The 123,488-nt window shown below is 52.6% G+C and overlaps 3 protein-coding genes across 19 annotated transcripts in view; 2 read left to right on the top strand and 1 right to left on the bottom strand.

The window, feature by feature from the left end:
* Positions 1 to 2,284: 2,284 nt before the first annotated feature.
* Positions 2,285 to 27,167, top strand: Kpna7 (karyopherin subunit alpha 7). 2 transcript variants are annotated; one of them, XM_074075549.1, is made up of 12 exons: positions 2,285 to 4,388; positions 8,719 to 8,910; positions 9,843 to 9,931; positions 11,411 to 11,539; positions 14,496 to 14,578; positions 15,306 to 15,574; positions 17,620 to 17,702; positions 18,619 to 18,882; positions 20,550 to 20,783; positions 22,604 to 22,786; positions 25,528 to 25,674; positions 26,992 to 27,167. In XM_074075549.1, exons 2-12 carry the CDS (start codon positions 8,865 to 8,867, stop codon positions 27,100 to 27,102), a joined length of 1,638 nt encoding a protein of 545 aa, XP_073931650.1. In that variant the 5' UTR covers positions 2,285 to 4,388; positions 8,719 to 8,864; the 3' UTR covers positions 27,103 to 27,167. The 2 variants fall into 2 exon arrangements, with proteins under 2 accessions (XP_073931650.1, XP_073931649.1); XM_074075548.1 differs by lacking the exon at positions 8,719 to 8,910.
* Positions 27,168 to 38,028: 10,861 nt separating this feature from the next.
* Smurf1 (SMAD specific E3 ubiquitin protein ligase 1) lies at positions 38,029 to 105,946 on the top strand. 6 transcript variants are annotated; one of them, XM_020160827.2, is made up of 18 exons: positions 38,029 to 38,452; positions 88,144 to 88,182; positions 88,845 to 88,953; positions 89,827 to 89,960; positions 90,068 to 90,133; positions 91,114 to 91,189; positions 93,034 to 93,275; positions 93,849 to 93,933; positions 94,860 to 95,006; positions 96,060 to 96,258; positions 97,512 to 97,615; positions 98,448 to 98,562; positions 99,901 to 100,079; positions 100,712 to 100,849; positions 101,402 to 101,522; positions 102,242 to 102,443; positions 103,629 to 103,713; positions 103,886 to 105,946. In XM_020160827.2, the coding sequence occupies exons 1-18, from the start codon at positions 38,398 to 38,400 to the stop codon at positions 103,983 to 103,985; spliced, it is 2,196 nt and encodes a 731-aa protein (XP_020016416.1). In that variant the 5' UTR covers positions 38,029 to 38,397; the 3' UTR covers positions 103,986 to 105,946. The 6 variants fall into 6 exon arrangements, with proteins under 6 accessions (XP_020016416.1, XP_073931647.1, XP_073931646.1 ...); XM_074075546.1 differs by lacking the exon at positions 38,029 to 38,452 and adding an exon at positions 60,479 to 60,584; XM_074075545.1 differs by lacking the exon at positions 38,029 to 38,452 and adding an exon at positions 68,035 to 69,998 and having other exon boundaries at positions 100,712 to 100,840.
* A 7,184-nt stretch (positions 105,947 to 113,130) lies between these two features.
* Positions 113,131 to 123,488, bottom strand: part of Trrap (transformation/transcription domain associated protein) — a 101,654-nt gene continuing 91,296 nt past the window's right edge. For all 11 annotated transcript variants that reach the window (XM_074075532.1, XM_074075538.1, XM_074075537.1 and 8 more), the window contains 6 exons: positions 121,848 to 122,073; positions 121,292 to 121,509; positions 119,540 to 119,724; positions 116,124 to 116,327; positions 115,842 to 116,036; positions 113,131 to 113,699 (listed from right to left, as the gene is read on the bottom strand). In XM_074075532.1, the coding sequence (XP_073931633.1) occupies positions 113,415 to 113,699; positions 115,842 to 116,036; positions 116,124 to 116,327; positions 119,540 to 119,724; positions 121,292 to 121,509; positions 121,848 to 122,073 (1,313 nt within the window). In that variant the 3' untranslated portion in view covers positions 113,131 to 113,414. The remainder of the gene's footprint in view (positions 113,700 to 115,841; positions 116,037 to 116,123; positions 116,328 to 119,539; positions 119,725 to 121,291; positions 121,510 to 121,847; positions 122,074 to 123,488) is intronic.

Raw genomic sequence — 123,488 nt, 5'->3', positions numbered from 1 at the left:
TGGTGGAGTGGCTCAAGTGGTAAGCGCCTGCCTAGCAAGCTTGAGGCCCTGAGTTCAAACCCCACTACTGCCCAAACAAAAACAAAAAACAAGCAAAAAGATTCCCAGTCTTCTTGAAGGCAAAAAAGTCTCAGGAGAACAGCAGGTCTGTAAATAAGCTGTCTTTCTATTACGATGCTCTGGGAAGTCAGTTTAGGCAAGTGAACCAGCTCTACCTCATGCACCTTCTTGGTGTCACTCTTTTCTCCCCAGATGACAAGACTCAGGGGGTGGCCTCCGGCGATGGGAGCTCCTGCCTCAGCTTCCCAGGAGCCTGGATTACAGACATGCACCACCATGCTCTGCGAAAATGTTTTTTGAGACAGGGTTTCACTATGCTGCCCAGGCTGGTCTTGAATTCGTTGGCTGAAGTGATCTTCCCACCTCAGCCCCCCGAGGGCTGGGATTACAGGTACGCACCACTGCATCCAGCCTTAAAAACTGTAGTGAATTCTTGGATAGAGATCCCATGAATACGGCTGGCTGGCTGTCATACCAGTCTTGTGAAGGTGTTTTATGAATGTGGTGAGAATCGTGAACAAGTAGACCTTTTACTTTTTTTTTTTTTGGTGTGACCAGGATTTGAACTCAGGGCTTCCCACTTGCAAAGCAGGTGCTCTACCACACGAGCCACACCTCTAGTCCATTTTGCTCTGGTTATTTTGGAGAAGGGGGTCTCAAACTAGTTGCCCAGGCTGGCCTCCAACCTTGATCCTCCTAGTCTCAACCTCCCAAGTAGCTGGGATTACGGGCGTGAGCGCCACGCCCGGCTGACAAGTACACCCTCATTCAACTTTCAGCAGAGACTGGGACCGTAGCGTGGACAGCTGTGAGTTCTCGGCTCTTTAGCAGTAGGACTGTATCTGGGTCGGTCCCACACCTCACAGAGGCCACCAAGAGAGGTGCCCAGCACCTGCCATCCAGTGCAGCCTTGTCTACGGCCAGCTTCTGAGGCCAGAGGGCACCAGGCGAAGACCACACGGCCCCGACCCTGGGCGTAATTTGCGCTTCTGCTCCGCGAAGGCGTCAATGAGCGATAGATTCAACACAATGCTCACAGCCCGAAAAGTAAATGCCCCGCACAGTCTGGGGGGTGACTGCTCTGGGAAGTGGAGGTGTAGACTGACTCATAGTTGAAAACACAGTCTTAAGAAATAACTACCAGTGTGGTGGTGCCCGTCTATAATCCCAGCCACATAGGAGGTGGAAGTGGAAGGATTACGGTTTGAAGGCAGCCTGGGCAAAAAGTTCTTGAGACCCCATCTCAAGAAAAGAGCTGAGTGTGGTGGCACATGCCTGTCATCCCTGCTATATGGGAGACACAGGTAGGAGGACCGGGGTCTGAGGCCAGCCAGGACAAGAGTGTGAAACCCTACCGAAAAATAACTAAAGCAAAAAGGGCCGGTGGAGTGGCTCAAGTGGTAGAGCGCCTGCCTGGCAAGTGCGAGGCCCTGAGTTCAAACCCCAGGACTGCCAGAAAGAAAGAGCGACTGTGTTGGGAGGCTTGGGTTTGGCTCTGCCGGGGAGCCCAGACCTGGGCCTTTGCTCTCCATCCTCTGCCTTCCCTGACATTCCTTCTTCTTCTTCTTCTTTAATAACCTTTGTATCTCCTTTACGCCCCTTCTCCTGGTTCTGAGCCAGTGCGTTTACCAAGAACCTAAAATTACCGTCCTCAGACGTCAAATTTCCCCTCGCCCTGTGCCACACACCCACGGAAACCCGGGCTGCTGACCACTGCGGTCGTCAGCAGCCCGTGGGCTCCCCGAGGCTGACCTCAAGCCCAGGGCCTTCCTGAGTTCCCCAGTGAGAAAAAGCCCTTTTTATATTAATGATAAAATAAAGAAGCATTTGTACGTTAGTTACTTGTGCCGTGCCCGGTATGGGGTGGTGATGAGTGGAGGGGATGTGGGTTGTAAGGACTGAGAGTCAATCATAAAACAGGAGTCACCAGTCTTTTTACTATTGCGTTAATGCTGTGTGACATTTGCAGAAGTTCTTACACTGTATCTTGTTACCGTCACCCCTCCGTCACTGTCCTTTACCCCTCCTTCGTCATTCAGTCTTTTCAGTGGCCTGCAGTGACAAGCTGTGAGCAATGCCAACAATAAATATCCGTCCCCGCTGGGGCGGGCCGCCCTCCCCACCCCCCCGTTGAGGTGCCACTGTAAATAAAATGTACTATTTCTATATTATATAGTATTATAATATATAATATTATTAGCATGTAGCCCAAGCTGACCTTGAACTCATGACCCTCCTGCCCCCACCTCCCAAGTGCTGGGATTACAGACGGGAACCACCGCACCTGGCCAGAAGCCTGGAAATTCCAACAGGTCACCGCATGGGTGAATCACGAAGACACCACCCTGGGTGAAATACGCCTGACACAAAGGACAGCTCTCCTAAGATACCACTTCCCTGAGGTCCCGAGAGCAGTCGGGTTCCTAGAGACAGAAAGTACAGGGGTGGGGACTGGGATGGGGGTGGGGAGGTGGTGTTTAATGGGGACAGAGTTTCAGTCTGGGAAAGTTATGCAAATGGATGTGGTGGTGGTTGGTTAAGATGGGAAACTTTTTTTGCAGCACTGGGGTTTGAACTCAGGGCCTCACGCTTGCTAGGCAGGCGCTCTACCACTTGAGCCGCTCCTCCAGCCCTTTTTTGTGATGGGTGTTTTTGAGATAGGGTCCCACGAACTATTTGCCCGGGCTGGCTTCAACCTGGGATCCTCCTGAGTAGCTGAGATTACAGGCGTGAGCCCCCAGGCACCGGGCAACATGGCAAACTTAACGTGCGTTTTCCCACAAGAGGGAGGAAAGGAGGGAGGGAGGGAAAAATGAAAAAAGTAAGAAAGGCAACACCTCTGCTAGCTTCCTGTCTAGCTTGGAACGTACAGCAAATAAGCGAGTAAATGTATCCGATTTCAAATGCTGCTAAGAGCTGCCAGGAAGAAAAACGAAGTGCGGTCCATCAGATGAGGAGGCAGGTTGGGAAGAAACTTGATTTTAGACAGGCGGAAGCTAACACTGAGCCCTGAGGGGAGCGGGGAAGCCCGCGCCTGGCACAGGGTCCGGCGGGTGCAAAGGCCCGGGGGCAGGCGTGGGTCTCATGTTCATGACGGACAGTGAGGAAACGGTGGTGAGAGCCAGGGCATGGTGGGAGGTGGGGTTAGAAAGAATGGGAGGGGGACGGGCAGAGCATCAAAGTCCTCATGGGGGGTTCTTGGGACGCTGGGAGGGGTGTAATCTGATTTAAATGTGTGCAGGGGTTGGGGAGTCACCTACAGCAGCACCAGCCAAAGCAGGAATGGCTGTTCGTGGGGAGGGGATGTCTTGGGGCCTGGGTCACTAGGCAAGTGGGAAGAGGGGGCTGTGTCACAACAGAGCCTCTCTGAGGCTCTAGCAGGGTTAATTCTGGGGAGCTCGGGCCTTACTCACTTCCTCCTGACTCTGCCATTCCCTTGCCACCCCCGCCCGAAACCATGACAGCCATCAGCTTAGCAGCTGTCACTCCAGTGGGTACCCAAGTCCTGCCCCCGCTCTGAGCAGTACCTGTTCCTGGTAGCTCAGGCCTCTCCTGAGGACTTGCCTCAGGCATCACCTCCTCCTGGAAGCCTTACCTGATTTCTCCTGTTCCCGGCAGTCCCAATTGCTGTTTTGCACCCACTTGGCTGGAAGGGTCCATCTCTACTGTCATCTAGGGACCTGGTCATTCATCTGCTGTCACATTGCCAGAGCGTGGTCTACAGAAGGGCCTCTTACTTGTTGAATATATACCTGATATTTTGTTACTATTTCCATTTCAATTTCAAGCAGACTTGTTCTCACTACCACCTAATTCTTCTTGCCTTCAGCAGGTGCAAAGGCCCTGGGGCAGGCTTGGGCCGGATGTGAGTGACAGACAGTGAGGAAGCCAGGCTTCTTGATCCAGACTGTGGAGGGAGGTGAGGTATGGGGGAGTCAGTGTTTATTTACTGCTCCAGGTCAGCTCGAAGTCTAACATGTAATTTTAGGAAGAGGGTCACTAAGCCTAACCAGACCTCAGGACCCTTAAACATTAAGGGGGCAAATCTAGTGAAGAGCAGAGGGAGATGGCTCCCGAGCTTTGAGAGTTTATCTGATGGCCTCCAACAAGAGGCAGCTGCAGAGGCTGAAATCCCATGATGCACCCAAGGCCACAAGAATCACCTGGGCCCCCACCCTCATTACCCCAAGCTCTCCACGTGACTCTGATAAGTATTCAGGCAACCGACCATTGACTTGGGATGGAAACCAGGCTCGTGGGAACACCTGCTGGCTGTGGACAGCATTTAAGGCTGAGACCGGAGGCTGGAGGCAGCGGCTTTCTGCCAGGTGAGTGAGGATGGGTGCTGGATGGTTCCTGCGTGTGGGTGCTGGGGCTGTGGCCCCTTGATCTTGTTTGCATAGTCAGACAACTGTTGAATAGTGGAGACAGCTTTCCGGACCTTCCCCAGTGTGGGGAGGGAGGGCTGAACCAAGGAGGCCTAGGCTGCTGTCTTCTACTGAAATTAGCTTTGGGGTTTAGGGTGTAGCTGAAGTGGTAAACTGCTTGCCTCTCCTGTGCTTCAATACCCAGTGGTGAAAAAAAAATTATGGCTGGGCACAGTGGCTCACGCTTGTAATCCCAGCTGCTCAGGTGGTGGCGATCAGGAGGATCTTAGTCCAAGGCTGGCACCAGGCAAAAGTGAAACAGTGCCAGAAAAAAAAAAAAAAAAAAAGGGCAGGCGGAGTGGCTCAAGTGGTAGAGCAACTGCCCACCAAGCGTGAGGCCCCGAGTTCAAACCTCACCGCCGCCACAAAAAAACGGAAAAAGCAGCCCTGCGGCCCTTGGCTTGTTTTCAGGCTGGACAGGAGGACGTGACAGTCGTTGGGGCACACAGCCCTGGCCTTGGCTCTTCCCCCTGGACACACTCCCCTGTGGGAAGTGGCCTCTCTCAAAGACCCCATAACCCTGAGGTCCCCAGGGGGAGGGGACGACTTCCTGCCGGAATTCACCTGGTCCCGTCCATGCTGGCAAAGTCGCAGAATGGCTACACAGAGCCTGCCCCATGTCCCCAGCCCCAGCGAGCTCCAGCTGGTGGACCCCCGCTCTTCTTCCTGGTAAATAGCCTGTGCGGGTTTTGGCGTTGAGGAAGTGGCTTTTGCGGTCCAGCGGGTCACGGCGACACCTGACGCTGCGCAGCGCCGCAAGGTGGCCGCCGGCCAGAGCCCCGCGGGCGGAGCGCACGGCGCATGCGCGGCGGGGGCGGGGCGGCCTGGAGGGCGAGCTCGGAGTGAGGGCGTCGGGAGTTCAAGTTCAAGGTCTTTCTGAACTACCGGCGCTCCCTGAGGACGGACAATTGGACTTACGAATTTCTCAGTTTTGTGGGTTTTGTTTCTTTTTATGTTACTTTAAGAGTTAAAATTAAATTTCACCCATTTTATTTCCTTTTTACTTTTTTATTTTGGCAATCCTGTGGGTTGAACTCAGATGCTTGCACCTGCTGGCAAGTGCTCTCCCACCGAGCCACACCCCAGCCCAGCCCTGCATTTGCTCGTTCCCGGGCCGGGTTGTGCAGATGGTAACTTTGCAGCACGGGGTAATCAACCGACTGCATGAGACCCCGTGAAACACCCTCTGTTAGATGGTTCCCCCATGGGCCTTCAGAGCATGTCAAGTGTTCAAAGTCGGCCCCAGGAAAATAGTTCAAGAGGCCCTATCTTGAAAAAACCACCATTTAAAAAAAAAAAAAGGGGCCAGGGGTCTGGCTCAAGTGGTAGAGCGTCTGCCTGGAAAATGTGAGGCCCTGAGTTCAAACCTCAGTGTTGCCAAAAGGAAAAAAAAGAAAGAAAGTGGGTGTGGTGGCACACGCCTGTCCCTGTCATCCCAGCTATGCAGGAAGTGTTAATAGGATTGTAGTCCAGGCTGGCCTGGGCGTAAATGGGAGATTCTATCTCAAAAATAAAAAGTGCTGGTGGAGTAGCTCAAGTTAGAGCCCTGCCTAGCAAGCATGAGGCCCTGAATTCAAACCTCATCACCACCAAAAACAGGGCAGCCAGCTGTCTTGGATGCTACAAGAAGTCACGTTTGTGAGCTGTGCCTGGAGGAGCTTGTGGGAGCGGGAAGACTGGCTCTGCAGTTTGTCTAATGTCTCTCTAGGAAGTGACCTTGTCAAATCTGAGACTTTAGCTGGGCGCCAGTAGCTCACGCCTGTGATCCCAGTTACTCAGGAGGCAGAGATCAGGAGGATCGTAGTCAAACTCTATCTTGAAAAAACCCAAGGCTGGTGGAGTGGCTCAAGAGATAGAGTGCCTGCCTAGGAAGTATGAGGCTCTGAGTTCAAACCCCAGTGTCACACAAAAAAAAAAATCTGAAATTTTAAATGAATCCCCAGAGACCCTCTAGGTGAGGGGGACCCCTCTCTGATCTGAAGGTGAGCCGGCTCATCTGGTATTTGGTTTGAAGGAAAGGGGCAGACGTAGGAACTCCTGGGCCACTGGGAGGTTGCTGTGGCCGTGACTTCTTTATGTGGCAGTAGGATTGGGGGCGGGGGAGAGATGGTCCTAGAGCGAGGTGCTGCCCTGGGGCTCTGCAGCAACTGGCCCCTCGCTCACGGGTCACATTCTCATTAAGACACCAAGCCACAGAACTAGGTAAGATGCAGCTCAGAAGTGGCCTTCATTGTCCCTGAGGGTGGATACATCTGCATTTTTCAGTGTCACACTCCAGGTGTCAAGTGCCAGCTGCAGTGATGGCTCCCACCTTCCTATCAGACCCGCTTTAGTGGCCAACAGCTGGAAGTGGGTGTCAGATTTAGGCTGAAGTCCTAGCTCTGACACTTAGCAGTGGTGGGGACTTCTGGGGCATCTTCTGGAATGGTTCCTCCGCCTTTGTGCTAGATGTAGCTTTGGTGAATTCTAAGTCTTGACGTTCCTGGCACAGAATAAATAGGTTTTGGCCATACCTCCCTGGAACAGGCTCCTGAGTGGAGCCTGCTGCAGATTCGTGAAATGCCGTGGTTTAATTTTGGTGGTGTCACTGAAACTCGGATCTCTTCACCCTGGTTATTACAGCAAGTAGAAAAATAGGGGTTTTTTTTTGGGGGGGGGGAGTGGGAGGCAGGTGTGGTGCCAAACACCTGTAATCCCAGCTACTCGGAAGGCAAAGATCATGGTCCAAGGCAAACATGGGCAAAAGTGCAAAACCCTATCTGAAAAGCAAACTAAAAGCAAAGGAATGGGGGAGTGACTCAAGTGGTAGAGCACTTGCCTGGCAAGTGAGACCCTGAGTTCAAGTTTCCAGTATCTACAAAAATAAAAATAAAATGCACTAAAATGCTGGTTTTTAGAATGTTGCTTTAAAGAACGCCATAATCAATAACAGTGGTTTAGTCATAGAAAAACAACTCTTAGCTGGATGTGGGGGCTGAGGAAGGAAGATTACAAATTCCAGGCTAGTCTGGGCTACACAGGGAGATCCCGCCTCAAAAGGTAGATGAAAGTTTTGGACCTCATTACTTTATGGTCTGAACTCTCAGCGCTGAGACTTCTTTTTTTCTTTTGCCTTTTTTCTGGGGGCACTAGGGTTTAAACTCAGGGTTTTGTGCTCACAAGGCAGGTGCTCTATCTCTTGGGCCACACTGCCAGCCCTCCAGTTTTGACTTTTTTTGACTTAATTAAAAGTCTGAGATTATCTTAAGCCACCCCTTTGAAAGCACCCCGGGAAACAGCAGCACAGGGAGGGCTCTGCTTGTCCCTGGGCTCCCTTGGCCAGAGCTGGCCCGTGAGCTTGTTTGAACCACGCCTCAGTGTCCACCTTTGGCGAGAGGGAGGAGGAGAGATGGGTCAACTCCAGGCAGTGATTGGTCAATTCCAGGGAGCGATCGTTCAATTCCAGGCAGTGATTGGCTGATGCCAGGCAGTAATTTGCATTTCTCTGGCTCAGCGTTGCCTATGTGGTGTAGGCCAGTGTTGCCCAAGCTGCTAAAGAGAGGAAAGCTTTGAAGGGGTGGAGTTAAGCGTTCCCGAGAGGACGGGAGGCGTGGCTCAAGTGGTAGAGCACCTGATTTGTAAGCGTAAAGTCCTGAGTTCAAACCCCAATTTCACCAAGACAATAAAGAAGCCCAGAGAGTCAAAGTAAGTCATCTGTGCCCAAGAGATGCTTCTGCAGCTCCCGTTGTACAGTGGCTGGCTGGTGGCACTTTGTTGTAGGGACCTGACCTTGTCATGGTTGCTGTTACCCATGTGGACTCTGACCTTCATTTGGTTGTCACCTCAAATCTCCTTTGCTGATTCTTTGTTCTCTTGGGCCCAAACAGTGGCGTGAGCATCACCAAGACACAATCCTTTTTTGGCAGTACTGGGGTTTTGAACTCGGGACCTCTAGCTTGCTAGGCAGGTGCTCTACCACTTGAGCCACTGTGCCAGCCCTTTTTTTGCCTTAGTTATTTTTCAGATAAGGTCTTCTGTTTTTGTCAGGGACTGGACTGGCCTTGGACCATGATCTTACCTATGCCTGCCACATAGCTGGGATTACAGAATTGTACTACATGCCTGGCTTGCTGGTTGACATAGGGGTCTCACTAACTTTTTTCCCAGGCTGGCCTCAAACTATGAACCTCCCAAGGAGCTGGGATTACAGGGCATGAGTCACTGGCCCCTGACTCAGTGTTTCCTTTTCTAGCATGAAGTCTGGATACTTTGACACAGACTCACTGCACCTGTGTAGAAAGACTCCCTGCTGCTTTGCATAACCTCCTGAAATTGAGAGTCTGCCCCTTATCACTGGTCTTCCTCCTCCAACAAGCCTTTGAGGACCTGTCACGGGCTATGCACTGGGGAGGAACTGAGGAATCGCGTCAAGATTCAAGTTCGTGTGAGTTTGTGCCTCAGGTTCCTGTGTTCAGAGCTCGGTCCTCAGTGTCACTTTTGAGGAGCTATGGCTTTAAGAGGTGGGACCTAGTGGAAGCTGGTTAGGACATTGGGGTGTCACCTTTGGAAGGGATTAATGTAATTTTTTTTCAGTACTGGGGTTTTGAACTCAAGGCTTCCCACTTGCAAAGCAGGTGCTCTACCCCTTGACCCACACCTCCAGTCCATTTTGCTGTGGTTATTTTGGAGATAGGGTCTGGTGAACTATTTCCCCAGGCTGGCTTTGAACCATGATCCTCCTGATCTCTGCCTCCTGAGTAGCTGGGATTACAGGCGCGAGGCACCAGTGCCCTGCTTTTTAGAACTTTCTCACAAGAATTTTTGCTGGCTTTCATTACACCCTTTTTACAAATGCACATATGTATGTCATTCTTTACCCACTTCCCCTCTCTTCCCACCTCCCACTCGTGTCCCCTAAATTGTCATTTTATATTCATTTTTTTTTACATCTAGATTTTGCATGTGAGGGAAAACATGGCATTTGTCTTTCTGAGTCTGGTTTATTTTGCTCAGTGTGATCTCCAGTTCCATCCGGTTTCTTCATTCTTCTTCTGGGAGGGGCAGCACTGGGGTTTGAACTCAGAGCCCTGAGCTTGCTAGGCAGGTGCTCTACTGCTTCAGTCACTCCCCAGGCCTTTCTGCTTCAGTTATTTTCTGAACAAGTTCTCTTGTTTGCGTCTGGGCCAGTCTGGGCCTCGACCTCATATTTATGCCTCCCATGTAGCTGGGACAGCAGATATGTGTCACTATGCCTGGGTTTTTCATTGAGATGGGGTCTTACAAACTTTTTGCCCTAACTGGCCTCAACTGGATGGCTTTAACATGGAATCCATGCCGTGAACACTGAAAATCCCTTTGTAACTGTCCTACCTACAGGTGATTTTCTTCCTGGAGTCAATATGCCTGCCTTAGACGCTCCCGAAGAGAGGCTGAGAAAATTTAAGTACTGGGGCAAAGATGCATCTGTGAGTATGAGGTGCTGTTTATCAAAGACCAGTGTAGGGAAAAAAAGCAGATGGTTGAAACACATCAAAAACCAGGACTGGTGGAGTGGCTCAAGTGGTAAAGAGCCCGCCTAGCAAGCATGAGTCCAAGTTCAAACCCCAGTAGCACCAAACAAAAACAAAACAAACAAAAAAAAAAACAGGCATAAACTGGGCATGGTGCCACACGGCTGTAATCCCAGCTACTCAGGAAGTGAAGGTTGGAGGATCCTGGTCCAAGGCCAACCTGGGCAAAAGCATGAGAGTCTATCTGAACTACAACCCTGTCTGAAAAATAACTAAAGCAAAGAGGGCCGGCCTTGCCCTGTGTGAACCCCAGTATCACCCCCTCCCCACAGTGTTCTTTTTAAGTCTTCCTCAGTTGTCAAAGTAAAACTCCCGGGACTGTCACAGACAGTTCCCAGAAGTCCCCAGTCCCACCTCTTGGCTGCTGTCGGGAGCCCAAGAAGTGGCTGTGCCATACAGGGCTGGTGGAGTGGCTCAAGTGAGGGAGCGCCTGCCTAGCAAGCCAGAGGCCCTGAGTTCAAACCCCAGTGCCGTCAAAAAAAAAAAAAATAGACCGGCGCCAATGGCTCACATCTGTAATTCCAGCTACTTGGGAGGCAGAGATCAGGAGGATCATGGTTCAAAGCCAGCCCAGGCAAATAGTTCCTGAAACCCTGTTTCAGAAAAATATCCATCACAAAGAAGGGCTGGTGGAGTAGCTCAAGTTGTAGGCCCCAAGTTCAAAACCCAGTACCACCAAAAAAAAAAAAAAAAAGCTGTGTGCCAGCGGCTCACGCCTGTAATCCCAGCTATTTGTGAGTCTGAGATCAGGAGGATTGAGGTTTGGGGCAAGCCTGGGCAAATAGTTCTCAAGACCCCATCTCCAAAATAACCACAGCAAAATGAACTGGGGTGAGTGACTCAAGTGGTGGAGCGCCTGCCTAGTGGTGGGCCCTGAGTTCAAATCCCAGTACTGTAAAAAACAAAAAAATACAAATCTCAACAAGCACCTGAACCTTTCCTTTGTGGTTTTTTTTTTTTGGTGGCATTGGGGTTTGAACTCAGGGCCTCACACTTGCTAGGCAGGAGCTATACCACTTGAGCCACTCTGCCGGCCCTCTTTTGTGATGGGTTTTTTTCTAGATAGGGTCCCAAGAACTATTTGCCAGGGCCCGCCCTGAACCTCGATCCTCCTGATCTGCTTCCTGAGTAGCTGGGATTACAGGCGTGAGCCACCAGTGCCCTTTTCGAGCCTTTCCTTTGGAGGGAAGTTTGGACCATTTCTTAGAGGTGACACGGCGGGAGGAAGCAGAGAGGGAAGCAGAGCTGCAGGATCCCCTTTTTCCTGCCTGTTGCCTATGTAAACACGGAATCGGACGCTTTGAAATCCGGGGTGACCTGTGGGCTCCCGGTCACCTGGCTCTAAACGCCCCCTGGTTTCCTTTCCTCTCTCAGGTGAGGCGGCAGCAGAGGGTGGCGGCCAGCCTGGAGCTCCGGAAGGCCAAGAAGGACGAGCAGAGTTTAAAGAGAAGGAACATCGGTCCCCTGTCCTCCGATGTGGCTTCAGAGGTCCCTGCCACCAGGGTGCGTGGGGTGCGGGATGCACCCTCTGAAGTGGGATCGCTCAGACTCTGACGGGCTGTGTTGAAAGGAAGAGGGAAGAGGTCAAGGTCACCGCCCCAGTGACCTTGTGAGAGAGCCAGCCCTTCTGACACTTGGATGTTGGCCCAGGGTGACAGGTCGTGAACTGCTGAGCGGAATGGGAGACCGTGTCACCACAACTACACTTTGGTGACTTTGACAGCACCATAGGGAGCTCAGACGCTAAGTTGCTCCCCAAGTGGCTGGAAAGCTGTGCATTTGGGGTCTCACTGGCCGTTTTCAGCCCTCTAAGTGGCGGGAGGTGGGCACTTGGCTGGGTTTCCGTGTGGTTTTGTTTTCTGTCCTCGTCGGCTGTGTGTAGATCTTTGGAGAAATGTCTCTTTAATTCCTACACCCATTTTTTTTGGGTCAAATAATCTTTGTTTTTAAAATCGTGTTGTGGGACTGCTTCCTACATACTGAGCAGCAGATCTCCTGTGTAATCTCGGGTCACAAAAATTGATGCTTGTGTGTCTAAGAATTTTACAGTTTTAGTTGTTATGTGTGGACCTTTGATCCATTTGGAGCTCTGACCTCACTTTGGTAAATGTGAGGACAGTGTTCGGCTGAGCTGGCACATGATATGAGGCTATCTTGCACCGTTTTTTTTTTTAAAGTAATAGCAAAATTTATTGAGAAGTCAGGCCAGGCACCAGTAGCTCACGCCTGTAATCCCAGCTACTCGGGAGGATAAGATCAGGAGGATTGTGGTTCAAGGCCAGCTAGGCAAATAGTTCTCGAGACCCCGTCTCCAAAACAGCCAGAGCAAAATGGCCTGGAGGGGTGGCTCAAGTGGTAGAGCGCCTGCTTTGTGAGTGTGAAGCCCTGAGTTCAAACCCCAGTCCCTCCAAGAAAAAGAAGTCAAGATATATCCTCAGAGGACAGCAGGTTGTCTCAGAGGAAGTCAGTGTGCTACTTTTTGTGTCCCAGGGACCCCGGATGAGATGGGCTCTTGCCTCAGATTCTCAGTTTCCACTCAAAATCCAGGAATGTGAAATGCGCTGGTGCCCCGCCTCAGCTTCCCAAGTGCTGGGACTATAGGTGACCACTGCTGGGCCAGGTTTCAGGTTTTTGTTCTTGCGGGTGTTTTCTACGGTACAAGGGGTTGAACTCCACCACGTGACCCACATCCTCAGCCCATCTCTTCCTTTTGCTCCCTGAATAACACCGTGTTGAACGGAAGTGGCAAGAGCAGACCTGCCTCCTTCTCGGTTTTTCTGGGGATGGCTTTCGGTTTTGCACTCTTTGGTGAAAGGCAAGTTGTGGGACTTTTGTAAATGCCTTTCGGATTGACGAGGCTGAAGTTCATCTAGTTTGTTGGATGTTTTTCTCATGGAACAGAGTTGCGTTTTGTCAAATTCTTCTCTTTCGTTTATCGAGGTGAACTGTGGGCTCCCCTCTTCATCCCGACACAGGGGTCATGTGGCTTTTCACGTGTCGAGCCATCCTTGCATTCCTGGGTTACCTGGCAACGGTGGCCAAGATACTGTCCCACCCTTCTTTTCTCCCCCCCCCCCGCTTCCTCTCTCTCTCCCTCCCTCCCCTCCCCCCTTCTCTCTCTCTCCCCCTGCCTCCCTCTTCCTTCCAGATGCTGGGATTTGAACTCGGGGCCTTACACTCTACCACCAGAGCCAGGCGTCCAGCCCTTTGGGTTTTTTTACTTTTTCTGCAGTATCGGGGAGTAGCTAGGATTACAGGCGTGCGCCACCTGCCTGGCACCAACGTGCTCTTGACAGAAGTAAGCAGGAGCCTGCAAGAGCTGCATTAATCCCTTCCAAGGGCAGTCCCTCATGTTCTGATGACCTGCCACCAGGTCTCTCGTCTCGGAGGTTCTCCCACACCGCTGCCACACTGGAGACCACCATTTCCAAACCAGGAATGCCAAACCAGCCAAAGGCACTCGGAGATAAAAATCACACGCCAGTGCTCCTTAACACTACAGACTGAAAATTTCACAACAAAATCCTGGAAAACCAAATATATCAGCAGATGAAACATACAGACAAATCAGGAGTGGTGGCTCACGCCTGTAATCCCAGCTACTAGGAGGCAGAGATCAGGAGGATCATGGTTCAAAGCCAGCCCGGGGAAACAGTTCAAGAAACCCTATCTCGAAAAAACACAACATAAAAAAAGGGCTGGTGGAGTGGCTCAAGGGGCAGCATGCCACAGGCGTCTGACACCATGCTTGGGTGTTTTGTTGAGATGGGGTCTTGCTAACTTTTTCCCTGGACTAGCCTTGAACTTGATCTTACTGATCTCCCCAGTAGGTGGGATTGTAGGTGTGAGCCACTGGCACCTAGATGTATATTTTGTTTTTGACACAGGGTCTTCCTAACTTTGCCTGGGCTGGCTTCAAACTGGGCATCTTCCTACCTCTGCATCCTGAGTAGCTGGGATTATAGGCATGAGCCACCACACCTTCTAGTCTTTATTATTTCCTTTCTTGTGCTTGCTTTGGGAGCATTTGTTCATTTTCCTCACTGTTTACAGGAGGGAAATTCTGGGGGTCCTCACTTGGCATTGTTTTATCTGATATAAACTGTAGCACGTGCACCATGGGGTGTCTAGTTACTGCCATTCGTTTTAATCAGATCACACATAGACTAGTGGATATTCCTGCTTGCTTAAAATTTTTTTTTGGCAGTACTAGAGTTTGAGCTCAGGGCCTCACACTTGCCAGGCAGGAGCTCTATCACTTGAGCCACGTCTCCAGCCCTTTTTGGTGATGAGTATTTGAGATAGGGTCTTGAGAACTATTTGCCTGAGCCGGCCTCTCAAACTTTGATCCTCCTGATCTCTGCCTTCTGAGTAGCTGGGATTATAGGCGTGAGCTACTGGGCCAGGCTCCTGCTTCCTTTCGGCTGAGACTCTGACCTGACCCTGTGTCGTCTTGCAGGTCAGCCTCACTCTGGATGAAATAATCAAAGGCGTGAACAGCTTGGATCCAACTCTCTGTTTCCTGGCCACGCAGGCAGCCAGGTATCACCACCCCAATTCCTATCTGAGGTTTATAACCAGAGCTCCGGTTGTCTGTTTGGCACCTTGCCATTGGCATAATGCCCATAAAAAAGCTGGTGAATCCCAAAGCCAGACGAGTTTGCTGTGCTACGTTGTCCTTGAAGGCAATCCGGGAAAGATGCAGTTGCTTGTCAGAGATAAATGGCTTAATTTGCATTGACCTCTACAGGGCTCGTAGCTCATAGATACCTGAAGGACACAATATGACTGGGCTTTATCTGCAAAGTGGTGCAGGCTGAACAGCCGGGTATGAAGCAGCCCTGCCCAGCTGTTTGTCTCCTGAGAGGTGTAGGGGGTGTAGCTCAGTGGTAGAGCACTTGCCTGGCACCAGGCCCTGGGTTCCATACCCAGCCCTGCAAAATAAAAAAAATCTGATAGTTACTTATGCCAAGAACAGGTGGGCATGGTGGCTCACACCTATAATCCCGGCTCCTCAGGGGGCAGAGCTCAGGAGGATCTCAATTTGAGGCCAGCCCAGGCAAATAGGTCATGAGACCCTATCTCAAAAAGACCCATCCCTAAAAAGGACTGGTGGAGTGGCTCAAATGGTAGAGTGTCTGCCTAGCAAGCGCGAGGCCCTGAGTTCAAATCCCAGTTCTGCCAAAAAGCCAACAACCTCCTTAAAGGAGGTTCTGAACACCTGTCTCGTGTAACTTTTTCCTTCTTTCCTCTGTGTTTCGCTACCTAGGAAAATGCTGTCGCAGGAAAGGAACCCCCCCCTAAAAGTGATGGTGGAAGCGGGGCTCATCCCGAGGCTGGTGGAATTGCTGAAGCCCCCCGTCCCCCCCCACCTGCAGTTCGAGGCGGCCTGGGCTTTGACCAACATCGCCTCCGGGACGTCAGAGCAGACTCGGGCTGTGGTGGAAGGAGGCGCCATCCCACCCTTGACCGAGTTGCTGTCCTCCCCCCATGCCACCGTGTGCGAGCAGGCCGTGTGGGCGCTGGGCAACATAGCCGGTGAGCCTGTCCCCTTGCCGGCTGAGGCCACAGTGGGCGGGCGTGTGCCGAGCACCGGGCTCTTTGGTTAGGATGACACTCGCCATGGCCTGCCATCCATCCCGGTTTAAAACCCAGAAACGCTGGGAAAGGTACGACCAGCTATCTTGAAAGTCACAGCCAAGTTCAGAGCGCAAAACTGGAAGCTGAAACTAGATGACACGGGGTATCATCGAGTGACAGCTGTCTAGGGACACCTGTCAATGCCAGGCCCTCACAGCCTCAGGTCTTATGGCTGCAGGAACAAAAGACCAAGTGTTTTTGACTAATCTTTGTACACCAGGACCCCAAGAGGACTCTGCCTCCAGTGAAAGTTACTGAGGGACCATTCAAGAAATGTCTCCTTAGCTTCGGGTAAAAAGTCTTCCCTCAAGTTGCCATCCTGGGCTGGGAGTGTGGCTGAAGTGGCAGAGGGCTTGGCTAGCAAGCGTATGGCTCTGGCTTCAATTCCAAAGGCTGCAAAAAAACTAAGTAAAAACTTAAAAATTGGCCAGGCATGGTGGGTGGCACCTGTAATCCCTGCTACTTGGGAGGTGGTGATAGGATTGGGACCACATGGGGCAAAAATAGAGACTGTAGCTTAGAAAATAAGCAGGAGGCATGGCTCAAGTGGTAGAGCACCTGCCTAGCAAGCATGAAGGCCTAGGTTCAAACCCCAGTTCTGAAAAAAAAAATTAAACCAAATTTGTGGTGGTGGTGCACGCCTGTAATCCCAGCTTCTCAGGAGGCAGAGGTAGGAGGATCTCCCTCTAAAGCTGGCCCTAGGAAAAAGATAAGAGATATCAAGCAAAATAAACTAAAGCCAAAAGGGCTGGAGGAGTGGCTCAAGTGGTAGAGCTTCTGCCCAGCAAGTGCAAGGTCCTGAGTTCAAACCCCAGTACCACACCAAAAAAAAAAAAACAAAAAAAAACCCCAGCACAAATAACACGTAATTTTAAACTCCCTGTGTGGATTTGGGGCTTGATGCTGTTCTCCTGTGTGGCCGCGGAATTTAACCTTGCAGGATTGGAAGTCCCTGGATTCCTGGCTGAGATAAACTCGGATGCTCTCTGGGAAGCCACCCCCCCCCCACTGCCTGGAGCAATTAGGTCCCTCAGGATTTTGACAAATTAAGATTGGTCAAATTTTTGCAATTTCAAGTGCCGAGGGGCAGCAGCCCACCATAACTGGGTCAGTACAAACACGAGTGATCAGCTGTCCAAGGACTTTAGATAAGGAATTAGCAAACAGAATATAAAATAACCACTTGAAAAATGGTTCAGTAAGAAACAGGCAAGACCTTACGCCTTGCCTCCATGACTGAAGATACAAATAGAGATGTCCAGGACCAAAAGTAGAGAGGCCAGGCGTGGTGTCTCATGCCTGTAATCCCACCCCAGCTACACAGGAGGCAGAGATAGGAGGATTGTGGTCCAAGGCCAGCCTGTGCGAAAAAGTTAGGAAGACTCCATCTCAACCAGTAAGCTGGGCATGGTGGCACAGCCTGTGATCCCACCCCCCAAAAGTCAGGGTGACAGATGGCTATTGGATAGCCTCAATGGAACCCAGACTTGCTTCTGAATTTCATTTAGCTTTTTAAATTTTTTTCTGGTGGTACTGGGATTTGAACCCAGGGCCTCACACTTGCTAGGCAGAAGCTCTACCACTGGATCCACTCCACCAGTCCTTGAATAGCTTTTAGAAGTTACTGCTTGGTGGCAAAGACGGCTCGGTCTGCACCAGCCTCCGTCTTCCCGAGACCCATGCTGTGACCACCCAAGCTGGCCTTCTCTGTTCTGTGTGCAAAGCCTCAGCGTTCAGCGTGGCTGCACTGGCACCTGCCTGGCACATCAGGAATGTCCACCCAACAGACACCTGGGACACCAAGGCTCTAGCACACGGCCGGCCTATTTGCCAACCCCCCCCCCCAAAATGAGTTTTCAGTCGCTCATCCTTTGTATAAACTTTGAAGTCGGTCACCATGGCGAAATTCTTGTCACTTTGGTCATGTTTTGATCTCTTTGTAGGTGATGGCCCAGAATTCAGAGACCTTGTTATCTCAGGAGGTGCTATTCCGCATCTGCTCGCTCTTCTGTCATCAGCCATCCCAGTGAGTGACTTTAGAAGACTGACTTAGGTGACAAATTCGCAGGGGGAGTTACTCCTCATGGGGCCCCTGCCTCACGTTATCATAGATCGCTCCAGGACCGTATTCTGTGGAATGATGAACTCGGTGTATCTCTTAGCAGTTTTCTTTGTTTTGTGTTCTTTTGGTGGCACTGGGGTTTGAACTCAGGGCCTCACACTTGCCAGGCAGGCGCTCTACCACCTGAGCCACTCCCCCAGGCCTTATTTTGTGATGGCTTTTTCAAGATAGGGTCTCGCATATTATTTGCTCACGGCCATCTTCAAACGTTGACCCTCCTGGTCTCTGCCTCCTGAGTAGCTAGGATTATAGGCGTGAGCCACCAGCGCCTGGCCAGAGGTGACTATGATGCCCACTCAAGGGGCACAGGTAGACATGACGGCTCTGCAGCTCTGCTCATGGTAACGGGACTAGGTTTGATGTTTAAGGTCAAAGTCGATTGGTGTGGTAACAAGACGGTTTAGAAACGGGGTTCTGTGCCCACCCATAATCCCAGCTTCCATGGAAGTGGGGGCAGGAGGATGTCAAGCATGAGGCCAGCCTGGGCAAAGTTTGGGAGACCTTGTCTCAAAAACAAAATACAAGCTGAGCACCAGTGACTCACACCTGTAATCCCAGCTACTCAGGGGGCAGAGACCAGGAGGATCTTGGTTCGAAGCCAGCCCTGGGCAAATCATTCACGAGACCCCCCATCTTGAAAAATCATCACAAAAAAGGGCTGGCGGAGTGGCTCAAGTGGTAGAGCGCCTGCCTAGCAAATGTGAGGCCCTGAGTTCAAACCCCAGCGCCACAAAAAAAAATTAAGAGACAGGAAGGGCACAGTGCCCTCTGCGTTTTCCCTCCTTTGCACGTGGCCCTGACCCTGGTCTCCTCGTCACAGATCACATTTCTACGAAACGTCACGTGGACCCTGTCCAACCTGTGCCGGAACAAGAACCCGTACCCCAGCCAGGCAGCCGTGAGGCAGGTGCTGCCGGCGCTCACCCACCTCCTGTGCCACCACGACAGCGAGGTCCTGTCGGACACCTGCTGGGCCCTGTCCTACCTCACCGACGGCCACAATGAGCGCATCGGCCAGGTGGTGGACACGGGGGTCCTGCCCAGGCTGGTGGAGCTCATGGCCGGCTCAGAACTCAGTGTCCTGGTGAGTGTCACCGAGGCCCCGTCTGTGTCTGCGAGGGACTTCAGACTCCACACCCCGGGCTGGGTTTCTCCCACCGCCCTAGGTCTGTCACCTCTAAGCCTTTCCCTGCAGCACAGTTTGTCACCTGCGTTCCTCTGCTCTGTGTCCCCCAAAGACTTGATCCGTTTCCAGCGAGTCCTAGTGGGTCTCCGTGAACTTGGTTTGTCTTAATCTGATGACTGGAAGGAAAGTCACCAAGGGAAATCGCTGTAATTCTGCCACCCGGGGAACTGTCCTCACCTGCATTCCCCTGTGGTCTGTGCACGTGAACTTCTGTTGGCTCGTCCGATGTCTGTGTGTCTGTGTGTGTTCAAAGTCCGTGGTAGCATTTGAACTGTGTTTTGGTGGGACTGGGGTTTGAACTCGGGGCTTTCCACTTGCAAAGCAGCAGCTCTACCGCTTGAGCCACTGCCCCAGTTCTTTTGCTGTTAGTTTGTTTTTCAGATAAGGTCTCAAATTTTTACCCGGGGCTGGCCTCAGTCTCAATTCTTCTGTCTCTGCCTCCTGAGAAGCTGAGATTACAGCGCCATGCCACCACACCCAGCTTGTTTTTCAGATAGGGTCTCACTAATATCTGCCTAGGCCGACTTCAAACTGTAGTCGTCTTATTGCTGCCTCCCAAGTAGCTGGGATTATAGGCGTGAACCACCATGCCCAGCTTTTAGAAGCAACCTCCTGTAGAAGTTCCGGGTCCAGTTGGGGGTGTCCCGACAAGGCTGTGACTGGCGAATAGCTGTTTCCACCTGTCACTTGGGTGGCAGACATGGAGCCTGATAGGCTAGGAACACTCTGGAACTGTGGCTGGATTCAGATCACCCCACAGCCCGTGCTCCTGCGTTGTTCTTTGCCTTCATTCAGAGCTGTTGTGAGGTGGCTCGTGAATATGCAGACAAATTCCACCGGGTTCTCGTTCCCAATAAATATGCAGCAGACACCACTGCCCGCGCAGACACTGATGGACACTGTATTTGGTTCCGCACTTGCCCAGTTGAAAGCGTGAGGACAGAGGCTTTTTTCCTTTTTGCAGCACTGGGGTTTGAACTCAGCACCTCATGGTTGCTAGGCAGGTGTTCTACCCCTTCAGCCACTCCACCAGCACTTCTTGATTTAGTTTATTTTTCAGACAGGGGCTCCTGCTTTTGCCCTGGCTATCCTGGACCACGATCCTCCTATTTATGGCTCCTGTGTAGCTGGGATTACAGGCGTGTGCTATCATGCCTGGCATGCATCTCTTGCTAGAGATGTCCCTAACCCTCCATCCACTGCAGTCAGAACTTTTGCAAAGCTAGCGAGTGCCTGAAACTGTATAAAAACAGCTACAGACGCCTCAGGAGGCAGAGATCAGAGGATCGCAGTTCAAGGCCAGCCTGGGTAAATAGTTCCCGAGACCCTATCTCGAAAAAAAGCCATCACAAAAAAAGGCTGGTGGAGTGGCTCAAGGTGCAGGCCCTGAGTTCAAACCCTAGCACCACAAAACAAAAAAAGATCGTGACTGTAACTGTGGGTTGTGAGTGTCCAGAGGCCGTTCCCACTGGAAGGAGCGCTGTGTGGGAGGTTGCAGAAGTTGACGTGGCGGTCACCTTTTGTGACAGCCCTGCGGGACTAAGACTTCTGGCCTCGTTCTCCAGAGCCCTGCTCTGCGCACCGTGGGGAACATCGTCACGGGAACAGACCAGCAGACCCAGAAGGCCCTTGACGCCGGGATGCTGCAGGCCCTGCCCCAGCTCCTGAGGCACCCCAAGTCCTCCGTCCAGAAGGAGGCCACATGGGCCCTGAGTAACGTGGCAGCTGGGCCCCCTCACCACATCCAGCAGCTGATCGCGAGTGACATACTGCCCGCTCTGGTGGCCCTGCTGAAAAGCGTAAGTGTCCGCCCGGCGTGCGCGGCCCTGGGTTGCTGCGGGACTTCAGATACAGGTGACAAACAGAACCTTCCGAAAGAGGTAGAGGACCCGAGGACACTGGAAAGACAGTGACAGGGTGACCTCCCCGCAGCTCCAACCCCAGGGACATGTAGACGTTGTCTGCGGGGTGAGCGCTCCTCCATCCGCCTCGGGGACGAACTTATTTCACTTGAGGAGGAGGAACTCACGCTGCGGTGACGAGAATAGGGCACGAGCCACACTGATTAAAGCAGTAATGTGTAAATGGAAGATTCAAGGCTGGGCAGGGAGGCTCACGCCTGTAATCCCAGCTACTCGGGAGGCAGAAATTGGGAGGACCATGGCTCAAGGCCAGCCTGGGCACATAGTTTGAGAGAACTTATCTCAAAAATACCCACCACAAAAAAGGGCTGGTGGAGTGACCTGAGTGGTAGCGTTACCTGCCCAGCAAGTGTGAGGTCCTGAGTTCAAATCCCAGTACCACCACCCCCAAAAAAGGAAAATTCAGATGAAAAAAGTAGAACTACAGTAAAGCTGCCTTCTTCCTCTCGCTTCCAGTCCCAACTCGGGAGCAATGACCGCCATGTGCTTTCTCTTGTCACCTTTTAGACTGCAGTCAGGACTGGTTACCTCCGGTGGGGGTGGGGAGGCCAGCATGAGGAGGGGGCGCTGTGAGGTGGATGTGGGGTCCCCAGGTGTGTGTCCAGTGGGAAAGGCTAGGCAGGCGTGCAGCCCGTCACGCATCTTCTAGCCTCCTGCCGCCTCCAGAGTCATCCATGCTCTTTTGATTTAATTTTCTGTCCTGAGATGGGGTCTCACTCTGCAGCCCAGGCTGGCCTGGAACTCACGATCCTCCTGCCTCAGCCTCCAGTGTGCTGGGATTACAGGCGTGCACCACCACGCCCGGCTTTAGTATTTGTAGATTCTTTTCTGCTTTACACCAAGGGCAATTTTCTCCAGCCATAAAATGAGAGCACGTCCTCTGGCCAGGAATGGAAGGACCAGGTGAAACGACGCCAAAGCCCTGGACCAAGTGCTCTTTGTACTCGGTTGAGCAATATTTCTGCCTGGTTTCCTCTGGCCTGGCCCAGTCTCCTGGATTCAGTCTTTGGCCCGCTGTAGGACATGAGAAATGTGCACACACAGCTGTCTAAGAGTCCAAGTGTGACTCCCAGTCTGTACGGATTACCTGGACTGGTTTACCAGGGCTCTGTGTTCCCATAGCCCAATACAGGGAAACAAGGCCACTTGACCTTGGATCTTCCCTCTCAGACCCCCTTGGAGTTACCTGCTGACCCTCTTTGTGGTTTCTCACAGGTACTGTCTCCCAAGGTCATGACCTAGAGTCAGGTAGCCAGGACATTTTACACCAATTGCATGTAGCCAGGCATGGTGAATCATACCTGTAATCCCAGCTGCTCAGGAAGTAGAGATGGGAGGATCAGTTTCAGGCCAGTCCCCAGCCAAAAACAAATGGTTAGTGAGACCCTATCTCAAAAAAAAGGGCCAGGTGTGGTGGTGCGTTCATGTAATCCCAGCTACTTGAAGGCAGAGGTGGGAAGATCAACATCTGAGACCCTATCTGACACAAACAAGCACAAAGGGCTGGGGGCGTGCTCAGTTGGTGGAGCGCCTGTCTAGCAAGTACAAAGCCCTGAGTTCAAATCCCAGTGCCACCAAAAGCAAAGAAATCGACAGTTGTGGCTGTCACCAGCCTGCCTGGAAGGCGAGGGACATCGGCGTCACTTTACTTAGGATTTTTGGGACCTGTGGAGAAAGTTGGCGCTCTGTCTCTGCAGGCGGAATTCAAAGTCCAGAAGGAGGCTGTGTGGACGGTGGCGAACTTCACCACGGGGGCCTCAGTGGAGCAGTTGTTCCAGCTTGTCCACGCTGGGGTCTTGGGGCCCCTGATGGACCTGCTCACTGTCCCCGATGTGAGAATTGTCGTCATCATCCTCGACGTGGTGGCCTGTGTCCTCCAGGTGAGACGCCCTGGACGGGGCAGCTGTGTAGACGGCAGTCTCCAATGGAAGACGCTGGGCTCGGTCCTGAAATCCCAAATAGGGTTCTCCTTCTGTCCCCCTGCCACCTTCTTACCCTGGGGACAACACACTCGGGCATCTCCGAAGGACACCTGCCTTCACTTTCTTAAATGACTTCCCTGCTATGTGGGAGGCTGAGAGCGGGAGGATTGTGGTTTGAGGCCAGCCTGGGCAAATAGTTCACAAGACCCCACCTTAACCAACAGCTAGGGGCATGCCTGTCATCCCAGCTACATGGGAGGTTGAAATTGGGAGGACTGCAGTTCCCGGTCAGCCCAGGCAAAACAAAAAGATGGGCTTGCAGGAACCCATCTTGACAGAAAGAAGCTGGGCATGGTGGTGCATACCTGTAGTGCAGCATTGGTGGGAAGCCTAAAACAGAACTGCAGCCCAGACTGGCCTAGGCAAAAAGCAAGAGTCTAAGTCAAAAATGACCAAAAATGAAAAGGGACTGGCGGAGTGGCTCAAGTGGTAGGGCGCCTGCCTAGCAAGTTTGAGGCCCTGAGTTCAAACTCCAGTACCACCAAAAAAGAGAAAAATAGTTCACTTTTTCTTTTTGAGCAGGGTCTTGCCGTGTAGCCCAGATTGGTCTTAAACTATCAATCCTCCCGCCTCAGCCTCCGAGTGCCAGGATTACAGGCGTGCACCACCACACCCGGCTGCAGTCCTTGTTCTAATGGAGTTTGTGTGTGAGTGAGGCCATGTCACGTCGAGGAGGGAGTTCTGAAGCAAATCAGATCGGGGCGGTCACCGGGGCTGGGTTGTGCAGAGTTTGTGCGGTCAGCAGCTATTCTGAGTGAGGAGGAGAAACCAACAGAGGCTTTGAAGCAGGAGGAGAGTCAGTGATAAAAAACTGAAACACGCCTGTAATCTCAGCTGCAGAGGGCAGACGGGAGGGCTGGGTTCAAGGCCGGCATCCTCCCATCATGGCTTCCTATGGAGGGAGCCAGCTGAAGAAATGAAGGTGAGCTGGGTGTGGAGCGCACACCTGCCATCCCAGCACTGGGGAGGCTGAGGCAGGAGGACCGTGAGTTCGAGGCCAGCCTGGGCTACAGAGTGAGACCCTGTCTCAAAAGGAAGCAAGGTGAAAGCCACAGTGTCTTTTGTGACATTGGGGGTCACTTCAAGTGTCCTGTTGGCTACACAGCTCAGCTGGTCCCACAAGAGGACACGGGTGCCCTGAGTTGGGGACACTCTGGGATCTTTCTGGAGGCTGGCGACATTTGTTTGGTTAAGATCCTTTTATAAGGGGCTGGCCATCTGAACTGCTTCAAAGTCACGCCAGGCTGGCTTCGAACTCGTGATTCTCCTGCCTCAGCCTCCCCAGTGCTGGGATTACAGGTGTGCACTGCCACGCCTGACCCCAAAGTACTTTATCTTTCTCCACGTTCCCCCAATCTGTGGGTTGGCTGTCCTTACTCATAAGATGCGTCACTTATTCCTTCAAACCTTTGTCCCACTGTCCCTTCTTTCGGAAATGCTGTCCTCCTGCTCTGACAAAGCACCGTTGCTTAAGGGCTCGTGACGCCCCCCACACCTCCCTGCGTCCTGTACAGCTCCCCGCTGTTCTGGGTTTGTTCTGGCAGTGCTGGGATGGAGCCTGGGGCCTTGCTCGTACTGGGCCGCAGCTCCTCCACCTTGGAAACCTTTGTCCCAAATAGTCACGACTGTGCCCCTTGCCGCGCACGGATGTTTGAGTCTTTGAGCACTGAGCGGAGCGGTCTAATCGCTCATGGCACTCGTCCCCACGGACTGCGTTCTCTGTCACACCGTGGCTCTGGGACTCGGGGTCTGCAGACGGCTCGTAAGACTCCTCCTGGGCCTCAGGAGTAGCACCTCACTTACAAAGCATTGCTCGGACACCCTTCGAAACTGTATTTAAAACTGCTAATCAGAAAAACCTGTCTACTGCTAGTGATTGAGATTTATTTATGGATATTAATTTTTTTTTAAAAAGACACCATCCTGGGGCTGGAGGTGGCAGTTTACACCTGTAATCCCAGCTAAATGGGAGGCAGAGATGAGAGGATCGCCATTTAAGTCCAGCCTGGGCAAAAGTGTGAGACCCGATCTGAAAAACAAACTGGAGGGCTGTGTGTGCGGCTTGAGTGTTAGAGCCAGCGCAAGGCGTGAGTTCAAAACCCAGCACCGCCAACAGAAAATGCCTTACAAAGTGCATTTTGTACAATGAAAATAAACACTAAAATAAACACGTGCTGATATACTTCACATATAAATGTTTGTTTATATAAACATATATTTATAGAATTTATACAGGAATTTTTGGGATACTGGGTCTTGAACTCAGGGCTTTCACCTCAAGCCACTCCACCAGCCCCTTTTTGTGATGGTTTTTATTTTGAGATAGGGTCTCACGAGCTATTTCCCCAGGCTGGCTTTGAACTGTGACCCTCCTGATCTCTTGCCCCCTGAGTAGCTGGGATTACAGGCGTGAGCCCCTGGCCCCTGGCTGATTATCCACTGTGTGGATGTCTCATAAATATCCAGGATGGGAGGAAGCTTGTGCCATTTCCTCTCTCTGGGGAGAAGGCGACGCTGAGTGCTCGGCCAGAACAGGAGCCTTTGGTGTGACTGCTCCAAAGAAGCGTCCCTGGGACCGGCAGGGCCACCTCCCCGTCCCCAGGGCACGCCCAGGGCCTCACGATGGCCTGTCCCCGCAGGCTGCAGAGAAGGTTCGAGAGAAGGCCAGCCTGTGCCTCCTGTTGGAGGAGCTGGGCGGCGTGGACAGGATCGAGGCGTTGCAGCTCCACGAGAACCGTCAGATCAGCCGGTCCGCCCTGAGCATCATCGAGAAGCACTTCAGTGAGGTGCGTGACCGTGACCGTCACGTGGAGACAGGTGCAGGGGACCGCCCTGCGTGGGCTGCAGGCCACCATCATGGGGCGGATGACCAGGCAGGCGGCCTTCTGTCCTGCCCTGTGGGTAGCCTTTGGTGCTGGCAAACGGGTCTTATCACCTGGGAGCTTGTTCCTGTCTCTGGCTTAAACTGTTCTTTCTTTTCTTGGTGGGACTGGGGTTTGAACTCAGGGCTTTGCACTTGCTAAGCAGGGGCTCTACCACTCGAGCCTCACCGCCAGTCCGTTGTGCTCTGGTGATCTTGGAGATGGGGTCTCAGGAACTATTTACCTGGATTGGCCTCTAACCTCAATCCTCCCAATCTCAGCCTTCCAGGTAGCTGGATTAAAGCTGTTCTTTACTCACCTCCTTTTGGGGGGGACGAGGGAGGTGTGACTGCGACTTTCTATCCAAGAATGCAACAGCGAAGGCAGGTCCAGCTCGAGAAAACCAATTTTGGCCGTGAACCGGTGGCTCACGCCTGTAATCCCAGCCACTCAGGAGGTAGCGATCAGGAGGATCGAGGTTCGAAGCCAGCCCAGGCAAAGTGTTCAAGAGACCCTATCTCAAAAAAACCCATGACAGACAAGGGCTGGTGCAGTGTCTCAAGGTGAAAGCCCTAAGTTCAAACCCCAGCACCACAAAAAAAAAAAAAAAAAAAAAATTTTGCATTGTCTCCTTCTAGAGCTCAGTGTCTGTGGGTGAATTGGACAAAAGACTTCTCCATTTTGTGCAGAGTGGAGAACAACGATGAGATAGCGCGAGATGTTTCTAAAGAGTTTTTTGTGTGGTGAAATATATGCAAAGTGTACATTATCACTTTAGCCTTTTTGTATGTGTGCAGCACTGGGGTTTGAACTCGGGGTCTACACCTTGAGTCACTTCACCAGCCCTTTTTTTTTTTTTTTTGTGATGGTTTAATTTCAAGATAGGGGATAGGGTCTCACAAACTATTTGCCCAGGCTGGCTTCGAACCGTGATCCTCCTGATCTCTGCCTCCTGAGTAGCTGGGATTACAGGCGTGAGCCACTGCACCTGGCTCATGAATGATCTTAACACCACTCAACTCTGCTGAAAAGCATTTCAGACGGTAGATTTTTGTCATGTTCGTTTTCCCGCCTACACGACTGGAATCGGGGTCACCGTGCAGTGTTCCCACGCCCTCTTCTCCAAGGGCTCAAGGGCACTTAGAACCAATTGCGGTGCCCCGGGGATTTGGAGGAGCCCGATGTGCGTGCGTGAGGAGGTGTGAGGAGCCCGGCGCTGTCACTGTGTCTCCTTCCCTGAAGGAAGAAGAGGAGGCCATCAGTTTCTCGCTCTGGTCCCCGGAGTGCAGCTGCGTCAGGATCTTCGAGAACCCGCCGAGGTGCGAGGCTCCCCGGCCGGGAAGGCGGCTGTGACGCCACGCGCCTGGGGCTCCATGTCACCCGGGCAGACTTTTAATTAACGTTTAATAAAATGCTCAGTGTTCGCAGCTTATGGCTTGGATCTTCTGTTTGGTGGCACTGGGGTTTGAACTCGGGGCCTGCCGCATGCGAGGCGGGTGCTTTTCCGCTTGAGCCACGCGGCCAGCTCTTTTTCCTCAGGTTATTTTTGAGGTAGAGTCTCGGGTTACGACTGTGGACTGGGATTCTTCTCCCCACACGGCTGGGATGGCAGGTGTGCAGCGCTGTGCCCGGCTGTGGGGTGAGATGGGGGGTCTGTGAATGTTTTGCCCAGGCTGTCCTGAGCCTCAGTCCTCCTGACCAGCCTCCCGAGTAGCTGGGACTTCAGGTGTCACCCACTGCACCTGTCCTATGCTTTGGACGCTCAATGCTCCCCAGAGGCACAGGCGCTAAGGACGGTCGGCCATGCTGCTGTGGAGGGGTGCAGGCGAGCTCTAGTGGAAGGAAGTTAGGCCGGTGGGCACGGGCCCTTGAAGGGGTTAGCGGGACCCCAGCCCCTTTTGCTGTTTGTTCCTGGCTGCCCCAAGACGAGCAGGTCCCCTCTGCCGGGTGCTCCCACAGCCATGTGCTGCCTCACCACAGGCCCAAAGGCAACAGGGCAAGTGACCATGGACGGAAACCTGAGACCACGAGGCAAAACGCACCTTTCCTTTCAAGGTGAGTGCCTCAGGTATTGGTCTCAGTGCCAGAAAGGTGATCACCAGTGTGGAATTTGTCTCAGTGTTTGCAGGCCGGGTGCCAGTGCTCATGCCTGTAATCCCGGCTACTCAGGAGACAGAGACGGACAGGGCCATGGTTTGAGGCCACCTCTAGGTGAAAAAGTTGTCGAGACCCCATCTCAGCCAATGGCACTCGCTGCCATTCCAACCGCAAAGGGAAGCGTAAATAGGATAGCAGTCCAAGCCATTCTGAGCAAAACCAGGAGACCCCATCTCCAAAATAGAGCAAAAGGGCGTGGCTCAAGTGGTAGAGCACCTGCCTAGCATGCGTGAGGACCTGAGTTCAAATCCTAGTACCGCCACCATCCCCTCCCCCCCACAAAAAAAATCTGTAGCTCTATGAAAGCTGGAGGGCAGCACCTGCCTTTTCCAAGTTCTCTCCATGTTGCCTGTGCTGAGACCAGCACCTTTCTACTCTTAGTACTTGCTCTCTTTTATTTTATTTATCTTTTTATGTGGCACTGGGGTTTGAACTCAGGGCCTACACCTTGAGCCACTCCACCAGCCCTTTTTAGTGTTTTTTTTTTTTTTTTCAAGATAGGGTCTTGTGAACTATTTACCCAGGCTGACTTCGAACCTCGATCCTCCTGATCTCTGCCTCCTGAGTAGCTGGGATTACAGGTGTGAGCTACCATGCCTGGCCATGAGTCAAATTTTTTAAGTTAAAAATAAGTTGGAAACCGTGTTAAGCTGAGTCCCTCTGTCCATGTGCTCTAACCTTGGCTCAACTTAAGGTCAGCCTCTCCCTCTCTCTCCATCTCTGTGTCCCTCCCTCCCTCCTCCTCTCTCTCCTGTTTCTTCCTTCGTGTCTCTCCTTCCCCCCCTCCCTCTCTCTCTGAACCCTGCTTTACTGAAGCTGCAGCACAGAGCACTTGTGGTTGGAGTTTGTGACACCATCTCGTCTGACAAGGTTGCACGGGGCGCACAGAGGGCGCGGTCACTTTCTGGCAGGCGCCCTGTGCTCGGCTCGGCCTGTGAGTGAGCTTGTCCTGGCTCCACACACAACGTTAATGCTCTCTGTCCTTCCTTGTCCTTGAGGTGCCCGGTTCAAGCTGCTAAGAGTGAAGGTGGCAGGGAGACGTGGAACAGGGTCCGTCTGAGCGAGGAGCACAGTGACACATTGACAGAAGAGGAGCCGTGCTTCCGGCAAGGCTTCGAAGCTCAAATACAGGAGCCAAACCTAAGGTCCAGAAGGAGGCGGAGAGGAGCGTCACTGATCCCACAGAGACATCTCAAATGGGCGAACCAAGAAACAGCAGTGTGCATCCTGGCACCAGTGGCTCACCCCTATAATCCAAGCTACCTGGGAGGCGAAGATTGGGAGGATTGCAGTTTGAGACCAACCCAGGCAAATAGTTTGAGACCCCATCTCCAAAATAACCACAGCAAAATGGACTGGAGGCGTGGCCCAAGTGTGCAAAGTGAAGCCCTGAGTTCAAACCCCAGTACCGCCAAAAAAAAAAAAAGAGAGAAGGGAGGGAGGGAGGGACACTGAAAGCCAGGCTTGGTGGCACTCGCCTGTAATCCTGGCACTGGGGAGATTGAGGCTGGAGGATTGTAAATTCCAGGCCGGCTTGGGCTACACAGGGAGAACCTGTCTCCCCACCACCACTAAAACAAGGAATTATATGGGGGGGTGTAACTAGTTATAACAGTCATATGTGTGACAAAGAACATAGAAGATTCTAGAGTAGTCTTCACACACTGACTTCTGGCTAGGAATTCTGATAGAAGTGAGGTGTGTCTTAATTTTATCATTGGTCTTTTTTTTTTTTTGGTAATGGGAAAAATTTAAAACCTCAAATTCACTAGATAGGATGGGGGCTGTGACGCAAGTGGTGGAGAGCCTGCCAGGCAAGCATGAGGCCCTGAGTTCGAACCCCAGTCCCTGAAAAACAGAGACTTACGTGATGTCCTGCTGTGCATACACACGGACTCTCAACCCGCACTCCAAACCCAGCCATGCACAGAGACGGTTTTTTCTTTTTGGTGGCACTGGGATTCGAACTCAGGACCTTGTGCTTGCTTGGCAGGTGCCCTACCATGTGAGTCATGCCCCCCAGCCCTTTCTTGCTTGTTTTTTGTCAGATAGGGTCTTGGGTTTGTGACTGGGGCTGGCCTCAGAGTCTAGTCCTCCTACCAACGGCCTCCCCCGTAGCTGGGATCGCAGGTGTGGCCACCACGCTGGGACTCAAACAATGAAAGTCTGATAAATGACTTGGGAGTTCCCCGGATTGCAAAGGCGGGTCCTTATCCAAGCTGCTTAGTCATAACTGGGAAAATATTCCACACCCCTGATTTACGGGTCATTGAGGAATGGGATTGCTTACAAAACCTTCAAAGTGCTTTTCATTTTTTTTTTAATTTTTATTTTATTCCTATGTGCATAAATTTTTTTTTTCTTTTTAGCGGCACCGGGATTTGAACTCAGGGCCTGGCGCTTGCTAGGCAGGTGCTCTACCACTTGAGCCACACCACCTGCCCTTTTTTGTGAAGGGTATTTTTGAGATAGGGTCTCACAAACTATTTTCCTGTGCTGGCCTTCAACCTTGATCCTCCTGATCTCTGCCTCTTGAGTAGCTGGGATTACAGGCATAAGTCACGGTGCCTGGCTAAGTTATTGACATTTTTGTCCACGAGTTGATGAGCTGAGACTCCAACTGGTGTCCATAACCAGTTCCATCCTTCCTCTTGCATCTCTAGCTGCCTTCATGAAAACAAAACTCTTTCCTTTCTCCTCCTGGGAACTGTCCCTTACTGAAGACAGTCATGGCGCGCTGGTCCGGTGCGGAATGAAGCTGTCCTTAGACACTGTGCTCTGAGCAGATTGTGACGTCTAAAATGATTAGTGACAACTAAGGGTGAAAACTCACGGCAGGAGCGAGCATGGCTTCTAGATAGAGTGGCTCCAGCCTTTGAAGAAGCAGGGTTTGGCTGGCGGAGTGGCTCAAGGGGTAGAGCATCTGCCTAGCAAGCACAAGGCCCTGAGTTCAAATCCCAGTGCCACCAAAAAAAAAAAAAGGATTGAAAGAAGCAGTTTGGGGTTCCATTTTGAGAAATAAGGTTACAGAAGCCACAGCCCAGGTGCATGGCATTGAACCTGGTGGTGTTCCTGAGTTAATCAGTGCTACTGGGTTGGAGGTGAGGCTCTAGAGGCCCTGAGCTCAAACCCCAGTCCCACCCAAAAAAAAATCACAGCTACTTCCTGAATCTTTTAAGAAGCCATCCGTGATATGTGACAGAAATAAAGCACACTGGAGTTCACAAAGAAGGGGAACACTTTCGTTTGGCCTTCCTGTCACACACACATGCACACACACACAGCTTTTAAATTGTTTCTCAGAGGGGGCTTTATTTTTGCCCAGGGCTGGCCTTCACCTGAGATCCTCCTATGTCTGCCTCCTGGGTAGCTGGGATCACAGGTGGGAGCCACAATGCCCAGTTTGATAGTCGGGATGGGGGTCTCACTAATTTTTGCATGGGCTGACCTTGAACTAAGATCCTCCTGATCTCTGCCTCCCTAGTAGCTGGGATTATAGGCATGTACCACCTGACTACACATTGTTTTAATAATTAAGGTGCTGGTCTTCACTAGTAGATGTAAGCCAAAAATATAGAGACCATATATTGTGGACCTTTTAGAATTTCTTGCACGGTAGCACAGTACTGAGTGCCTAAGAAATTCTTTTTTTTTTTTGTGCCATTTATAAAGCAGGCACTCTGTTTCTTGAGCCACACCTCCAGTCCATATTTTGCTCTGTTTATTTTGGAGATGGGGGCGGGTCTCAAGAACTTTTTGTCTGGGCTGGCCTCGAACTGCGATCCTCCCAATCTCAGCCTCCCCAATAGCTAGGATGACAGGTATGTGCCGGCGAGAAGTTGTTAGTAGCCATTTGTTTCGTAGTCCACAGAACCACAGAGAGAGAGGAGGCGGTGTTTCTGACGGCTGCGTGTAAAGGGTAACACTGAATTTCTAAGACCTGCTCCTGGGAAGAAAAACACTGACGTCCTGAAGCCAGTTCGCAGACGAAGTCCCAGCCACTCCGTCCCCGCGCGGGGACGAGTCGGATCTTGACTCCGCACGCCGCGCGCCCAGCAGCAGTGACCCCATCTCCAGACGCAGTGTGGACTACAACTCACCACGCCCGCTTTTAATCAGTGACTTTTGGTGGGACTGGGATTTGAACTCAGGGCTTCGCACTTGCTAGGCAGGTGCAAACCAGTCCTCTTTGCCTTAGTTATTTTGGAGAGGGGGTCTTGCTTTTTGCCCAGGTCACCTTGGATCACGGTTGTCCTATTTTATGTTTCCTGTAGTGGCTGGGATGACAGATACCCTATACCATACCCAGCTATTGTTTTGGGATGGGCGGGGGGGGGGGTCTCATGAACTTTTTGCCCAGGCTGGCTTTGAACCTCGACCCTCCTGATCTCAGCCTCCCAAGTAGCCGGGATTACAGGCGTGACCCACTACACCTGGCCATGCATCTTTCAATCAATAACAACAGTTTTAATTTTCTCATCTTCACTCATGACCTTAGCTATTTCTGGACATAGAGTGTCAGGTTCAGCTAGGGGTTTAAAGAAAGACTTCATGCTTTGTTTTTAAAGGATTGTTCCTAATTACCTGGCTGCGTAGACTTGAAGGGGTGATCTAGAGCTGCATGTAGTGATTCATACCTGTAATCCCTGCACTCGGCGGGCTGATGCAGAATTGTGAGTTCAAGGCCAGCCTGGGCTACAGTGAGAGCCTGTGTAGAGAGAAAGAAAAAGAGGTAGAGATGCATGGATGGATGGATGGACGAATGGACGAATGGATAGATAGATTGATGGATGGATAGATAAAGAAAAGAATTGACATTTCGGATAATCCAAAAGTCTAAAACACAACAATGTCACACCTTTTTGGATGACTAAAATAAAAAATAGCGATAACACCAAATGCTGGCAAGGATGCTAAGAAATATCCGTGTTGGAAGTAAAATGCTGCAGCCAGTCTGTGAGCGTCTGGAAGCTTCTTGCAAAGCCAAGCACACAGTTTCCCTGTGACTCAGCAGTTGCACTGTCTGGCACGTATCCCAGAGAAACAGAAACCTATATTCCCATAAAAACTAGCATGCCTGCGTTCCCAGCGCTTGGGAGGCAGGGGCAGGACGGTCGAGAGTTCGAGGCCAGCCTGGGGTACATAGCAAGACCTTGTCTCGAAAAACAAAAAAAGAAAAAACCCCAGCCATACAAAAACAACAAAGAATGCTTTGTGAATGCTTCTAGAAGTTCACTTGAGCTCACTCAGCATTGGGATGTCAGCCTAGACATCCTTCAAAGGGCAGATGGTTAAACAAGCAGATGTAGTCCTACCTTGGAGTACTACTCAGCCAGAAAAAAGAACGAACCCTTGATACATGTAATGAGGTGGGTGGATCTCTAGGGATTTATGCTGATGTCCAAAAGATGACATCCTGGGAGATTCTATTTATATAACTTTTTTTGTGGTGCTGGGATTTGAACTCAGGACTGGAGCCTCCAGCCCTCTTTGCATTATTTTCAGAATAGGGCCTTGCTTTATGCACAACCTGGCCTTGACTGTGATCCTCCTATTTGTGCTTCTTGTGTAGCTGGGATGACAGGCAGCACCTCCCCCCTAGCTTTTGTGGGTTGAGATGGGGTCTCATGAAATTTGTGCCTGGCTGACCTTTGAATCCTCTCTGTCTCCACCTCTTGAATAGCTAGGATTATAGGCATGGGGCACTGCCTCCAGCTGAACTTTTTTTTGAGAGAGGTCTGCTGTGTAGCCCAGGCTGTCCTTGAACTCTCAGTCCTCCTGCCTCAGCCTCCTGAGTGCCGGGAGCACAGGTGTGCACCACCTTGTCTGGGTATATAACTTTGTTTTTGTTTTTGGCGGTACTGGGATTTGAACCCAGGGCCTCACACTTGCTAGACAGGCACTCTACCTTTGATCACTCCACCAGCCCTTTTTTTGTGAAGGAATGTTTTCAAGATAAGGTCTTGGGAGCTATTTGTCCGGGGCTGACTTCAGACCTGATCTTTGCCTCCTGGGTAGCTGGGATTACAGAAGTGAGCCACTAACACCGGCTACATAACATTTTTGAAATGGAGGGTGTAGTGGCTGTCAGGTGTTGCGGGATGTGTAAACAGGAAGTGAAACGGGAGGGGACTAGTGTCCTGGTTGAACTGTTTAGTAGTTTGAATGTCTGGTAGTGAATACAAGTTAAAATTGTATAGAACTTACACACGCACGCACACCAGTGCAGGCAAAACTGGAGGAACTAGATTGTATTGGAGTCACTATCCTGGTTGTCACATTGTGCATTTGCAGAAAGCCACCATTGAGAGAAACTGGGCAAAGAGCTCTAGGGACCCCTCTGTATTACAAATCTACAATGACCTCAATAACAATTTCAGTTAAAAAAAAAACAAACCCAACTTTATCCAAAAGAAGAAGAAGAAGGAGAAAGGAGAAGGAGGAAGAGGAGAAAAAGAGGAAGCCAAGCTAATCTCAGCTACTCGAGAGGCAGAGACAGGAGCGTCACGGCTCAAGCCCAGCCTGGAAAAGTTAGGCAGACTCTGTTTCAACAAACGAGCAGGCATGGTGGCCTGGGCCTGTGACCCCTGCTGCTCAGGAGGCAGAGGTAGGAGGATCACCATTGAAAGTTGGCCCCAGGAAAAAGTATAAGACCCGATCTAGAAAAATAAACTAAAGCAAAAAGCTGGGTGTGTGGCTCAAGTGGTAGACTACTGGAGGAGGCCCTGAGTTCAAACCCCAGTGTTGCCAAAAAATAAAGTAGGGCTGGTAGAGTGGCTTAAGTGCTAGAGCGCCTGCTCAGCAAGCCTGAGGCCCTGAGTTCAAATCCCAGAAAAATATAAAATACAGAACGATTTGCACCATATTGTTGTTTTTAGCTCCTAGTAGTCATTTGTATATAAGTTGTTGCTTTTCCCAGCCAGTTACAAATATTTCTCCCATGTCCATACCTTGCCTAGCTCTTTCCAAAATAAAATTTATGTAAATGTCTACTTCATATAAAATATGATGAAAAAATTAAAAGCAATAAACCTGACCAAGGCTAGTGACACAGCAAGCCTTACGTCTTGGTAATCCTTTATTTTTATAAATATTTATTTTAGGTTGTAATTTAGAAAAGATGTCAAAGGCCTCTGGGAATAAGAAACACACCCAGGGACCAGTGGCTCATGCCTGTAATCCCAGCTATTCAGGAGGCAGAGATCAGGAGGATAGCAAATAGTTCGAGAGACCCTATCTTGAAAAAAACCCATCACAAAAGAAGGGATAAAGGTGTAGGTCAAAAGTTCAAACCCCAGTACTGAAAAAAAAAAAAAAAAAAAAAACCAGTAACACAGGAAGTGACACATTTTGGGGAAGTAAAATCATGTAGTGACGCCTACAGTGGAAGCCGGGGTCAAAACTGCTGTTTGTAAAGCAAAAGGACACTTGTTCATCCCTGTCCTGGCAGAACTGTTTGACATTTTCTATTTGTTTCAGCTGGTTCTAGAAAACAGTATGTCTGGCAAACATGACATATGATGAACGGATATCAAGGCACATCTCCAGCTTAACGAGGGCCAGCTTATAGCCTTCGAAGTAAACAGTGGCTCATGGCTTTGGAGTAAAATTTTCAAAAATTTGCTTCTGGAGGTTACTGAAAGTAACCAAGCTCCAGAAGGTACTGCAGCTTGCTGGGTGCTGTAGCGCATACCTGTAATCCCAGGTCCTTGGGAGGTAGAGACAGGAGGGCCAAGTTTCAAGGCTAGCCTGGGCAAAAAATTATCCAGAGGCTATCTCAAAGAACAAGCCAGCTGTGTAGCCGCACACCTGTAATCTCAGCTACGTGGAAAGCAGAGAGGGAGGATTGCAGTCTGAGGCTGGCACCAGACAAAAGTAAGACTGGATGTGAAAAACAACTAAAGCAGTAAAGGCTAGGGGTGTGGATCAAGGTGTAGGCCCTGAGTTCAAACCCCAGTACTGAAAAATAAAAGATACGGCAGCTACATAAGTAGACTTCTTGAAAACTGTGCTGGAAAGATGTATTCATCTTCATGCCTTTGCACAGGCTGTTCCCTGTCTGCAATGCCCTTCCACGCCTTTTTGGCCAGCAAACTTGAACCCTGCCTTATCCCAAGGTCCAAGTCTTCTGCAACTCTTTTGAGATGTCCAGTAGTCCACGTGCTAGCCTTCTGTATACATCCCTGTCACTGAGTCACGCTGCACCTGTACCAGGCACCTCATCTAACTCACTGAGCCTCCTAAGCACCGATTTTGTGCTCCTTGTCCCTGGCCACAAGTCCTGGCCGCTGTTTGTTTGCTGAATGACGAAGACACTAGTTTCTATTTAGAAAAGTTGTCCTGGCAGGGACGACAATGCTGAGCTATACCTAGCTTAAGTGACAACACTGACTACATTAAGTTAATGAGTCTGGGAAGTGACCTTCAGTAACCTCTAGAAGCTAACCGGTGACTCAGAAAACTAAGGCCCAGACAGCTCGGCAGGTAAGAAAACAAAGAACAAAGCAGTAAAGTTCGTGGGTCAGGAACAGTCCTGGGATGGGAACAGGGGTGGACTCATGTAAGCTGAGATGTTTACTTTGGAACAGTTATTTATTTTTTTGCTGTTCTGGGGTTTTTGAACTCAGGGCCTACACCTTGAGCCACTCCACCAACCCTTTTGTTGGGATGTATTTTTTTTGAGATAGGGTCTCATGAACTATTTGCCCTGGCTGGCTTTGAACCATGATCCTCCTGATCTCTGCCTCCTGAGTAGCTGGGATTACAGACGTGAGCACCAGTGCCCAGCTGATCAGAGACTTCTTGACCATGGGAATTACAAGGAGGGAAATAACTGACCATAGACTGTGGATTACTGGGGGGGCGGGGATCAGAGAGTGCAATGGATTGATCCAGACCGAGGGACTCACTCTTGGTGACAACAGTCTGCAAATGCAAACAGCTGCTCTGTGGCTTAAACACAGCTTGCATTCTTGGATATTTGGAACCATCCTTGAGTCGCTTGAGGCTCCAAGGTGACACCCCTGGGTGCCTTCAGCCTGGGGCAGATGGGCGTGTCAAGATGCCCCAGGTAGGCTGGGCTGTGGCTCTGTCATAGCAAGAAGGGCCAGACCCTCAGTTCAAATCCTCCCACCTTGAAAAAAAAAAAACACACTCCATGAATTAGGTATGAGTCAAATACAGGTTTGCTAAACAAACCCAACCCCTTTCCTCGCTAAGACTTTATTTGCTCTAAGACGTTACTATAGAGACGAGTTTGTTTGCTGGAGAAAGTACTACTCTGTTCTGATCCGTCATCCTGGGAGTGGAGGAAGAAGCAGAAAACTCGTCCGATTGCTGATTTTTTTTTTTTCCTCGCGGTACTGGGGTTTGAACTCAGGGCCTTCACCTTGAGCCACTCCACCAGCCCTTTCTTGTAAAGGGTTTTTCGAGATAGCGTCTGGAGCACTATTTGCTGGGGCTGGCTTCGAACCGCGATCTTCCTGATGCCTGCTTCCCGGGTAGCTGGGATTACAGCAGTGAGCCACAGTGCCCGGCCCGATTGCTTTGCTTTTTTAGCTGAGGCTAAATCGCAGCAGATCCCGCGACAGCAAACCCGCACTTTTCCCTTCGGGGCTGGCTGGCTTGTCCCCTATACGGCACTTCCTGCGACTCTACAGCAACTTTGTTAGGGGTGACAAGGACATTCCAGTAGCACCCAGCCCACCTAAGCGACTTGGCGCCTTTGGGAAGCGCCTGGAATTTGCAGGACCAGAATTGGTATCGCGTGGCCGTGGGCAAGGCCACGGGGTCCTGCCACCCTCAACTTCCGGGAGCCGGAAACGCGATTCCGCCCTCGGAACCTCGGCGTCTGCGGTTCGAGTAGGGTCTCCCAGACTCAGTGGCTAGGACGCGAGGCGACAGGAAGCTCCGGCAACCGCAGGTTCCGCCTCCCCCTCAGTTCCAGGCCCGGCGCGCGCCAGGCGGACCCGGCGGGCGAGCGGGTGACGTAAGCGGCGTGCCCCGCCCCTTCCCGGCGTGCCTTGCGGGCGCGCGCACGCACGCACGTAAAAGCGCGGGGGCGCACGGCGGCGGGCGCGCGCAGGGCCGGGCCGGCACAGCGGCGGGCGCGCGCGCGGCTCCAAGAGGCGGCGGCGGAAGCAGCGAGGGCGGCGGGCGTCCGGCTCTGAGGTGGAGGCGGCGGCGGCGGCGGCGGCGGCGGCTCGGGACTGGGCTCGACTGGCAGGAGCGAAAACGAGGGTCGGGGCGTGGGGTCGAGTGCTGATTCCCTCTTTTTCATTTCCCTCTCCCTCCCACCTCCCCATATATCCCCGGCTCGACCACCACCCGTCCGCCGCCCGGACGCCTGGGCCGCAGAGTTTGTGTCCCGGCTCGGACCCCGGTGCCCAGCCCGGAGCCGTAACCTTGAGACGGCAGCGGCGGCGGGGCTGGGCCGGGCCGGGCCGGGGGGCGGCGGTGCTGGATCGGCGGCTGCCCGATCGTTGGCGGGAGATGTCGAACCCCGGGACGCGCAGGAACGGCTCCAGCATCAAGATCCGTCTGACAGGTACGCCCCGAAGGGGGGGTCCTCCAAAGTCCCCCTCCCCCTCCCACGAAAGCCCCGGATCCCCTGCAGGGCGCCCTTGGAAGTGGCCCTCCCCCACGCCGCCGTTGTCCCAGGACCTCGTCACCCCCCTTCGGCGTGTGCCCCTCGCTTCTCCCTCCCGGCCCCGCCCCCTCGCCTCGGCCCCGCCCCCTCGCTGCTCCCCCTCCCCCACGCCGGGTCCCCCACACCTGCCCCCGGCTTCTCCCGGCCCCGCCCCCTCGCTGCTCCCCTTTTGCCCCCTGCACCCCCGTTTCCCTTCCTTGCACCCTCCAGCCTCCTTGCTGTTCGCCTCCTGGCCCCGCCCCTCGCGTCCCCCCCCCACTTGCCCCCTCGCTCTTCCCTTCTGATCCCGACCCTCGGTTCTCACCACCTCTCCATCCTCCCTTGTCCACAACCTGCCCTCTCACTTCTACCTCCTGGTGTCACCCCCCCATTCCTCTCTGTTCCTCCTTCTCTTCTGCTTGCCCATCTCCTTCTCACCCCTTCCTCAGCTCCATCCTCTTTCTCGTATCCCTCTCCTCCCCCCTTCCTTCTGCGCTCCCGGCCCCGCCCCCTCACTTTCCCCTAAGCCCCGCCCCTCGTCCTACCTAGTCCCGCCCTCGCTTATCTCCCAGCCCCGCCCCCTCGCTGCTGTCTTGCGGCCTCCACCCTTTCTTTGCTTCGGCCCCGAATTCCTCCAGCCTGGCTCGCAGCAGCCCTGCCTGGTCCAGACCTCTCCAGTCTCGTCCATTTCCGTTCCCGCCCCCATCCCCGGCCCCCTGGGGCCAAGCCCCTGGCTACTGTAGATCCCGCTGCTCGGGTTCTCACCTTCTCCGCATTGACCCCTCCATACACACCCTTGACCCCTCTCTTGGGCGCGATCCCCTCTCCCACACACCCTGGAGGCCCTGGCAGCTGCTCCAGAGCAGCCTCCAAGAGTCCCTCTTAGCGCGTCTTCAGTGGAATGCCCGTGTTTTGCAAGGTGGCTCTGTAGTGCCACCTTCAAGGGTGAGCGCGAAGCTCCGCTGTGGGCCTGCGACGTGCTGGCTTTTTGGATGCATGGGGAGGAGAGGCGAGCTGTGTGCAGTAGCTGCCGGTCCCTTGCCGGTTCCTGAGATTCCGAATCACTCTGCAGCCCGTCGTCTTCCTTCCCCTTCCCCTTCCCCTTCCCCCTCTGCGGGTGTCGCCTCCTCTCCTCTGCCCTCTCCCGGCCTTGCCAGGTTCAGTTCGTCCCCAGGGCTGGATGTTGTGTGGCAATACGGTTTGCCTTTGGGACTTTCCAAACTCAAATATTTCCAGTCCGAAAAGGAAGGAAAAATTTGAATCTAACCCTGTGTGGGATTTTCCCAGGATTTTTCTGCTCTGGAGCCAGTCTGGTGGGATTCCAGAGCCGGGGCCCGAGGTCCCTTTAGACTTGAACACTTTATGGCAGACGCACAGTCATAAAGTCGGTCAAATCCACTCAACAATAGATAATTGTTTTAAACTGAAATTTATTTTGCAAGCACGTAGTTGTTACGTGACTTTTTTTTTTTTTAAAAGATTTACACATGTATTTTTGTATGAAGATGTCAGATAGTTTGTGGACTCAAACTCACACTCCGGTCTTGCAAAATGACAGGTATCCCCTCTTTTCTGCCAGGGCAGAAGTCCTTGAGCTGAGCAGATACAGTAGGTACATTGTATTTCTGTGGTTACACTGAAAAGCACATTTTGGACATTGTATTACTTGTAATGGTTTAATTACTGGCAGCTTTGTCATTTACAGTGTAATGTGTAATTGACATGGGATTGGTTTCACTTTTCTTGTTAAAAAGCAGAAGTAACTGGTTTGGGGAGTTGGAGCAGGAATGAGATTAATGTTTACAAGGAGTAGGTTTGAATTCCATGTCTTTCGATAATACATAACCAAGTTAGTTGGTTGATACGGACTTTTTTCTGGCAAAAGGGGGGTGGGGCTTAATTATTTTATTTAGGTGTTACAGACCTTCCAACAACAGTGTTTGGGTGGTCTTTCCTATGGAAGGACCTGGTGATGAGTGTCCTTTCTGATCACTAACTAGTGACATTATTATCAGTAGGATTTGGGTGACCTCAGTTGTCTGTTGAGCATTAATTTATTTGAAAATATTGGGTCTAGATTGTTGATGACAAGGCAGGTTTTGGCCTCATCTTTCTGGTTGTTAAGGGAAGTCAGAATAGGTGCATAGCAATCTTTCAAAAGTTGGATACTTTTGTTACAGGTTTCCAGAATTTATTTCCATGCTAGATACTTGAAAAAAAAAAAAAGACTGAAAAATGAGGGCTTTTGTGAGTTTCCGGTGGACACCACGGGAAGCATAGTGCATTGCGCACAGGGCGAGGGCGCTGGGGTTTTTAACAGCTGTAAGAAGTCCGGGTGCACAGGCCGTTGTATTTGGTGGTGAACAGAGCACAATACAGACGCTACTCCTTCTCTTTGGGTCTCAGACTCCTCTGCCACCCGATGAGCTTTCAGCTCCATTCTGACTCCCATCTCCTCACTTGGGACATCAGTTTGGTGCCCACTTCCTTCAGGTGACTGTTGGCAGTGTAGACTTTGTTGTTTTTAATCCTGACATCCAGAAATTTGTATTAAAGGACAACACTTGTGTTTCATTTTATGCCATGCGTCAATTTCGTGTATTGATTGTTTAAAACAAAAACAAGCCTGGGGGAGCCTTTTTTGTTTTTTGAAACTGTTGGGCAGTAAGTTGAACTGTTTTAGAAATCTGGTCTAAATAGAAGAAAGTTCGAGGCTTTTATTTGAAATGACATAATTGTAATGCGTGTCTTTGTGGTGGTTTAGTAGGAAAGTCGTTTTGAAACTGGCTCATTAAGTTTAGGACCTGATCTCTGTGAAGGAGTGTTACCGTTACCGTGCACACATCTTTCTCTGAAAAAACCCAACACTTTTGGGGACATTTTGATTTCAAATTCAAGCAGGATTTGTAAAAACTTTGTCCTTATGTCGTACACAAATGAGTCCCAGATACTTTGCTTAAGCCACTTTGGGTAAAATAAAGAAATTTGGGCCCCTAAGGTTGCACGGTGGTCTTCCAGAAAATTAAATTTTACACTGATGTTCACCGGTCAGTCAAAATACCAATGCCTCAACTTTTAAAATGCTTTTGTGACTCCGGATATTCTCAGACTGCCTCGCATCTCCAAGGGTTTGGAGCACAACTGTACTGTGAAAACAAAACTCTCCTTCCGAGTAGGGGGAACAGACTTTCTTGGTGTTCATGGCATTGTGAGTGTTTAAAAGTGGGAACACTGGTGATGGTAAGACTCTGTATTGTGACATTTGGGTGGTGCAACTTGGAGCGAAATAGTTGTAGTCACAGCCATTAATAATTTCAGTGGGCCGATAACAGTGAGGTGGCCTCATTGATTTAAAAGTCGTTTCTCTTCAGAAAGATTAAGAAAACTCTTAAAAGCATTCATTTGGTAAATTTGAACCTGCAAAAACCTCCTTCACTAAGGCAGGTGGAACTGTTCCTTTATCTTTTTGACCCTATAGGGATTTGAACTCAGGGCCCATGCTTGCTAGGCAGGTGCTCTACTACTTGAGCCAGGTCCCCAGCCCTTTTCGTTTTATTTTTGGGAGAGGGTCTCATGTTTTTGCCAGTCTGCCAGGGACTGCTATCCTCCTGATCTGTGTCTCTTGAGTATCTGGAATTACAGGCGTGAGCCCTGTGCCTGGTTTCTGTGAATATTTCAAAAGTAGTTATGTTCCATCAAACCAGAATTTTTTAATCCACATTTATCTGTCAGAGTTCAAAGCTCTTATTTTTGCAACTGTGAAAGTTGTTTCTGAACATTGGGTCTGTCCTATAAATTTTCATTTTCTTGGGTCAGTTCTGGAGGCTGAGTTACTTGTGAAATCTTTTCTTGTGAGTTGAAAGGAAGAAGAAGAAGGCAGACACCCATTCTATTTCAGCATCAGCCCATCGATGCAGTTAACTAGGCTGGCTGTGGGCAAAAAGTCACACTAGCTCACAGACGGAGCCACCGGCGCCTGGCAGAAATGAAGTATTTTTTAAACAAACGAGGATGTTTTCAAAACCTGTTTTGATCGTGAACAATTTAAACTACTGTTAGTTTGTTGTTTTGTAAGTGAATTTCATCAGAGAATGTTTCAACTTCCGTTCGCTTTTGTGCCCGGCTGGGCTGTCATCTCTGGTCAAAGTCCGTGCGCATCTCTCTGTTTACCGCGCTGCATTGCTGTTAGCACCGCAGCCGCAGCCGTGTTTAAGGGAGGTGTTTAAGGGAGTGCGCCGCTGTGTCCACGGCCCTGCCATTGTCCTTAACGACACCTAGGTCGCGCTGCTGTGCCCCAGCTGTGTGCTGAGCTCAGCTAATTGGCTGAGGAATGTCGCCAGCATCACGGGGCACTGAGTTTGAATCCATTCCCTGGCTGCCGCATTAGGGTGTTTGCACTCCCAGTCCAACTTAGAGGTGGCTTTTAGGGAGAGCTGGTGGCATCCTCTGCCAGCGGTGGCAGCCGGCTTGCGTTGCTCAGTCCTGGGAAGGCATGGCGCTCGCTCTCCTGTGACTTATCTGCTGTTCTGGGAATCCGACTCACCAGGTGGCCCTGGTGAAGAAAGGAGGGGTGCAGAATGTTTTTGTGACTCCTGTCCTACCTGTAACATGGGCCACCTGCCCTGCTGCCACACTAGCCCCGATGAAGATGGCTTACGATTTTAACGAGTCCTTATGAGTTATTTGTAGACTAGCACAAGGTAAAGAGAATCCCAGAGCGCTGCCCTTCCTTAGGTCTACCTGACCCCGTGAAGAAGGACGCGCACGCTGTTCTTTGGAGCTGATTGCTTAGCACGGAAGAAAATGCTCAGAAATGGACAGCTCTCTTTATTTCAGAAAGTTCCTTAGAGAAAGGCTGCTACGAGCCAAAGCCAGCATCATTTTGTTAATGGCAGTGCTGGGCTTTGAACGTGGGGCCTTGCATTTGCTAAGCATGTACTGTACCATGGGAGCCACGCGCCCAGCCCTCCAACTTCTTCAGTGGTGGTAGTGAGGTAGAACCAGTGCCAGCCATGGTCGTGGATGTTAATAACCAGAGAACGACTTCGGAAAACAGAACAAAACTGCTATTTGCAGATTGTTTGGCTGTGTATTTTTAAAACCCAGAAGACCATCTACCAAACAGTTATGAACAATAAAGAACCTTTGTAAAGTAGCTAGATATAGTATTTCTCCATGGTAAAAAAAAATAGGCTGAAACCAACATGCAAAGATAAAGTAGGAAAAACAATTTGTAGTCCATATGAAAAAGTCTGGGGTCTAGCCATGGGGTTCACACCTGTAATCCCAGCTATTTGGAAGGCAGAAATGAGAAGGATCATGGTTTAAGTTCAGCCAAGTGAGACCCCATCTCAAACAAGCCAGCTGTGGTTGTATGCATCTGTAATCCCAGTTATGCAGGAGAAATAGGTAGAAGGATCAAGGCCTGAGGCAAAAATTTGAGACCCTATCTGAAAAATTACTAAAGCAAAAAGGGCTGCAGTATGTATGGCTCAATCAGTAGAGAGCCTCCTAGCAAGTGCAAGGCCCTGAGTTCAAAACCCCCAGTACCACCTCCACCAAAAAAACAGAGAGAGAGAGAAAGTCTGAGTTTCTTACTATGTAAAGAGCTTTCAAAAATCAATTAGCTAAAGGGGTGAATGTGACCAAGAACTCCATGTGTAGAGATGTCCTAATGAGCCAAGCCCCTCTGTACAATTAATGTACACTTTTAAAGTCTAAAAAATCAGTTATAAAAAAGGCGGTCACAAAGTAGGTGAAAAATATGGACAATTCCCTGAAAAAATGAAAGTGGGTTTCATACTTGTGACAAGATACTGAGCCCTGTTTTATTTTGTTTTTTTCCAGATATCTACTTTCTTTTAAAAAAATTGCTTTACTTGTGCACTCACAATCTTCTCTGTCCATATTAAAGAAAATATAAATTGGGGCTAGGAGTGCAATAGTTTCCATTTAGGTTTAAAAGATGCTGTGGATGACAGGTGTGGAGAAGCAGTGTCCCATAGTCACTGTCTGTGGGATGACAGGTGCCTACAGCTTCCCACTTAGCAGTCTCCATTCATCCACTTCAGATCTTACCTGAAAGTCCTCAGACCATTGTCTGAAATTACAAATGATGGAGGTCAGCCCAGATATGCAGCCAGTTCAGGAGGCGGTGTCCGCAGGAGGGCTATTTGAAGACTAAGGTAGTGACTTCTTTGTGGTTGGCACATCTTCCAAGGCATATTAGTGTGTGGGGAAGAGGGAGACTCAGAATAGCGGACGGGGTGTGTGCTATTGAAGTGACACTTCTTAAAAAGGGGGCGACATTCTAGGTGTCGCTTGTGGTTTCTCTGAGGAGGGCAGCTTGGGGCCAAAGTGGGAGAGCCCAGAGTCCAGTGACAGACTGGGACTTCCATGTTGTTTCATCTGTCTCCACCTCCTGATATGGATTGCTCTCTAGCAATAAAAAGTACTGAAAGCAAGACTCACCCTACAGCTCTTCAGAACAGCTTTTTACACCAACTGCAACGTGACTTTGCTACTTTCTGAGGTTGTTGTTTAGAATTAATGTATTCTGAAAAATTGAAATAATTGTGCCAAATGTATTTTGTTTATTTATTTTTCGAGAAAGGGTTTCACTGTGCAGCCTGGGCTGGCCTTGAATTCACAGTCTTCCTGCCTCAGCCTTCTGAGGGCTGGGATTATAGACATATGTTACCATGCCTGGTTTCAAATGTGTCTTAAACTCTAAAATAGCATCCCAGAATACACGCGTGTTTCTGGGTATTTTCTCTTCAGGAAGTCTGGGCTCAGCAGAGTAAAATGATTTGTACACTTGTCTTTTGCCTGGAAGAAAGGCAGAGAGTGTGTCGATTCTGATACTGAGATGTCTTTCCTTCTCCCAAAAAAACCCGTTTGTGTGTATTAAAATATACCCTGGTTACTCTTTTCCATTCTAGAAATTTGGAGCCCTTAGCCCTGGCTCCCATAGAGAGTTCTTTGAAAATTGGGCTCTTCATTCTGAATATTCACATTTAATTTATGTAATTATGTGCGTTTATATGATTTATCTGGAATGCCGTGTAGGGTAATTGTTGGCTTATTCTGTAAATTTCATCTCCAAAGTGTTTTAGAGTAAATACCTTCATGCCGAACTTCTTTAAGTGCTTTTAAATTGTTTTTTTTTCAGTACTGGGGTTTGAACTCAGGGCCTACCCCTGAGCCACTCCACCAGCTCCCACACCCATTTTTTTTTTTTTTTTTTGTGAAGGGTTTTCCAAGATAGGGTCTCGCAAACTGTTTGCCTGGTCTGGCTTCAAACCACGATCTTCCTGATCTCTGCCTCCTAGTAGCTGGGATTACAGGCGAGAGCCCCAGTGCCCGGCCTCTTTTAAAAAATTTTAGCAGGTCTTAGAAAAGAAAATTTGATATCTGACTTTTATGAAAGTAGAAAAAGTGGTGACCTGTGTGAGAGATTGCATTTTTTTCCTCCTAGCACTTTGAGATAAAAAAATCCAAAATGTGTGTGTGTGTGCACATGCATGCGTGTTTTGTGGTATTGGGGTTTGAACTCAGGGGCCTCACACTTGCTAGGCAAGCTCTTTACCACATGGGCCCTTTTTTGCTTTAGTTAGTTTTTGGATAGAGCCTAGTGTTTTTGCCTGGGGCCTGGACTGTGCCTTCCGCATGCTGGGATGACAGGTGTGTGCCACCGTACCTAGTTTAGTGGTTGAAAGAGGGTCTCACTAACTTCTTACCTGAGCTTATTATGAACCACACTTCTGATTTTCACTTCCCAAGTAGCTGGGATTACAGGCATGAACTACAATGCTTGGCTCCAAATTTTCCTCAGTTGCATTTCTCTGCATATCCTGCACATCACCTCCAATGACAGATTTGCAAATCACTTAGTGTACTTCGACACGAAGGCCTTAGATCTGTTCCCCAGTGTTTTCTAGGTTCCCAGGGTGTGGCTATGTAGCTCTTCACCTGAGGCAAGACAGCAAGCCAGCGCTTCCCACCCCAATTTTAGTTTTTTGGCTTGTGCTTTTATTTCTAGGTGAAAACATAGCATGTAGTTGGTTAGTTGGTTAGGTTTGTTTTGTCCTCTAAAAACACATTGTAGGAAGGATGTTCCCTTGTCTCCTGCGCAGGTACAGAATTCTCGGGTACACGTAGCCAAGCTGTAGTAAGTTCACGTGCTCCCGGTTGTAGATCCTCATGTAGGGAGAGGGCCATAGTTGTCATGGGACGCTGATTTGCTCTTTGAGGGGCCGTGAAGACAAGCCACGCTTTGAAGACTAGGCAAGCTTTGTCTCCGCAGATAGGAAACCCCAGACTCCTCTTCCTGGCAGATGTCTCATGTTGAATTTGTCCAAAGTGGTCTTCTTGGGTTCCTTCTGTCTCCTAGCCTTCCTCCCAGCTCTTCCCCACTTCTTAAGTCTACCCCATTCAAATAAAAAGTCAAGATCCATCCTTTTTCTTCTTCTTTTAAACCACACTGGGTTTGAACTCAGGGCCTTGCGCTTGTCAGGCAGGCGCTCTGCCACTTGGGCCACGCCCCTCAGTCCTTTTGTTTTTAATTTGTTCTTAACATAGAGTTTTTTGCCCTTGTCTGGGCCTCAGATCAAGGTCCTCCTCCCTCTGCCTTCTGCACAGCTGAGATTATAGCCACGTACCACCACACTCACTTGTTTTTGGGGACAGGGTCTTGCTAACTTTCTTTTCTTCATGCCTGTGACCCCCTCCTCCCAACCCAGTCCTAGTTCAAGTGTGATAGTCCCTGGTTTGCACAGCTGCATCTTGCCCTGGTTTATTTAGATACGACTCCATCCTGTTGTAGTGTTACTTATTTTCCTATTTTAAAAATGTTAAAAGATCGGCTATAGCGGAGGGCTGGTGTAATCCAGCATTTGGGAGGCTGAAGCAGGAGGATCTTGAGTTTGAGGCCAGCCTGGGCTATGTAGTAAGACTTTTTCTCAAAAGACCAAAAAAAAAAAAAAAAAAAAAGAGAGAAAAAAGAAAAGCTGAGGTTGAGGGTGGTGGCTCACGTCTGTAATCCCAGCTACTTGGGAGGTGAAGTTTGGGAAGATCCTCATTTGAGGCCAGCCCTGGCAAGAAGTTGTCAAGACCCCCTCTCAACAAGCAAGCTGGGTGTATAGGTTCATGTGTGCAATTCCAATTACACAGGAAGTACAGGCCTGAGACCCGCATGGGGAAAAGTGAGACCCTTTCTGAAAACTAAAAGCAAAAGGACTGGGGGTGTGGCTCGAGTGCAGAGTCCCTGTCCAGGCAGCAGAGGTCCCGAGTTTAATCCCCAATACCACAAAAAAAGAAAAGAGAGAAGAAACAGGTTCCTAGTACCTGGCCTGCTCCCTCTGTACTGGGAATCCCCCCTTCCACTTTCTGTCCTCCTAGCTCTGAAGATGATCACTATCCCAACTGCCAGCTGTCTTTGAACTTGGTATCTCACATGGCTTGTGAGATCCATCCCTATTGCAGTGTAGTCAGGGACGTCTTTGTCACGGGTGGATGGGTCACCGAGGGGGACCTGGTCGCCTGGCTTCGGTGTCTGGTGCTGCTGGGAACGTCCTCCATGTATCTCTGTCGGCTCTGGACTGTGGGTAGGAGCAGACCTGAGGAAGTGGTCCAGTGCTTCCCAGGTGAGTGCCTCGCGTCCTGCAGTCTGCTGGGAATTCTCTGCTCTTGACCTTCAGCCCTTTCTTTCTGATGTGGTCTTGCATCTGATTTCACGTTTTCTGACATTTAGACCTTAAGTAGCAGCTTAAGGAATCTTTCGTCTTACGTCTTAACTTTGAAGTGGTTAGAGAGTCACAGGAGGCTGGAGCAAGATGCACAGGGAAGTTCTGCGTGCCTTTTGTTTTTCTCCTTTTTGTTTTCTTTTGGTGCTGGCACTGGGGTTTGAACTCAGGGTCTCCTGCTTGCTAGGCAGGTGCTCTACCACTTGAGCCGTTCTGCCAGCCCTTTTTGGTTTAGTTATTTTTCCAGTAGGGTGCTTTCTGCCCCGGGCTGGCTCCAACCCAATTATAAAGTTTATAGAGCAAAAGGACTGGGGGATGTGGCTCAGGAGGGAGAATGCGGTGTAGGAGGCGCAAGGCCCTGAGTTCAAGCCTCAGTACCACCAAAAAAGATACGAAAAATTAACAAGCTCCTTTCCTGGAGTCTGAGTCCTGGAGCGAAGTCCTCGTCTGGTTGCCTGCTTTGGATAGCCATGGCTGGGAGGATGGATACACCGGTTGATACTTAGTTTCCATCTTTGGATCTAGTAATTGGGTTGGTGCCACCAAAATACAGGACAGGGACATTCGGGGATCTGGAAGGTGGGTGCTGGGAAGGCAAGGAACAAATAACCTGATAACATCAATTTACAACATTAGCTTTGCTGAACGTGAGGATGGATGGAAAGCTGCCATCTGACGCACCTCTGAAAAGGAAGCGACGCCTCTTCCTAGCAGTCTAACCAAAAGGTGTGCATTTGTGAAATGACAGGAGGTTTTGTCAAGGGGCAAGAGTGGTACCTTTACATGTGAACTTACTGTAGTAAATTTCCTTGCCTGTTTGTATGGCAAGTAGAATGTTCGTGGATTATTATATAGTATTGTTTTATCTGGGATTTTATTTTTAAGCTTTTTTTTGGGGGGGAGTGAGGTTTGAACTTAGGGCTTTGCACTTGCAAATTAGACACTCTACAGTGTGAGCCACACCTCCAGTCCACTTTCCTCTGGTTATTTTGGGGATGGGGGTATCAAAATCTATTTGCCTGGACTGGCCTTGAACCTTGATCCTCCCAATCTCAGCCTCCTAAGTAGCCAGGATTACAGGTGAGCCACTAGTTCCTGGTGGGACTATTTGAATGCTAAGGTTTAAGCAGAATTCCCACATTGTAGAAATGCAATCGTATATTCCTTCTTCTGAGATAATAGGCTGCTCTTGAGAAAGAGCTGTACATGTTCTTTGTAAATTAGTTTCAGACTGGAGAGAAAGACAAAGGTGATTTACTTTTTCTTTAAGAATGATTTTTATGAGAGCAGTGACTAATAGCCCCTTTCTATAATAGATGCTTAGAATCAGTGTCTGTTTTTGGTATTTGGAGTTCTGTATTTTCACGTCTATATTCCTTTTTTAAAGTGGGGGAGGGCTTGCAAGATGCTTGGTGGAGGTTTGAACCCGTGTTGCAGGAATGGTCAGCCGGGAGGCAGGTGGCCAGGGGCTGGGCTGGAGTCCCCAAGCCTGTGGACAAGCAAGGGACTTTCTGATTGCCGCAGCTATAAAAAGGCGGGAATGAATTGGAGCCCTTTAGCGTTGTTGCTGTAGGAGTGACATGTCCTGCAGGTCCCTGGGCCTAGGAAGGTTCAAGAAGAGTCAGCTGACACTGACATTGGCGTATTTCAGTGCAGGCAACATGACTTCGCCTGAAAGTCACGCTGTGGTTTTATGTCCCAATGTATGCCATTTATTTGAAGATTTCAGAGATGCTGAAATACAAAATAAAAATGCGCCCTAGAATCAGTGATGTGTGATCTGATGACAGCACATGACTTGAAAGTCCTAGACCTCTCATGTCCGCAAACTCATGCCACCTGCCTTCAGGTGAGGCGGACCCAGCGTGATGGAAATGCTTTCCTTTCTGCTTTGTCCTAAACTTGGACGTGGGCTTGTGCGTTAGGTTCTGGAATTTATTCGTGCGGTTTAGATGCTGGACTCTATAAGACTCAAGCCAGGAGTGGGAGGCGACTGTCTGCTGATCGTGGGTTTAGAAGAAATCGAGGTGTGATTTTTGGAGCCAGAGGCAGGTCAGTGGTGGCGCCCATGACCGTTCAGCAGAGTGACGGGCAGGAAGGCTGCCTAGGTGACGCCATATCCAGCCTCGCTCGGTTTCAAAAGACAGTAGCCATCTCGACAGGGCGTGCAAGTTGATTTGCCACAGTTTACATGTGGACAGTATGTTTCAGTTTGTGTGATGCTCACATGTCTCAGTCCCAGCTTGGCGGCTGTGTCATACGCTTCGTGTGAAATGTACAAGTGACTTTATTTATTACTTTATTGTGTACAGTGCTCAGTGTAACAGAAAATACAGACAGGGTCTCACTGTGCAGCCCAGGCTGGCCTCAAATTTGAGATCCATCCTGCCTCAGCTTCCCAAGTGCTGAGATTACAGGCGTGCAGCACCACGCCTAGCTAAAAAGATACATTTGTACTTCAGAGTTTTGTTTTATAAAATGGTGCCTAAATGGAAATTAAAGAGACATATTCTCTAGTGGAGACCGTTAATCAACTGGAGTCCTTTCCATGTCCTCTGCATAGCAGGGCTGCTTATGTTTTGGACAGACAGAAATCAGTCCAAGACCTTCCGGCAGGCTTTGCAGTAGAACACGTTTGTCAGCATTGCTCCCTCCACAGGTTCAAGTTGGAGCAGAATGAGTCAAGGATTCAGTGTTCTGGACTAGAATAGATTAGACTTTATTCGGAAAAGAAAGACGCATTAATTTGAAGTGCATACCTCACAGCCTACAATTTATTTTAGTGAGTGCTTTTAAATAGACAGTGCACGCCTGTGGTATAAAAGTCTTCATTAAAAATAAGCCTCCCTTCCTCCCTGTCCCTGTCCCTTGTCACCCAGCTTGCTACAGGCAGGCAGCTCTCATCCCCACTGCATTCCTAATCCCTGTTTCCTTCCAGAGATTTTCTGTGTCCCCTGGCAGCCTCCTCCCTGCCTCGCTTCCTCTTTGAACACACTGCACCGTGGGCACCTCGCCTTTGTCACATAACCTACAGTCAGCATTGCAGAGACATTCACCGCTCAGCGACGCCCACGGGCCTCACCACTTCCCTCTGCCTGGCACTTAGGGCCTTCGAGGGGTGACTTGCCCCACTTTTGGGTTGAGCCTCTAGGGGCCTCCACGCTGCCATGAGCACCCTGAGCTGTGTGCCCTGTGCTGGGGCCTCCTGCAGCCTGGGTCTCCCATTCCTCCTCATCCCTCTCAGACCGCTCGAGGAACAAGCACCTGTCACCTTAACTTGTTCATTTGTCGTCTCCGCCTTGCTGGTTGATGCAGCCTTTTAACAACTGTAAAATCCACAGCGCTTTGAATGAACCTAGTTCAGATTATCATTCATGAACAAAAGAGCAGAAGACACCAGGTAAATGCTCTTTAACTCCATTACTACGCCAGGAGATAGCTTTTTTCTTTTTTAAAAGGGTTTATGTATTTATTGAAAAATACAGGGGAGAAATAAGTATTATTTTAATGAGACTGGCCTTGATTCTTTAACATTATTGCTGATAATTTTGGCATTAGAATTTAATATTAATTTCTTAGTCAAGTAACTTTTTATTTAATTATGTTTTTATTTATTTACTTATTTTTGAGACAGGGTCTCACTATGTAGCCCAGGCTGATCCTCCTGCCTCAGCCTCCTGATTCCTGGGATTACAGGAGTGCACCACCATACCGGCTCTAAGTCAAGTTATTTCTAAAGGAAGATAAACACCAAATCCATAAACACTAGCTGTCCATATTGAGTGGGCAGGATGAACAGAGTACTGACAAGAGACAGCAGTGCCCACCAGGAGCTTCCCGGGCAGAGGGAGCGAGACATTCACTAGAAACGGTTAGTGACATCAGAAAGTGCCAGCTGAAAGGGGAGCTCCTTGTGACTCTTGAAGTCTACCTGCTCAGGAGGCGACATCTGTGGCTATGGCGAGATGTGATGGGCAGAGGGGCTGTGCAGTGACTGCACAGGCAAAGACCGAGCAGAGCAAGATCGGGGCCATTTTGAAGGGGTGACAGAAGTAACAGGTGCAGGCGGCTTCTCTGATGCTGAGGGTCTGGGCTGGAGTCTGGTCGCAGAGGGAGCCATGCCAGAGATTGGACCTGGAAGACAAGGTTGTGGTGTGATTTACAGACAGGAGGGCAGCCTGCTCTGGGGACAGGCCCTGCAGGCAAGTGGCCGGGCACCTTGAGCTGTGGACAGTGCTGAAAAGAGGCAGGGGCAGTACCTGGGGCATGGCAACCGCTGCTGCCACATAGCAGGAGCTGGTGACAGAGGGCTGTCACACCCGCTGGCAGTGTCGATGACAGTTTTCTGGGGTGTGTGACAAGGACTCGTTCACTGGGCTGAGTTTAGGCTAATTGCTGACAGTGTCTTGCAGCAGGCGCTTGTTGCAGGCAGAAGCCCGGCCGGCCGAGGGGACAGAGAGAGGGGAAGGGCCGCTTTCCTCCGCGTGCTACAGAGGCAGCCCGGTAGCGCCATCGCGGCCTTGGCTGCAGCAAGGTCCAGGTCAGAAGTGCTCAGCGACTGGCACTGCTCTCCCCCACGTCCTCAGAGGTTCTCACTGCAGCTGCTGATGGCAGCTGGAGCCCGTGCTGTCGCTGTCCCCTTTCACACTGGGGCCTGTGTCCCTCAGACGCAAGTGCCACAGGGCAAAGCTGAAGTCTTCAGGACAGGGAACACCGTGGGGACAGATCCCGGGAGCTCCTGCCCCCTTTCTGCCCTGGGTTATTGGCACTGGAGCTGTGCGGCCTTCACCTCCTCCGCCTGGAATGTTCTAGAACAAGGCGCTGTCCATGGCCAGCCCCAAAGCGCTAGGACTGGGACGTTCTTCTGTGGAGTGGCCCTTGTGTCCGTTGGCCTTTTTTCTGGAACCAAGGTCACGTTTAGCCTTCTCTGGTGAACACTGGTCAAGGCTGGTGCGGCTCACAGCCAGGTGGCGGTGGCGGCAGTAATGACCCTGTCACCCACTGAAGCCTGTGCTTGCTGATCACTGTCCACAGACTCGCGAGGGACCACTCGCATCCCATCTGGAGTCAGGCAGGGCGGTGGCCTCGGGCAAGGCGCATGGTCACCCTTCAGCCTCAGGGAGGGGAGCGGGGCTCGGGTGCTGGGTGGGGTCCTGCACCCCGCTGGGCCTGGATTGCCAAGGCCTCTTCAGGAGCCTTCTGGAAGCCACGGAAGTTCAGGTGCTTCGTGAAGCCGCATGGCGTGTGACTTAGGCAAAGCAGGGGCAGAGATTGCTTCGGCCCTTTCTTCTTTTTAACTCCAAATTAAAGTCACCTGGGTAGGCGCCCATGACCTGCCCAAGAAGTGCCCAGTTCAGGGCCTGGGTGGAGGAAGTGCTCTCGCTTTAATGGCACACGGATGAAGGATGAGGTAGAGGACAGATAGATGTTTGCGTGCTTCTAATTTCTACCCCCCCTTTTTTTTTTGCAGTACTGGGGTTTGAACTCAGGGCCTTGAGCTTGCTAGGTATGCGCTCTGCCACTTGAGCCTCACCTCCAGTTCATTTTGCTCTGTTATCTTGGAGATGGGATCTCATGAACTATATTTGCCCAGGCTGGCCTCAAACCGCCATCCTCTCGATCTCAGCCTCCCAAGTAGCTGGGACGACAGGCGAGAGCCGTCAGTGCCCAGTTCCTAATTATCTTTTATTGCCATTTACAACTGGGCCTTATTATTTACTAAAATCAGAATAAACTTTGCTTTATTATTAATTATTGCAAATACCTTTTTTTTTTTTTGTAGTGGGTTTGAACTCAGGGCCTCTCGCTTGCTAGGCAGGCACTCTTTCACTTGAGCCACTCTGCCAGCCCTTTTTTGTGATGGGTTTTTTTCCAAGATAGGGTCTGAAGAACTGTTTCTCTGGGCTGGCTTTGAACCATGATCCTCCTGATCTCTGCCTCCTGAGTGACTGGGATTACAGGTGTGAGCTACCAGCACCCAGTATGTTTTTAATCACTGTAATTCCAGTTCCTTTAAAAAAAAAGATGAAGTTTTGGTGCTTTCCCAGAGTTGGAAAATTCTCAGTGCAGGCCAGCCTGTGCCATGAACTGTGTGGCCTGTTCCTCAGCCCTTGTCACCATCCTGTTGCCCTGAAAGAACTGTGCCTGACAGTGCCCCCTGTGCTGGCTGTTGCTGAGAGAGAGCGCTTGTGGTTCAACTTAGCCTGTGAACTCTTGAACCGAGCAGAGGAGAGAGTTCGGGGGACAGGTGATTGCTGGATCTTAGGGACATTTTGAACGGCACTGAATGCACAGCAGCGGCTGTGCAGAGACCAGGGGAGAGATGTAAAGTCAGTGCTTGGTGGGATGGCGGGTGTCAGTGTGACTGAAGAGCACAAGGTCACGAAGGTTTCAAGCATCTAAGAGCAGCTTGTTCTAGTTCTCACTTTCTCTTTTTCTGGTGGCACTGGGGTTTGAACTCAGGGTCACACACTTGCTAGGCAGGAGCTCTACCACTTGAGCCACTCCACCAGCCCTTTTGCTTTAGTTATTTTTCAGGTAGAGTCTCACTTTGTTTCCCCCCTGAGGCTGGCCTTAGACCATGATCCTCCTACCCATGCCTCCTCTGTAGCTGGGATTAGAGGTACATACTACTAGCCTGGCTTATTGGCTGAGATGGGGTCTTGCTAATATTTTCCCTGGATTGGCCTTGAACTGTAATCTTCCTGCCCCAGCCCCCCCCTCCCACACCGAAGCTGGGATTACAGGTGTGAGCCACTATGCCTGGCAGGTTGTTCTAGTTCTCGTTGTGGTGTTTACTGTCCTTTGTTGCTAATCACAGGTCCACAGGTGGCACAGTGAAGGGCACCTGCACAGGGGATCTGGGCAGAGGCTTTGTCCCCCTCCTTGAGCCCCTCATTGCTGCTTGGAGTCCTATAAGCTCTGTCTGTACAATAGTTTCTCCTGGGGTTTGAGGCTTGCCTGTGTGTGGTGCTGTGATTTTTCTCTGAACAAGTGAAGATACAAAACCTCTTGGGAGAGGACGATGGGTCGTCCCAGTCCTCTGTCATCAGCATTTCCTGGGCCGAGTGTTTAGTAAGCAGAAGTGCGCTTCCAAACTAAGGTGGGCACAAAGCCCATGGAGGGTGGGGAGGAGGAGGCTGCTGGTCTGCTCTCCCTCTCGGGTCTCCTATAAGTTCTCAATGAAGTCTGTCTACAGGCCTGGCTTGCGGGACAGAAGCTTGTCTGGCATAGGATTGGTCTGTAGCATTTTACCTCCGGAGTGGACATGGGTGAGACTCGCTTCTGAGTGCATCAGCCTCACTCTTCAAGGCATTTGGAAAATGCACAGCGTGTAGCTTCTCTTCCTGCTAACCATCTTTTATCGCCCCTCCCCCATCCTCCTCAAGTTCAAGGTCTGCATTGACAGTTTTGGGGAGCTCAGGCCGCTGGGAAAAGTACCCGGAAATAGCTGGGTCTTTCCTCTTGCCTGACTCAGACAAGGTGCGGATTCTCTTTCTCACTGATGTCCTGGGATGCAGAGTGGTTCATTGTGCTCTTTTTTGTTTATTTGTTTGTGTCTTGAGTCAGGCTCTCCCTATTTAGCCCAAGCTGGTCTGAAATTCAAGATCCTTCTACCTCTGCTTTCCAAGTGCTGGGATTACAGGCGGGTACCACCATGCCAGGCTTCACTGTGCTCTTATAAAGACAGTCTGTTGTCCCTAGTTCACTGTCTCTTTCTCTAAAAGTTTTGGTAGATCTTTTCACCCTTGATGATATTGATGTGTGGGAGGACAGAGGGCAGCTCTTCCCTTCCTCAGCAATGACACATCTGTATTCGAAGTCGCTTCCCCCTCCTCACAACGCTGCTGTGCGTGCATGGGGCTCCCTAGCTACAGAGGCTGTCACGGCTGGCGAAAGACTGGAGCTTAATTTAGATCCCACCCGGTTTCTCAGAGCGCTTCCTCTGTGCGGTGCAGTCACAGGCTGCGAGGCGGGCTTTCCACGTCCTTGCTTTTCTGCTCTAGAAGACAGATGGGCAGGAAGGCCAGCGCTCGCCTGGTGCCTTGCGAGGCTCCCCCATTCTAGGCTGAACGGCCTGGAGCTTCTGGAGGGAAGCTCCCAGAGTAGGAGGAGGACATGGGCAGTGTGACAGTGGAAGCAATCCGGGTCTGGAGGCTCAGGGAAGACCAGTTACCTTGCTGGGGTTGGGCTGTAGATTGCAGGTGTTGCAATGGGACTTCTTTTTGTCTGACACCCGTCTCTGTACCCAGAAACTTAACACCATGAGTCACGACAGGACACTTAGGGTTTAGTGACAGCAATATGGTTGGAAGGTCTTCAGAGCAGAGTTGAAAATAGGGTGTTGGGCTATAATCATGGCTGTTTCATACAGTTAGTCAATCTATCTATCTCTTTCTCCCTCTCTTTCCCTCCCTCTCCTGTTTTGGTAGGACTGGGGTTTGAATTCAGGGCTCTGTGCTTGCTAGGCAGGTGCTCTAACACTTGAATCACACCATCAGCCCTTTTTGCTTTGGTTATTTTTTGCCCAGGTCCGCCTGACTGTGATCCTCCTACCTATGCCTCCCCAGTAGCTGGGATGACAGGCATGTACAACCACTCCTGCTTATTGGTTGAGCTAGGGTTTCACTGACTTTTTGCCCTGACTGGCCTTAAATCCAGATCCTCCTGATAGCTACCTCTGGAGTGGCTGGGATTACAGAGGTGAGTCATCACACCTGGCTCTCTCTCCTTGAATCATAGAAATGCTGTTTTGAGGCTTCCTTCACTGTGGACAGCTCCCTCACCTGACTGTGCCTGAAGTCCAAGCCTGGACAGGTTGAAGTAGAGGGAGGCAGGAGGCCACTGTCTGGGTTCTCCTGGCCCTAGAGAGGCAGGGCTCCTGGGACTTGCCTGCTGTGGACCCGGATGTTCAGGCTGGCCTGTGGTCACTCGCACAGCCTTCCAGCCTCACACCCTCACACCTGTCCCACGCTGGCTTCCATCAGCATTAGGTAAACACTGTCGGGTCTCACCCCAGTGCTGGCTTCCCCACCTGCGACGGCATCCTCCTCACAAGCAGGCTTTGCTTGGAGAGCGCCCATGCATTAAGTATTTGCTTGTAGACAGGTGAATCTGGTTTGTGGGGAAGGTAGCACGGACACGACCCACGTGTCTGAAAAGCGGGTCCCTTTGCACTTGGCCCAGCCCTCACCTTCCCCAGAGGCATCACGGCCACCGATGTCTCAGCTTGTTTTGCAAAGATACAGTAGTAAAAAGGTCGACCCGTCCTTCCTCCTTCCTCTCCCTCAGAAGGGGGAGTGCCTTGCATTTTTCACTCAGTAGATCTTGGATACCTTCTCAGCTGTATAAATAGAGCTGGTTCATTTTTGTAAAAATTGAAGTAAAATTATGCAACATAAAGTTCACTGTGCAATTCAGGACCTTCTAGTCCCTTCTCACTGCTACAGAGCTGTCTCTGCTGTCTAATTTCAGTATTCCTTAGGTGGTCACTCCCTGTGCTGGCAACCCAGCTCTGGCAACTAGTAATATACTTTCTGGCTTCATGAATTTACCTGTTTGGGACATTTTGTAACATAGAATCACGTGTCTGCACCCCTTCACTTGGCTGTGTATTTGTTTTGCAGTGCTAGGGATTGAACTCAAGGTCTTGCACAGGCTGGGCAAGCACCGTATCACTGAGCCACACTCAGCCCCTGTGGTCCACTCCTCTTTAACGACTGAGTAATAGTCCATTGTATGGCTAGACCACATTTTCTTTAGGCATTCAGCAGTTGGTTGGCCTTTGGGTTGTTTCCTGTTTTTGCCTGTAAAGAATAATGCTCCTGTGAACGTCCCGGGCAGGTTTCTGTGTGAACGTTTTCATTGTTCTTGGGTCATATGGAATTCTATATTTAAAACAAGTTGTTGTTGCCAGTGATGGAGTTTGAACTCAGGGCTAGGCAGATGGATGGTCTACTGCTTGAGCCATGCCCCCATTTCTTTTTGCTCTGGTTGTTTTGGAGATGGGGGTCTCCCTTTCAGCACAGGCAGACTTTTAAGTACCCCATGGTTGCTGAGATGACAGGTGTGCTTAACTGCACCCAGGTATTGGTTGAGATAGGGTCTCAAGAGCCTTTAGCATGGGCTGGTCTCAGCTGTGGAATAGTGAGGATTACAGGCGTGAGCCACCACTGCCAGTCTTCTATTTAAATTTTGAGGAATCACTGAACTGTTTTCCCCTGTGGCTTCACCATGCACTAGCAGTACACAGGCTTTCACCCTGTCCGACCCTTACTAGTTTTTGTAGTTTTGTGTTCTGGCTGGCCACAGTATCCTAATGGTGTCAGGTGGTGTCTTATTACGCTTTTGAGTTGCTTTCCCTTGCGCTATTTCAAGTGGTTGTTGAGCATTTGTATTTTTTTTTTTTGGCAGCACTGGGATTTGAACTCAGGGCCTCACACTTGCTAGGCAGGTGCTTTACCACTTGAGCCACTCCGCTAGCCCTACAATGCTTCCATTTTTAATGTTGCAGTGGGCATTCGGGGATAGACATAGGCCAGTGTATCTGGGAATAATTTTCACAAGTGGGATTTTTCCATCAGAAAGGAATAAACACACACACGCGTGGCGCACTGGCATTGAGCTGACACTGTACACTTGCTGGGCAGCCACTGCACTGCTCCCCAGTCTGTGTGGGTTTTTAATGGTTTGCTAAGTGGACTTTCTGCTGCCAGTGCAAGACAGAGCTGGTTTCTCTACCACCTTCAACACGGTGCGCTATCAAATGTCTTCATCTCTGCAGCTGATAGATAAGAAATGCTGTGTCTTGGTTGTCTCTTGCCAGCCTGGATTAGACATCTTTTCATGTGTCATTTGTATTTTTGCCCCCTGTGAACTGCTTTTTCCTTTTTTTTATCTATCATTGATTATTCCCTTAGGTCACTGACTTTTTAAATTTATCATTAACTATGTTCCTTTGTCATCACCTGTTGACTAGGTGGCACATTTATCTGGTTCAGAAAACAAAGTGACGTAAAAGGAGGGCTTGATTCCCTGGCTGCTGCCTTCATTTCTCTTCCTTTCCCTTTTATCCGGCAGTGATGGCAGCCTTTTTCTCGTGTCGTGCTCATCCTTGCAAGGGCTTCAAAATGCAAACACAAATAAATGCTACTCTTCCTCTTTCCTGACCCCCTTACACACAAGCTGCTACCCTGTGTCTGTTCTTTTGTCACTTACTGTTTCCCTGGAGATCTTGCTTACCTTTTCTTGGTGACTGCACAGGACTCTGGGGATGTACCAGACTTTACTTAGCTGGTTCTGCGTTGCTGGGCCACTTGGTCTTCAGTGATGCACCGTGTCACCCGTGCACATGTCACTTCTATACTTGCACCCATTTGTCAGTGGGCCACATTCTCAGAGTAAAATCTCAGACTTAAAACTATGATGACTGTCACTAGATTTCCCTGCGTGGTGCTGTATCATTCTGCATTGCCCCTCAGCCTCTTTGAGGGAAGCTATTGCTGTGTAGCAAAGGCTGGCCCTGAACAATTTTTATTTTAGCTTTACTGGGGTTTGAACTCAGGGCCTCACACTTGCAGACAGGTGCTCTACACTTGAGCCACTCCTCCAGCCCAAGCCCCTGAACTCTAAGGAAACTTTTTTTTTTTTGTGGGACTGGGATTTGAACTCAGGCCTTGCACTTACTAGGCAGGTGCTCTATCGCTGGAGCCTCAGTATCAGTCCCAGCGCCTGAACTCAGGATCCTCCTCCCTCAGCCTCCTGGGTGCTGAGATTACAGGTGTGAACACCTGGCCCGTCATGGTCTTTGCAACTGGCTTTCGAGCTTGGGTTTTTGTTCATCTGGTAGGTGAGAAATGGCGTCTCATGGTAGGCTCACTGTCTGTCCCTCTTTCGTGAGGTTTACCATCTTTTCAAATATCCAAGGACCATTTAGATGAATTTTCTTTGTACTGTTTATTGGTATCTGCTCCCCGTCTCTTCCCCAAGAAAATCCCGTTGATATTTTGAGAGTAAGTTTGTAGGTTAATTTGGGAAGAACTGGCGTTTATGGTGTTGCTTCTTTTTCTTTTCTACAAGATCTGTTTTCCCACTTGTATCTAGTTGACTTGTTTCTTAAGTTTATTCTCAAAATTTTATCTTTTCTCACCAATACTTTAAGCGAGGTCTTTGAACTCAGATTGCACACGTGACATCCACGCGTGAGGTTGTGGACGGCATGTTCAGGACAGGCTCCCGCCGGCTGCGCAGTGCCTGGGTGCTCGGTGTTCCTTGCTTCCTGCACCTGTGCTGTTGGACGGCCAGGCCAGGTCGGTGCCTAGGGAACTGCTACGGCCCAACACTGCTGGGTCTGAGTCCGAGGGGAGTCAGTCGTTCCTGTTGCTTGGTGGGGTGACGCCGGGGTGTTTCCAGGGATGCCTGGGTCTGTGTCACGAGGAACCGGTTCCCACAGCCAGAGGTAGCTCAGTCAGTTTTTGTGTCTCCCGTGGAGTGCTGTCTGGGGACCGCTGTCAGGGTGCCTCTGCTGTGGGTGGGGTTCACGCCTGGTTTTCAGTCCGTGGTTTCCCCCACGTGGTGTAGGCCACCAGTTGTCTCTGTTCAACCTTGTTCTCCTGGGTCACCAGGAGAACACCCTGCCCCACCCTGATGAGACCCCAGTGCGCGACCGCGTCCTGGCGAGTGGTCACACCTTCTCGCGCCACCCCACACTGGCACGGGGAGGGTGCCGGCGACCAGCAGCGGATCCTAGTGCTTACATCTCACCCTTGAGGACTGGCCGGGGAGGCTGCAGGAGGCCGGGGAATGCTTTTTTTTTTGTTTTTTTTTGGCATTACTGGGGTTTGAACTTTGCCTTGCTTGCAAGGCACACGCTCTACCACTTGAGCCACACCTCCAGCTCTTTCGCTCTGGTTATTCTGAGTCAGAATATTCTGGCTGCGATCTTTCCATGTATGCTTCCTATGTAGCTGGGATGACAAGTGTGTGCCACCACACCCAGCTTCTTGGTTGACATGGGGGCTTGTGAGCTTTTTGCCCTGTTGGCTTTGAACAGTGATCCTCCCAATTAGCTGGGATTGGTGGTGTGAGCCTGGCACCCACATCGGTCACCTGCACTGCTTGCTGTAGTGGCAGCCGGAGTGTAGCCCTTCCTTTGTGGTTCCTGTGACCTGTTTCCAGTGCTTCCTGAATACCTGCCATAGTTCCCGCAACTTCCTCCTCCACTTGCACACCGCACATCCCACAAATCCCTGCACATCTTAACGACGGGTTTGGGGGCTGACATTTTGCCAATTTCCAGCTGGCCTCTTTGGGGTCACATCTTGTAGAGAAGGTTTAATACCCTGATGCCCATAGCTTGTATTTATTTGTTTTTGGCGGTACTGCGGTTTGCACTCAGGGCCTCACTCTTGCTAGGCAGGCGCTTCTAGCACATGAGCCACTCAGCCAGCCCTGACTGGCTCCTGTGACACGTGTTTGCCGCAGGCGGTGGTGTGGTGAAGTGCACAGGGTCAGCAGTTAGCAATCGTAGTCTTCCTGTCAGTGTTTGGGTAGGATGTGCAGGGTGCCTTGTCCTCTGAGAGGGCAGTCAGTCCTTCTGGTCCTTGTGTCCCCTTTGTAATTTTGCATTAGTGTGCGATAGTGCCCTGTGTGCCATGTGTGAGGATGCCCTGCCACCTTGTCACGGTGATGACGGGGTCTTTCTCTCTGAGAGCCTTCGTGCTGCCATTGCCGCCATGTGGTTTCACTGGCTGCTTCCTGGGTTGTGGCAGGTCGTGGGCTTCACGAGGGTGCATGGGCAGGCACACGCGCGTGGGCGTGAGGGTTTGCAGTGAGTCACTTGGGAGTGAAGGCACCATTGTGGAAGTGGATGGCATCTTGCCCATCAGTAGGATGGAGCAGAGACCGGTTTTGGTGACTTTAAGCACAAGAGAGCGTATGGGAGGGTGTGAATAGCAGAGTCCAGAACACACAGGGGCCACCGCAGGGGGCGTGGGTGGCCAGGAAGTGCAGCAGCTGGGTCTAGGTGGCCTGGGCTGCCGCAAGCCCTGAGTTGTCACTGTCACTGCAATGTAGGTTCTCATCTCCAACCGCGGCTGCACTCCCTGTGATTGCTCCATTGCTTGAAGGGATGCAGTTTAAGCATTGAGAAGCAGCTTACGTAGGTAGCAACAGGGACCTGCGTTCACTGGAGTAGCAATGGAAGGAACACACTGCAACCCTTGAACACTTTACAAAGGAATATCCAGCTGGGCTCAGTGGCTCACGCCATAATCCCAGCTCAGAGACGGGAAGATCACAGTTCGAGCCAGCCCAAACAAAATAGTTAATGAGACCCCATCTCAATAAGCAAGCCAGGTATGGTGGCCCACGTCTGTCATCTCAGCTATGCAGGAGGCAGAAGTAGGAGGATTGGGGTCTAAACCTAGCCTGGGCATAAAAGTCCAAGACCCTATTTGAAAAATAACTGAAGTAAAAAAGAGCAGGAGAGTGGCTCAGTGGTAGAGTGCCTGCCTGCTTAGCAAGTGTGAGGCCCTGAGTTCAAGCCTCAGTACTGGAAAAAACCCAAAAAAACTAATGACACAGAAACTGTTCTCACATTCTAATAAGTGCCTGTGGTATGAATAATTACATTAAAAATTCAGTTCTTGCTTTAATGATGGAGCATAGAGACACATTTCACCCAAAGTCACATGGCTGGTGAGTGGAGGAGTGGGCACATGGTCACATCCCTCAGTTGGACAAAGGAAAGCCGGCACAGTTAGACAGCGACATTGTGGACACTTTTATTTTTATTAATTCTGATCTGCCTGATGACCTAGGTTACCTCTGTTCTGACCCAGTGTGACTCTTAGGGAAGTAGAAAAATACAGTGTTTTAGACTCCTTTCTTTCAGTCAAAAAGTTACCTGTGCAGAGACAGCCACAGTCAGGTTCCTTTCAGATGTCATGAGAGTAGCAGTGGGACTGTATATAGTACAGGAATCTCCTTTCTGAACTGCATGTCACACTGTGTGTTTGTCACGGCCAGGAGAAGCAGAAAGTGCCACTGGAAGGTCCAAGCCATAGCCGCTGTCTGCTCAGGGTTCCATAAGCACGGAAAGTCGCTGTGCTGCAAGTGGGAGGTTTGAGTCTGGGGCTCCTGAGGCTTTGCGCTTGTCACGTCTTGGCGGAGCGTCCTGTTGTGAAGGCTGTTGTCCCTCTGCACGAGCGACACTGAGTCACGTGCAGATCAGCAGGCGGATAATGTCTGTCTGGGAAGCATTTCTGCCTCGTCATGCATGCCTCAGCAGGCACACCGCGTATTTTAGTCTTTTGGGGATTTGAACTCAGGGCTTTGCACTTGCAAAGCAGGTGCTGTACAGCTTGAGCCACACCTCCAGTCCACTTTGCTCTGATTATTTTGGAGCTGGGGTCTGAAGAACTATTTACCTATGCTGGCCTGGAACCTTGATCCTCCTGATCTCAGCCAAGTAGCTGGGATCATAGGCATGAGCCACCGGCACCCAGCAATCATTTTTTCTTAATCAGTGTTGAGGTTTGAGGTCAGGACCTTGCACTTGCTAAGCAGGTGCTCTGCCACTTGAGCCACGCCTCCAGCCCTTGTTTCTGTAATTCATAGCAAGCATATTTAATTGGTAAGTGGTCTCATTTGAGATACTCTTTCCCAGTGGCTTTTGTAAGTTTCCAGAAACTGCTATCTTGGGATGCATATCTGCATTTGATTTCACAGGAAGCCGAGGCAGGGCCCACAGCATCTGTCGTGTGGCGTGTGGGGGTGGGGACGTTAAAAGTTCCACAGCACCATTTCTATGCACTTGACCAAGTGTCAGCTCAAATCCACAGTCACAGTGATGAGGCTCAAATGCAGGGTGTCCTGGCTTCCATCCCCAGCAGCACTACAAAGTCATGTTCACTGTGAGATGTGCAATTACACACCCTAATAAAGGAGAGAAATGTCAGGAATTCAACGATGTCTTCATGTGAAAGAGCCACTTACTACAGTTTATCATGTGTTTTTTGGTTTTTTTGTCTTTCCTTTTTTGGTGCTGGGATTGAACCCAGGGCCTCGTGCATGGTAGGCAAACGCTGTACCACTGAGCTACATCCCCGCTCCATTACGTATTCTTGTGTATACATAGGTGATAAGCATAAAAAACAGATTAAAGAATTCCTAAAATCTACCCCCCGCAGTGTCCGCTGCTGAACTACAGTGTTCACGCCACAGGCCGTCACATGCTGGCCACGAGATTTTGTAGGAGTGCTTTGTGATTTTCTTTTAAACAGCCTTATGCAATTCATGCCGGGTGTGGTGGTGCACGCTGTAATGCCAGCTTCTCCGGAGGCTGAGGCAAGGAGGATCCCCACTGGAAATTTGTCCTAACATTTTCAAGTGTATATTTCAGTGGTATTAGTTATGCTCAGAATGTCGTCCCCTGTCACCACTGTTCCCCAGGCAGAGACTGTGAGCATTAAGTGATGGCACTCACATATGAGGACGCGTGCGTACTTTAGACCAGAGTGTAGCCCCTGTTCAGCCCCGCGTTCCTGTGACATGGTGTCCCTGTGTCGAGAGTTGAGTGACCTCCCCACACAGTGCTCAGGTGGTTGTTGAGTGGCTCAGTTCTCTTTCCAGATCCCTCAGACGTATGGAGCGTTTTTAGCACGGAGGAGCAATCAGAACCCAGAATCCTAACTGCCCCTATGAAAGGGTGGTGCATTCGGATCCTTCCTTATCTTTTTAAATGTCACATGGAATGTGTACCACCCCTCACATTAAGTGGCTTTGAACTTGGGGTAGGCATGGAAGCGCCCAGAAGCAAAACTGAGGGGGGGACGTTTTTCTTTCACTGCCATGTCTAGAATTCAGATGTGCAAGTGTCACTTTTTAGAGAAATTGATCGCACATTGTGCAATAAATTAGACACATTGATTTTGTTTCTGCCTAAACTTTAACCTCGAGCGCTGCTGTGGTGTTTAAACTTAGGCTCCAAGTAGAGGCCAGGAACCCAGGCTTTCAGGTTTGCCATCAGGGCATTGGCATGGCACTGCCATGGGCCATTCTTCCACGACTCCCACCCCCACTTTCTGAGGCCTTAGTGCTGTCGGAAATCAGATTGATTGACTGTGTCGCAGAAACCCGTGCTGAGTCCCAAAACGAGAAGAAAGACCTGGTATCTTTACTGAGCACAGCCAACAATTAGCAACCTTTTCCTCTGTTGAAAAGTCTCAGAAGGACCTTAATGCATAAGGTGACTTTTCCCCTGTGCTGTTTCTGAGCCGTCCTTTTTTGGTCTGGATTCAGAGTCTGCTAAGAATTAGCCTTGGTCTCAGACCCCACAGTGCTGCTGCTTCAGGAGGGTTTGGCCATCTGAATCTCATCCCTCCCTCCAGCACGAGCTCTTCCTTTCAAGTCTCTTGTCTTTGATTTTCTTTTCTGATACTGGGATTTGAACTCAAGGCCTTGCACTTGCTAGGCAGGTGCTCTACTCCTTGACCTTAAGCCCCCTCCTGCCCCCATCCTTTTTGCTTTAGTTATTTTTCAGGTAGGGTCTTGAGTTTTTACCCAGGGCCAGCCTTCCACGTAGCTGGGATTACAAATTCATACCACCACACCAAACTTATTTGTCGAGTTGGGTCTCATGAACTTCTTACCTGGGCTGGCCTAGCGCCATGTTCCTCCTGAATGGTAGTTGTGAGCAACTGTGCCTGGCCCTTTCAAGTCTTCACTGGATTATCAAGTATTTCCACTATTAACTTACAGACTGACTAGAGTTAATGAGTGATGTCTTAACAAAGACAGGAAACACGCTGAATAAACCTGCTGCTTTCACCGATCCCTGGGCAAGAGGTGCTGGTGTGGCCCACGCCTTGCTCATCCCAAATGCTCATCCCAAATGCGTGGCTTTCCTCCCGCCTGGCCGTCTCCATCTCCTCGCCGTGTGGATGAGTCTGACTGGTGATTGGGAGCCGCAGTCTCAGTAATGATTTAGAGTAGAAATCTTTGCTATTTTAAATAAAAGGCACAGTGTCTTTTAGCGTCGGTCATAATCTGCCTTGAGCCTTTGAGCCCAGGGCACCAGCGCCTGAGCTCCTGTTCCAGCTGGTGACAATGTCACAGTCACAGCTCGTGTGTCTGCTGTGGGTCTTCTCTCCCTGGTGACCATTAGCCAGGAACCTGAGTGGCCGTGGCCTCTGTGAAGTCTGAGGAGAGGAACGTGCCAGCTCTTCAGGGGACCGTTCTGTGCGTGGTTGGATCCGGAAGCACTACGTGCTGTCATGACTTAAGCTTAGAAATCTTCCCTCACGTCCATTGTGTCTGTCATGACGTCCATGCTCATCAGTTTTCAAGTGTTGTGTTGTGCATCTCGGGGACTGTGTTTGCTGGGCGGGTGCTCTGCCACCTGAGTCACACCCAGCCTTCTCTGCTGTAGTTGTTTCTCACATAGGGTCTCGGTTTTTACCCCGAGCCCAGCCTCAGACTGCTGTCCTCCTCCTACCCACAGTTTCCCATGTGGGTGGAATTACAGACGTGCACCTCCACACTCATTACTAATTGAGATGGGGGGCCTTACTAACTTTTTGCCTGGGCTGACCTTGAACTACGATCCTTGCAGTCTGTATTTCTGAGTGCCTGGCCACTGTGCCTGGTCTTCAAACCTCTCAGTATAGGTGCCAGTTCCATTGATAAACTGTAGGCGGCTGTCATGTCTTAAGCCCGACAGTTTTAGTGAAGTACGATTCATGTGTCATACAATTTACCTTTTCAGAGCATGCAGTCCCGGAGCTGTGCAGTCATCTCTACTGTCCCATTAGCAGCGTCCCCCGCCTGGACTTGACCTTGGAAACCATGCTCGTCTTCTGTCTGTGTGCATTTACCTGCTCTGTGTGCTTCCTGTCAAGTTGTCACAGTGCGTGGTCCTCCCTCTGATTAGCATGGCGTTGTCCAGGGTCACCCACCTTGTAGTAGGGAGCAGAAACAGCGTTACCTTGCAGGGCTGCCGGTTTTTGTCACCTGTCCATCAATTGTGGACGCCTTTCCCACCTTGGGGAAACTTAAAATCCCCATTTGGAGTGAGCACGAGTGTGCAGGAGCTAGGGTGCACCCCTTCAGCTCTTTGGGGACGCCTGGAGCGGAATCCCAGCCCGCGTGGCAGCCCTGTGGCCAATGTCCTGATAAACTCCAAGCTATTTTCTAAAGTGGCCGGGCCATCTTCCAGTCCCACCAGCAGTGTCCCACAGCCTCACCCGAACTTGGCCTTGTCTTTCCTTTTCCTCCCCTCCCCTCCCCCTTCCCTTGTTGGGGACCAAACCCAGGCCCTGCTCTAGGCAGGTGTCCACCACTGAGCCACGTCACCAGTCATGTCACGTCCTTGACCTTTGAGTCTCGCCTCCAGAGGACATGAAGTCTTGTTTATCTGTGGCTTTGACTGGCGTTTTCGGACACTGTAGGACATTGAACACCTTCTATGGTCTTTTAAGAATTGTCTCCTCAGACCCCATCCCTTTTTGAATTCACTCTTTTTATTGTCGTGGAGGTGTTCTTTTTCTGTGTCACACACAGGCCCTCTTGCTGACAGACGACTCCCAAGCATTTTCTCCATCTGGGCATTCGTTAGCTTTCACCTGAACACAAGTTTTTCATTATGATTTCTTTCCCACACTCTTGACCCGCTGTCTGAGTAACCATGGCCCACCTCAGGGTCAGGAACCCTCCTTGATTTTCTTCTAAGACTTCTGGAGTTCCCGCTCTCATGTGGGCCCGCAGTCCGTTCATCTAGTGCTGTGTGGTGTGAGGTAAGGCTTCACTTCCTCTGTCACCGTCACTCCTGTGAAAAGTCAGCTGACCTCTCAGTTCTTTTCCTCTGGTCTCTGTGGCTGTCCTTATGCCAGCAGTGACTGTCTTTTCCCAGTACTGGGGATAGAACTCAGGGCCTCACCTTGTGCTCTGCCCCCGAGCCACCACTGACCCCCCTGTCCATTTGCTTTCAGTTTTTTCACATAGGGTCTTGTGCTCACTTTGTCCCAGCTGGCATTGAGCCATGATTCTGTTAACCTCTGTCTCCTGAGTAGCTGGGATTACAGGCATGAGCCACCATGCCCAGCCCTGGACTGCCTGTTTACCTTAGCTTTGTAGTAGGTAATGGATTTGCTAAGTGTGTCTCTAACTTTGGTTTTTTTTCCCCTAGATTGCTTTGACTTCAGGGTCTATGTGAATTTTAGGATCAGCTGGTGAATTTGCACAAAAGAAACAGTTGGAATTCTGTTAGGGATGGGTTGAATTGAGGAATATTTATTTTAAGTACTCTACGAAACATCTAGTAGTCACTGCCCTCCACTTCTGGAACTGTCTCCTTATGGGAGGGACTGCGTGAGTTTGCAGAGAAGCCCTGCACGTCCCTGGTAGTCAGTGAGCACAAGTCCCAAACTAGACGATGTGAAGAGACACTGGACTGGCCTGTCCCCATCCTGCTCCCCCTGTTCCGTTGACATTCTTAGAACTACATCCAGGGTGCCCCATGGCGAGGGCTCTCTGCTTTGCAGCCTGTTCCTTTTTGACTTTCCCCGGGGCATGAAGGTCAGTGGAAGTGGTGTAGAATGATGGGGGCAGATCTGAGAGCTGGGCGTCCCCAGGTGTCACTGGCATATCAGAACCTTCTGAAAGGTGTTCCTGGTCCCCTGAGGATACAGCTTCCCATCCTCTATCCTTGGCATCACTGCACGGTTTAGGAGCAGGCCGAGCACTGCGTGGGAAATGGGGTCTTTTCCTCTGCGTTTCACTTCTGTTCAGCACTGTGCGCTCTCATGTGTGAGGCCCTGTGCCAGACGCTGCAGAACAGCCATGCAGTGTAAGACATCTTTGGACTGTTGAAACAGCCTCCACAGAGGCCAGCCTCCCTGCCTCCTGCCTCTCCACACTCCTCATTTCCTACTCCAGTGCCAGAGTTTATAGCTTGCTAACAACAACAAAAGAATCTAGTGTCCTTTGGCTCTTCAGGGCGAAGTCCAGGTTCCTGAGAGACCAGATGAGCAGACATGCAGGGAGGGCACGGTGTCTTCCCAGGCCCGGCTGCCTGGGCACTCGTCTCCCTCCACAGTGTCTCTCCTGCCCCGATCATCTGTCTTTCCTGGGGCTGTGGATGGAAGCCAGGGCCTTGCGCAGGAGCACATGTGCTAAGCCATGCACTGGCCTTTTTGTTCTGCTTATTTTAGAGATGGGGGGGTCTCACTTTCTGCCAGGCTGTTCTGGACCAGGACCTTCCTATTTTATGCTTCTTGCCTTTGCTGGGATGACAGGCGTGTGCCACCAAGCCCAGCTTTTCTGCTTTGAGATGGGGATCTTGTGAAGTTTTTCATCCAGGCTGACCTTGAATTGCAATCCTACTGATGTCAACCCCCTCAGTACTGGGATTAAAGGAATGAGCCATGGCACCTTGAGCAGACAGGCATGGGGTCCAGTCACTGGCATGGCTCCGTGTCCTATGCCTGCTGTGCATCCCTGAGCTCATTTTCCATGTTGCTGCCCCTGGCCGGGGAAGCTCCAGGGAGAGACCCTGGGGATCGGGGTTATGCGTGGTTCTGCAGGGCAGAGACAGGAGAAGCCTCGCTGCGCTGTGTCACAGACACACGTTGTCACATTGAAACAAGCCTTTGTTTTCTGCAGCCAGCCGGTGGGGTCCTGGACAGAAGCCTTCCGCCTCAGTTGCCTCAGTAATGTCTTCTGGGGTAAGACACTGTAGCTCGCCTGGGCCCTTACGAGAAAAGTAAGCTATTATCTGTTGTATTTGAAATTTGGGGGTCAGATTTAACTTCTGAATACGAGAAGAGTGTACATCACTTTTCTGTTAAATTTAGCTTTAGAATTCCACTGGTTGGGATTTTTTCTTTTGTTCTTCCTGTGTGTTTAAAAAAGTGCTCTTGCTGGTGACAGTGACAGTGTGGCTGGTGGCTGATTCAGGATTGCTTGTCTGAAGAGACCAGTCCTTCATCTTGAGTCCCAAGTGCCGATTTAGCTGAGTAGAGAAGTGGGGTCGGCAGTTGCGTTCCGGCTTCTGAGCAGCCGGTCGGCTGTACTTGGGAAGCACTTCCCCTTTTCTGTGGCTCCTCTTGTGAGTTTTCTGATTTCTGCCAGCCGTTCTAGCTCATTCCTGTAGTCCCAGCTACTTGAAAGGCTGAGGCAGGAGGATTGCTGTTTGAGGCTGGCCTGGGCAAAAAGCTAAGTGAGTAAGGCCCCATCTCAACAAACAAGCTGGGCGTGATGGTTCATACTTGTGATCCCAGCTGCGTGGGAGAAATAGGTAGGAGGACCGTGGTCCAGGCCACGATGGGAGAGCCCGTCTGAAAAACAACTGAAGCTGAAAGGGCTGGGGAGCAGCTCAAGTGGCGGAGCACCTGCCTAGTGAGTGTGAGGCCTTGATTCAAACCCCAGTGCTGCCGAAGAGAGCTTTCTCTGCGTCTTCCGTCTCGTGCAGTGTCACTGTGACGTAGCTCCTCGTGCTCCTTACCTGTTTTCCACTGGGCTTTGTGACTTATGGACTGATGCCTTTTGAAATCCCTTGTTGCAAATCCCACTGTCGTCCTGCCCAGGCCCTTTGTGGGACTCCGGTTCACCTCAGCCTGGAGTCTCCACAAGGGTCAGTCGCCGTCCCTTTGGAAAGTTCTTGCTGTGGAAGCTTAGACTTTTGGCTCGTGACTTTTCCTCTTTTCTGTTGTTTTTTTCGGAAGCAGTGGGATTTGAACTCAGAGCCTCACGCTTACTGCTAGGCAGGTGCTTTACTACTTGTGCCACTCTGCCAGCCCTATTTTTCTAATAAAAAACATTTATTCTTAAATTTGTCCTTGTAAGTATTGCTTTAGCTGAGTGTCACAACTTGCTTCCATTTTCTTTGTGTTCAGAATATTTTCTCACCGCAGCCCTTCCCCTCTGCCCCCGGGTGGTTTAGAAGCTGCTGTTCAGTGTCCAAGTGTCCCATGTGATCAAGACGACCTGCTGTGTGACTTCCGTTCCCTTCAGAGTGCTAAGGTTTATTTGACAACGTTCTGCATGACAATTGTGTGCTGCCCCAGTGTCACTGATCCAGTGGGCGGTGGTTTCAGCACTGTCCTTGTTGTTCTGGGCTGTCGTGCTGTTGATGATGTTTCTAGCTGTAATTCTACATTTCTCCATTTCTCTTTCAGCCCCTCATTTTTTTTTTTTTTTTTTTGGCAGGACTGGTATTTGAACTCAGGGCTTCTTGCTTGTAAAGCAGGCACTCTACTGCTTGAGCACCTCCAGTCCATTTTGCTCTGGTTATTTTGCAGATGGTGTCTTGAGAACCATTTGCCCAGGCTGCCCTCAAACTACACTCCTCCAGATCTTGACCTCCCAAGCAGCTGGGATTACAGGCGGGAACTGTCAGGCCCGGTGTTTCACTTTTTCTATGTGTGTGTCGGTGCCCTGTTGTTAGTGTACCACAGATGGAGTAGCTGTCCCTTTCATTATCACGTGATCTTTATCCCCTGGGGTTCTCTCTGTTCTGAGGTCCCCTTGTCTAACGTTCACATCGCCAGCCAGCCCTGCTACGATGCTGTTTCTGTGGCACATCCCCCTGCTTCCCTCCGCCATGCGAGCTGGCCTGGTGCTGTGTTTTGCTTACGCCCTGGATGTTTTGGATGTTATATGTGACTGTCTCATCTAGACACCATGGAGAGAGCTGAGTATTTGTTTCAGGAGCGTTGACATAGTTGTCTTCAGGGCGTCTTCCAAGCAGCCTTGTGTGTGTTCATTGTCAGTTCTGTATTCAAAACCTCTGCACCAACTGGGTGCCGCTGCTTACATCTGGAATCCCAGTTACTGGGAGGCTGAGATCAGGAGGATCGTGCTTCAAGGCTAGCCCAGGCAAATAGTTCTCAAGACCATATCTCCAAAATACCAGAGCAAAGTGGATCGGAGGCTCAAGGGGTAGAGCACCTGCTTTGCAAGCGTGAAGCCCTGAGTTCAACACTCCCTAGTACAGCCGAAAAAGACCCCACAGAAACCAAACCTCGGCACTGCCATTTGTCTAGTGGCCTTCAGTCTGCCTAGCAGTCACCTGGGACCTGGGAGCGCCTTACTCATGGGTTTAGGGTGGCGGTCACTTATCTCTGGATTTTTCACAGTGGGGCTGGGCCCTGGGGTGAGGCTGGGCCACTGTTGGAGTCCTGTGGCCCTCATCCCACCAGCCCTGAAGGACACTTCCCTGCAAGGACTGCAGGGCACACTCAGCCCTCCGTCCCCGCAGGCTCAGCCACTGGCGCGGAGCTGGGCGTGTCCATGCCTGATACCACGTGGACTCTCGGTGCTTTGCGGAAATGCCTGTGTCTGTCTTTCTGCTTCGCTTCTCTTCAGCTCACTGCTCGTGACATCTGTCACGGGGGAATAGCGACTTTGAGAGGCTCCCCATGTGAGAATTAGCAGCGGTCCTGGGTTGAACTGTGTCCTCACTAGTGAACCACACTGGGACATGGTCCCATTCGGCAGCAAGGCCAGCACAGGTGTAGTCACCTAGGTGAGTCCCTTACAAGTGGGACAGCCCTTATTCCAGCAGGAGCGGTGTCCCTATCAAGGGGAACTCGTGGTCATGAGGGACAGATAGGGCTTGCTCTAAGCCCAGATCACCAGATATGGCCAGCAAACCAGCAGGAAGGAGCTGGGAGGGCCTGGAGTGACTTGTCGGCCTCCGCCCTCGGAAGGAACTGATCTTCACTTTGGACTTGTCCCGAGTCGGGACACGGCAAATTCCCACTGTTCTAGCCACTCACCAGGTGGCACTGGGCTCTGGTGGCCCAGCAAAGGAACACTGAGCATGCCTGTCTGCTGTCCTTCTCTTGCCCATGACCTTAACCACCTGACCCACTGCTGCTCCCGTGCAATGATACTCAAAGGTGTTTCTACCAGAATCCTAGAATATTTCTGTTCTTGAAAAATCTTGTGTTCTGTATAACCATGCACTAAAAATAATAAGTACCTTAGGGAAAAGTACGGTGTAACCAATGTCTCAAAATTAATTCAACCTGGTAACTCCTAGTACAAACGAACATTGGCCAAGCATGGTGGTGCATGCCTGATATCTCAGCCATGTGGGAGGCAGTCTGAGCCTGGCCTGGGCCAAAAGCATAGACAGTATCTGAAAAATAGCAAAGCAAAAAGTGCTTGGTGTGACTCAAGTGGGAGAGTGCTGCCTAGCAAATGCAAGGTCCTGAGTTCAAACCCCAGTGCCACCCAAAAAAAAAAAATCACCAAAAATGTAATGAGGGTGAAATTAACAATTTGTAAATAAAGCCCCTCTTAAGAAAAGCAAATCCACAGGACAGTGGACAGCTCTGTCGAAAGAAGGCTTCTGTTAACTGGAAACAGTGCTTAAGACTGAGCCACTTAGAGCAGTAAAGATCAGCTGAGTTTTTAAACAGTCCTCCGGGAGATTTTAAAATACAGCTCTAGTGGCTGGCTTCTCATCAGTTTGAAGACTTGAATTCTTTCTATTTTGTCAGGCGCTCTACCTCCCGAGCCACGCCCCCCAGTCGTATCACTTTTGCATGAAAATTTTAGGCATGAAACTGCAGAATTGCTTAGGATTTGGGTGACAAGTCTCCTAGGACTCTGGCAACCTGGCTTTGTCACATTTTGTTGGATTTGTGACTGCATATCCCAGGAGAATATTTTCTGAGACATGACCCCACACGTAACAAGGTGACCCTGCTTTCCCTGTTCTCCTCTCATGTCTGTAGGGAGACCTGGAAATGAGGAGCTTTGAAATGGGAGAGCAGAGCCAGGAGCTGCAGTTCACACCTGTGATCCCAGCTACTTGGGAGGCTGAGATCTGGAGGATGGAGGTTCGAGGCCAGCCTGGGCAAATAGTTCTTTAGATCCTCATCACCAAAATAACTGGAGCAAAAAGGTCTGGAGGTGTGGCTCAAGTTTTAGAGCACCTGCTTTGCAAGTGGGAAGTCCTGAGTTCAAATCCACAATACGCCTAACTAAATAAACAAATAAATAAATAGGGCAGGGAAGTTGACCGTTCCTGAGAGTGACAGGCTGAAGATAGCTTTTAACTTGATTACTTTGTGATTGGGTTGGGGACATTTCCTTAGTGCGATTCAGTAGTAGCAAAGTCCTTGTGACCTGGCAGTGGGAGGAGGAGAGTGGCTTCAGGGGTGGCTCATGTCCCCTCCTCCCATCCTGTGAGCACTGTGACAATTGAACGCCATGTTTGCCACCCCCTCTGTTTCCTTCTTTCTCTGTCTCTGCCATCATTGTGTGTCCTGGCTGTGTGCTGTGGGCCACAGGAGTGGCTAAAGCCAGGTCTGACAGACAGCAGAAAGAGGACCACAGGCAGTCCCCACCATTTGCAGCATGTCCTGTGTAAAGTCACCGTGAACTCTGAATACTGGAGTTATGGCTCCTAGAGGACGGGAGGGTGAGGTCCTGTGAGCCTCTAGTCACGACACGATCGCCAGCTGATTAAGGTGACCTTGTTTTACGTGGCCTCTGTTTAAAGACAGACACCATATTTCTATAGAGCGCCTCATAGCCCCTTGGGCTTGGGAACTCTAGACAGCGCTTCCGCTGTGCTTGCTTCGGGTCATTTTAACAGCGGGTGACAGGTGTGAAAACGCAACACCCAGCAGACTGGGAAAGGCCACTGCCTGTGGTACATGGGCTGAGCTGAAGACAGGGTGGCACCTTGACGACCTCAGCAGGGATCAGGCACGCAGTGACTCTGGGTTTTGCTGCTCTGCACACATCTGTGAATGCCCAGGGATGTGCCCCAGGACTGATCTGGGGTTACAAAAACATCTTAGCAAGTGATGAGTTTCACAAGTACAGGCTCCGTGGACAGTGAAGGCTACGTGTACTGGATGGCAGGTTGGAGCTGCCCCCACCATTTTGTTTTGAGACAGGGTCTTGCTTTGTAGCCCAGACTGGCCTTGAACTTGTGATCCTCCTTCCTCAACTACTGAGCGCTTGGATTACAGGTGTGCACCACCACGCCAGGCTGTTGGTTGAGATGGGATCTTGTAAATTTTGTTGGGCTGGTCTTGAACTGTGATCCTTCTGATTTCAGCCTCCTAAGTAAGTAGCTGGATGTCACCTGACATCTGAACCAGTGCCCGGCTGAAAGAACTGTTAGAAAGTTATCTCCTGTGAATTTTGCATTAAGAAAAAGATTCTAATTCCAAAGTATTAAAGCATTTGAACTTTTAAAAATTTTCAATGTACTGGGTTCGAACTCATGGCTTCATGCTTACAAAGCTCTACTCCTTGAGCCACACCTCCAGTCCATTTTGTGCTAGTTTTGGAGATAGGGTCTCGAGAACTTTTTGCCTGGGCTGGTCTTGAACTTGTATCCTCCTGATTTCAGCCTCCTAAGTTGGTAAGATCACAAGCATGAGGCCCAGTTTGAACTTTTTTTTTTGGCGGTACTGGGGTTTGAACTCAGGGCCTCACACTTGCTAGGCAGGCACTTGAGCTCCTCCATCAGCCCTTCTTTGCTGTAGTTTTTTTCAGATAACATCTCACATTTTTACCCAGGGCCAGCCTCTGACTGTGATTCCCCTGTCTCTGCCTCCTAGTAGCTGGGATTACAGACACATACCACCATGCCCACTGAATATTTTTTATTGGTGGCAGAAAAAGAAAATTGAAGTTAAAGACAGGAGCTCCCATAGTTTGCTTACATTCTTACAGTTTTTTTTTAATTAGAAATTGAGCATTTAATCATAGAGTCTGGGGTACAGGAGTCCCCTCTTACCAAGGTGGGCATGCTCCAGGACCCCCAGTGGGTGCCTGAACCCAAGGATAGAACCGGATCCCAGATGTATGGTTTTTCTTTATATACACACCTGTGGCGAAGCTGACGTTGCGAGTAGGGTGCAGTAAGAGGGAGCGGGGACATTCAGCACAGCATCCTGTGAGAAGTCGTGAGAGCGCGGTGGCCTTCTCACAGCCTGCACCTTCCCACTGGTGTTTCCGGACTCTGGTTGACCTTGGGTGACAGAAACCCCAGGGCATAAAACCCTGGCTGGGGGTTAGTGTTCTCGATGGTTCAGCGTGAGTGCTGAGATGGGTCATCAAACACACACGCACGCACACCCCATGCTCTGTCCTGGGGTGGAGTAGGCAGTGGCTCTAAGGAGGACCTGGTTTCTGTGGCCAGAAGGGACAGTGGGGTCCTCAGCAAGACGCCTCTGCCTCGGCCTCCGCAGGAAGGCTCTCAAGCTGTGGTCAGCCTGTTTGACCACAGTGACCATTTGGTTCATGTCGCTTAGTGGAGGATCCATTTCTAAAGAGTGAGACCCCATCTCAACCAACAAGCCATACGTGGTAGTCATGTCTCTAATTGCAGGGACACGGGAGGCAGCCCGTGCAAGGGATTACAGTCCGGGCCAGCCCCGACAAAAAGACGGGACCTTACCTGAGAAATCAAACAAAGGCTGGGAGCATGGCTTGAGTGGCAGACCTGACCTCAAGTGTAAGGCCCCGAGTTCAGCCCTGCTCCCCTCCCAAAAGAGCCATGTTTAAACACTGCACATTGCTCCCGACAACACACCGGCTAGTGCTTTGCTGCACCTGTGAGAAGCTTCAGGTGAGCCCTGAGCTTGTCACCTCTCTTCCCAAGCTGACTGACACTTCATTCTATGACACCAGGCTTCTCCTGGCTCTATAAACTCATAGTTTGGTTTGTTTTTTTCCGGGAAGTGCTTTTCTTTTAAATGCTGCCTTACGTGTGCTTTACATGTTTGTGATATTGCCGTTGATAGGAGGAATGAGCTCCTCTGCCATGCGTGAGATCTGCTTTGAGGTTCAAGTTAAGGGAGCAGAAAATAGTCGTATCATGAAAGGTCTACGTGAGAGGGTTTGCAGAAAAGCTAACTTAAGATAAAAAACAGGCTGCCACTGAAAACCTGGAGTTAAGTGATCCATCCAACATGATTTTCAATGACACTTAACATGTTGACAGGCTTCTGAGGACAGCCACGAGCAGTCACCGTCTAGCTGTGGTCTTGGTGGTGTTTTGTTTTCTGTGCAGTGCTGGGGACAGAGCTCACCACCGAGCCAGCCCTCATCCCTACAAAGTAGCCGAATGATTCAGTTTGTGCCTGGTGTAGCTTACGCAGGAAGCCGCTGACGCTCAGGTCCTGGGCATGCCAACGCTCCCCCGCCTGCCTGGCCCATCTGCCCTCACCCCTTTCCCTGTACCCCTGGTAAGCCAACCTGTCTCATGTCACAGAGACCAACCACGGAAGCCATGTGCAGCATCCCTGTCATTCTAGCCCACTGGGAGATTTGCTTCCAGTGAGTGTAAAATCCGTGTGGGGAGTCGCGTGGGTCACTAATAAAGGAGTTTTACGGGGTCGGGAAGGACAGGTGACAAGTGATCAGGAGGGGAGACTGAGAAAGGCCCAGGAGCAGGGTCTGGGTGAGTGTCAGGGATGTCCTGAGCAAAGGAGTCTGTGGAAAATGCATGTGGGGCCCCTGGGGTCCCCGGGGACATGCACACAGCACTCAGTGACAGGAGAGTGTGGAACGGCTGGGCAGTAAGTCAGAAAGTGACGGAAGTTTTAAGTGCCACATGTCAGAGTTTGCACTCTTCTTCAATACTGAGGAATTTATATTTTATATTGTAAGTAGTACTCACTCCGTCGCTCCCGTGCAAGGCTTTTAGACAGTGAAAGTGTTTGTCATTCAGCGACAAATAATTATGTCATGGTGACAGTGAATCAGAGCAAGGAGATGCCAGCGCTGCTGTAAGGATCCCGACGCGGGCAGCGAGGGGCCTGGGAGGAAGGTGTCACAGTGATGAGCTGATGTGTGGGACGCGCTGAGTCATTGCATGCGGTCAGCCATAGAGTCCTCTTTGCACTATTGTTCAGTTTCTTGGCGACAATTTGTGTCTGTGTAGCTGCACTGTAAACCCTTATGGGGCAAACACTACGTTTTCTATTGTAGGACAGTAGGGGCCTGTTGTCTTTTTGTCCCCGGGTAAAGAATTTGTTTAACGCCTGCTACTCCACATGGCATGACGTCTTGAACTCTGATTGCCTCATAAGAAACAAATACTAGCTGGGTGTGGTGGTGCACACCTGTAATCCCAGCTACTTGGGGGGCAGAGGCCATTCTGGGCAAAAACTATCTGAGAAACAAACTAAAAGAAAAGGACTGGGGTGTGGCTCAAGCGGAGCCCTCGTGGGTCTCCTTGCCCCCAGCCCCTGAAAACGACTTGTTTCCTTTTTCTCCCACCGGGGCAGATGTGGCTACAGATAGCCAAGGACTGCTTTCAGCTACTCCGCTCTCAGTCTTTCTCTCGCGCGCGCTCTCTCTCTCTCTCTCTCTCTCATGTTTTTATTGATGTAGTAACACCAGGTACCAGGTGGGGACATGGCTCAAGTGGCAGAGCGCCTACCCGGATTCATACCTCATTCCCCCCACCCCTCGTCCCCCCAAAAAAAACCCCAGCAACAAAAACGTCATCTGTAAAGGGTTGTAATTCAGTCATTCTTGGCAGCTGGGCCCAGTGGCACATCCCTGGAGGCCCGGGCAGCAGGGTCCAGGAGCTCAAGGCCACCTACACCACACAAAGTAGTAGTTGGCACATAATAGGGGTCTCCATAAATACTGTCACTCTACCATGTTTCTTTTTCCCCCAGTTTAAGATCAACAGGAAAAAATGCCCAGTGAATAGTGTGCTCTATATCTGTCACAGGGCCATTTGAAGGGCCCTCCAGATCTGAGAGCCTTGTCCCCATGTGAACTTGAGGTGGCTGTCCTCCCTCTGCTCTGCCCCTCCCTGTCCCTTCTGTCTTTTCTTGGACCAGCAAGCCTTATTTTGAACTAAGCTGCAGCACTTACTTAAATGCATCGCCTCATGGAAAGACTCAAGTGTGAGGCTCAAGCCCCCGTCTGTCCCCTGGTCTCAGCCTGGTGTCCTCCCTGAGCCATCCCTGCCCACCCTGCCCCCAGGAAGCCATGGCTTCATTCTTGCTTGTCACTGGGAGTGTGTGAGGGGGTGGGTTTCGCCTCCACCCCCGGCTTGGAGAGCTCTCATCTGCTGTTGTGTGTTGTGGCTCGTGTGACACATAACCACTTCTGTCCCAGGCATGGAGTCACGCAGCCCAGCTAGCCGCAAAGGATGCTGGGAATGTGGTCTTTCCTGGACGTGACTGGAAGGGGAGCCAAGGGGCATTAGGGCCACCTGTGCCCTTCCTGTCTTTGGTGTCCTTTCCAGCTTCCATGGTAGCCTACTGAATGTACTTCTTGTAGCTTCCCTTCCCTTCAAGTCTTGCTAGACGCTTCCTACAGGACTCTGCCTGGAGCCTGGCTTCTGTGGGTGGACTTTCAGTGACCATGTCACTTCTGTGGTCCTTGTGCAGGTTTTCCAACTTGGGGCAGGTCATGTGTTTTCAGGACAATTTGCATTGAAGCCCATGCTGTGACCTGTGACGCCAGGCCTCTGGGACACTCAGGAGATCTTTCTTCTTGTGCTCTGTGTCTTCCTTGTCTCTTCATGTGGGTTATCCTCCCCCTCCCTCCCTCCCTTCCCCCAGCTTACCGGCACTGGTTTCTTTTCTGTTTTAACCTGATCTTCTAAAAGAACCGGCTCCAGGATTTTTGGACTGCCCTTCTGTCCTCTTTTCATGAATGTATGGTATTTATTAATCCCTTTTTTCTGCCTCATTTGGCCTTACTGTATTTATCCTTCCTGAGTCACTCTGTCTGGATTTTGGTTGGTTGTTTTTTTGAGACATGGTCTTGCTAAGAAGTCCAAGTTGGCTTTGAACTCGAGTTCCTCCTGCCTCCAGAGTGCTGCGTTGTGGGCCTGCACCGCCCCGCCTGGCCCTGCCTGGGATTTTAAGGGATGAATTTGAGTGTGAGTATTTTAGCCTAGATTTGTTTTACTGGCTTTCAGTGGGTTCTCATTCTCTTTAACCCAAGACCTACTTAACAACTGTTGTGAGATTTGGGAAATGGCTTCCTTTGTAGCTTAGTATGTAGCCAGCTTTTCTAAATTCTGTGAATGAGCTGGTAGAGTGGCTCAAGTGCTAGAGCGCCTGCCCAGCAAGCGTGAGGACCTTGTTTTGTTCTCGTTACTCTGGAGACGGGGTCTCACTTTTTGTCTAGGCTTCCTGGACCTCCATCCTTGCATTTATGCCATCCAGCTTATTGAGATGGGGCTGTCCTCAAACCACGATCCTCCTAGTCTCGGGCTCCCGTGTAGCTGGGGTTTCTGGCTTCCCAGTCAGGGTGGTGGGGATAGGGGAGGAGGCAGAGGTGTCACATGGGTGCTGTTAACTGACTGTGCTGGACATGCTTCATCCAGGACTCTGTTCTGTGCCCTCAGCAAGAACTTGGTCCAGACCTGCAGCCGGAGGCCAAGCCTGGCCCCAGGATGCTGGTGCCCTTTGGGGTGGGCAGTGAGTGTGGCCAAACTTGGAGAGCTTGCTGCAATACATGGCCTCTCCTGGGTCTCAGCTGCTGACTCCACACACCCGGGATGCCAGGCTCCCAGGTGGATCTTGTGTTTATTTAGATGTCTTTTTTTCACATGGTGCCTTGCTAACTTTTTACCTGGGCTGGCCTCCAACCATGACCCTTTGGATCTCTGACTCCCGAGTAGCTGGGATCACAGGTGTGAACCACTGTGCCTGTCTCATTTGGGGATTTTCTGTTGACCTGTCCACACATGAAGTTAGTGATGCCTTAGCGGTAGCACGTAACCACAAAAGAAAATTTTGACAGTACTTTCTCTTGCTATTACTTATTAGTTTTTTCCCCCTGGTTATTTGTTTCCGTCTGGGCTGATACTAGATTCTATACGAGTTCACATTCTGGACTTCCCCCACTAAGTCCTCCAAGGTTCCCTTCAATGCCTCGTTTCCTGTAGCTCCCTCAAAAGCATCGGGCCTCATTTGTATTCAGTTATTTTCATTTAAAATCGGATCCAGGTGTGGTGGCCACGCCTCGTAATCCTAGCGCTGGGAGGCTGAGGCAGGAGGATTGTGAGGCCACTGTCTAAAGAGTCAGGTGAGGATGTCTGAATTGCTCTGGGCTCTTCCCTTCAGTTAAAAATCACTCCACTGTTGAGTTGGTGTACCTCTGTAACACGAGGGCCCACTGTGCTGTCCCCCACGCGTGCGGGGGCCTTGAGCAAGCTCTCCCGCATGGTGCTCCCCCCTTCCCAGCCGCGTTCAGCGGGTCGCCGCGATTGCCTCCCGTACACGCGTGACCTCCACCCTGCCCACTGTCAGGCTTTAGGGCTGAAGTTCGTGTCCTTCCTGAAGGACTGGCTTTAAGCTGTGTGACGTCAGGTGGCAGCCAGGTCTGAACAGCTGTAAAAACGCAAAAAGCAGCCTCCTCCCCGCAGTGACCTCAGCCCCGGTGCCGAGAAGCCACGTCAGGCTCAGCGCAGCCTGGTCTGAGCCCGTATGTCCTGTGGAAGGGCTCCGTGCTCTTCCCGCTGTGGCTATGGCCCATCAGCCTAGGTCTGTAAAATGAGTATAATGACGGTGACATGATCCCATGAGGAGACGTGGTCTTGCGCACACAGCGCCTCACGGTACCGTGAAGTCAGCCAGCATCACCATCTGTATCAGGGGGTCGGGGTCAGGAACGTGCAAGGGCCAGGTGCTGCCTCAGGTGGGACCCGGGGCCGTCTGGGCAGGTGCACGCGGCCCCTCAGGTCCTGCTGGTAAAACTACCCTGAGCCTCTCAGGAGATGTGGCGTTGGTGCCACACGTGGCACTTGAACAAGGGATGGCATCAGCGTGTAGCAGACAGCAGTAAATAATCCGATTACTTTGGGGTAATCCGAATTGCCCCAGGGCCCGAGGCAGGAACTGCCTCCACCTGCGAAAGGCCCTGACCTCTGGTGGCCCGCTCTGGTCTCGCACCCCAGCCACAGGGCTTCTGTGGGAACTGTCCCTTGGGGATGGGTCCGGGTCCAGACGCTCTCTGCCAGAGCTCAGGTGTCAGTGGCAGCTGGGAAGGAAGCCAGGGAACGGGAGCTTGGGGCCTGCTTTCCCGCGAGGCCCTCAGGGGCTGCAGCTTCTGGGGGACAGAAAGCACCGGATTTGAAAGGTAAAGTTTAGGGGCAGGGTGTAGGTTGGTGCCAGGCCTGGGTTCTGTCCTCGGTGCCACAGGAAACTAGGAATGAAGCTCGCACGGGAGGTGTATTTTCCTTGGGGCACAGTGCCCAGTGTTGCCTCGATGCCTGAAGAAATGTCATCCAGTGGCCATGAGGTTCAGGCTCTGTGGGCACTGCCTCTTGACCCTCCCCAGTCCCTTTTGTTATTCAGATGGGGTCTCCACCCCCATGCCAGCTTCAGACCTCGATCCTCCTACCCCTGCTTCCTGAGTGGCTGGGATTATAGATGTGCACCACCATACTCCCACCCACCCTCAGCAAATCCTTTTTTTGGTGGTACTGGGGTTTGAACTCTGGGCCTTGTGCTTGCTAGGCAAGTGCTCTACCACTTGAGCCACTCCACCAGCCTAGCAAGTATTTTTAAAGTCACCTCTGTATGCCAGGCCCTAAGGCTGCACTGGTAAGAAAGAGCCAGCCCTCATTCCAGGGCATGTTTAATCCTTAGCCCTGAAGAGCGATGGTGCTGCCAAGATGGTGTGGAGTAGGGAGGGGAGGCCCTTCAGCCTTCCTGGGGCCTGTCCTCTCTCCCTTTTTTTGGCAGTATTGAAGCTGAAACCCGGGCTTCATGTGTCCTGGACAAGCGCTGGACACTGAGTCACACCCTTAGCCTCTGAGTCCTGATTCTTTCGTCCAGAGAGGGAGAAAGGACACCTGCCCGCCGTCTACTTGCCTCATTGCACTGGGAGGGGACAGACATGTAGAGAATAACGCATGTAGCAAGGCCTTCTAGGCCTTACAGGACCACCCGGGTGCCGTGAGGGTTCAGTGCCATGTGGGGGCACAGGGCGGGGGGGGTGGGGCTGGGGTCGGCAGCCGAGCACCCTGCTACTGGACTTTGCGTGTCAAGAGACATTTACAAGAAAGAAATGATGGGCTCGACACATGAGAGAAAAAGGGAGGAGTAAAAAACTTACAGTGTGGAGGGGCTTGGTGGTCCATACTTATAATCCCAGCCCTCGGGAGGCTGAGGCAGGAAGATTGAGAATTTGAGGCCAGCCTAGGCTACATAGTGAGACCCATCTCAAACAAAAAACACCTCCAAAACCCAAATTTAAGAAAGTTACCGCAAAAGTTTCTAGGCTCAGAGACTAGAGAAACAGTGAGGGATCGCCACAAGTTTGGACGTTTCTGAAGCTGGAATGCAGTACTCATTTTCTGTTGGCTGGCACTTCTTGGGGCTGCCTGAGCCACAGAGTCCTCTGTGACCCTGTCTTTGGTGAGCAGAACACCTCCCTCTGAAGGACGTTGTGTAATTTGCTCTGACCCCGTCCCCAGTGTTGGGAAAGCTGTGGAACGAGATTGGCACATCGTGGATGGCAGCCGATGGGATTTGGCCCGAGTCGGGCTCCAGGGACCTTGCCGTGCGTGGTCTGCCCTGGGGAACGAGCCTGTGTTCTGAAAATGTCGCTGTGATTCACTGAGGTGTCCTCAGGTGTCCCATACTGTGGTCTCATCCGTGTAAAACTTACTTGGTTTAAAATGTGTCAGACGTGGATAAAGTGGACTCCCTATGTGGTGGGCCTGCTTGTGTCATTGTCCCTCCTGGAGAGGGCAGGCAGTGTTCTTTCTCACGGTGGCTCTACTGTGTCAGTAGAGGAGCTGGATGCATGTAAGTAGGCTAGATTCCCAGTGGCCCCGGTGACCTGTGTGCAGACCTGGGATGAAATTGCCTCTGTGGCAGCCTCAACAAGGGCTCCAGCTCACGACGTAACCGGAGTGCACTGGGCTGGCTTTAAATCAGAACTCTGGCGCTCTTGTGAATTTGCACAACGATGAGTATTTTTGAGGCGCGACATCAGAATTACTCCATTTAGAAGAGATGTAGCGCTGGCCTCCAGAACCCAGGGCCAGCACTGGTGGCACGTGTGTGGGTGGTAAGGTGAGGTGGTGGTTGGAGTGTCCCAGCTGTGCAGTTTTGCAGGGGAAGCCACTGTGCAATGTGAAACAGCAGTGGGGAGGTCACTTGTCGTAGCTGGGCTTAGGAGCTGGGACACAGCAGTGCCGGGGGCGGTCACACTTGGGAGAGGCAGAAGGATGACAAGAGGGATGCGGATGGGGCGGTGGTCGTGGGGCTCTTCAGAAACCTCACTTAGGGCATCGAAGATGAGTCTTACTTAGCAAGTGCAAAATATGCCACGGTCACCAGAGAGCCTTCGCACAGCAGATGGCTCAGGTGGTAGAGCGCTTCCTAGCAAGTGTGAGGCCTTGAGTTCAAATCCCAGTACCACCAAAAAAAAAAAAAAAAAAAAAGAACGAGAACGTTCAGAACCATAACGAGGTCTGAGTCCTTTCTTAAAAGCCAGGCAAATGCTGAGCAGTCACCTGCAGTCCTGCACACATTTTCTGTTTATACGCAGCCACGTATAGCTCTGATAACTAGGATAACAAGAAAGAAAACTCCAGCAGAAGTTGTGATAAATTATGGCGTGGAAAGATTCCAGTGGGGAGCACATGTGCCTTGTGACTGTGCACAGAGTAATGGTCAGCAGGAGGTCACTAACTCAGGAAAAGTCACCCAAACCACCCAGGTGATTGAAGTAGAGGATCATCGGAACAGACCTGTGCGAAGTGGAGACTGGATTAGTAATTTAAAACAATCCACGAAGAAAACCCCGGCCTAGACAGCGTCACTGTGAATTCTACCCAAGCGTAGAGAGTTACAATACCAATCTCTGAGCGTCTTAAAAACAGATGACAAAATACTTCCAGACTCACCGTATGAGGCCAGCGTCACCCTGAGATCCTAAACGACATCCCAGCAGACTGAAGAGAGCTCAGGGTAGAAGGGTTTTTTTTTTTTTTTGTGCACGACCAGAACAGGGCTCAGGATGCCGGGTGGGTCTGACATCTGAAAGTCACTTAATGTCACTGTGCTGCCTCAGCAGGTAAAGGCCAACACCAAAGGTGCTCTGAACAGATGCGGGAAAGCATTTGATAAAACCTCACACCACTTCATGATAAAAAACGTCTCACAACTACAGGTGCGGCTGAAGTGGTGGAATGCCTGCTTTGAAATTGCGAAGCTCTGAGTTCAAACCCCAGTCCCATCAAGAAACAAACAACAAAAAAGAGTTAACACTTCCCAGGTAGGAATAGAAGAAAATAAAAGGCATCTCTGAAAACCCAGTGACATTAGAACCAATGATTCAAACGCTGAATTTGCCTTCTTCCAGAACAAGGCCAAGACAAGGGGCCCTGCCGCTCATGCCCGGTGCCACTGACCGTACTGAGCAGTTAGACAATAAGTCCACAGGAAGTTACCCGACCTGTGCAGAGACAGAGGGGTCCGCAGGAGGTATCCAAGCTCACAGCCGAAAGGCACAAGATGAACGCACGAATGTCAGTCGTGCTTCTGAGCACGATCAGTGGACAGGGTGCATGTGAAGTTCGGACACAGTGGTATTTGCACTGGCATTGAGAAGAATAATCTTAATAGCTGAAGGAACGTAAAGGCGACCCCAGCCAAGTGGAAGGACTTGACTCGTGTTTGGATGTTAGGTCAGCAGCACTTCTGGAGTTGACACACCAATTCTAAAATCCATACACAAATCCAACAGATCCAAAGTAGCTGAGACAAATCTTGAAAAAGAAGAAAGTTAGACTGGGCATGGTGCTGCATATCTGTAATCCCAGCTACTTGGGAGGCAGAGGAGATCAGGGTCTGAAGCCAGCTCAGGCAAAAGTGAGAGACCCTATGTAAAGACAAACTAAAAGCAAAAGGAGTGAAGGTGAGGCTCAAGTGGCAGAGAGCCTGTGTAGCAAGCAGGAGGCCCTGAGTTCAAAACTGAGCAGTACCAAAAAAAGGGGAAGAAGGTTGGAAGAATCAAGCTTCCTGACTTCAGAACTTAACTCAGAGCTACAGTAGTGGAGACAGGGTGGTTGTGGCAGGGGACACATGGGTCAGGGAACAGACATGAGAGACTAGAGCTCAGTTCTCCCATTTGCTGAGTCGATGGGAGACAAGTCAGGGCGCAATTGGTACAGCCAGAGTGTCCCCGCATGGGAGGGAAGTTGAACAGCTTCACAGCATTCAACAACAACACACCTTAGACCTAAATCTGTATTTAAGAGCGAACAAGCTGGGCAGTGTAGTGCATGCCTGTAATCCCAGCACTGGGGAGGCTAGGGCAGAAGGATCAGGATTTCCAGGCCAGCCTGGGCTGTGTAGGGAAACCCATCTCAAACGAACAACAAAACAAATGAAAACGAAAGAGCTTCGGCTGAGTCTTTCATGTGGTGGGCGTGGGTTGCGTCTCCGTTTTAGCTGTTACCAGTTACACTTCTGTACTCTGGCTTTGCAGCCGCGATTTCCATCTTTACTTAAGCACAGGAGGGAAACTGCCGGGCGACACTGCGGCCATGACGATCACTTTCACAACCGTGTCTTCCAGCTTCTCCACCCTTGCACCACGAAGAGAACAGCAGCCGGGCCTGGGCCTGGGGTGACACCCATCTGCAAGGACACCATCCCGAGAGTAAAGCGACAGCCCGCAGAACAGGGCAGCCTGGTATTTGATGTTCCCACAAGTCAATGAAAGGCAGAGCACCCATCGAAAAGTGGGGACAATCTCAAACACCAACAGCTAAATAGAAGCATGCCGATGGTTGCCAAGACGCGCCCCCCCCATGGCCCCAGGGACAGACGATGGCAGATAGGAGTGAGGGTGAGGAGGCCCTGGGAAGGCTGGCATCCCAACGTTCACAGCCACCTCCCTGTCCCCACCGCTCCTGCCCAGCTGAGACCCATCTCTACGGAGCACCTGTGGGGAGTGTCCAACAGCCAGCTGTCCCCACGCTGCTGAAGGGGAGAAGGCATGTGGGGGTGCCACAGGGGACCCCGACAGCCACCTGAGCAGAAGCCGCGAGGGTCACCTAGCCCACGATGCACGCGTCAGAACGGCCACATTTCCAACCACATGAGGGCCGGGGCTCGGGGTAAAGAGGCGCTGTGCAGGACTCCTTCTGGGGGTGGCGCAAGTTCTCAAATCGGTTTTGGGGTGCCCTCGTAACCCACGAGCACACATTAAATTCTGCGCCCCAAAGGAGTGACTAGCGTGACAGGAAGCGCATCTCAATAACGCTGGCAGGTAAAACCACGCACAGCCGCAGTTGCGCATCGGGACGCGCCTCGCGCTCTCAGCAAGGCGTGGTGAAGCTGCACCGAGGCTCCTTGGCCGGCTTTCCTATGGGGCTGTGGTGACAGCAGTTCTTTTCTTTTGTGTTCTGATTCAGCGCGGGCCTGAAACCGAGATTCTTTCTCCCTACCTCTGCTCCCGGAGTAGCTGGGATTGCAGGTATGAGCCACTGTGCCCGGCCTGTGCTAGAGTCCCATGTAATTTTCATTCGTTTTCAGCACGCGCTCACAGTAGTCCCGTGTTTGCTGCTCCCCTCCTTGCTTTCTTCTGACATTTCCGGAGTTCTGTCATGGGCTGGGCCTGTCGCTGGTGGCAGCGTGTGCTTAGCGCGTGCAAGGCCTTGCGCTGCCCCGTGCACACGCGCACACGTTGCTCCCTGCGGGAACGTCCTGCTAACGGTGGGGAGGGCGCGTGCTTCTGCAGTCTTCACTTGACGTGCGGTCTGTGGACCCTGTGGAGCGGGACAGCGACCGCTCGCGCACCGCGTGCGGGCCGGGAGTTTAAGCCAGTCCGTCCCCGCTGGGAAAGGCGCCTTCCTTCGGGTCCTAACCGCGCTCCCCCTCTGCTTGTTTCCAGTGCTGTGCGCCAAGAACCTTGCCAAGAAGGACTTCTTCAGTAAGTACCGCACCGGGGTTGGACAAACTCACTTCCTCCTGACCCAAACCGCCTCCCCTCCCACCGCCCACGCGCCCCTCCCGCCGCAGGGCACCGCAGGCCACCGCAGGACACCGCTTTGTGCTGCCCGGCTGGCGTGGCCTTTTGTCCTCCATGGCTGCATCAGCTACAATTGTCAGTCCACGCTGGCCAGCAAAGTCACACGCTCAGAGCCTCACAGTGACAGGAACAGCCAATAGAGGCTCCTTTTCTACAGGAAGCCTCCCTCCCTCCCGTGCTCACAATTTGACCTGGCCCAGCCGTCCCCAGTGTCACATGTCACCTGCGTGATCCCATCAGCTGTCTGATTGGTGCTTAGTGCTTAGGGACTTACGGCTCGGGAATCCTCGCAGTCTGTGTTAGGTGGACAGTGGTGAGGACACGGTTACTTTTTAGAGTCCAAATGAATTCAGGACAAATGGCTTTTGCTGCATTTGATGAGCCCTGCCAGTGACTGTCCAGGGATGGGGACTTGGCCTTCTCGTCCTCTTCTAGCCTCTAGACACCTAAGAGCGGGCTCCCGGGACACTTCCGGGAGCTAAGTAGTCGGGACTCACTGGCTGTAAGTCGAAGTGAGCGGCCCACGCCACAGGGTCTCACCAGGGGGCTGTCCTCTCCTCCAGGACTCCCTGACCCCTTTGCTAAGGTCGTCGTGGACGGCTCTGGGCAGTGCCACTCAACCGACACTGTGAAAAACACTTTGGACCCCAAGTGGAACCAGCATTACGATCTGTGAGTTGCTTGTCCTGTGAGCCACATGGGAGGGGCAGGGAGCGTTTAAGAAAGGAGAAGGCATAGACTGCTGACTTCCAAAGGTGGACAGCCAACCGAGCATGGTGGGGCACACCTGTAGACCCAGCTACTCCTGCAGAAGCGGGAGGATCAAAAGTTCAAGGCCAGCCTGGGTAACTTAGCTAGCCCCTGTCTCAAAGTAAAATAGAATTTAAAGAGGGCTGTGGATGCAGCTCAGCGGTAGAGGACTTGTCTACAAGGCCCTGGGTTCAATCCCCAGCTGTGGGGGGTGGTGTGTGGCAAGACAAAGTTGGGGTGACCTAGTCTCACAGACCATGTACTGGAAAACGCTTGTGCCTGACGTCCCATGGCGTTTTTCCGTTAGTGTTAGTGTGTCACATTGTCCAGCCTGGACGCATGATCTTAGCTCTGTTGATTTTTTTTTTTTTTTTTTAATGTCCCTGCTAAGAAATTTTCAAAGTGACACTGAATAATTATTTTTAAATTTGTACAGATTGTACGATGTGTGGTTTGGGTTTTAGTAACTGTCACATTGTGAGATTTTGTTTCAGTTACACTGAGGGTCCAGGAACAGCGTGGAGGGTGCTGTCATTTCTTGTGCTGCAAGTCCCTTCTGTGGCTGGCTGGCACTGCGTTGGTGGCTCTGTGGATTTAGAAACCCATGCTGTTTGTTAAGTGAACTCGGGCGCTTGAATGTCACTGTCACAGGAAGTCTTAGAATGCAGCAGACCTCTGTTACACGTGGCCATCCTACTCCCTGGGACAGAGCCCAGGGATAGACAGGGCTCTCCAGTCACTGAGGGACATTTCAGTGACACGATCCTCATTCACACGTCTGCGTGTTCCTTCCAGATACGTCGGGAAGACGGACTCCATCACCATCAGCGTGTGGAACCACAAGAAGATCCATAAGAAGCAGGGGGCCGGCTTCCTGGGCTGCGTGCGGCTGCTGTCCAATGCCATCAGCCGGCTCAAGGACACGGGCTGTAAGCACCTGACGGCCCCTTAGTGCCACCGCAGGACTGGGGGCGTCTCTAAGAGTCCTGCCTCCTCCCCGGTTCCCTCGGCTCAGTTGTCGTTTGTCTGTTTGCAGACCAGCGTCTGGATCTGTGCAAACTCACCCCGTCAGACACTGATGCAGTCCGAGGCCAGATCGTGGGTGAGGGCGGCTCGTCTGTGTGTCTGTCTGTCTGTGCATGTGAGGAAGCTGTGCCCCTCACCACTGAGGGACAGACCCCACACGGCTGGGGTCCTCTGTGCTAGGCGTTTCCGTGTGTGGGTGCTGTTACTCTGTCTAGTTCCCCTGGCCTGTCACTGAGGCTTGAATCAACGTGACTCCAGGACAGGCAGGTGCAGGCTTATGATCTTCAGTGTCACTGTCCTGTCCCAGGTGGATGACAAGAATGGAGGCCACCTGTGCAGGAGCTGAGCTGAGCTCCTCTGGGAAGCCCCGTCTTGTGCGTAGAAGGCAGAGATGACGTGTGACACAGCCACATAAATGTGACTCAGAGTCACAGGCTTATATCACAAGTAAAAATGAAAACGTGTTGACCGGAGGCCCTCTGAGGGCAGTGACCTCTCTCCTAGCTAGCTCATGCTGTCGCCTACCCCAGTTTTGTCAGCATTTTAGGGTAACACAAATGTTGGCTGTCAGTGCATGGAACCAGTGTCACCTGGGCCCCACGGGGCCCGTCATCACCCCAGGCCTCGTTTAAACAGACTCGACCCAAGAGAACATGTTCTGAAAGTTCTCGCTGTGTTCCCTCGGTGGCTTCTTGTGGAGGGCTGTGCCAGCTTTGAGCAGCGTCTGGGTTGTTCGCTGTGAACAACCCAGGGCATTGACCATGCTCTGTGTCCTTATTAAACCTGTCACATTCTTAAGGCCTCAGGTGACTTGAAGGGACTGAGTGCTGCATTCTGTTGTCATGGGGACTGTGAGAAAGTCCCTTCCCTACTGGCGCATGTGTTCAAAGAAGAGTCCAGGTGTGCGGTGTGCGTGGCCTGCCGTGAAAGGCATTCTAGGAGTGACCGTGTCTGCACGTCACTTGCCTTTTTTGTGACATGGCCACCACGGCTCATGTACCGCCACTGTGTAGAGCAGCACTGGGTCTTAACGCCTGCCCTTCTTCTCTGTTTCAGTCAGTTTACAGACACGAGACAGAATAGGCACTGGTGGGTCAGTGGTGGACTGCCGGGGACTGTTGGAAAATGAAGGGTACGTATGACCCCAATGACTGGCTCAGCTCCCTGCGCCTCAGGTCCTTGCCTTATGGGAACATCACCTTCCCCTCTAATGTCACTGTGCTGGACGCTTGAGGTGTATTAATGGACTTCAGATAGACTGGGTCCAGTCTGCTTGTTTCTAAAGGAAGCCGTGACGACTGGGGTTGTGCCCCAAAGACTCAGGATCCAACTTAGGGAGGCGCCTAGCACTTTACCCAGGCGTGGTGGTACACACCTGTAATCCCGGCACTGAAAGATTGAGGCAGGAGGATCACGAGTTTCAGGCTAGCCTGAGGTACACGCGTAGTGAATCCGTATCTCAAAAAAAAAAAAAGTGCTGGGCGCCGGTGGTGGCTCACATCTGTGATGCTGGCTACTCAGGAGCTCACATTGGGAGGATCACAGTTCGAAACCATGCTGGGCAGAAAGTTTTTGAGACCCCCCATCTCAGTCAGTAGCTGGTTGTGGTGGCACATGTTTTCCTCCCACCTTTGGCAGGAAGTGTAAAATAGGATTACAGCTCAAGCCAGCCTGAGCAAAAAGACCCTATCTCCAAAATAGCCAGAAAGAAATGGGCTGGAGGCGCAGCTCGGGTGGTAGAGCGTCTGTCTAGAATACAAAGTCTTGAGTTCAAACCCCAGTACCACCAAAAAAAAAAAACCAGTTTGAGCATCAATAAGATTTACATCCGCAATGAATTAAAACACGTCAAATGTAATGAAAGTGCACGATCACACTCACCCCGCAGGGGACCTGCTCCGAGGTCACCCTCACAGTGTGCATCCCCCTCAATGAGCAGGCCTGGGCGGCAGTCTAGAGAGCCAGCCTGACGTTAGCGTGGCTCTTGCAAGTGCAGGGAACGCAGTAGAAGCACCCAGAAGGTCCTTCCGCAGGGCCACCACACGGAGGAGGAGAGGGGGACCCACCCGTGAGTTGGAAGAGACCTGGGGTGCAGCTGCTCACAGCAGCCTGTGGTGACAGTTTGAGGATCGAAAGCTGGGATTTGGCGCAGTTTTAGAATATTTTTTTGTCGTGCTAATGGAGAAAGTCCTTATCTTCTAGAGGGCTGTGCTCAGATATCCAGCATGACGGAATGTCGGGATTGGTTTCAAAATAACGCAGTGGAGAGAGGAAGCGAGAGCGTCAGTGATGGTCACTGTTGTGAGTGGCCGAGGGGTGGGGCTCATGGGGCTCAGTTTGCAGACCTATTTGAAAGATTTCAATCCAGGAGGTTTTAAAAAATTGTTTTGGCTACTGCCGGGGTGAGGGGGGGGTCAAGATTCAGGTTTAAAAAGTACTTGGAGTCATGGTGGCACGTTGGATTTGATTTTAAATCAAGAAAAATGCAGTCTCATTTCACAAGCTCTCTCTGGGGTTTGAACCCGGGGCCTGACACTTGCTAGGCAAGCGCTCCACCACTTGAGCCACGACCCAGCCCTTTTTGGCTTTAGTTATTTTTCTGGATAGGGCCCTGAGCTTTTGCCTGGGGACAGTCTTGGACCACTTATCTCCTCAGTAGCTGGGACCACAGGCATGGCCACTGTGCCCAGCTTGTTTCTGAAGCGGGGTCTCGCTAACTTTGCCCAGGTTTATGCCGTGACAGAAAGGACCATGGAGGACCTTGCCACGGTCCTCCTAGTCCTGCCTTGAGTCGCTGGGTCATAGGAGGTGAGGTGGTTTTTCCCAGTGGCCTCGATGGCCTGATATGGCTTCCTTTGGCATCTGTGCCTCTCAAGTCCCTTTTTCTTTCATCGGGATGTGAAGGATCTGATAGAACTGAGCAGTTGAAGGAAAGTGGCACGTGACAGCATGTGTGGGTCTGATTGTCCCCTGCAGAACGGTGTATGAAGACTCGGGGCCCGGGAGGCCACTCAGCTGCCTCATGGAGGAGCCCGCCCCTTACACTGATGGCACTGGGGCGGCCGCGGGGGGCGGGAACTGCAGGTTTGTGGAATCCCCAAGTCAAGATCAAAGGCTTCAGACACAGCGGCTCCGGAACCCCGACGTGCGAGGGTCCCTGCAGACGCCCCAGAACCGCCCTCATGGCCACCAGTCGCCTGAGCTGCCCGAAGGCTACGGTGAGGCTGGGCCCTGCCCGCCCTGCGGTTTCAGCCCCTGTGCCACTGCCCTAGTGCCCGTGGCCATGGCAAGGGAGAACTGGGAAGGGGAGGGACAGTGGCTTTGGAGTGTCCTCAGCACAAGCCCCAGTGTCAGCATCTCCATGGGGTGGAATCTTGGTACAGTGACTCTGGAGAGGACCGAGGAGATGGACAGTTGTGTTGGAACCTGCAGTGGCCTGTGGTTCGTGGGGGAAAGGACAGGGGAGGACCGGGCGGGAAGAACAGAGCAGAATGGAAGTGAAGGTGCCTTTGTGCAGCAAAGTGCTCAGAGGTCACGGAGGGGAAGTCAAGTGTGTCACCTCAGGGTGGCTCTTGAGGGACAACACGAGAGAGAAATCCTACCCCATCCCTGAGGCAGGGTGGGCCTTGGTAGCCATGGCCCTGGAACCCTTTTCTCCACAATTGTAGAGTGGTGACAGACAGTAGGCCTGCCTAGCAACGAGAGAGACAGAGAGTGCTGAGGAAAAGTCTAGACACTGTGAGGCATCGGAGTCGCCTTTATCTAATCGCATTTCCTAATTGCTTGTGCAGAACAAAGAACGACCGTTCAGGGCCAGGTTTACTTTTTGCACACACAGACTGGCGTTAGCACATGGCACGACCCCAGGATTCCCAGGTACGCATGACGCGCTCGCTGGTGTGGGTGTGGGCGCTGCACCCCCAGGAGCACGGCTGTTCACGACCCTGGTGACTTCGGGAAGAAACAGGCTGTTCCCCTTTCTCTTCTCTGCTTATTGTCCCCCTTGCCTCAGTCCCTTGGGGACCAGTCCTGGGGGGAATGCGGCTTTTCTATACGAGTCCCTTCTACAAGGCCCCATCTGAGTGCAGGTCAGAGACCCCCCACCTGCCTCATCAGTCAGTCCCTTGCTTTCTTCCTTTCTCTTCTTCGAGTGGCGTTACTGTACAGTAAGGCGTTTGTGACGCCTGTTCCCTTTTGTCCAGAATCTCTCACCCGACAACAAGCTTCTGTCTGACCTTCCAGGTCCCTGTGCCAAGTCCCTGTTCACCCGCAATAAGTAGTGACAGAAGTGTCCTCGTCAGTGGTGCTCTGCTCCCATCTCACTGCAGCTCACAGGAGTCATTAGTTGAGGGTCACAGTGACAACACTCGCTTAACAAAAGCCACTTGAAAGTGGGGACCTTGTCCTGGTGCCAGCTTTCCCTTCAGCCTGCCAACCTGGGGCCCTCTCTGTGCGACCTTTAACGTTCAATCTGACCTGTGAGTCCAGGTCGCTTCCCTCTGAGTCCATGGCATTCAGACACTTGTTCTGGTCTGGGCCTCTTGTGTGTGACGTGTTCCTGGGCACACCGTGTTCGGAACTGAGGTTACAAGGCCGGGAAGGTGCACTGTTCACCAGTGTTGCTGCCACTCTTGGCAGAGGCCTGGACCCAGAGGGGTGGCGTGAGTGGCATCATGGCTGTCTCAGCATGCTGGGGACACAGACACCTTGACAGAGAACCCCAGTGGCCCCTGACTCTGGGACTTGGTCTTATTCCTTGGTTCTCAGGTGGGTAAACTTCTGTGTCTTCTGTCTTTTGGTAGAGACCTCAACAGTGTGAACTGTGACGAACTTGGGCCACTGCCACCAGGCTGGGAAGTCAGAAGTACAGTTTCTGGGAGAATCTATTTTGTAGATCACAACAACCGGACAACCCAGTTTACAGACCCAAGGCTGCATCACATCATGAAGTAAGCCTTGAAAACTTCTGCTCTGGTCCTTCCGAGTCGACGCTCCTGCTACTCACGGGTTTCTTGATTTAGATACTGTGGTGGTGTTGGATGGTTGCATATTTTAAACTCTAGCTGGTGCCAGGCATAGCAGCTTATGCCTATAATCCCACCTACTTGGACGTCAGGAGTACTGAAGTTCAAAGTCAGTCCTGGCAAAAAGTTAGTGAGACCCCCATCTCAAATCAGTAAGCTGGGTGTGGAGGCACCTGCCTGTCACACCAGCTGTGGGAGGTTTGCAGTCCAGGCTAGGCCTGGGAAAAACGCAAGACCCTCTTCAAAATGACTAAAGCAAAAACACTGGGAGAGAGGCTCAGGTGGTACAGCGCTGCCTAGTGGGAGTGAGGCCCTGAGTTCAAACCCCAGTACTGCCAAAAAAAAAAAAAACCCAACAACAAAAGGTGCACATTACCGGGGCTGTAAGTGGTTGGTGCTTTTTCCTGTGTGCAGCCCAAGTAAAAGTCCCAGGGTGACCGGAGCCAGCAGCTTCACCAAAGGCTCTGCACGCTGGCTGCAGGCATGGCCGGCACGGCAAGGCGCCTCGGGCCTGTGGCACCGACTGCTGCCCACCATTCCTGAGTGCCTGGGAGCTGGGGACGGCCTTGGGTCCCCTGTTCACGGTTCTAGTTCATTGTAGCCTTGGGACATAATGTCCCTCTCAGCTCTCCGTGTGGCACTTGCCACTTTTGACACTGTTCTGGGCCTGGTCCTGCATCTTACTGACGTGGTGGCTGGGTTTCCCTTGAGCTCTTGGCCGTCTGTCCTGCGTCACATCAGTCTCTTAAAAACGTTTCTTGCCAGCTCCTGCTGCTCCCACTGCCACCGTGCAGCCAAGTGTGCTGGCCAGGCTCGGGTGGGTGTGGGGCTGTGACAGGTGATGGCCATTTCTACCTGTGGGTCTCCCTCACTGCACCTGGGGGGATGGGGGCTGTCGGTGGTGCATTCGGGTCACTTACGTCACCGGGAGGGGCCTCCATCTGCACTGGGCGCCACGGGCGGTCCTTTCTTCTTAAGCCACCAGTGCCAACTCAAGGAGCCCAGCCAGCCACTGCCACTACCCAGCGAAGGCTCCGTGGAGGACGAGGAGCTGCCAGCGCAGAGGTACGAGCGCGACCTGGTCCAGAAGCTGAAGGTCCTCAGACACGAGCTGTCCCTTCAGCAGCCCCAGGCGGGGCACTGCCGCATTGAAGTTTCCCGAGAAGAGATATTTGAGGTATGTTGACATCGGGCTGGATGCTGACCTTCCTCCCAGGCAAGCCTAGTAGCCACATGGCCTCCTTGTCCCCAGGACCAGGAAGGGCTCCATCCCTCCCACCACTCCTCCACACAATGGGGGCCCTTGGGCAGACAGGGCCTTCTTTTTCCAGAAAGATGAGCAGGAGGTAAAATGTCAGCTGTGTCTGGCCACGTCCCTCCCTCTCGTGTGGAGGTACTGGCAGGTGCGACCAACTGAGACCATTCCAGAAATATACATGGGCAGCAGGAGGCCCAGTGGCTCATATCTGTAATCCCAGCTTCTCGGGATGTGGAGAGTGGGAGGGAGGATGGTGTTCAAGGCAAGCCCCAGGCAAAAAGCAGGTTGGGTAGAGTGGGTTACACCTATAATCTCAGCTAGGTGGGAGGCAGAGGTAGAAGGGTTGTGGTTCTAGGCTGGCTCCAGGCTGAATCAGGAGACCCTATCTGAAGAATAAAGCAAGAAGAGGCTGGCAGAGTGGCTCAAGTGGTAGAGCCTCTGCCTAGCAAGTGGGAGGCCCTGAGTTCAAACCCCAGTGCTACGAGAGAGAGAGAGAGAGAGAGAGAGAGAGAGAGAGAGAGAGAGAGAAGAGCATGAGGGTAATGCAGCAGTGGTGAGGCCCTGGGTTCACCCCAAACATCTCAAAGAAAGAAGAAAAAGAAAGAAAGTGACCATGATTATTTTGTCTGGTCTATGGCAGCTGAGGGAGGCCTGGCTGCAGACCCTTGCCTCAGCCGTGCTGCTCAAGTGTCTGCTTGGCCCCTCCACAGCCATCATGGTGGCTCTGACAGGAGCTGCTACCTTCAGTAGGTGCCCTACTGAAAAAGACCCCAGACGCACCCCAGGCGGCCACTTCCACAGGGAGTAGTGGCCGAGGGAATGTCACCAGCACCTGAGCCCTTGTGTCTTTTTTGCTTTTGATGCCGTGGGAAATTGTGTGCTTTTTCACGCTAGCTACAGACACAGGCTGTGACAAGGACTTTGCTTTGGTTAAAATGAGTAAGTTGTGTATAGGGTGCGGTGAAGTCCACCTACCTAGGGATGGTCAGCTCCCACAGGACATTTGTCCCACATTTCCTGGCTCGTGGTGTGCTCACTGTCGTCCTAGAGGACAAGCTGTGGGAAGAGGGGACAGTACTAGATGTCAGGTCGGCACGAGGTGGCCGCGGTGTTTCAGCACTCTCGGTGGCCACATTGGGACTCTGCTCTCTGTGGCTGTCCCCGCCCTGCAGGAGTCATACCGTCAGATCATGAAGATGCGGCCGAAGGACCTGAGGAAGCGGCTGATGGTGAAATTCCGTGGGGAGGAAGGCCTGGACTACGGCGGTGTGGCGCGGTGAGTGGCCAGTGTCCTAAGTGCTGCTGCCTGTGTCCCCGTGGCAGTTGGGGCACCACACCCGCCAGCTGGCTTCCCACCACGTCGAGCACACATGTTCATTTGCTTCTCGTAGCCACAACTTTTTTTTTCGGAGGTACTGGGGCTTGAACTCAGGGCCTTGCACTTGCTAGGCAGGCGCTCTACCACGCGAGTCATTCTTTGTATCGGGCCTCATGTTTTTGCCCAGGTCAGCCTGAGCTGCCGTCTCCTTGTCACACCTCACTTTAGCAGGGATTACAGGTCCCCACCACGCCCAGGAGTTTTCAGTATGATTTTATATTTCAAACGTGAAGTAATTCAAAAAAATGTAACCGCTTTAAAAACTTTTAAAAATGTCAAGCCTAAGATTTAAACTAGTTTTAAGTTAAAAAGTGACAAACGTTTATGGTTTTAAAAAATAATTCAGTAGACAATTACAGAAGACAGTGTCTGCTTCCCCAGACTTTGAGCTGTCCTCACCTGCTGGGAAACCTTTTACTGCAGCGCGTTGGAGGCAGGGACAGCCCCGGATGCCAGCCCTCATGCGGTTGCCACTGGCGCACTTGGAGCAAATGTCACAGCCCCTGTCCTCACCCAAGGGTCTGGCCTTTGCCACGGGTGGGAGGCACCTGGGCTGTGAGGAAAGTCGCGGCCTTTCCCAGTGATGCTGACTGGTGACGCAGTTTGTCTCAGTGGCAGCCCTGCTGCTGCTGAGGCGAGGCACGCAGCTGGCCAGGCAGTGCACGTCGCACGCTCTTGGTGACATCCTTTCCGCGCGCCTGTGCGTGCGAGCCGTGTGTTGTCGTCCTAGGGAGTGGCTGTGCCTGCTGTGTCATGAGATGCTCAACCCGTATTACGGGCTCTTCCAGTACTCTACGGACAACATCTACACGCTGCAGATCAACCCCGACTCCGCCATCAACCCTGTAAGTCCCCGCGGGGCGGCTGGGAGGTCGCTTGGCTTTTCAGGTTGGTTCTCAGCGTAGACTTTCAGACTGTGGTCAGTGGCGCACTGGGACGTCGAGTGAGGCCACTGTCCCAAAGTTGGACCCCTTTAGCTTGTCGTGCTTGGGTGGTGGCATCCCGTGTCGAGGGAACCCCGCGAATCACCACTGCTCGCTCACCAGGGTGTCCTGCCACCTCGGGAGCTGTGGCTTGTTGGCCACGTTTGTTGGTGTGGCTCTGAGAGCTGGGTTAGCAGGCCGTCCCTGCAGCCAGAACTGGCCTCTTCAGCCTCAAATACCAACACTCAGTGCGCCTCGGCCGGAGCCCGCGGGCTGCATCCTGTCGGCCCAGTTCCAGTCAGGGCTCACGAGAGCCAAGCGTCCATAGCTGTCGCGCCAGTCATGTGGCCTTGTCGGTCGGTCAGTCGGTCAGTTTGTGGTGCAGGGGTTTCAAAGGCCAGGGCCTTGCACCTCTCCACTCCTTGATGCTTTTAGGTTATTTTTGTAGTACAATTTCTTTTTCTTGGGTGGGACTGGGATTTGAACTCAAGGGTTCACCCTTGCAAAGCAGGCGCTCTACCCCTTGAGTTGAGGTTGTTTTTTTGGATGGGGTCTCGCACTTTTTGCCCAGGCTGGCCACGAGCACAGTTCCCCTACCTCTGCCTCTCACACAGCTTGGATCACAGATGCCACACTGTCCCCACAGTGGAAGTAACATTTGATCAATTTTCTGAGATTTTAATCATAATTTGAATTCAAACCTCAACGTTGAAACGTGAGCTTCTCGAGGCGAAGGCAAAACAGCTCGGCTTTAGAATGGCTTCCGCTGGCAGACGTGCTGCCTCTGTGGCTCCCTGTGCCCCAGCTTTCTTCTTGCTCCTTCCTGTGGGTTGGGAGGTGACAAGGTGGCTTCCAGGCCCTGAACAGTACACAAGGCTCCCTGCTGTCACGTTGAAATTCAACTTTTGAAGGCGCGCGGGGCCACGTTTTCATGTCTCGCTGCGCCTCTGCATTGTGCAGCAACTTGAAGGAAGAGGCGTTGGACCAGGGCATAGAAAATGGCCTTGCCGGGCTTGGTGGCTCACACCTCTAGTCCCGGACTCAGGAGGCTGAGGCAGGAGGATTGCAAAGGTGAAGCCCCCTGGGCTACATGGTGAGACCCTGTGTCAAAACAAACAAACCAAACCAAGCGTCGCCCGCTGCTCTGTGCAGAGACGCGCTCTGAACTTCAGCTACGCAGTGGCCACGAGCTGCCTGCGAGCCGCTGCCCAGGGCTGCGCGGGTGTCCTGACGAAGCTGTGTCCTCTGCCGCCCCTGCAGGACCACCTGTCTTACTTCCACTTCGTGGGCCGGGTCATGGGCCTGGCCGTGTTCCACGGCCACTACGTCAACGGCGGCTTCACGGTCCCCTTCTACAAGCAGCTCCTGGGGAAGCCCATCCAGCTGTCTGACCTGGAGTCGGTGGACCCAGAGCTGCACAAGAGCCTGGTGTGGATCTTGTGAGTGCCACAGGAGGCGCGGGGACACCGTCCCAGCTTCAATGGCACTTCCCCGCGGTGCGCGGTCCCTGGCCCCGTGTGCATGTGGCACACCCCGTGGTGTCACTAACAAAAGTTCCCAAGCACGATTAACACCCAGCCTGCTTTGCTTAGACTCTTGTGCGCTCTGCGAGTGGTGAGCCTGGGGACAAGATGGGCGGTGGGGGCAGGTCTGGCAGGACAGGGCAGGAAGTCCCCCTCGTCCTGTGCCAGGCCCGGCTGAGGTGGAGCGCCTGCTTTGCAAGAGCAAAGCTCTGAGTTCAAGCCCCAGTCCGGCTGGAAAGAAAAAAAGGCAGGTTTGACATTCCCGCGCCTTTTTGTTGGGATGGCCGTCTTTGAGGAGGCCACCTGGAGAGAAGTGTGGTCTTCCCGGGTTAGTTCCCTTTGACTCAGACACCTTGTCACCGTCCTCCCTGCTTCCCCCAGACTTGGCTCGCCACGCAACCGTTAGGGTAACACAGCCACCCTCCTTCCATGAGGGAGAAAGCCAGGGCTCAGGGACCTGGGACGAGCCCCCGAGCCTGGGCTCGCTCCCGTGTTCCCCCTTGTCACACGCTGGCCTGGCCTCACTGTGCCCGTCTACCCACCGACAGGGAGAATGACATCACGCCAGTGCTGGACCACACGTTCTGCGTGGAGCACAACGCTTTCGGGCGGATACTTCAGCACGAGCTGAAACCCAATGGCAGAAACGTGCAGGTCACCGAGGAGAACAAGAAGGAGTACGTCCGGTAATGCCTGGGGCCCGCCTGGGGCACCGGGGACTGGGGGAGCGGCCAGCTTCCCTGAGAGAGGCTCACTGGCCCTGCCGGCACTCGGGATGAGGCACCTTAGTTAGCAGAGGACTTTGAGAAGCCACCAGGCTCAGAAACCCCGTGGGAGTCCACTCAGAGGCTCCTAATGCCACCAGGGCTGGCCTGACAGGAGGCCAGGCTGGGAGGGACATCCAGGTGACCCCCAGCTCTCGGGGACAGTGGTGACTTGAGGGTTCTGTGCCACTGTCTCCAGGGAGCCCACAGCAGTGTCCGTTTCTGCGCTTGGTGGAGATGCAGAGCGTTTGCCAAGGCCCAGGCTGTCACGCAGTCCCTGTGCCACCCCGTCTTTTGTCCCAAGCACGCTTTTAAAGGTGGTGGTTGCTGTCACAGTCCAGGTTCAGGCCTCCTCAGTGTTGGGGAAACAGAGTGAACCAGGCAGCTCACGTGGACTGGACCCGCAGCGGGTTTGCCGCCACTGCAGGAGAAGGGCGTTCATGGGCGCCACGGCGCGGGTCTCCTCCCTCCCAGGTTGTACGTCAACTGGAGGTTCATGAGAGGCATCGAGGCTCAGTTCCTCGCCCTGCAGAAGGGCTTCAACGAGCTCATTCCACAGCATCTCCTGAAGCCCTTCGACCAGAAGGAACTGGAGGTAGGCACTTGGTGCAACAGCAGCCTGGGGTGTGAGTGAGGCTGCAGTCTTTCTCTGCAGCTGCCCAGAAGTGTGATAGGGCCTGAGATCAACAGTCAGGGCCAGGCAAGGAGTGCTGTCTCAGTTTGTCACGTGGCCCCGTCACGGGGAAAGGTTCAGGTGCTGGTGCCCTATTAGGACCTCTGGCGTGGAGGTTCCGCAGCCTTTACCTGTGTGGTCAGTCACCTCTGACCGAGGGAACGTCCTCGTTGGGTGCCAACCCCCCAAGTGTCAAGTTTTGTGCTGCTTGTGCTGGCCGTTACAGATTGAAAACAGTGCTACTGTCCTCATGGCCACAGGCACAGTGAATCATTCGTCCTTGTCCAGCCCTGCCCGAGGGTAGGGCAGATTCTCGATCCTTCTTCCACCCGTGAGCCACCGAGAGCAGTGGGCAGGGTGCCTCGGGGTGGGACACGCAGCAGGGAGCAGGCTCAAGCCCTCTTCTCCAGACTGCGCCCTCCATAGACACCCGGTGTCCTGGCGGGACGCTGTGGTGGGCCTCGTCTGGAGGGCAGCTCGGGTCACTCTTGCTAACTTGGTCTGGGCGTTCGTTCACTCTTGAGTGACACAGAGTGAAGCCCCAGGTGCGGCCGAGGTGCTGATGCAGTGGCAGAGCCCGTCGTGTCAGCTGGGGTGGCGCTGGGGTGGCGCTGGGCGTGATGCATCCCTGCCCTCTGCAGCTGATCGTCGGGGGCCTGGACAAGATCGACCTGAACGACTGGAAATCCAACACGCGGCTGAAGCACTGCATGGCCGACAGCAACATAGTCCGCTGGTTCTGGCAGGCGGTGGAGACCTTCGACGAGGAGCGGAGGGCCAGGCTGCTGCAGTTCGTGACTGGATCCACGCGTGTCCCCCTCCAAGGCTTCAAGGCCCTGCAAGGTGACTGACGTGGACGCGGGGCCATTCCTCAAGGGTCCGCCTGGTGTGTTCTGCACCGGGCTGTGGGAGGAACACCTGGAAGGGGCCTGGGGTGTCCTGAAATGCGATGTGCCCGGTGTTCTTGTCACAAGTGCTCAGCGCTGCAGGTGCACACAGGCTGGCAGAGGGTCCCTGTGGCACAGAGCCACGGAGCCACTCTGGGCGCTGCAGGGCTGCTTTCAAAAAGCCAAGAGCTCTGGAGCAGCAGGGGCCACTGTGGTGGCTGGTGGGCCCCTCCTGTGCCCAGGGCCCCAGGTGGACAGCTGTGGGGAGCCCCTCACCAGCCACCAAGCATACCAAGGGAAGGGGGTGTCAAACTCGTGCTAAGCCACTGAGGCCACTGAATGGGGAAAGGAGCTCCATGGGACGGGTCCACACCTGCCCGTGGATAGGTGGCCTGGTGTCATCTGTCACACTGGCTCAGAAGGGTCGGGACCAGCGACTGGTAGAGGAGGGTGGACTTAGTGAACGCATTGAAATGGCAGTAACTGAACTTGGGTTAGGTAACCGATCGGCATTCAGATGTCTGTTCAGAGCCTGAGGGAAGGGCGGGCCATCTGTGTCACTGGGTCCCCCCGGCAGTGACGTGTGCCGTGGACCTGCTGCAGGCTCTGTGGGAGGACCGGGGCCCCTGCGAGGGCCATGCTGCTCTTGGTAATTCACAAAGCTGGCTCTGTTGTCCCTGGATGCCTAGAGCGCGGCTGAGCAGTGCACGGTGCACAGGGGGACAAATCGAGACCACAGTGTGCTCCCCCACCAGTGGCCTTAGGGACCTGCTTCTGCCATTGTCCCTTCCGGCCCAGCACTGCTGCTCCAGGCACTGCCAGCCTTTGCCCCGCTGAGTAAGCGCACAACGCCCGGCGCCTCTGCAGCCTCAGCAGCCCTGGCACACGGGTGGCCCAGCAGGTGGCACGTCCTGCCCTCACTTCCAGCACCCTCAGACCCCCACAGGCGCCAGCTCGCGGCCAGCCTCTGCTGCCCTGGCTTTTGCCACATGGTGGCCACCACCCACATCTGAAGCTGGGCAGAGGCCACGGTGCCCTGCGCCCTCCGTGAGCATCCGGCTGGACTGGGCGCCAGGCTGACGCGCGGGGCGGGCGCTGTGCGACCCCGTGGGGTGCGGTGACTAGAATGTTGTCTTGTAAGGCTCTACAGGCGCCGCAGGGCCCCGGCTCTTCACCATCCACCTGATCGACGCCAACCCTGACAGCCTCCCCAAGGCCCACACCTGGTAAGCGGGTCCGGGCGCCCAGGGGCCCTGCTGAGGGGGGCAGCGCCGGGGTGGATGGGACGAGGCCGGGGGCTGGGGGCCCCGGTTTTGCGGTGTGTTGACTGAAACACCGTTCTAGAGACAGTGGGGGTTACAGGCCGTCCCCGCGCTGACTCTGTGCCTCTGTCCTCAGCTTCAACCGCATCGACATCCCGCCTTACGAGTCCTACGAGAAGCTGTACGAGAAGCTGCTGACGGCGGTGGAGGAGACGTGCGGGTTCGCGGTGGAGTGAAGGCGCCGGCCGGCAGCGTCGCGTCACCACCAGGCCAGGGGCGGCGGCCTTGTTGCGCTCCCACAGCGGGCCGAGCCCGCGTTCCGGGTAACCGAGGACAGGTCGCCTCCCTCGCTGGGGAGCGGGGGACTTGGTGGCTCCCACCCTGCGGCCCTCCTGACTCCGGTTCTGCACCCATCCACGTCCATCCGCTCCGCAGGCGACCCGCGGCCGAAGGGGCCGCGCCCTCGCCACACCTCGCGGCCCCTTTCCCGTTCAGCTCGGATTCCAAATTTCACGTCCTCGCTCCCCGGCTGGAAAGCCACTGTGGAGCCCCGCGGTGGCAGGGGCCCGTGTCGCAGTGCGTCCGGGAGGCACTTTGCACAGTGGGAAGCCATCTTTCCTCCAGGAGTCCCTTGCCACGCTCTGTCCAGCTGAGGCTCTTCCTGGTCCAAGACCAGGTGACAGTGACCAGTGACCTGCCTCGGGCCCACCGCGGGTGCAGTCTCGACTGTGTCTCCTGAGATGCAGTGGTCACTGAGAGCCAGGCTCGCCACACAGCTGCTGCCACAGCAGGGAGGGGACAGTGGCCTTGCTGGAGCTGGCAGTGAGCGTCAGGCTGATGGCAGGGCCCTTTCCCCAGACGCAACGCCACCATGCCACCACCTCCCGCGTGTGACACTGCGAGTCAGGCCAAAGCCAGCGTCAGCTCAGTGTCTAGCTCCGTTCCCAGTTTGCACAAAAGTTTTACACAGCTAACCTTCCTGGAGAGACGGTGACAAGTTTTCTGGATGGCTCGGGTTTTGTGTGGTTTGGGGGTGGGGACAGGAACAGGGTGATCCATTAGCGAGACATTTCACCAATGACATACGCGCTTGGCTTGGGCCCCAGCCGGGCCAGCATGGAGGCGGACAGCCTTGGGGACAGCTTACCTGTCACCTGGGCTAGTGCGTGTGGAGGACAACGACTGGCCCTCCACGTCTGCACGCGGTTTGTGGAGTGCAGACCCTCCCCAAGAGACCGGCCCAGCTTGGTGGCCACTGGCCCACAGGGCACAAGGTCTTTGCCACACTCGGCCTGCTGAGGTGTGGGACAGAAGGGCTGCCAGGTGCCACAGTGGAGTCTGATCACTCAGGCCCAGGCCGGCTGTGGCCTTATCCGCCTTCTGCTTCCCCAGGAGGGCTCACGCTCACCAGGACACCGCCGAGGGCGCTCCATCCAGACCCCGGCCGCCCAGGAGCCGTGTGGCCTTCCCCAGTGACAACCCCAGGCCAGCGAGCCCGACGCAGAGCGAAGGCGCCAGCACTGCCCGATGGGAGCCGGGCTCCCGTGCTCTGGGACGTGCGGCAGGATGCGTGTGACATCTGGAGTGAGCCGCGTCGGGTTAACATCCGGGATCAGGCCATCTGTCCACACTTCCTGGCCCTGTCCGTCCCTCCGTCCCGCCCACCCGCCCAGATGCTTCAGGGGCAACGCCAGGCTCGGCCCCGCCAGCAGCCGACACTCAGGGATGCGGCACGTCACCGCTCCGCGGTGCTTGGGGTAGAAGAGCGAGGCGGCCACCTGGGGTGACGTGGCCACGCCGCAGTCCACATGCGGGCGGGTGGCCTCCTGCAGAGCGCCCTGACCACTGCGGCCAGGGTGCCACAGGGCGGCCTTCCCCACACATAGCGTGGACTCAAAACGTGTTTATTTTTGTTTCTCAACCACTTTATAATGTATTTTTTAATTTATTTTGTAACGTCTTGTTTTTAAGTATTGCTGCTATTCTTGTTATTCTTCCCACTGTTTTTACCGCGGACTGACTGACTGACTTTGTGACAGATGGACACTACTGTTCTGTTTTCTGGTGGAATCAGAGGCATTGAAGGACACGCAGGGGCAGTTGCGCGGTCGCAGGGGCAGCTGGAGCGCTGACGTGCGGCCGGGTGGCCGGGTGGCCGGGGTCACGTTCCGTATGCAATAAACTCACTTGACAGCTCGCCTGGCCTTGTCCTTGTCAGTGGTCACAAGTTCCATGGAGGACACGGGGGCCGGAGGAGAAAGCAGGGGACACGCGTGCTGGGTGCAAAGTACTGAGCGGAGGCCACCACGGCCGCCCCGAGCCGTCAGGTGGACGGGCCCAGTCACTGCACAGGACACCGTGGGCCTGGGTCGGTGACACACACCTGCTGCCTGAGGAGCACATGTGGCTTCTCCTGCGTTGGCCTCAGTGCTGGGGTGGCCGGCGCTTGGGGCACTGGTTGGTGGCACCGGTTGGTGGCACGCCTCGTGTTCCCGTGAGCCCACACCTCCCTTGCCTCAGGTTCCGGGCGCCGAGTGTCCCTGGGGTCCCCTGTGCCCGAGCCTGACTGCCGTCGAATCTCAAACCGAGGAGTTCGCCACGGCGGCCGCTGCTGTGCCGCCCGCCCTGCGAGGGTTGACTTGTTTGGGTTTTTCTGGCTGAACTCAGCCTGGCACTTGCGCCGCGCCCCCAGCCCTTTTTGACTCCAGTTACCTTTCAGATAAGGTCGTGATTTATACCCAGGGTGGCCGCACGTCGTGATCCTCCTGCAGCTGGGATTACAGGACTGTACCACTACGCCCAGCTCATTTGCTGACAGACTCCTGCTAACTTTTTAGGGTTTTGGCCCATGGCTGTCCTTAAGCCTCGGTCCTCCAGATGTCTACCTCCAAGCAGCTGGGATTACAGGTGTGACCCTGCACACCTGGCCTCTTCCTTGCACTTTAGAGTCACACAAAGAGAGGGAACAGGGCCTGGTGCAGGGTGCACGCCTGTAATCCCAGCACTGGGAGGCAGAGGCAGGAAGATCGTGAGCTCCAGACAGACCAGGCTGAGTGGCGCCCATGTCGTCTCAAACACCTGCATACGTGAGAACCTCCTGGCTCTCAGGACACAGCGCGGCCACCATGTTCTGAGCGGGGTGAGCGTGGACGCCACCGCAGCAAGTGTCCAGTGAGGACAGAGGACGGCCCGTGGCGGGTCCACAGCCTGCCCTGCCCGGGAGCCACACAGGCTGCCGTCCTCCCCCGCCCTCCACGCAAGCACCGGGCCAGCCCGGCCACTTCCCCTTCCCGGCTTCCTCGCTGCCCCATGGCCAGGACATGGGCCACGATGGTGGCTCTGGGAGTCACACACCTCATGCTCTCAGCACAGCCTGCGCCACCTCCCCAGACACCATGTGTCCTGTGCTGGGCGCCCCCCTGAGCACCCTGGCGCCCTGCCGCTGCCCGAGGCACCCGTGCAGCCGCACTCCCGAGATGCCACGACAACCCTGCGCGGGCTCCCCGCCTCCCGGCCCCTCCGTCCACTCGCCCCGCACCAGTCAGAGCGGGGGTACAGGGCCGGGTGACCTGAGCCCCAGGACACCACTTTGTCCTCTGACAGCCTGTCCCTGTCCAGTCGGTAACGACAGCCCTACCTGCCCACCAAAGGCCGTGATGCTGGCTGGACGTCTCGCTGGCCAGGGGAAGGTGACACTGTTGAGACCAGGCCCAGCTCCTTCAGTCTCCTGTGGGAGATGGTGACAGTAAGGGCTGTCCTTGGGTGACAAAGCTAAGGCCAGAACAACACGTGAAAATGAAAAATGCCCGGAAGCCGTTAAGAACCATCTGGAAAGCTCCAGGGGGAGGGAGGGAGAGAGGAACAGAGAGAGAAGGCCGAGCTGGGGACGGGACTATTCGGTCACATCCCATGGCAGCCAGCAGGAGCCACCCGGGCTGCAGAGCGCTGGGCCACGCTGCAGGGACGGCGCAGGCCGAGCCTTGCTGGGCCTGGGTCACACTCAGGTGGCCCTGGGCTGGGCTCCAGTGGTGGCAGCAGCTGTGAGGCCGAGCTGACACTTAGGTTAAAACTCTTGAAAGGAGAAAGCCGGGCACGGGGCGAGGCCTGTTGTCCCAGCACCAGGAGACAGGAGACCGTCTTCTGCCCGGCACGGGGAGCTGCCATTCTCGAGGCAGCGCGCTTCCCCAGACAAGGGACAAGTGGCCGAGGAGGAAGAGAAGCATCTTCAGGTGGCTCCCACTTCCTTCAAGTCGCAGGGAAGCTTGGGCAGAGCTGGCGGTGCCCACGGGTGTCCTCTGACACCAGGCCCCAGACCAAGAGCACCTGTCGCCGGGCTGGGTCAGGGCCCCGATGGCAGTGCCAGGCGTCCTGATGTCCCCACGGGCCAAGCCCTCAGCCAAGGATGCTCAGGCAGAGCCCGGTGTGCGGGGTGCCCTCTCCCCACGCCCGCAGGCCCGTGGTCCTCCACCCCGTCTCCGTCAGGGTCACGTTACCGGGGGCCTCGGGGACCCTCCCCAAGCACCCACTGCCCGTGTTCTGCAAAACGAGGGCATTGCCCCGACACAGGCGCTGGATCCCACCTGCCGCGTCCATACGGCCCGGGTCCGAAGCAGGTGGGCCGTGTCCACTCTGTCACAGGAATGTGACTTCCGCCGCAGTATTAGGTCACACGGAGTTCAAGCCGGGATCCCGATCAGCGACCAGCTGGACGCGACGCGGGCCTTGCGCTGCGGCTCCTCGTTCTCCTTGTAGCGACTGAAGACGCAATCGTCGTTGTTCTGTGAAACAACCCGCATACACGGCCAGGTTCTTATCGGCCCAAGCGCCCGGGTCTTGCGTGCCGTCACCAAGCGGCGTTTGGGGGCGTTACTAGGGTCTGAAACCAGTATTTCCAGGCTTCCAGCGCTGTGTAGCTTGGATGTGCTTTAGAAATGGCCTTATAAAAATGTGACTCACTGCTGGCTTGTCCCACTCACTGGATGGCGGCCATGGCAGCCACAGCGCTGTGTCCTCTGTGGGCGGGGAGACAGCGAGTTCCCATTTTCTCCTGTCCACACTTTGAGTTTCTCTCATTTACTCCTGGGTAGGCAGTTGAGTGACTAATCGAGCGCTCACATGTAAACTCAACGCCAATTACTCCTGGGCTCGCTCCACGTGCGTACGTTAGCTGAAAGTGCGTTTCGGGGCTGTGTCTGTCTGGAGGATGGCCTTGCGTGGCAGCCAAGTCCCTAGTCACTTAACTAACCAAGCACCTCACAGTGACTTGACCTAGTGATAAGACAGGTATGTTGACCTAAAAAATTTTAGCTTATAATGAAAAATTTTATACTTTTGCAAATTACAATTCAATAAAAATAATACACCTGAAAGTAAAATGTCTGGAGAGTGGACACGTACAGGACGGCCTGCTAGGCCACTTGGACCCTTGAATGTCCCCATGGAAACAGGACCCATGAGAGACGGCTGAAATCACCCCTGGAAACAGGCCAAATGTGTCCACAGCCGAGCAGATGCCTGGCAAGAAGCCTGTCCCCCTACCAACCCGGTCCCAGGTCCCCTCTGTCAACTGGCCTTGCACACCTGACCTGTGTGGGCCACCTGACGTGGGAAGCAGCCCAGCTCGGACCTCAGGGAGGGGAAGCCGTGGGAAACAGCAGCTCGGCCTATAAAACACAGGGCCTCCCGACCCCAGGTAAGGGGACGCTAGTGTGACACCCTCAGGAAAAGCAGTGCCACAGATGTGTCAGGCTCCAGGCCCGAGGCCCTGGGTTTCATAGGCCTGGTCACTTGCTCCAACACTCCCAGTACCAAGGATGAGTAAAGGGAAGAGCAGAGAAAGCTGTAGTAGGTGGCACGGGGACACCACAGGACAGCCCTTCAGCCACCTTCCCCAACAGACGTTTGCCTTAGTCCAAACAGGAGGAAGAACTGCATGACCAGTGGAACACACAGGCAGACCACTACCTCAGGACTGGTCCGGTGGCCTTGTTACACAAGAGTCATTGCTGCTGGCAGGTGCTCTGTCCTTCCTGGGTTCCAAGATGGTTGCAGAGTGACTGCGGGGGAGAACGGCTCAGAGCAAAGGACACAGACGCACATCGGAGGCCAAGGCGCGGCTCTCATCTGCTTTCATCATGCCCGGGCCCCAGTGGGGAGGAAGCACCTGGGACAGCGTGACTTTTAAAAGCACACACACTTCCAGTCTGCGCCATTAATTCCATACCGTGCCAATCACAGCTCGCTCTCAGCAGGTACCGCCCCTTGATCACAGCCACATGGGGACACAAACAGGGATACCAGACTTAAGACACCACGCAGCCAGCGCCACAGCAGTCAGCTATCAAGTCGCCGGTGGCTTGAGAAGTCATTTCAGTCTGTCCCCTTGGCCAGGGACGCTGGCAACTGTGATGGTTGGACCAACATGGGGTGGGGTTCCATTTCCTGGCTTGAATTCTCAGGGGTCATCCGGAACCCCACTGGTGACTGTAACAGCCCCAGCTGGGCCACTTCCAGCTGTACTGCAGGTGGCCGACCCCTCTGCCCAACTGAGCCTCTTTCCAGGAGCGCTTTGTTCTCGTGGGATCCAGGACACTGGCCACAGCAAACCCTTCCATTTTGGTGACGAGGCTGTCGCTCACGAGGTCTACATGGTGCCTGGGTGTGAACGCAGCGGCTGCTGAGTCTGCGGGGGGAAGCGTCTACAAGCTTGGGAAATCTGTCACCTCACCAACCTGGTGTCAGTGACGTTCCCCTGGGGGTAGAACCAGCACTCCACCTTTCCTGGCTCACGACCGGTGGGAGGTGACCGTGAGCAGTGGGTCACTCCTGGTATGTCCTCTCTCCATTGGTGGCAGCACAGCTGTCTTGGGAGCCTTCTGTTTGTCCGGCTTAGAGGTTCTCAATGGAGAAAATGTCAGCACTCAGGGGACATGTGAGTGTGACAATTAAAGCTGTGGAGGTTTGCCAGGGAGGATGACTGGGGCAGCTGGAGGAGGGCTCCCCTGCACAGTCCGACTGCAAACACCAGGAGAGATGGCTGCTTCCTCAAGGGCCTGAGTTTTAACAAAAGATCCAAAGGCAAACAAGAAAACACAGGACCAAAATGTACCCATGCAGCCCATCCCCAAAGAAAGGCAGGACACAGAAAAAGCCAACTCGAGGGCTGGCAGAGTGGCTCAAGTGGTAGAAAACGGTGTGGCCGTCCCCAACTTAGAACGAGAATCACAGCATGAGGTTCTCCTGGGCGTCTAACCACAGGAAGCCAAAGTGGGGGCACCTGGCTGCGTGTGCCCACAGCTGTGTCACTCACAGTGGACAAAGACGGAAGCAGTGGCCACTGATGGATGGACGGATGGACGTGACCTATGCAGCCAGTGGAGCCTCATTCAGCCTTAAAAACGAGGCCATCTGATGTTTAATGACGAACATTGAAGACACCGTGCCGAGTGGAACGAGCCAGTCATAGCCAAGTCACGTATGGTTCTACTTCTGTGAGGTCCTAGAGCGTTCCAATTGTGGTGACTGAGAGCAGAATGATGGTTTGGGAAATGGAAAGGAAAGAGGATGCTGGGAGCTCAGCAGTTTCAATCTGATGAGACAAAAAGGATCTGGAGGACGGCAGCGCTGGCTGTCCGTTACTGAAGCACTTAAGCCACTGACTGTCCACTTAAAAAGTCAGAATGGCAAATTTTATTATTTGTAATACCCCTCTAGAAACAAGTCTACACTCAGAAAACAGCGGGTAGCGAATCATACACGTGTGGCTCCCATAAATGACCCTTTCCGGGTACCTCTCCGGCTCCTGACCAGGCAGCCCTGAGCCCAGCTCCTTGCATGGCCGCCACATTGCAGTGAGGACGCTGAAGGTCCGGGTCACTGGTATGCCAGGCTTCCCGAATCTCGGTCCTCCGTCACCACAGACCTTGGAGCCCTGGTTGCTGTGAGATTTTGGTTTTCTCAGCAACTAGGGACCCAGCCTGGCTCTCCAAAGTGACGAGTGATGTTCCTTTACCTGAAGTCATCCGCTCATCTCCCTCCACACCACGCTCCACAGCAGCAGGTCCTGCGAAAACACAGGACAAATCCCGTGACACAGAATGAGGACGGCTGCAGGGCAGGCACCTACCTGGCTCAGACCCGTGGCCCTATGTGTGTCTGAATTGCTCTCTAAGGACTGGAGAAAAGTCACTGCAGAGAAAAATGGAAGAGGTGTCAGCTGGGCACAAGTGGCCCCGCAGCTTCCGTCTGATCTGGGGAACAGCTCGGGGTGTGGAGGGTAGCTGGGCGAGTTTTAATCTCAATTTCTGTGCTACCAGCTTGGGGACAAGCTTGGACAAGCTACTCGCCCTCTCAGAGCTGTGAAGGGGCATGCCACCTCACCTGGGCTGAAGGCCTGGGTCTTCTGAGGGCTGGAGCCACCCACGGTGAAGAGCCTGCAGCAGGGTCATAACCCAGCCCTGCAAAGCTTCCGAGAGACCCTGTGCCCTCTGACCTGCTGATGTCACCGTGTGTGTCAGGACGGTCCTGCATGCACCAGCAGAAAGGCTCTTCTGTCTATTCCAACTGCGTCCCTAGGAGAGGGCCTGGCCAGGGTCCAAACCAGATAAAGGGACAGTGAGCTGGCAAGGACTGCCATTCCTCCTCAGAGTAACAAACTGTGCTCTGTTTGCTTCTGATTCTTCAAGCTGGGACCTCACCTAGCTCTGTGCTCTGTCACCATGAAGCCACACAGAGTAGGACCCTCCCAGATGGGGCTCAAGTCCAGGAGGGGCCAAGAGACAAGGTGGGGACACCCCACAGGAAGACATTTCACACGATTAAAAACACAATTCCTTTTATAAAATATTTATTCTAAAAAATCACACTGTACAAATTTAGACAACATTGTCAATGCTCAGATTTATAAAAGCGTGAACGTAACATAAACTAAAGGGACAAACTTTCATTGCTCTTTTCTTTTTAAATTAGGAAGGAAAATTTTCAGGTACGATGATAGCAAACGTCTAGAAGACATCCGAGGAGCCAGCAATAAAAAGTGCGAGGTCACCTGCCGACCCTGACGGCTCTGTGTCGCCCAGCTGGATCCACCTGCGACATGCTGAGGACGGCTTCCCTCCCCGTAGGGGATGCGGCCTGCCATCCCGCCACACGCCCAGCGAGGTGCCCGCAGCCAGCGGCGCACAGCGGAGGGTGTGCTCAGAGGACCCGGTCCCTGTGCTCCTGACGTCCTGTCTCACACTGCGTTTTCTGTGCACTTCAACTGTCCACACACCACACGAAGCTGCTGGGAAGTGTCGCTCCCAGTCGTGAAAGGGACGACAAAGCTGCTTCCTACAGCTCCATCTGCTGCACGACGCAGGGAGGAGTACCGTAAAAAAGAACCCAGGAGAAATTCCAGGCCGAGAATCCTGGTTCCTTAAAAAAGCCTTTTAAAAGCTCAGGCTAAGCCCGGCTCTGCCGGTCCTGATGGCCTGGCGACACTGTGTGCAGCTTCCTCCAAGGCTAACGCCACGCTCTTCCAACACACACTCCACCGGGAAAGCGACTGGGACCCGGCAAACCGGCAGGACCTTTGTAAACAAAGTGAACAAGGCAGAGAGGTCATAAAAGCCATGGGCTCTGAGCCAAGAGGCCCTTCACGTTCTGGGTGGCGGGCAGCTGCTTGGTCACAGCCACGGGTGCCAGGCAGGGTCCATGCGGCACAGGTTGTCCAGGCTGTTTGCAGCAGCCACCAGGGTGTTGACCTTGCTCTCTCCACCTTCAAACTGGGCCAAGTTGTGCAGACGGGTCATGATGGCCGTGACAGCTTTCTGTACCAGGGACACCAGCTGCTGGCTGTCCATGTTCTCGGGCTGCCCGGCGGCCGAGAGAGGAGACGACATGTCCTCCTGGGTTTTCTTGTGCCAAGCAATGACCTCATCCCGCAGCACGGTTTTCAGGATGCCGTCCACCTGTGTGGGGAGAGAGCGACACACTCATGTTCCACCAGAACAGCCAGAGGGACAGCTGAATGGAGCCACCGTGGACCACCAAGGGCCCGTCTAACCTAAACACTCTGGGCCAGGCCGTGCTCCCGGCAGACACGGTGTGCGGCACCTGGGGACGAAACCATGTCCTCTACAGGAGCAACGGCCGAGAGGCCTCAGAACCAGGACACAAGGCTTCTGTCTGGTCTTCAGAGTCAGGGTGGCGCGTGTCTGTTTGGGACATGCTACCACGCGGCACCTGAGTGTGCTGGGTCTGTGTCTGCTCTGCTCGACATGACACACGCTCATGTGCCAGCTCTGCCTTACAGGGCTCACATCCCCAAAGACACAATGTGTCCCTGGGGGTAGGGGACAGGCCCTGTGGAGAACAGGTGAGCCGGGAGGCAGTTCTCAAAGAAGCCCAGTGGTGGGTCACAGCTGGTGGAGACCGGGAAGATGTGGCGGGCCAAGCCTGTGGTGCTGCACGATGAGGCCTGAGCGGGAGGAGTGAAGCTTGGTCAGACAGGAAGACCAGACAGAGGCCCGAGACGTTTCCTTGGTCTGGGGTCAGAGTCAACTCAGGGTCACACATCAGCTCTGCCACTTCCCACCTAGGGGGCCTTGGGAAAGCCACTGAATCCCCATTTGTAACCTGGACGTAGTAATATGGCTCCCTCCACGTCAGGTGGAGGGAGGGTAAGGCATCAGAGTACGTCAAGTGTGCAGACCAGGGGCTGGCAGTGCCGTCAGTGCCTGTCATCAGGCAGCGAGCAGGTCATAGGAGGGCTTGGAAAGTGTGATGGGATCACGCGCACTGCTGGGGGAGAGCAGAACAAACGTGATGGGCCTGTCTTTGGTGTAGCACTGTCTCAGGGGAGGTGAGGTCAGATGTTCAGGTTGAAGGTTTTATTCTGCCTTACCCAGTGCCAACACAAAACGGTCTGCACCTTAACTTAAGAAGTCAGGCTTTACTCAGTCTCATGCTGTGTGTGGTGGCACACGTCTGTAATCCCCACACTTGGCAGGCTGAAGCAGGAGGAGTAGGAGTTCAAGGCTAGCGGAGCTGCACAATGACGCCCTGTCTCTAAAATAGAATCGGGGCCCAGGGTTTTAGGGAAGTTCCAGTTTCTTCCTCTCTCCACCCTGCAGTCTATAGAGAAAACTGTGGCGTCCCACCAGGCTGGGACAGGCTGTAAATTATGGAGAGCATCCCTGAAATCTAGGGTTCACCCTACGGTTGTTTCCAGAAGCATAATGTCTCAATCTGAATAAGAAGTCCAATTTTAAGCAGATGGAAGGTTCCCTGTGTCAGCACATCACCTCACTCCCAAGGCAGCCCAAGGACATGTCACCTCCACTCAGTCACTGTGAGTTACTGTCCCCACAGCAGCGCTGACAGACATGTGCACTGGGCATAAAAGAGCAGGCTGTGTCCGTAACGTATAGACCTTGTTCACAGCTAAGCATTCAGTGACTTCCGCTACAAAAAAGCAGTTTCTCAAGTCTTCTCCAGACAAGAACTGCTTATCCAGGGAACACAGAGGAAACCAGGTACCTGTTCTTACAAGTTCAAGAGAAATGAAGCAAGAACTTGCCAGCCCCACGCCGAGAGCCCTTTGCGGGTGGGAAGACCTCAGGGTGGGCTCCGTCACAGTGAACTGGGTTTCAAGCTGAGCCACTCCCCACACAACTGTGTGACCTTTGCTACATCACCGTGCTGCCACAGCCCCAGTTTCCCCTCAGTACACGTGCTGGGGAGCTTGCTGAGAACCCGGTGAAGCATGAGGCACAAGGGAGGACACCCAGGAGATGGCAGGTGTGGCTGCACGGTGACGGGGCACTGTGTGTGGCTGCGCCATGCCTCACTGCAGCCCTGGGAGGCAGGTGGCATCCTATGAGAATGCTTCACAAGCGAGATGTGCAAAGGGGAGCTGGAAGTTGCAGTGGTCACAGCTGGGAAATGATCCTCCTTGTAAGGTGGCCTGCCTGACACCTGAACACTCGGAACCCTTTCCCAAATGACCCCACCTCAACGTCCATCCCTGGTTAGCAGGTGAGCAAGTCCTATAAGGCCACAGACGTCAAAGGCAGGCAGTGTGCTCGTCACAGGGTGACACCAAAACCCACCTTGAAGTTGGGCTGAGCGAAGCACCGTGCAACAGCAATCATGGAGGCAGTCAACGGGCCGGAGACACCGATGGTGGTCAGGAACTCAGAAATGTTTGGTGTGAGGCGGAATGGGACAGGCCGGTTGGCGTCTAAGTCTCCAGTTGCATCATTTATATCGAATCGAAAGTAGGCAACGTTCAGCTTGCCTGTGTCCTGTGTTTTGAAAGGGGACATCTTAGGGACCCCACAAGCAGAAGGGAACCCGTGCAAGGAGCGGCATGACAGTTCACCCTGAGTTACCTGAGCGATCTGCAGCATCTCGGGGTTCAGCCTGTTCAGATGCAGGACGAACTCCGCGAAGCCAATGAGTGCCAGCTGGATGGTGACCATCTTGCGGAAGGTCCAGTAGTCGGTGGCGTTGGGGAAGGCGTGCAGGGCCCACTCCTTCAGCATGCTGCGGGGGACCATGTTACCCTGCACTTCCTTCAGGACGTCCCGCAGGACCTGCAACAGCACCGACTGCCTAGTCGCTCGGCCACGCCTTGCTGCCGCGGAAAAGCCCTCAAGTGGCGAGTACATGTGTGCTCAGCCCACACTGCCTGTGTGACTGGGTACAAGGCCAAACGGGACCGGCAGTCCCTCCTGGGCGCTGCATCTTGTGCCCGAAAGCAGCAAGGCAACTGGCTAGAAGCCTTAGTTGCGTTGTGTGTGCTATCTGCCTTACACAGCACAGGACAATGTCTGAGAACTACTTCCACCCTTGCTAACTGCAGAACACATCGGGCCAGTGAACAAGAGCAACAGAAGAGCTAGAGAGCACACCACCGCTTCACACTGAAGAAGGTATAGGCAAAAGTGCCATGAACCGAGGAACTAGTCCAAGGAGGGGACAGAGACATCATACAAACTGACAACCCAACTACATCCTAGAAGACTGGCCAGACTGGGCCAAACCCAAACTCAGCCTCAACACCTGGTTCCTGTGACCAACTGTCTGTTCTGAGCTCAGTCCTGCGTGAAAAACCATTAGCTCAGAGGCCCCAACACCAGGACTCTTGCGGACCATCCAGGACAGGTGTGGCTCCCATTGTTCCCATTGCCACACACTTCTCCCCTCCGCAGTGGCTGGGAGAACCCACAGCCAAATGATTCGGCTGGCTGTGAAAAGCAGAGGCCTGACAGCTGCTGGAATGCAGGGAGTGGGTGCAACTGCCCACGCCTAGTTCACTGAGCCAAGCTCCGCACACAAGGCATGGCAGAAGGGTGGAAAGGATCTAAAAGGCTGGACATGTGTTCCCACATTAGTCACCCAAGGTGCTGCACAAACAGGAAGTGGAGGCTAAGCAGGTGTGAACTGATGTACCGTGATGGAAGGTATGCCCTGGGACAGACAGACAGAATCTCTGCAAAAGAAAAGCCACAAAGAAGATGTGTGACCTACTGGTTCAAAGCATGACACAACTGGTCAGACCCTCAGCTGGCCCTGAAACTGAGCAGAGATTTCAATGAGCACATGTGACAAAGAATAGAGACTTCACAGAATTAGTACAGGGATGTCACCAAACCCACAGGCCACAGTAACGGACTTCTAGAGGTGCCAAACTACGTTCCTTAAGGCATTCGATTTTCCAAATACTCAGGGCCACAGTCAGAGCCACACAGCCAACACGTGGGGAAGAAAGTGAGCTCACCTGTACCTAGACATGAGGAATTCTCATGACTCACAAGATGGACGGGGGGCACAGACAGGCTCCTCCAAGGAAGATGAACAAATATCCACTCAGCACATGGAGAGGCAGACGTCACCAGTCACATCGCCAGGATGGCCGAGAGGAGGACTGCAGGGACACCTGCAATCCCCACTACTCGGGAGGCTGAGATCGGGCCGGGTTATGGTTCCAGGCCAACCAGGGCAAAATGACTGAGTGCTCATCTCAACCAATAGCTGGGCACAGTGGCACATGCATTCCAAGCTACATAGGTAGGATCATGGTTCAAGCCAGCCTGGGCAAAAAGTTTGTGAGACCCTATCTCAACGGACAGGCGGTGCACACCTGTCACCCCAGCGATGTGATGGCAGGAAGTGTAAAAGAGGAGGCTCGCAGATAAGGCTGGCCTGGAAAAAAGTAAGACTAGCTCAAAAACAACTGGGCCGGGGGTCTGGGGGGACACGGACGACGACACAACACATGGCTCAAGTGGCAGAGCTCCTGCGTACCAAGCTCCAGTTCAAACTCCAGTACTGCCCCCACACCCAGAAACAAACCCCAACAGTAAGTGTGTGCTGGCAGGTGAAGAAATTAGAACTCGTCGTCTACACTGCAGACACTTTGGAAGACAGTTTGGCAATTCACAGAAATGCTAAGCAGAGTTTCCATGTAACCTAGCCACTCGGCTCCTGGACACATTCAAGAGAAATGAAAACATGTCCACACAAAGACCCCCACACAAGTGTTCACAGAGTCAGTGATGATAGCCCAAAAGGCGTAAATTATCCTGAAGTCCATCCGCCGATGGCTGGGTAAACTATAAGCGGTATATTCACACATTAGAATGTTACCTGCCACTGAAAATGAATGACAGCCAGTGCCAGTGGCTCATGCCTGTAATACCACCCACTCAGGAGGCAGAGATCAGGAGGGATCAAAGTTTGAAGCCAGCTCCGGGCAAATAGTTCAAGAGACCCTATCTTGAAAAAAACCCTTCACAAAACAAACAAACAAACAAACAAACAAACAAAAAAACCCAGGAATGACATACTGACCCATGCAACAAAACAGACACACCCCGAGAGCATCAGGCCAAGTGAGAGAGGCAGACACAGAAGTTCACAGTGCACGACGCTGCTCATGTTACATCCAGAAGAGGCAAAGGCACAGAGGTGGAAAGACCTGTGACCACTAGGGGCTGAGGGTGGAGAGGAGAGAGGGTGACTGGTGGGGTGGTGAAGGTTTGATAGGTGGACAGGGGTGGTGGCTGTCCAACTGAAATGAACACTATGCAGGGTGAACAGTATCTCACTAAAAGTGTTACAAAAATGGCACACTGAAGGAGCAGAGGTCAGCAACAAAAACAACCAGGTACAGAGTTAGAGGTGGTGGGGACAGTGGCCATCAAAGGTAAACAACAGCCTCGCCTATAAACACCTCACAGCTGCCCCATAGGGTCCACAGAATGCCCAGGCTGCCCTGTGCCACAACTCCCCTTCCTACTCCCCGCACACAGCTCCATCCACAGAGCTCAATCAGGAAACAGGCTTCCGTTGCCCTTGCCTGCACACACGTGGGAAGCTGCCCCTACCTAATCCTGCACCCTGCGCCACCTAAATGGTGCTCCTGCTCCAAGCAACCACGACAGCTGGGCCTCACGTTTCACAATCTGCTGCTCTTACGCCACAGCAGGGACACACAGATCACGCCAAGGATAAAGAGGACACAAACGGGCTCACATCATTTGATCAGGCTCGAGGCTGCCATCAGCTCTGATTTGTAAGCTTCTCTGCAGGCGGAATCTCTTGAGGTCAGAGTTCACCTTTGTCAGGTCACAACAAACCATTTGCAACAGATCCCCTTGGGTAAGGTCACTGCCCTCCGATTTCTCCCATCTCACGAACCTAATGACCCTCATGGAAGACCCTTGTCACCCCAGCACCACCTGAAAGCAGCTGCAACAAGAGGCCCCGGGCGGCTCAGCTGGCACCTGGCCTGGACTCATACCTGGTGGCTGGCTTGGGTCCCCCGCGCCTGCACTGTGGCCAGCCTGTCATAGTAGCGGGAGATGGGATTGTCATGCTCGATGCCCTTCTTGGCACAGCGCTGCTTGTAGATCTCCACAAGAGAAAGTGAAGATGGGTTGTCTTCCACAAGGCGCATCTGCGGGGACACGGCCACCACCCGAGGAACTGTGGAGATGTAAGGGAGGGAGGACAACCACAGTTCAGCACCAGTCCCTGCCCACCACCGGCTGGGAGCAGAGGGAAGGTGCTTCGAAGAGAAGCTGAACCCTGAGGTCGGGCTGCAGCTTCGTCCTACGTTCAGTATTCCCAGAGATCTTTAAAATAACTAAGACCTCTGCAAGTGCTCACTCCTCAGAGGAGCCCAGCTCCAGGGCACCTGCCATGTCACCTCACTTGCCTGCCTCCTGATGCCACAGGGCTGTCCTCCTGCTCTGCACCATTCACGCCATTTTCTTGACCTACGGCTCAGGTAAGGACAAACTACAGAGAATCTGATAAAACGGTGTTCACACACAGCGACCTACATTCCATCTACAGAAGCAGCACAGCAGGGGCCCTGCCGCCAGCCCACTTGCCTCCACTTCCCAAAGTTGCCTCGCTAGTGACACAGCTTGGGGAGTCACTAGATGTGTGTCAACTTCAGTTTCTTCATCCAAAAACTGGATAAAGAACCTGTAGTTTGTGGATGAAATGAGATAATCCTATATTAAGATGTTAAGATTATAGTAATAAGACATTTTATTAAAATCCAGATGAGGGAGCTGCACTGACACCCAGCTCCTACGCCACTGAGCCCTGGGCATGAGGCTGACAGCAGGATGCGCACACAGGTGAATCTCACATCTAGTGAACAAAGACAGCTAATCTGGTCAAAATGAGGCTGTTGGCACACTACCCTGGCTTCTGTCCATGAACAACTTCCAAGATGACTTAAACTTGGGACTGTCACTGCCAAATGTTGTGAAGAAGCAAAGAATATGCTATTACCCAGGGCTGGGATCAGCACCACAGGCATGTCACATTGGTGCTAAAGCACTCAGCTTTCTTCAGACTTCTTTTTGAATCTACTTCTCATCTTGAGATGTTAAAATTAACAGTCAGACTGGGTGTGGTGGTGCATGCCTGTAATCCTGGAGCTTGGGAAGCTGGCACAGAAGAATCTCAAGTTTGAAGCCAGACCATACACATACACATATATAGTTAAGACCATGCCCCAAAACAGAACAAAAGCAGAGGCAGCCACACCTCTGCTCACAGGGACAAAGTTCCCCACAGAACCAGACAATATGCACTGTAGTGAGCTCCCATTGTCAAGAGACTGCATGCTAAAATGCTGGTGGCTCAGCTGTGCACAGGCTTCCCCACTCAGTGGTGGCTTCTGCTTAGCTGCTGGTGCCACCTGCCAGCTGTGCCTGTGGCCCTCACACTACTGCCTTTCCTAGCAGGAAGGCTGACACACAGCACACCACAGAGCGCAATGTGGGGCCCAGGAAAAGTAGAGGCCTCGCCTAGAGTCCAGGTGTCACCAGCATAGCACAAGCCCTCAGTCAGCCCTGCTCCACAGGGCACAGGGCAGGTCCTGGAGTAGGATGGCACACACTCAGGCGGCAGGCACCACATCTCCCAAACACACACCCTGCAGAGTTGGACAGCAGCCCGAGGGCTAGGGAGCAGCCTTTATCCTCTCAGGTTGGCAGGAGCTGCCGTGCCCCACCGAGCCCGGGTCTCGAACCTGTGAAGAACAAGTGCCTCTTGGTGGTCTCCTTCCTCTTTTCCAAGCAAGGGTTGAGCAGGCGAAGCAGCTGCAGCACACGTTCCTCCCGCCGTGACTCGGTGAGACAGGCGTCGTTCATGACCAGGTACGGGTAGATCTTGCCATTGTGCCCGCGGATGTACAGCCTGCGCGCCGCTGTGTTGTGCTTCTGCACGATCTCCACCCTGGGCATAAACCTGGCAAAGAAGGCACACGATGGAGTCCAGCACAGCCCCGAGCTTGTTGTCTGCACCTCACCCCAGACAGGTGACGGTATCTGATAATGCAGTGCCTACTTGCAGAAGTCCTGGGGAAGGCCAGTCACCAGGACGCAAGTTGGAGGAATGGGAAGGTGAGTCCTGGGGCACAGAAGCAAAAGGCATAGTTCTCTTCCCTCCCAAATGAGACGCAGCGTGCTCTGGTCCACGTTGCACTTTGTCAGGTGCCATGGTAATTCAGAAAAGGGTCTCTGGGAAACAAACCCAGCCTTCTCCCAGGACACTCAACCTGAGGTTCCCTCAGAGGGGCCACTCACCTAGCGATCTTGATATAGTAGTGTGTTGGCTTCGGCATCAGAAATTCCCCAGGAATTTCCACTTCAGCTGTTTGTGCTGAAAAATTGCTCAAAAACCGGCATTTTTCTTCTATGAGGAAGAATTTTGGGAGCTGCTTGGTTTTAGCCTCGAGAATTTTGATCCACTTTTTCAGTTTAGAAATAAGATTGTGAAGCTTCATGGAGCCTGGAACGCTGAAGTCAAAATCTGCAAAAGAAACATGGCTGAAGACATTTTTAATCAGCAAGGCTATTTCCAGCTCACCACAGAATCGCTGCTTAGGCAGCTGGCAGCTGCAGCTCAGTGCTGTGTGGAGTGCAGACCACACCAGTCCACGTCCAGCCTGCTGAGGTTAAGTTATGGCCCTCTCCATAGTGGGGCAAGCACAGCTGTTGCCGGATCTCTGGACACAGAGAAGAGAAAGAGAGACAAACCCAACGTGAAACCTCATCCCCAGCTGCAGGGGTCCTGTGTGGGGAATCTCAAGGGTGGGGGCAGCAAGCAGGTCCTCCCTACAGTTCCATGCGGCATGAGGCATGGAGCCCGCAGGGGCAGCCTCAGAGTCCCAGCGGACAACGGTGGGGGAGCTCGTGTGACCAGGGTCTGAGCCACATGGGCTCCAAGTACAGCATCAGCCACACTAAGAAACAAAATCCGTGGAGCAACCAAAGGGAAGATGGGGAGAGTAAATGCAGCACCAGGGAGGTCATAGATAAATGCATTCATTACGGAGAATCATGGAAAGAAAGCAAAGTACAAAAACAAAACCATCTCCACCTAAGCAATCAAAAACTCCCTGATTAATGGAGTATTTTAAGTTCAATTAAATGAAAAAGTTCTGCTAGGTATGGTGGTGCCCATCTGTAATCCCAGCTACTTGGGAGGTTGGGAGGATCATGAATTCAAGGCAAGCCTGGCTGCACAGCGATATCCTATTTCCAAAATAAACAACGTCCCTTAAAACCCTTCCATTTCCTTCAGCTTAGTGCTGTGCTGGGAGACCCTGGTCATTTAACTTGCCAGCCATTGCTGTCGTGAAGCAGGGACTGAAAGCAGCTGTGAGGAGCCAGTGTCCTACTGCTGCCCTAGAACAGACAATCCCGAGGCCTGGTACAGTTCACCATGTGGTGACCACTCTTCTGCGTTCTCACTGCTCCTGCAGACCTGGACAGCCTCCTGCCCACCTCCCCTGGCTGGAACTGCCAAGCTAGACTGGAGACACAGGCAAAGGAAGTGCCAACAGCATCAGCCTGAACCAGCAGTTGCAAAGGCCCCAACGCAGGATGCCTGCAAAGGGCTCCAGAGGGCAGCGGTCATCTATTAGCAAAGGCTGGGCGCCTACTTTATTTATTTATTTATTTAGGCGGGGGGTGGGGTGGGGGGGTGGGGGGGAGGGGGGAGGGGAGCACTGGAGTTTGAACTGAAGGCCTTGCACCTGCTAGCAATTTTGCTTTCAGTTTGTTTTTCAGATAGGACTTCATGCTTTTCCTCTTGGCTGATCTCAGACTGCGATCCTCTTACCTCCGCCTCCTGAGTTGCTGGGATTGCAGGTGTATGCCACACTGCCCAGCTTGGGTGCTACTTTAAACCTGCACAAAGCAAGGCCGACTTTGTGCGTTTGG

This window comes from Castor canadensis, chromosome 6 (assembly GCF_047511655.1).
Source record: "Castor canadensis chromosome 6, mCasCan1.hap1v2, whole genome shotgun sequence".
In the NCBI taxonomy this organism is placed as follows: Eukaryota; Metazoa; Chordata; class Mammalia; order Rodentia; family Castoridae; genus Castor; species Castor canadensis.
This window is presented reverse-complemented; position numbering and strand designations above follow the sequence as displayed.

What these genes read in the sequence shown, in the direction of transcription:
- Smurf1 (XM_074075543.1), top strand. Translation starts at nt 69,842, where the DNA reads ATGCGTGGTTCTGCAGGGCAGAGACAGGAGAAGCCTCGCTGCGCTGTG. An exon ending in CCGACTCCGCCATCAACCCT is followed by an intron (nt 98,563 to 99,900) that starts GTAAGTCCCCGC and finishes CCGCCCCTGCAG; the next exon opens with GACCACCTGTCTTACTTCCA. An exon ending in TCGACCAGAAGGAACTGGAG is followed by an intron (nt 101,523 to 102,241) that starts GTAGGCACTTGG and finishes TGCCCTCTGCAG; the next exon opens with CTGATCGTCGGGGGCCTGGA.
- Kpna7 (XM_074075548.1), top strand. Translation starts at nt 4,301, where the DNA reads ATGGAAACCAGGCTCGTGGGAACACCTGCTGGCTGTGGACAGCATTTA. An exon ending in CAGAGGTCCCTGCCACCAGG is followed by an intron (nt 11,540 to 14,495) that starts GTGCGTGGGGTG and finishes GTCGTCTTGCAG; the next exon opens with GTCAGCCTCACTCTGGATGA. An exon ending in TGGTGGCCTGTGTCCTCCAG is followed by an intron (nt 22,787 to 25,527) that starts GTGAGACGCCCT and finishes CTGTCCCCGCAG; the next exon opens with GCTGCAGAGAAGGTTCGAGA.